This window comes from Chlorocebus sabaeus, chromosome 9, assembly GCF_047675955.1.
Source record: "Chlorocebus sabaeus isolate Y175 chromosome 9, mChlSab1.0.hap1, whole genome shotgun sequence".
Classification (NCBI taxonomy): domain Eukaryota; kingdom Metazoa; phylum Chordata; class Mammalia; order Primates; family Cercopithecidae; genus Chlorocebus; species Chlorocebus sabaeus.
In genome coordinates, this window is record NC_132912.1 from 111,957,189 (window position 1) to 112,101,367 (window position 144,179).

The window sequence follows — 144,179 nt, forward strand, 5'->3', positions numbered from 1 at the left end:
AAAACATCTTCTCAAATCACTTCCATATCCATGTAAATCTTCTCATTGGTACCCACTCATATGTGTCTTGAAGGACAGAGTCAGCAAATGTTTAGAAAATAAATGTTGTTAGAGAATTGCAGTGCACATGGGAATAGACCAATAGAGGAAGAGTAGCATTATGTTGAAAAGCACATTGTAATATATGACTATAGAAACTTATCTGGCACAAAAAAAGGAAGAAAGATTGCAAAGTCATTTTGACTTTTCTGTTACTTCTCTAACATTTCACAATAGGAAAGACTTCTTGAAGTTGGGAAGCAAGAGATCTCATTTTTGAAAAGGAGAGTAGATGGTTTGCACAGGAAGTGTTTTCTATAGCTCTGACAGAATTTAAGAAAACCATATAGTCAGGTGGTGTTTTCATAATTTGGAGTTTCTCATCTCATCAGTGTAACCAAATTGGCATTCCTATTTCTTTTCTGGAAGGAAGGAAGGAAGGAAGGCTCGCCCTAGTCTTCAATGAGTCTCTAGTCTTAAGAATTCAGCAAAACGAAAGAGCAGAAGTTTTATAGTAAATTATATTTACATAAAATATACATAATTAAAAGAAAATGTGCTAGAATAAAAGCAAGAGGGAGATCAGGAAGAAAGGTTAGATAAGCAAGAGACATAGAAGAAATCTATGATATCAGGAGTAAATAAATATTAGAACTGTCAGTTTGAAGATATTGAATGAATTCCCTGAGTTAATTAGTAAACATTAAAGGAAAAAAAAAAAAAAAAGAATGAACCATCTTGAGCATCAAGACTCCCAGAAGAACAGAACCATTTAGGCATTCATTCAGCTCACAGTAAGCAAATATTTAATATTGTTTATGTGACAGACACTGTGCTAGATACTGAAAATTGAAGAATGGAAAGGACAGTCTCTCCTCTGTAGATCTTATAGTCCAGATTTTGAGTCTTTTTGATATTCAGAAAAGCTGTTTGATTCTAGGTGGTTTAGCCAAATATGGAAAAGACATGAAAGAAACAATAAGGAATTAGTTGCAAAATGGGGCCCATTCTGAGCACAGTTGCCCAAAAGACCCTGTGAAGGATAAATCAAATCATGGCGCTTCTTTGCTTCAAAAAGTGGAAGTCACTTCTTTGTTCCAAAATCTTCAACAGAGTCACCACTTTTTTAGAGCGAAATGTCCTTAAAGACCTCTAGAGCAGGTCTGGGGGCTGCGGCTCACACCTGTAATCACAGTACTTTGGGAAGCCGAGGTGGGTGGATCACTTGAGGTCAGGAGTTCAAGACCAGTCTGGCCAACATGGTGAAAGCCCATCTCTACTAAAAATACAAAAATTAGCTGGGTGTGGTAGTGCATACCTGTCGTCCCAGCTACTCAGGAAGCTGAGGTGGGACCATCACTTGAACCCTGGAAGCGGAGGTTTCAGTAAGCCAAGATAGCACGTCTGCACTCCAGCCTGAGTGACAGAGCAAGACTCTATCTTTAAAAAAACAAACAAACAAACAAACAAACAAAAAAAAACCTATAAGGCAATAGCAATACCCTATACTGTCTGATCCTGTTATCCCTGCAGCTGCAACTATTACTAATCTCCCGTTCCCTCATTCAGTCCCTGCCAAGCTGGAGGGACTACACATTGCTGCCTCCTCTTCCCTCCGGCTGGAATGCTTCTCCCTCAGCTAGCCCCAGAACTTACTCCTTCCACTTCCTCAGGTCTTGGTTTAAATGTCACATCTCAATATGGCATTTCCTGACCAGCCCATTATCAACATACTTCACTGACCAGATACCCAATCCCTCTATTCTCTATTTTGCCCATTGCAGATATCTTCTAACCCATTACATGCATCTATTTATCATCTCACCATTCATTTATCTAACTTCTCGCACTGGAATAGGAGCCTCAAGAGAACAAAGGACTTTGGTTTTTTTTTGTTGTTGTTGTTCACTTTTTTATCTGCAGCACTTAGAACAGTTGTTGAAACAGATTATGCCTTTCATAAATACCTGCTGAAACAAGGAATGAATGTTGACAGAACAGACATGTATGAAAACTCCTTTTGGTGTGTTTCATGTTGAGAAAACAATTCTAGATTTTGAAATGAGAGAGTTCCCTGATCCCCCTTGCAGGACGTGTGACAGGGGTGTCACTTGCCTGTTGGGTCACTCCTGCTGCTCAAATCCCTGAGGGGAAGGGGGCACACAGGCAGGTGCAGGAGCCAGGGCGAGTGCTTTGGGCTTCCGCTCCATGGTGGTGTCTAGGGGTGAGTGCCTGCAGCCCCAGTGTTACAGTGCTCTCTTAGCCTTGCCATCCGCAGAAGGCTTATGTGTTAACCAGCTCACTGGAACTTCTGCCTTTTTGCAAGGGCAGAGGGACAGCGTGATACCTTTTTGTTTCCTGAGCTCCTACCCAGTATCCCAGAAAAATCAAATCACACCTGGGTTTGAAGGATGAATGTGGCTCTCAGTCGGATGGATGGGGAACCAGAAGAAGCGATAGAGTGGGAAAATGATCTTCCCCTGGAGTTTAGCCAACCAGTGCCTAAACTGCTCTCTGACCAACTCCAGCCAAACTTTTCTCAGAGCTCAGACGTTCCTCTTCTTTCTCTGCTGTGTCATTCCACCATCCGTCTGGCTTGTCTCATCTCCTCACCTGCTCATCTGCTTCTAGAGCCTCGGGTTCAGCATTTATATGGGTACAGGATAAGGGTGTATGGCAGGCCAAAAGGCAACTTTTGGGGCACGAAAATAGAAATGGCTATTCCCACCTAAGGCCACAGGTCTCTAGGCTTGAGGGTGAGGCTTTTGCCAGGGAACTGCCCTCTTCTACCCACAATTTCCCTGTATCCTGTTCATATCAATTTCAATACTAAACAAGTACTATTTATAAGAATTAAGTGAAATTTTCTTTCTAGAGATCCACAGAGTTAAAAAAAAAAAAAAAAAAAAAGCTGGCTGCTCTGAGTAGCATGGATAAGTACCTATCTACAGCAAAACATGGAACAACCAGACAATTTCACAGAATTGTTTCATTGTTCTGATTTAAGATGAAGAGCAATTGGATAAGAAGTGGATATTGCAGTCTTCAATGATCACATCTTTTGAAGAGTAACTTTCTACACTAGGTACTTGTTTGTAAGGGGATGCCATCAGAGATTGTTCCATTTAAACATATGCAGCCCATACAATGCTCTATTGTTTTATTACATTACCTGAATTCTCCACTTAATTATACTTTAAGTTCTGGGATACAGGTGCAGAACATGCACTTTGTTACATAGGTATACATGTGCCATGGTGGTTTGCTGCACCCATCAACCCGCCATCTACATTAGGTATTTCTCCTAATGCTATCCCTCCCCTACATCACCCCCCAACCAACAGACCCCAATGTGTGATCGTCCCCTCCCTGCATCCATGTGTTCTCATTGTTCAATTCCCACTTATGAGAACATGTGGTGTTTGGTTTTCTGTTCCTGTGTTAGTTTGCTGAGAATGATGGTTTCCAGCTTCATCCATGTCCCTGCAAAGAACATAAATTCATCCTTTTTATAGCTGCATGGTATTCCATGGTATATATGTGCCACATTTTCTTTGTCCAATCTATCATAGATGTGCATTTGGGTTGGTTCCAAGTCTTTGCTATTGTGAATAGTGCCACAATAAACATAGGTGTGCATATGTCTTTATAGTAAAATGATTTACAATCCTTTGGGTATATACCCAGTAATGGAATGGCTGGGTCAAATGGTATTTCTGGTGCTAGATCCTTGAGGAATTGCCACACTGTCTTCCATAATGGTTGAACTAATTTATATTCCCAGCAACAGTGTAAAAGCTTTCCTATTTCTCAACATCCTCTCCAGCATGTTGTTTCCTGACTTTTTAATGATCACCCTTCAAACTGGCGTGAGATGGTATGTCATTGTGGTTTTGATTTGCATTTCTCTAATGACCAGCAATGATTTTTTTTTTTTTCATAAGTTTGTTGGCCACATACATGTCTTCTTTTTAGAAGTGTCTGTTCATATCTTTTGCCCCTTTTTGATGGGATTGTTTTTCCTTGTAAATTTAAGTTCCTTGTAGATTCTAGGTAGTGGCCCTTTGCTGGATGGATAGATTGCAAAAATGTTCTCCCATTCTGTAGGTTGCCTGTTCACTCTGATGGTAGTTTCTTTTGCTGTGCAGAGCTCTTTAGTTTAATTAGATACCATTTGTCAATTGTGGCTTTTGTTTTCTTTGTTTTTGGTGTTTTAGTCATGAAGCCTTTACTCATGCCTGTGTCCTAAATGATATTGCATAGCTTTGTCTTCTAGGGTTTTTATGGTTTTAGGTATTATGTTTAAGTCTTTAATCCATCTTTTTTTTTTGTATAAGGTGTAAAGAAGGGATCTAGTTTGTTTTCTGTATATGGCTAGTCAGTTTTTCCCAACACCATTTATTAAATAGGGAATCCTTTTCCCATTGCGTGTGTGTGTGTGTGTGTGTGTGTGTGTGTGTGTGTCAGGTTTGTCAAAGATCAGCTGGTGGTAGATGTATGGCATTATTTCTGAGGCCTCTGTTCTGTTCCATTGGTCTATATATTTGTTTTTGGTACCAGTACCATGCAGTTTTAGTTACTGTAGCCTTGTAATATAGTTTGCAGTCAGGTAGCATGATGCCTCCAGCTTTGTTCTTTTTGCTGAGGATTTGGCTATATAGCATATTTTTTTCATCCCATATGAAATTTTAAATAGTTTTTTCTAATTCTGTGAAGAAAGTCAATGGTAGCTTGATGGGGATAGCTTTGAATCTCTGAATTACTTTAGGCAGTATGGCCATTTTTACAATATTGATTCTTCCTATCCATGAGCATGGAATGTTTTTCCATTTGTTTGTGCCCTCTCTTGTTTCCTTGAGCAGTGGTTTGTAGTTCTACTTAAAGAGGTCCTTCACATCCCTTGTAAATTGGATTCCTAGGTATTTTATTCTCTTTGTAGCAATTGTGAATTCGAGTTCACTCATGATTTGGCAATTATTGGTATATAGGAATGCTTGTGATTTTTGCACATTGATTTTGTATCCCAAGACTTTGCTGAAGTTGCTTATCAGCTTAAGGAGATTTGGGGCTGAGACAATGGGGTTTTCTAAATATACAATCATGTCATCTGCAAACAGCAACAATTTGACTTCCTCTCTTCCTATTTGAATATCCTTTATTTCTCTTGCCTGATTGCCCTGGCCAGAATTTCCAATACTATGTTGAATAGGAGCGGTGAGAGAGGGCATCCCTGTCTTGTGCCAGTTTTCAAAGGGAATGCTTCCATCTTTTGCACATTCAGTATGATACTGACTGTGGGTTTGTCATAGATAGCTCTTATTTTGAGATATGTTCCATCAACACCTAGTTTATTGAGAGTTTATAGCATGAAGTTGTGTTGAATTTTATTGCAGGCCTTTTCTGCATCTACTGAGATAATCATGCAGTTTTTGATGTTGGTTCTGTTTATGTGATGGATTAAGTTTATTGATTTGCATATGTTGGACCAGCCTTGCATCCCAGGGTTGTAGCCAACTTGATTGTGGTGGAGAAGCTTTTTGATGTGCTGCTGGATTCAGTTTGCCGGTATTTTATTGAGAATTCTCACATCAGCGTTCATCAGGGATATTGGCCTGAATTTTTTTTTGTTGTGCCTTTGCCAGGTTTTGGTATCAGGATGATGCTGGCTTCATAAAATGAGTTTGGAAGGAGTCCCTCTTTTTCCATTGTTTGTAGTAGTTTCAGAAGGAATAGTACCAGCTCCTCTTTGTACCTCTGGTAGAAATCAGTTGTGAATTCATTTGGTCCTGGGCTTTTTTTGGTTGATAGGCTATTAATTACTGCCTTAATTTCAGAACTTGTTATTGGTCTATTCAGGGATTCGACTTCTTCCTGGTTTAATCTTGGGAGGGTGTATATGTCCAGGAATTTATGCATTTATTCTAGATTTTCTAGTTTATTTGCATAGAGGTGTTTGTAATATTCTCTGATGGTAGTTTGTATTTCTCTGGGATCAGTGGTAATATCCCCTTTATCATATTTTATTGTGTCGACTTGATTCTTCTCTTATTTTATTAGTCTAGTTAAGAGTCTACATATTTTGTTAATTTTTTCAAAAAATCAGTTGCTGGATTCACTGATTTTTTGGAAGCATTTTTGGGTTTCTATCTCCTTCAGTTGTGCTCCGATCATAGTTATTTGTCTTTTGCTAGCTTTTGAATTTGTTTGTTCTTGCTTCTCTAGTTCTTTTAATTGTGATATTAGGGTGTCAATTTTAGATCTTTCCCACTTTCTTTTGGGGCAGTTAGTGCTATAAATTTCCCTCTACACACTGCTTTAGTTGTGTCCCAGAGATTCTGGTATGTTGTATCATTGTTCTCATTGGTTTCAAAGAACTTATTTATTCCTGCCTTCATTTCATTATTTGCCCAGTAGTCATTCAGGAGCAAGATATTCAGTTTCTATGTAGTTGTGCAGTTTTAAGGGTTTTTTTTGTTTGTTTGTTTGTTTGTTTGTTTGAGACTGAGTCTCACTCTGTTGCCCAGGCTAGAGTACAGTGGCGTAATCTCCACCACTGCAATCTCCGCCTCCCAGGTTCACGCCATTCTCCTGTCTCAGCCTCCGGAGTAGCTGGGACTTCAGGTGCCCGCCACCATGCCTGGCTATTTTGTTTGTATTTTTAGTAGAGACGGGGTTTCACCATATTAGCCAGGATGGTCTCAATCTCCTGACCTAGTGATCCTCCTGCCTCGGCCACCCAAAATGCTGGGATTACAGGCGTGAGCCACTGCGCCAGCCCTTGTGTGAGTTTCTTAATCCTGAGTTCTAATTTGATTGCACTGTTGTCTGAGAGACTTATGATTTCCCTTCTTTTGCATTTGCTGAGGAGTGTTTTACTTCCAATTATGTGATAAATTTTATAATAAGTGTGATGAGGTGCTGAAAATAATGTATACTCTGTTGATTTGGGGTAGAGAGTTCTGTAGATGTCTATTAGATCTGCTTGTTCCAGAGCTGAATATCCTTGTTAATTTTGTCTCATTGGTCTAATATTAATGGGGTGTTAAAGTCTCCCACTATTATTGTATGGGAGTCTACAGCTAAATGCCCCAATTACAAGACACAGGCTGGCAAATTGGATAGAGTCAAGACCATCAGTGTACTGTAATTCAGGAGACCCATCTCATGTGCAAAGACACAGGCTCAAAATAAAGGGATGGAGGTATATTTCCCAAGCAAATGGAAAGCAAAAAAAAAAAAAAAAAAGGCAAAAAAGCAGGGGTTGCAATCCTAGTCTGATAAAACAGACTTTAAACCAACAAAGATCAAAAGAGACAAAGAAGGATATTACATAATGGTAAAAGGATCAACTCAACAAGAATAGCTAACTATCCTGAATATTTATGCACCCAATACTGGAACACCCAGATTCATAAAGGAAGTTCTTAGAGACCTACAAAGAGACTTAGTCTCCACCTATTTTAATGAAATCTTCTATTCAGAGAATAGGTATAATTAAAGTTATTATCAGTCAAATACCAATTTATTTATCTTGTCTTGAATACAGTATGACATCATTAAAAAAGGACTTGGAGGTTGCAGACAAGAAATGCAATTTAACTCTTCTATATTAAGGATATCTGGCCTTGAACATCTTCAAGTCTTCATTTTCTTTCTGTGAAATAGACAGGATTGGTAGTAATGCTTGTTTTGAGGTGTTGTGGGGAATAAGCTAATATATGTAAAGTGTCACAGTGTTTGGGACAGAAACAAAATAATAGCTACAATTAAGAATTCTCTATGATCCAAGTACTTTCATATCAAATGACTTCCATATATTATCTCCTTTTATCAAAATCTTATGAGGTAGAAGCTATTATGATCCTCATTTCACACATGGAAAATCAAGACACACTGGGATTCAGTGATTTGCCCACACATTACACGGGCAGAAAACAGAAGTGTAGGGATAGAAACTCTAATCTGATCCCAGAAGTAGAAGAAATAAACACAAGTGTTTACTGTGCTCCGTATGCCACTATGCTAGGATCATCCTTGAATTCCAGAAAAACATACTTGTCTTGAATTTTGCTCCAAAATAGATTGTATTATAAGAGGACTCCAATATATCACCTATCCCCTTAACTATTGAACCCAACATGTTCAGCTTTCACCCGATTGTTCTAAATAATTCCTCTCTGCCCTTTAGCATCTTTTTCAGGAAGGAGGGTGCTCAGAGTTCTTTTTGTCACCAATTTTTGTTCACTATCCTTTTCCCAAAACCATACATATTTGGTATCTTTACCCAAATGGGTTGCCCTCTGGCCTGGTTCATTATCTTGCTTCCTCCTTTCTCAGGTACTCCCTAACACCATTTGGTGACAACTTCCAGGTACAGGAATGACAGGAATGCTCTGAAATAAAGCCATGGTTTCAGAAGTTTGTAGGGTCTCTATTTCTACCCAAGCAGAGTAGCTTCTGTTTCTATATTCAGCCTCCCAGTGCTCATGAAGCAGGAAAAATAACACTGAAATTTAGTTTGGTGGCTATAGTGATAATCACAGGAATAGTCTTGCATGAATTTCAAACAAAAGGGGATAAGTAGGAGGCCTGAGGCATTTTTCAGATGAGAAGCCGAAGAACACACAAACCAGAGAGCTGTAGATATCTAAAACTGCAGTTCTGCTTGTCTGCATGAGGCAAATATTTGAATAATGATTGCTGGATGGAAAGTCTATACACACGCTCACACATCACAAAGTCAAAAAAAGTTGAAAATGCTCAATAAGCTCTGCCAAGCAGTTAAAAGGAAACAATTTTAAAAAAAGAAAAAACAGTCCACTCTGGTACACAGTGTAAATGCAGGTGTTCTCAAAGGGCCCCATATTTCTTTGAAGCTTCACACAGCAAAGAAATTTTTCCACAGATAGTTCAAACCCAGCTAAAACCAAAGACAAAAGTGAAGAACAAAGAGGAAGGACGGGGTGACAGAGGTTTACAGTTCCAAACTGAAGAATAGTCCTAAATACACAATTCATTAAGCTCTTACTAGGTACCAGCTACTCTTTGACACTCTGTTCATAATCTTAAAACAACTCTCCAAGAAAGAAATTATTATCAACATCATAGAGCTTAAAAAACTGAAGTACATGTCTATCTTGCTTTGCAAAGAAAAAAGTAAAAAAAAAGTTAATTTAAAAGATGAAAATTGTGGTACAAACCACTACCTACAAATTATTTCTCATCACAGGATTCAAACCCAGATCTACATAATTTCAAGCCCTCATAAGCACTCTTCTGTTCTCGTAAGAAACAGCCTTTACAGCTCCTGCTTCCTGGTTGGAATTACTGCCTCAGCTCCCCTGGCTCTTGTGGGGAGAAATGAGAAATGAGGGTTCCCATTCCAGAAAGAGGCAGCCATACGTAGCAACCTAGAAAACAAGAATGGTCCAGTCTGTTGTTTTCAGACACTTTGCTCTTTGTAGCCACATAATGTTCAGCTACCGTGATCTGTTCAATTCTTTCCGTGCCAGAAATGGGAATTCATTGAAATAGGCAATTGAACTTTTTATTTTATTTCTCCCTGTCCCATCAACACACCCTGAATCCTAGAGTAATAAAGTGAATCTCATGTTTAGTAGGCTTCAGAGTATATGAATATGCCTGCCTTGGCAAAAGAATCTAACTACAACAAGCAGGTAAATAGACACTTAATTATGATGTTAAATTTCTTCCTAGACTATGTTGGAGAACCATACATGATTACTTAGGGATTTGTGGCATTGTTGGTAAATGTGGAAAGAGGGTTTGTTGCTTGGTTATATGTAGAGTGATCACACAATTCATCCAAATTGGAACTCTTAAGAAAAGAGAATGCCACTTGGACTAGCTGTGGGTCAAACAGGCATTAACTTGGAATTTCTTGGATAAGCTGGGAATTTTGGTCTTGCTGGTTTTTTGTAATTTTACCTCCAAGAAAGGATGAAGAGTTTTTAGCCAAATGAAAAATTTTAGATACCACCTTGCAAGTTTATTTACAACCCAGGTTGACCCTTGGTTTGCTCAAAAGATGATAGCTTGCTCAAATTTGGAGCAAAATCAAATAAAAAAAAATTCATTGCCATTGACTCCAATTCGTTCAACTCTGCATAAGTGAAAATTATGTAAAATTCTTTTCTGTACTTATCTGTTCCAAAATAAGGTTTTTTAAAAAATAAAAACAGTATTATCCTCTTTCCCTACAACTATGTATAGGAGCCTTACATGATTTTTTCTAAAAATAAGGGTTTTAAAAACAAATTTTAGAAAAAAGTTTTTTTTTAAATCAAGGAAGCCAAAGGTCATTATCCTTAGTAAATTAACACCGGAATAGAAAACCAAATACCGCATGTTCTCACTTATAAATGGGAGCTAAATGATGAGAACGCATAGAGGAGAACAAAAGACATTGGGGCCTATTTGAGGGTGAAGGATGGGAGGAAGGAGAGGATCAGGAGAAATAACTAATGAGTAGTAGGCTTAATACATGGGTGATGAAATAATCTAAACAAGCCCCTATGATACAAGTTTATCTATGTAACAAACCTACACATGCATCCCTGAACTTAAAATCAAAGTTAAATTAAAATAAAAAAACCAAGGATCTCTGTTTTAATTATATTGTCTGTATTTCCAAACAGCATGATTGACATGATAAAAAAAATCCACACAGGTTATTATAAGGATTAATGATTTAATGATTGAGAGTGGCATTGGCAAATTAAGAGAGACTTGAACTGGCACACTCTTTATGAAAAAAAAGACTGCACGGCGAAATTCACAAATACTCCTCTCATCATCTTAGTTTAATTCATGTTCTTTTTATAAACAGCTGGAAAATTCTGGCATAAAATGCCAAAATTTTATCACATTGCTTAAAGAATCAACCAAACAGATCCATCAAGTCTTCTGGGATTCAGCTAGTAGACCAATTTATTTTATGGCAACAACTGCAGTAATTTTCAATGACCACATATAATTCTCATACGTGATTTTCCTACTCCAGCATATTGGGCCCATCTGTGACAATGGCAGGGAGCCCACAAGCAAGGTGGCAGGCTCTCAGCTGTTTGGCATAGGTGGAGAGAGAAGGGATAGCGGAGGAAAGCTACTAGAACTTTTAGCATTAGCTAAAGGCCACCAAGCCATGCTAAGTCCTTCCACGCCAGCCTGCTCAAGCCCGAATCTCCTTGATTCCATTTGTGACCATTCACACTCAGAAATTGATAAAAACTAGGGAAAAAAAATGATCAAAGCCAAAAAATAAGAGCACATAAGGAAAGTTAGAATTGTTCAACTTGGAGAAAAAACAGAAGAGACATAAAATATGTAGAAGTTCCCTGGGTATACAATGAAGGAGCTTGACAGAGTACAATGTCCTCATTCTGCAGCTGAGGAGACTGAGGTCCAGATGGGGGCAGAGATATATCTATTTCTAACAGAACTGCTCTGTGCTGGCACCCGGATCACTTTGCACATCTTTACATACGCTGTATAAATAAAGCTCAACCACAGGCTGACCAAAAATCCTTGTGGAACATCCAGTGACCCTCCAAGTTCAGGGCAAGAGCGGCAGTCTTGTGAAGAGCTGCCACAGGCATTGCCTCCTCTCTTGAAGGGAGGCTGTTATAAGGCAGTTTCTCATCTGCCTCCCTCATTCTGGTGAAGGAAGGGGTTCTCCTCCTTGCCCCACCTTGGCACAGGCTTTGTAGCTACAGAATGGACCTGGTCCTTTAACAACAGGATGACTCACCACTCATACTGCCTGTCATCTGGCCTCTTTTTATTCCATGTCATCTTATGGGACAAGGGACATGAGGAGCTGACATCATTGCTGATCTTGCTTTTGCTGTCTAAGCTAGTAACAATCTGTCTGCATTTTTCTAGACTTAAATGTCTTCTTTACAACTGAATCTGTCAGCCTGTTTGACATTTTACACTTTGGATTATACACCTAAGGGATTTAGGTTTCCCTAAATTTGTAAGAATATTTATTTCTTTTTCTTTATCTTCTTTAGAGGGCAAGTTTCACAAAGGCAGAGTGAACTTTCTCTACTGTTTGGAATACTTGGCAGATTGAAGATTCCCAGCAAAAATCCTGTCGTTGGAAGTCAGCACAGCGATGTTGGTAAGAGCTTGAGTTTTGAGCCACACATAAACAGGTCTTGTAATAGCCATGATCTACCAGACGTACTGCCCTGGGTGGGTTACTGAACTTCTTTAAGCCTCACATGAGATGTCAAGTGAGATAATGTAGTGAAAGCACCTTGCCCTGCCTTACACAGAGTAGGTACTTACAAATAGTAAATATAAATAATTCTCTTCATCATCATATGCTGTCTCTCTGTTGCAAATATTGTTATGATTTCTAAGTTTTAGACTTTTACATGTTAAAACAGGTCTTATTAATCTCACTTTATAGGTGGCAAAACTACAGTTTAGGAAAAATATGTGATTTGTCAATCACTCGAAAACTCTGTGAGGAAGGGAACAGAGTGTATCAAGTTAGGCAATAAATAAATATGATGTTTTTGAACATTTATTTGTTCTAAGGTTGTTTATGAGGTAAAAGAAATGAAAAACAAATGTCTTAGAGCTGTAATTGGGAATTTTAAATAGTGGAGATAGATAAATGACAGTGCAAGAGTTAAATAGCACTTACACATTGCTTCTGGATTCCTCTAGAAGCACATAGAGGGCCAAGCAAACAAACTATTTTCCAAGTGTCCATCTATAAGGTTGTGACTGTCCTTAGGCCTGAAAGGAAAGAAAGCACATTCTCTACTAGAGGGACAAAATGTTAAAAGTAGGACCCTAGTTTAAGAGGGAAAAAAAAGCCAAGCAAAACCTAAACTATTCTCAGATACAGATTCATTCCTAGACCATAAACCAGTACAATAGAAGTATAGATGTTTTGTGTACCTTTAAAAAAGTGAAAGACAAAGTACAGTGCCAACGTGTGCAAACAAAAAAGGCAAGGGAGTCAGATGAGACCCTCCAAAACAATGTATGGGAAAATTCATCAGAAGAGAATATCTGGATAAGGTTGTGACTGCCCCCTGAGGAAGAGAGCTTGAAGAAGGAGAGATTGCTGGAAATCACCATAAACTTAAGTTGCTTGAAGTTTACAAACCATGCCTCTGAGTCCATGCCCAGGATGAGACCCTGAAACATTCAGCCTTCTGAATGGTTGAAAGACACCCCTGATCTCTACTCTCTTTCCAGTTCCCCCCAGCCTATAGGCAGAAAAATCTGTCTGAGAGTGAAGACAGCCCGTAGGGCAACCAGCTATGTACATCAGAGTGCATTCAACTTTGTCATTCAATGTGTTAATGGATGGATGAATAAGGCAGACAGGAAGACAGAGCTCTGCTTCTCTAGCCCTCTCCCCAAGATCTTATCTACTTCTTCGTAATTACATATTAAAAAGGGAAGTTCATACTCAGTTTCTTAGTGTTAAAAAGAGGTAATACAAATTATGCCCCAATTTATTCATAATAAAAAATTGAAATTACGTAATTTTCCAGAAAGGCTGCTGTACATCTGTACGAGAAAAAAAACATCTTTCTTCCAGTTACAGAGTAAGATCATATTTCCCTGACAATGATTGACAGAGAGAGTCCTACCCTTTTTCCACCTAATTTTCTGAGACAGAGATGGGCAATGTTGTAAGTAATAAGAGTTGCCTTTAGCATATATGGGAATTTATTTTCTAACCTCAGCAGGTAAGTTAGAAAATTATACCCAATTACAATCTTGTAGAGCCAGGACAAGGTCTTATTTTGGTTCAGTCTCTTGTGATCAGCCATTTTCTATGTTCAGATATTTGGATGTATACTCATCTTGAGAGGAAATTTCTTGGAAATTGGCGGAGAATACTCAATTCCTACAGAATCAGAGTCTTGCAGAATTAAATCATATGCTTTGTATGGTCTTGGGATGGGGAAATCACATGTGGTCCTGTGCTTTGTATTATTATTTGTTTGGGTTAATAACCTCCTTTTCAGACTAAACTACCTTGTCTATTTGTGTCGAATTTTAAGATTCTAGTATAACTTCATGTACTTAACAACAAAAAAAAATTAACTCAAATGACATATAAACCATTAACTTTGGCCTTCTCGAAAATACCAGTAAAGATGATACAAAGATGATCTCTCAGGTGTACCACATTATTAAACAAATGAACCTGTCTGTCTTCCTTAATCCCAACAGAAGAGACAGAAAATGTAAAATTGACATCAAGATTCCTAATTTATAAGCTTCCTTACATACCACTTAACTTCAGCCTCCAGAGATTTTGAGATACTTTTGCTTCCCAACTTATCAGTAGGCTAATGACAGAAAAACTAACAGCCCGTTGAGATCTGTTTTGAAGAATATATTGTTATGCAAAAGAATTTCATTTCACAAAAGCCCTGCATACTTGATGAATTCTTGAAAATATCAATTTATTCTTCAGGAGTGGCAGATCCTGCTTTATGGAAAAAGATAACCCCACTGCAAGCCTCTAATCTCCTTGATTGTTATAACAAATAGACCTAATAAAGCTGCCTTTATTAAAATGAAAGGAGATGTTGCCTACACAAAGTAATACACAAAGTAATACTTGGAAAAACTTACTAAGTCAAAGCACCTCACCCATCTTTCTTCCAAGGATATTAAAACTAAGGATTAAGGCTTTCATTCAACTATAAGATAGACAACTTAAAATTAATGTCCTTAAGAAGAGAAAATATTTACTGAATTTCATGATTGAGTATAGGAAGTCCAAAACAATGTCTTTTCTAAAATAAATTTTAATTGTGGCAATGTCATGAAAAAGAGTATACTGTATTGACAAAATATAGACTTAATGGTAAAAGAGAAAACAATGGGATTTCACACTGGCCTCTCACTGTGTAATCCAGGGAAGTCCCTTACAGCTTTCTGGACTGGAAAGGTTGTTTGTAAGTGCTGAAGAGAATGCTTGCAATGTATCCAGCACAGTACAAGGCATATAGTTATAATAGTTTACTGGGAGAAAGAAACAGGACCCTAAGGGCTCAAAGAAAGAGTGAGGCAGAACTGGGGAAAGAGGCACCGCAGAGAAGAGAACTTGGACATGCTGGAAGATAAATTGTTTATTCTCATCTCTGCCAAGGTCAGCCCTTAATGGGGCACTAGACCCCATCGTGAGCCTCAGAGGTGGTTCTACACTGTTTATCCAATTAAAACTACCTTAATTGGTTTCATTGTCAATTATGTATCACTCTATGACAGTGAACTTTATTCCCTCTTCAATTTTTAATATTCATCTTTATTAATTTTGTCCTGAATGCACACCTGAGATGTTCTGGACCTGAGGCAGATTTTGTATTAATTATTTCACTGTAAATAATAAATTGTCATCTGTCTCCCTCACTCTTTGCCCTAGGTGTTACCCTGGCACTATATGACAAGAGGTAACAGACATGAGTGCTAGGTACTCCACACAGGAAGGAGAAGGAAGAAATAAACAGAAAAAAAAAACAGAAATTTTAAATAAAGTATAAAATTTAATAACGATGTAGAAATGTTGGTGCATTCATTGTGACAAATTTACCATACGTATAATAAAATACTAATAGGGAAAACTGGGCATGGAGTAAATGAGAAATTTGTACATAATCACAAATTTTATGTAAATCTCAAACTCTAAAATAAAATGTTAATGAAAAATAAATAAAAAGCTTTTCTAACATTGAAATTTTATACATAAAAATATACACAATGGAAATGTGCCGGAAATTAACATTCACATTAAGACCTCATTTTCCTTATTTAACAGTCTGTCAATTATGGTTATTTCTGGAGAAGCATGATTGCTCCCCAGTCATTCATACATTTAAACAGGCAATCAGTGCCATTAAACCAGAGGGTGTCTCAGTCAAGAATATACATTTAAAATTTATCTGATGGGAGAGGAAACTGCCAAATTTGATTTCCCGTTGTATAGCTGGTGTAGTACTGTGAAATTAAAACAACATCCGCTAACCTTATGTTCATTAACTGTAATAACAGATAAGAAAACTAACATTCTACTGACCAAGAAACCAAACAATGATGTAGAACTAGCAACAAATGAGGGAAAAGGATCCCAGGCAAAGTTTGCCAGAAATTACCTAGGGAGGGAGACAGCAAATGACCAGATGAAATACTTTATAAAAACAGGATAGGACTGTCAAGGAGACAGAGAATAAGAATCTAGACATCTGAGAACATGTTATTTTATTTATATTACAATATTTGGTTATTTTAAAGAATTCAAACTGTCTTTCCTAAAATCTAAAAAAATATATAAAACATTATACTTAGTCTCATAACTCAGGGATAATTAACCCTTTGAATATTAAAAGAGATATTTTTCTGCTCATAGAAGTGCATAGAGTGTATTATACACATGCTACTTTTGTCAATTAACCATGAGCATTTTTTTTTTTTAGATCAGTGAGTAAAATTCTACATTCTTTTTATTGGGTGTTAACATTTCATTACTTTGCATTTGTTATTTATAAAATCTTATGTTAAGAAACTTTGTTTCCAATCTTTGCCATTAAAATCTACACTAAGCACATTAAGATTTTGTGCTTTTATAATTATGTCCTTGGTATAAACAAACAGCTTTTGTCACAAGGAGCAAAACGCTGTCGTAGAAAAACGCAAAATTAAGAATCTGGAGATATAAATTCTAATATTCTGTAGATATATAAGCGGGGAATTTTATTTTTTACAACACTGGAACTTCTAATGCATGAACATGAAATGTCTCCTATTTATGTATTCTTTCTCTATGTGAGGTTTTATAGTGTTCAGTGTGCAAGTATTATACTTTTCTTATGCCTATTCCTGTGTGTTTTATTCTTTTGAATGGAATTATCTTAATTTCATATTTGAACTGTTCTTTGATAGTATATAGAATTATACCATTCTATGTGGATTTTATATCCAGCAAACTTACTGAACTTCTTTGTGATTACAGTGGTATATTTTTATTATTGTTGATTCAGTAAGATTTTCTACATAAAGGATCATGTCATCCGCAAATAAAGACAGATTTACTTTTTTTCTAACAGGATACATCTATCCATCTATCTATCCATTTTCATTGTGCTTTATTGTGCTGACTGGCTTCTCCAGTAAAATGTTGAGCAAATGTGGCAAGAGTGGTATCCCCACCTTATCCCTAATTTTAAAGGAAAATATTGAGTCTAATATTATTAAGTATGATATTAGCCATAAGTTTTTAATATATACCCTTTATCAAGTTGAAGTTCCCTTCTATATCTAGCTTGCTGAGACTTTTTATCATAAATGTATTTTGAATTTCATCAAATGCTTAACTCTATTGAGATAATCATTAGTTCTTCCTCCTTCATTCAAGTAATAGAATTAATGCTTACTACATTAATTGATATCCAAATGTTAAGCCAACCCTTACATTCTTGGTATAAATTCTATATGACCAAGATCCATTTGTCTTTTTTAAAAAATATATTTCTGGGCTTGATTTAATATTTGCTTGAGATTTTTGCATCTATGTTCAAGAGAGATGTCATTTTATGATTTTTGATTCCTATAATGACTTTGTTTGGCTTTGGTATTAGAGTAGTACTAGTTAGGGAATAAATTTGGATGTGTTGTCTCATTCTGTTTTCTGAGAGAGATTAAAGCATTAGTTTTATTTTTCTTTAAGTATTTAATAGGCTTTAATTAGGAACGCTTTCTATGCCTGGACTTTGCTTTGTAGAAAGACTTGTAATTAGTCATTCAATTTTCTTACTTGTCATAGGTAAACTCAAATGTTCTTTTTTTTCTTGTGTCAGTTTTAATAATTTGTGTCAGCTTAGATATTTATCTCTAAGTAGTATAATCTTAGGTGTAGGATTTTTCACAGAGTTTTCCTACATTCCTTTTATTTTTTGTCAGATTGGTGGTGACACCTCCTTCATTACTGATTTTGGTATTTGTACCTTCTCTTTATTTTTGGTCTGTCTAGGTGAAGATTTGTCCATTGTGTTGATTATAAACTCTTCCAACTCTTCCCCATTTTTTCTAGACCTCCTTCCAATGTGGAGCTAGCTAAAATTAATTGTACTAGTACAGCTAATGTTTGTGATGCTGAAACTCTGCTTTGTATATTTGCATGGGGTGAGATGGGGTCACTGAGACTAACAGAAAGTGAGAGGACATACAGCTCACTATGAAATGGTTCTCAGGTTGCTTGATTGGGCTACAAATGAACTAATGAGCTCTTTTTTATACCCCCCCCCCCTTTTTTTTTCTTCAATGAAGGAGATTTGCTCTTGTTGCCCAGGCTGGAGTGCAATAGCGTGATCTTGGCTTACTGCAACTTCTGCCTTCTGCATTCAAGCAATTCTCCTGACTCAACCTCCCAAATAGCTGGGATTACAGGCGCGTGCCACCATACCCGTCTAATTTTTGTATTTTTGGTAGAGACGGGGTTTCACCATGTTGGGCAGGCTGGTCTCAAACTCCTGACCTCAGGTGATCCACCCCACCTCAGCCTCACAAAGTGCTGGGATTACAGGCATGAGCCACCACTCCTAGCCTGTACCACTCTTACGGTACCAAAAAGTATTAATTATGAAGTCTATTTTTTTCAACTTTGTAATATAGTTTTTATATAGTTCATACATTTATTCTCTAAATTTACTAATACAATGTGATTCATTGTTAGTTACCAACTTTGATACTTTTTTCAATACAATGATTCATTGTTACCAACTTTGATACTTTTTTCTCAATTGATACATTTCTCTTTTGATTAATTCAGTCCACTCAATATTTTGTTTGAAGGTAAAGCACAATTTCCAATCATTCTCTTTACAAGTCCTCCACATCTATGTATTAATTTTAGTTTCTCCTTTAATCACAAATACTTTTCAACTAAGAGGTAAAGCCCTCTGCAACCATTTCTCAAACAGCCTCTCTAAACATGTTCTGATACTTTCTCTACCAAAATTTCCAAGCATTTCTCCACCAATAGCAGATATGTTGACAGAACCTACAGATTGCATATCTTGAAAATATTAATGGTACTGAGAAGCAAAATTGCCCAAAATGGGAGAGATCTGTATAAATTTTATAAAATATGATACTATTATATATAAATTTTATAAATACATTTAAGTATATATAATAAATTATGTAATTTTATAATATACTATGTAAATATGATACTATTATATATAAATTACATAAAACATATAAGTATATTATATATAAATGATATAATTTTCTAATAATATACTATATAAGCATATACTGGGGCATCAAGATATATTAAGGATAAAAGACAACATAAACAAGATGATCAATTTCTAATACAAGAAGTGTTTTACTTAGAAATTTAGAGCTAGAATAAGCTTTAAGTCATCTAATCCACTTCCATAAACTTTAAATCAATCCAAGAATATTCTGTCACCCACAAGCATAACTCCTTTGTGAAAATGCAGATGGCTACCTAAGACCAAACTCAAAGTAATAATGGTTCATTTTAATTCATTCTAATAAGATAATTTGTATAACTCGGAATTATCCCCAAATGGAATAAATCAGTTTATCACCAGAAATATTCAGTCAGAGGTTGCAACTTTTCTCAAGAGTCAGTTCAATGGGAAATATGATTTGTGACTACTAAACTTATTTGCAGGGGTCCAGTCTTCCAAGAAGCAACAAGACCATCTTCCCATATTAAATAATAAACCTGTAAACCCTCAAATCCCATAAATTCTGTCCCTATGAAACACAGCGCTCCAGCTAATACACAGATTATATTTGCCCAAGCAGAATCATCAACAGGGAAGGCCACTTTCACTAGCTGATGCAATCTACTGTTGGCTTATTTTCTGAAATTTCTCTAAAACCTCTGTAAAAGTAATAAACCAATGATAGGAGCCATCTGGAACACAGCATAGAAGATTATTTTTTAAATTTTACTCTGAATAACTGGCACTGTCATTGATAACATATAACAAGAACCAAGATATTTAAAAAGTCATTATCACTAAGGGAGGGATAAAAGAGACTTGTGTAAAGAAATTGTGATTGCTCTTTGCCAAGCAAAATGGACTCACATGATGATCCACTGCTGAAACAGGTTAAGCATCCATCTTCACTCCTTCCTAAGTCTTAAGTCAGGACTCTCAGCTCATTCTGTATGGGAAGCAGGTCAGTAATGGATAGCTGATGACTATTCAGACACCTTCAGCAAATTACTCATGCCCTTAGGATACAGGACTCATTAATAAAAATAGTGACTTTTTACTGCAAACCAACCCCACATGAGCACAGAATATTGAAGAAACACAACAAGAGTAAGGCTTCAAGGCTCAAACAACCCATGCCAGTTCCAACACAAACTTCACTTATCCAACGACATAGCTGATCCAGAAAAGACAACTAGGCACAGAGCTGAACCTCGTCATCCCCCGAAGTGAAGAAAAGAAAATGTAAAGTCCACAACCCAGGATCTGTCCCCTTTAATCCCAGAACCTGCTCTACCTGTCTGCTCTGTCTAGCTTCAATCAAGTCACAATGGAATTGGGTGGTTTAGTCCAAGGGTTTTGGAGTCTGGCAGCCCTGTGCTGAATCTCATATGCTATTTTGTAGATTTCAAATCACTGGAAAGCATGTTAATTCTCTAGGCCTCAGTTTTCTCGTCTGTAAAAGGAGGATTCTTAAAGAAAAATAATATTTTAGATATGAGATTATTCATAAGAAGGCAGTTAGTAAAGCAGCGGGCCAATGGTAGTTCATACTAGGAGCTCTGTTCTTCCTCCTCTCCTCCTCCTCATCCCCTTCCTCCCTCCTCTCCCTCATAAATTAACATTAGAATTATTGCTTTGTAGTTTGAGTATATCTTTATATCCTGATGACTGTCTAATTCCACTGAAACAAAATTGCAAATTATTCCTCCCTTGACATTTTCTATCCAAAATAGGTAAATATATAATTATTATAAAAGTCATAAAGTAATCAATACAAAATAAGGAAGAAACAAATAATCTCTATTTTCCCTAGGTCACTGAGAAAAATCCCAGGCCAAGCAAATGGTTCTAGGCCTGTTTCTTACATTTTATCTGGTCTTAAATAGTCATTGAATAGTCTTAAACTCAGTTTTTTTAATCTATAAACTGGTGAAACAACATGTGTTTTTTACCTTCAGGATATTTTTTTTGAGTGTTAAATTAGAAAACTTATGGAAACATTCTTTGTCACAAAAATGTTCTTCCGTGTTCTTAGTCTTTGACATAGAAATCCCTTTCCTGTGAATTATTCTAAAAATATATTTTTAAAAAACATGAAGCCATGAATTCAAAGATATAAACTGTCTTTTAAAATAACAAATGTAGTCCAGCATGGTGGCTCATGTCTGTAATCCCAGCTATTCTGGAGGCTGAGGTGAGAGGATCACTTTAGGCCAGGAGTTGAAGACAAGCCTAGGCAACATAGTGAGACCACACCTCTAAAAGAAATAGAAAAAAAAAAATAACCAGACATTGTAGCATGCCTGCAGCCCCAGCTACTTGGGAGGCTGAGGTTGGAAGATTGCTTGAGTACAGGAATTTGAGGCTGTAATGAGTTATGATCACACCATTGCACCCCAGCTTGGGAGACAGAGTGAGACTATCTCTAGGAAAAGAAAAAAAAAAAGATTTTATAAAAGTAACAAATAATTGTAATAAAAATGTTCAATAATATCTTAATTTATTTTAGATAAGCATAATGAAATATATAACCAATAAAAGCATATTTTTGTGTTCTCTATGAGTAAAGGCTCATGATTAAAATGTTAGGTTAAAAGGGGGGCACAAAAGTATTACTCTTCAAAAATAATAAAATGTTATGTAAATGGGCAAATAAGGTATACTTAAAGTTATATTGGTCATAAGATTTCATGCTATAAAAGTGAAAGACAAAATTAAATGTTAAAAATGTTACTTGTTATTTAAAAATGTTAAATGTTATGTGTGCATAACTGATCGAATCATTAGCCATGTGACTCAATCTCCAGTCATCCCTTCTCTGAAACCAGATCGATATCACATGACTCAAAGCCCCAGCATTCTAACCACACAGTTGGTCTTTATGGCATGATCTGAGTCATATTGTTAGTATAAATTAAGTAATGTGGTCCCAGGGTCCACCATAAATAACAAAGACACTGATATGACTCGGGAACTTTTCAAGAATTTAGAGGTTACCTCCCAAGAACCAGAGACAAAGGCAAACTGAATTATTTTTTATAGTAGACCTCGACTTAAAATCACAAAGTTGACAGAATTCAGTTCCTGGTGTATCTCCCTGTAAATCTGATGCTCTTTCTACTGAAATAGTCAATGACAAACTTTGCTGTCATCAGACTCACTTGAGATACTTTTTAAAAAGTACAAGTTGCTGTACCTTACTCTTAGAAACAGGGATTCAGCTAAGGCCTGAGAATTAGTAGCTTTTAAAGCCCTATGTGATTTTAATACTCAGCCCAGGAGAAAAAGCATTGCACTCAACCGGAAGGACATTATGTAGCCCAAACTCTAAAAATGATGCATATCCCCCAGAAAGATTATTCGGTAGGTTACAATTTATAGCTGGCAACTTGGAATATGAACACTTCCTCCTAACAAAAATGTTTGCCACATAAAAAGAAAAGTAATAAGCAACTTGATTCGACTTCACAAGATGAGATCTACCTTATATCATCGGACTCTCATATCAACAATATTTGCAAATGACAATAACAGCACCTACATGTTATACATTTTAGCTCACAATAGGTTTTTATATCCACACTCTTGTTAAGAAACACAACAAAACATAGGTATTTTATGAGAAAATGAGACAACTGGGTCCCAGAATGCTCCATGTGACTTACCCAAGGTCACACAGCAGATTAGTGTCTCAGTCTAGCACTCATTTGATTATTCTACTCTAATTTGCTCCATTGGCATTCAAATAAAATGCAAGATCTCTTCAAAATAAAATGCAAGATCAAGATTCCCAGAGAACGAATTGAGCAAGATAAAAAACAGATACAATCTCTTTCCTATGAAGCACTCCTAAAGCTCCTATGAGAAATACAACCCAACCAGCATTGTCATAGTTATCCTTCCAAATAAAATATTTGTATTCAAAATGCATGCTTATTAGTTTTTGAAATAGAGATAAAAATATTTCTTCCTGAACTACTTGCTAAGCACATTAACATGTATTTTACCCAAATGTAATGAATGATACACTTAGACCATCAACAGGTGAAATCATCATTAAAATTCATTCACGTGCAAGAAAACAATCAGCCAGTAGTTTTTGACCAACCTGCACTATTTGGTCTAGGCTCCCAGTATGTCGTTTCAGAATAAACAACTTCAGGGAGGCAACTACACAGACTACAGGGCAGACTGAGAAATCAAACGAAGTGCCTGGAAGGGTTAGCAAGGAACAACCGATGTTTGCTTGTGAGCTGGGATCATGGGCTTTAACTCACAGAGGAAAATGATCTTTAGAAATTAGCCAAGCCTAGTGTTATCAGTCACTCTTGTGGAATATTTACACGCTTGAAAACCAGCCAGGTGTGAAAGCCAGCTCCATTCTATGTGAGGTGGCTGGGAGGGACCAGCTCATTCCTCTTTGTGGTCTTTTGTTGGTAACTTGCTCTTTCTAAAACTTCTGAAAAATAAGGATGTAGTACAGGGATACTCAACAAGCGTTTTGCACTGGGAAATGTGGGCATTGGTAATTCAAGAGTGGAGGAGAGAATAAAATGTTCGTAAATTTCTGAGATGGCTTTTTTAACATTAAAAAAAAAATGGAATTGTTACAAGAAGTTTTAAGTCTCCTAAAACATTAATGATAAATAAACTGCATTTTATTCTTCAAAACATTTGTATGTTTTATTCTTCAAACTATTTATGGAGAATACACAGATATGGGTTCAAATCCTTATAGTTACTTATGTGTGTGTGTGTGTGTGTTTGCATACACATTTTAAAATTAGATTCTTTCTTTTCTTTAGTAAAAGCTAAAAGCAAGTAAATAGAAAAGAATATTCTGACATCTCACTAACTGGAGGCTGCAGCATTAAGGTGTCTCAATTCTCCTTGGTGCGCTCAGTGGAGAGTATGTAAAGGAGGCAAGCCTGCATGCTCGTCTCCTTGAGGATAGTCTTGTTGAGTTAACAGGTTGAGGTAAGGCTTGCTAAATTTATCACTAGAGGCTCACACACCCGAAAGTGATAAATAGACCACTCCAGCACTCTGGAACATTGCCAGTTGCATGGATTTGCGTGACAGTCAAGCTGTGATCGATGCATCAACATTGTCTATACCTCTGTTCATGTATTCTTAGAGTGATAAATTATTTACTTAAGCTAATGTGCATAAGCTTGATCATTTGCATTCACTCTGACAACTCAGACAAGCACTTGTCCATAACCACTGCCAATCTGCAATATATGAATGTTTTGACTGTGTTATAAAATTCCCAAAAGAAACAATATAATTGGTCTAGCTGGGGCAAAAATATCTTCTTTATTCCAATCCACAATTACCACATATGACAATGTAGAACACAAATATAGTTGTCCTTCCTTGGCCTTTCCAAGGACCTGGGATCATCAGGACTTGGGCAGGTATCTTAAAAATCCTTGACCACAATTAATAACTTTTTCTCCCTGTGCCAGTTTCTTTATAGAAATGGAGACAATTACACCTATTTTCTACCATATCTACTTTATTATATTTTCACAGTGTCCCAATCTGCTGTACATTTTATTTACTTATTAATATAAACATTCTATGTTTTTCTCCAATGGAATGTAAGCTTTGTGAGAGGACAGGTGTTTGATTTCTTCACTGCTAAATTCCTAGTGTCTTACAAAATGTTTGGCACAAAGTAGATTCTCAATGTGTTGAAAGGTTATGAAGTGATTCAGTGTTGTGAGGATGAAATGAGATAAGCTAAGCAAAGTATCTGCCATTACATAAGGTGAGCAATAAATAGTGGCTATCAATGTTCTTGTATTTAACATTTTCAAAATACTGTATTCCATTAGAAAATAGCAGAAACAGTTAACACTTATTAAAGATCTATTATGTACCATGCACTGTTTTAAACACGTTACATGAATTAACACATTTAGTGCTCACCACAGCCTTATGAGGCAAGTAGGTAGAATGTTATCTTCATTTTCCAAATGTGGAAACTTCAGTTATACAATTTGCCCAAGGTCACTCAACTACCAGGTGGCAGTGCTGGGATTCAAATTAGGCAGTGTATATTTAGATCCATGATGCTTTCCCACAGCCAAGACTGCAGAAAGTATATGGACAAGGGATAGACAAGACTGAGTGGGTAATTTTGTTTTTGTTTATGTTGAGATGGAGTCTCTCTGTCGCCCAGGCTAGAGTGCAGAGACATGATCTTGGCTCACTGCAACCTCTACCTCCCGGGTTCAAGTGATTCTCCTGCCTCAGCCTCCTGAGCACCTGGGGCTACAGGTGCATGCCACCACACCCGACTAATTTGTGTATTTTCAGTACAGATTGAGTTTCACCATACTGGCCAGGTTGGTCTTGAACTCCTGACTTCGTGATCCACCCACCTCGGCCTCCCAAAGTGTTGGGATTACAGACGTGAGCCACCGCACCCACCCTTGGGTGAAATTTTTAGGGTTAGAACAGGTGGGATCCTATACCCAAAATAACAGCAATAAAAAGGCAACAACAAAACATAGTATTGGGAACATCAGAATACACTCTATGGAAGAAAAAGATTGAAAGAACATTATGTATTTCTACTGCTACTGTTGAATGAAAAAAAAAAAATTTAGAAGATTGTATGTATATAATGTGATCCCATTCAAAAAACAGAATTTTGAAAGGTTCACTAACATTATTATAATTTGAAAGACCTACAAGTCCATTAAAGTCCAGGTCAGTTTTATATGTTATTTTTGTTAGTATCAACTTCCTCTAGGAATTCCAATTCAACTATCTAAGCCAATGTATTGAAATCTTATGTCCTCACAGATAATGAATAAGAATGAAACAGGCTGATTATTACACAAGGGGACTGGTAGGAACTGTAGAAAACTGAAAAAAATGTACACCGTAAGGGCTTTTTAGCTACAGGTGATAATTACAGGAATTCAAGGTCACTAGTGCCAGATCTCCCACTTTTCAAAATATGATAATAATCTGCATTTTAAAAGAAACTCTCATTTTAAATAAAAGTAACTAATTAATGTGATACAAATACTACACGAGCTAAAAGAAAAACTATCAGGCGAATTTATTCAACTTTGGTTAGTTTTTTGCTCCAGTGAGTCATAGACTCCTTGAGAATAGAAAACTGTCTTCTGCTTCCTTTACCTTCTCTACAGTCTCTACCACCATGTGGGGCTCACTGCAGGCCCCCAGGAAAACTCACAGTCCTGACAAGGTCACAGATTGGCTGCCCCCAAGTTAAAACAAGGCAGAGCCATGATAGCTACCAAAAGCGAATAAATCATTGTGCTTCATCCTTGCATTCTGCCTTTAGCAGCAGGACCAGTTGGCATTCAGACTCCCCTCCTTGTACTCTGACCACTGAGCAGAAAATTATGCTGTCCCCATACCCTACTCTCTGCCTGACCCTCCATAGCTATAAGACATGATTATCTACTTGACCACACTCAAACTGTTAAGAACGTGAAAAAACATGTAGGTGGTGTTTGTTTCTTAAAATGGTAATAGATGTTAAATTGGGGGGAAAGGAACTATTTTAAAAGTCTATTGGGGAAAAAAAAATGGGAAACAGATTAGCTCATAAATGCTGGTGAGAGCACAGATTAGGAATGGCTTAAGGGAGAACAGTCCAGCACTACATATTAAAATGTAAAACATACACCTTCTAACGCAGTGAAGTAAAAAAATAAAATCAGAATAGAACAGCAGACTCTGTTCTGAAAAATCTGTTCTATCATTCTAAAAGAATGATACGCGTTGTTTACAAGAGTAAGTTTAGATAGGAAAATTAGACAAGAGAAAATGAGCACTGAGAGCTGAGGTACCTTTAATGGGGTCACCAATAGTACAAGAAAGCAAATGCAATCAATTCAGTACTAGATTCTGGGAACTGTAAATTCAGTCCTTGCAATTACACTGAGATGTGCATTGCACAGAAGAGAAAATATTTATCTGGCATAAATGTGACTAAATAACTGCAAAAGCACATGGCAGAAAGGTCAGTGAGTCTCCATGGGAGTAGGGCATCAGACACTGCCTGTAGAATGATCCCATCTGGATTCCAAAATTGTAATTGAGTTTTGGAAAAGATCCCCAGGTATTCTGATTAGCTGACCCCTCTTTCTCCTACGAGAACCCCTAAATTTTAACTAAATTAAAGCCTGATCATTCTGAATCCAATGCTAGTGTTTTGTATCATTAGCAGTAGACACAAGAGTTGGCAAATCATTTGACTGTACTTATGAAAACTCATCATTTCATTTCATAATTCAGATATGTATCCGTTTTTTAGTACATCCACTAACCATGGGCAAGAAAGAATAAACACAAGGGTAACTGATCATCTTGTCAGGTTCAACAAACACCATATTGATGTGCTAACAGTCTCTAATGAAGACAGAAAATATCATAAATTATTTGATTCATGAATACATGTATTCAGCAGCTATTTATTTGGAATGTATTTGCTAGTCAGGCTGTCTGATCTCAGTGCTGTAGATCTGAAGATGAATGAGACATGGCCTCTCTGGCCCTAGCTGAGCTCATCAAGTAGAGATGAGGCAATGGGAAAGGAGAAATAGAGTGTTTTGGGAAATTGCAGCTTTCTCTGCCAGAGGTGGGCCTGAGGGCCACACACACTTTTCGTGGAGAACTTACCCTACTCTGGGATGCTGAAGCACACACTAGCTCTTTTAAACTCCATAATTATGCTGTGAGTTAAGTACTATATTACCTTATTTTCCAGCTCAGAAAGATTAAATTAAACTCAGAGACCTCAAGTTTTCTAAGGCCACACAGCTAAAAGAAGTAAAAATATACTAATTAACAATAAAACACTTATTAAAAGTCACTTTTGATCACATTATCATACAAATATTTTAAGACTACTTAGTCCTAAAGGAGTTTAGGAGATTATAGATTACTATAATATTAAAATGTTACCAGGTGCTATTACAAACTCCCACATTTCAGTGGCTAATCACAATAGTTTATTTCTTACCCTATGTAATCAATTAAATGAGTTTCTTTTCAGCAAGTAACTTCCATGAAGTTACTCAGTCTTCAATATTATTATGAGTCTACCCTCAGATTCTAAGTGTTCTCTGATAACCATTGACATCCTGAGAGATCTGGATAATCAGGTGAGACAAAATAATGGGCCAGTCCTGGGAATAATAATACACTTTACTTCTTCCCCCTTTCCATTGGCCAGAACTTAGCCACATGGTCACATCTAATAACAGTGAGTCTTCAGCATGCAGATGAACTATGTGCCTAAGTGGTAGAAGAAATATATTTATTTGATTTTGATGAACACATAAAAGCTTCTGCCATCATGTTTAAAGTTATATATTATATATACTCATATTTATGTATTTGTATAAATATAAATATATTTATGTATACCTATTTAAGTATTATATATATATTTATATACATGTATATGTGCATATATGTAAGTATACATGCATCAACCTAAATTAAAGTAGCTATATGACCTATATGATTTCCAAGTCATTATTACTTTTTCCTCAGCTTTGTTTCCTCACAAAGATATAGAAAACATGAAATTAACTCCCATACCTACCTAGCACATTCGTCTGGGGTTACGTAGTCCAAACTATGGCCAGCGTCCACAGTGAGGAAATGGTTTTGTCTGTGTCTTTCATTTCTCTATTCAAATGCTGATATAGAGATTTCTTTATTTATATTGGTAGTGATCCTGTTTGACTCATAGTTCTGCCCAAAATTCTGTTAAGCCCAGCTCTTGAACATGCAATGCAAATCAATGTATGGACTAGAAATTAATTACCATCCTTCAGGGTCAGTCGTTAACTCAATATGAACGTTAATAACAAAGGTAAAGATGGTGATGATTAATAATCATTAGAAAAATTATGTATCTCTTCTGTAACCTTATCAGAGCTTTCTTCCAGATTGTTCCAAACCTTTGTAGCTTTCCTTACATGTATCATCCTAACAAGATTGACAGAAATTAATTACGCCACTGCCTTTTGGTTTTATTTTCTAAAAGTCCTCTGATTGGAGGCAATGTGTTTTTCATTGTTTCTCAAAACAGAAAACAGAGGAAGCTTGAGGAGAACATATTCCAGTATTTTAATTCATGCAAATATGTTCTCACTCTGAGCAGCACCATCCAGCTCCCAGACAACAAACTACTTAATCCTTCAAAGGTGAAAATACTGAGAACTAAGTTCTTCCATAATTTGAAGTTGAGGTAAGGTATTAATACGAATTACCAATAAAAAAAAATTGAACATTGTGTTGGTCCATTTTCACACTGCTATAAGACACACTGAGCAATTTATAAAGAAAAGAGTTTTAACTGACTCACAGTTCTGCACAGCTGAGGAAGCCTCAGGAAACTCACAATCATGGCAGAAGGAGAAGAGTCATGTCTTACATGGCAGCAGGTAAGAGATAAGAGTGCAGAGTGAAGGGGGAAGAGCCCCTTATACAACTATCAGATCTCATGAGAACTCACTATCATAAGAACAGCATGAGAAACTGCCCCCGTGATCCCATCACCTCCCACCAGGTCTCTCCCTACACACATGGGGATTATTAGGATTCCGATTCAAGATGAGATTTGTGTGGGGACACAGAGCCAAACCACATCAAACATAGAACCAGAAAATTGATAATGGCTAGAGCTGGCAACAGAAACAGATGCAAAGTTTTTTCCAGTTCTTATTAACTTTCTCACTATCTTCCAAGGAGAGGGAAAAAAACCAAGTGACATTTAGTGAGTGCCTATGACATTCATGGTGCTGTTCTGGATATTTTACAGGAAAAAAATAGAAGGTATCATTATTATCACTGTCATTAAAACTGTCGTTATCACTATCCTCATTATCACGGCTAATATTTATTAAGGTTTTAGTCATGATGCTAAGTGTTTTACATGTAGTAAGCACCTCATTTCCCCCCTTGCTGTAGTCCTATGTGGTACTATATTAACTAGGACTTTTCCAGTTACAAACTAGAGAACCTCAACTAAAGCTGACTTGAACAGCAGAGCAACAAATAATATTACTCTGCTATTGTTACTGATACTGGTGGGCTAAGAGAGGTCCCTAAACACTGGTGAGACCTTAACCCCAGCTGGTGTCCAGGCCCTTAACACTGTCCAGAAAAGGAATTAAAGGGCTAGTTAGAAAATAAAGTAGGCCAAGTGTGGTGGCTCACACCTGTAATCCCAGCACTTTGGGAGGCCAAGGTGGGCAGATCACGAGGTCAGGAGTTTGAGACCAGCCTGGCCAACAGTGAAACCCCATCTCTATTAAAAATACACAAATTAGCCAGGCATGGTGGCACATGGCTGTAATCCCAGCTACTTGGAATGCTGAGGCAGGAGAATTGCTTAAACCCAGGAGGAAAAGGCTGCAGTGGGCTGAGACTGAGTCACTGCCTTCCAACCTGTGCAACAGAACGAGACTCCATCTCAAAAAAAAAAAAGGAGATTTATTGCAAAGTGAAAGTGTACTTAAGAAGGAGTACAGACATACTCGAGAGAGAGTATCTCACCCACAGAGTTTGGGGTTTCTATCTTTATTGGTTTCTTTAACCAAGGGGTGGAATATTCATGAAGATTTCTGGACGAAGGTGAAGGTTTCTCAGAACTGTGGTGCCATCCATTTTTACACCAAATATGGATGTTCCCAGAACTCTCATGGCACTAGTGAGTGTGTGATTCGGTATGTTAATGGGCATATAACAAGGTCCTAGGTGAAATCTAGGTCAAATCCAATGCTATGTTGGGTCCAGTCAGTCTTAGCGAGCTTGGCCCACATCCTGTTTCTCAGGGTCTTATCCACCCCTAGCTTACGCAACTATTTCAACAGTTTCCCTTTGCTAGTGATGTGAAACTGCTGCCTGGGCATTTCTATTCTCCTGTGACCATCCTATAATATTCCTGTCTCATTACTACTGCTAACAATAACAATGCTGAAGTAAATTGGGGATTTAACAGTTCAAGAAAATGAGAAGGGTGGCTCTCGATGCAGTATTATATCGGGCTTGTTTGCTATGTCTCCCCATGCCACTCTACAACTTTTCTTAACTCATTGGCCTCAATCTCACCTTCCACGGTTATGTGTTCTACTTGTGGCAGGAAAAATGGATACCTGCAGTTGAAAGAGCAGTTGGCCCTGCTTTCTCCAGCAAAGAAATCCTAAGGAACATCTCTATTCTCTCTTGGGTTACAGGTTTATCCTTTAACCAATGGCTGCAACCACAGGAATAAAGCTCTTCACTGAACAATCTTGAGTCAATATGCTCAGTCCTCAGATCCAAGGAGTGGGGATTCAATGTTAGTTGTTTTGAATTATGGAGGGTTTAAATAAAAGATATCGAAGTCCACTAGAGGTAGGTATACCATTTTACTATTTAACAGATAGAGGGGAACAAAAAGCTTAGATTGGTTAAGTAATTTATTGAAGATCATCCAAGTACACGTGGCAAAGCAGGATTTTATTCCAGGTCTATCTCCAGCATTAATTGTAAAATCCATGTTCTTAAAAACAACTAAGCCGTACCACTTACTTAGTTTAGGCATTGGAGCTGTTTACAACCTGTAGGAAGGACTATTACCATTACAGTATAAACTCATCACTCATTCCTTGCAGCCTGGAAACAGAACTAGAATTATCAGCACATGGGAAACTTTCTTGGATTGCTTTTGTTGTTATATAAAAGGATCTGCTCCTGGCTTTGAAGGGTACAGAACACATTTATTTACTGGCTCATTTTTTGCATGTTTCTTACTCACTGCAAAATCAAAGGTCCATAATGTAGCACTGGTCATTAGGACCATGGTGATGAAAGAATTGTGCTAAAATACACATAAAACCAAGAAAAATAAACAAGTACTTCAATCATAGCTAGTAACTTAGAACAAGATTATATTATTAGCCATGGGAAAGATTTTATTTTAGACCTGCTTTGTGGACTTGGCGATATACCAGGGGCTATTTGCAGGGATGGCTATTTATTTGACAGTTTCCTAACTGCCCTGGATTTGATGGCTCAAGACCTCTGGCTGGATTTGGAGAGCTTTCATTGTTGCCCTTTTCGAATGTTTACTCAAAATTATTCCCTCCCTACTTGCAAAAAAGGATCTGAAGTGCTTTAAGGTACTGTCTCCTGTACCAAGGCTGTGTTTTTCCACTGATCCCGGCAGAAAACAGAAAGAGCTGGTTTGTTCATCCCACCTACTGCAGCTAGGGGGTTTGGGGGTGGGGGTGGGGCAGGGAGCAGAAATAGAGAGTTATCAGTGCTGTTACAACACTAAAAATTTATTACAGGTAATTGCTGAGTCTGTTGCTTATTATCAGTCCTTTCAAAACTACACTAATACTTAGCATATACTCAACCAGCCCTCACAGGATCACCTGAGAATCTTTTTTGTAAAGCTACTTCCAAGACCCCACCTCCAAGAATAAGTCAATGGGCCTGGGGTGAACAATATTCACCAACTGATTAATATCCTGTATGTAGTGTATTGATCAGTCAGTATCACTTGTTCCTTTTTGCCCCACTGACATCTACTCCCACCTCACTCGCCCACTCCCATTTTAATTCTTTCCTATTCATCCTATTGGTGAGGGAGAGATATCCAGAACTTCTGCTTTATAGAAACAAGGACAGACTATAAGAGATCAGTCTCACGTAATTCAGCTGTGTGAAAGAAGCTGGCCTAAGAATGTGTACAAACGTGTGTGTGCGCGTGCACGCACTTGCACAATAAACCTCCAGGAAAATAAATTATCTATTCCAAGCAAAGTTCAAGATGAGATTATGCTAATCAAAAAATTGGTAAACATGAAGCCTTGATAATTAACTCCCTCTTCCTTCCACCACCCCATATATATATATACACACACACACGCACACACACCCCTCATTTTTACATTATATTTTATATTTTATGTTATATATATTACATATATATAAGTGAGGTGGGAGACAGGGTCAACATGAGTTCAAGTCATATAAATTAATTCAATCAATTCCACCTTATTCTGATGTAGATCCTTCAGTCTGTCTCCAACACATTCTTTCCCTGCCTTCTCCTTGGAAGCAATTTTCAAATTAACCCTATGACGTCTGGCCAGGACTAGGGCACTTACATCTCCAGGTAGATGGAAACACCTGTGGCACTTTGTGCACAGTCTACAGCCATTAAAAATGAGTGGTGTAATCCCAGCACTTTGGGAGGCCGAGGCAGGTGGCTCACAAAGTCAAGAGATCGAGACCATCCTAACCAACATGGTGAAACCCCGTCTCTACTAAAAAGTATAAAAAATAGCTGGGTCTAGTAGCACCTGTAGTCCCAGCTACTCGGGAGGCTGAGGCAGGAGAATTGCTTGAACACGGGAGGCAGAGGCTGCAGTGAGCCAAGTTTGCGCCACTATACTCCAGCCTGGGTGACAGAGTGAGACTCCATCTCAAACAAAAAAATGAGTGGTGTAAAGCTATCAGGATTAAAAAAAAAAGTATTTCATACATTTCCATTTTAATCTATATGTAAATTTAGCCAGTCTACTTTAAAAATGGATTATTTGTGAATGTTTATGTTTATGCCACTTCTCTGAGATTGATGCCTTTAGTTAATGGTTTCAAAGCAACATTTTTACATTTTATAAAACCAGGTGATTGTCTGAAAAAATAAAGAATACAGACCCATCTCCTCCTATTTGAGGACAAACAAAACCATTCAACCACATCTGAATAAAGAATACAGTTAGGTTGACCTGAAAGCTGCTGACTTTTCATTTATATTCAAAGGCCATTTGAGAATCTGAAGAAATATCTTCCAAATGCACAATTTTCTAATAACTAAGTTCTCAATCAATATGAAATATAAAAACTAGTAATTACTGAAAATGTTGCTTTGTTTATACATAGGTTTATATTAACAAAAAATGAAAAAATACATTTATTCTTATTCTCAGGTGTAGTGTACTGATGAAGGCATAATACATTTCCTCACACGACTTCTTAAGTGTATTTCCTTGGAGAAGAATTTATGTAGAGGAGCAGTTAAGGCAACACTAGTTTTGTAACAAAAAAACCCCCATGGTTCTGTGACTTAAGATATTAGTTTACCTCTTGTTCACATAACAAACCACAATTTTTCATGCTTTTCAATAATCCTAAATACCTTCCATCTTGTGGAAACACCAGCCTTGAAGCCTAATTGTGGTCCACACCCAGTGAGCCAAAGGGAGGAGAGCATGGAAAGCGTAGGACCACTTCCTAAAAGCTTTGGCCACACCCACATTCTAACAGCCAAAACCATATGTTCCCCTGACTGGAAATGTGCTTATAGGATGGACAGCCAAGCCCCAGCATAAAGGCTCTACTTTTCAAGGGGAACACACATTGTAGGGGATATCTCTGAAAAGATATCTGTATAGAAAGGATCATAATACATCATGTGATATAGTGTCCCAGACCTGCTTAACGACCAGCATTACCAGATCCTGGGGAGTTTCCTTAATAGGGATGCTCTGATGCTCCTCAGAAAATTAGATATAACTCCCTGACAAGTTCACTGCCATTCCCACTAGATGAGATCCTGTGCATTCTCTGTAACATCAAGTCACTGTTTCTGATTTAATCTGAGATAGGAGCTTCTGATTGTTCATAGGCAGCACCGTGGATTCAGAGGATGTTGTGAAAGCAGAAATGTGACATTTTCAACCACTATAGTGGGAGAAAACCTTGTCTAGGAAGGAATTCTCCCAAGACAAAACAAAGATTAGATGCCCCATGTATACAGAAACAACAAATATCCACCAGACACAAAATTACATTATACTTAGGTTACAACCAGTAAAACTATTGTCGTTGGGGAAGATTGAAAGGAAATCAAAATAGTACTTGGGTTTGGGTCATTTTCTATTTACCAATGTTCTGTATTTTTCTATATATTATTTAAATATGCATAATTTGGGGCATTCTTTCTTCTGTTGAGTCAAAGATCCAGTTTCTGATATTAGGAGTTGTGTATTTCTTTGAAATCCAAATAACTTTCTCTTATAGTACCTTGAAGACTCAATACATATACGGCATCTAGTTGACTTAATAAGTGATACAGAAAGAAATGACAAGAGAAATTGAGGGAAAAAAATGTGCTTGAAATCCAAGAATATATAAGTGAATGATTTTAGGTGGAGTTAATAGTTAATAAATCTGCCACAAGCCCAGAGATAATTTCTTCCTCCTTTTCTTCCTCTTATATCCATTTCTCTATTATCATAACTGTTATTATCATTATCATCATCACAATGATCATACTATCTAGCCCTTAAAGAATATGATAAAATAAGGTCTGCCCATCCATCTCAATTATGGTTTTTTCCTAATATAGCAAAAAGAATCTCTAAATCAGAGCAAATGAAGCAAATGCTTAAACTCAAGGTTAAATATTAGTCAAAAACTTAGTGTATGGAGAAAATACTTTTGTGATCTCAATGATAAATAATTTTCATGTTTTAAAAAGTGGGTAGATACGTAAGTATGGTAAGTAGATAGGTAAGTGGATTAGACAAGAAAATAGGTAGGGCAGTTAAGTAATCAAAACAAGGAGGTAAGCAGGCAACATAAAATTTCCCCAAGTCATCACTTTCAGTTCTCAGCTTCTCAAACTCACAAGTAATAGAAATAATGATCTCAGAGGACAAAGTGTGAGACAGGTTTATCCTGTGACTAGGTGGGGTTTTGGAACCTGAACTCAAGCTAACTCTAATAGGAGGCAGAGGGAATTACATCAGTAACTGTCCACAAATTGAAAACATTTTAAGTAGCATGCCCTTGTCACACAGTGTATCGTGATTGCTCATCCCCTTAATTCATAATTACCCATCACTGTGTGATATCTTTGATTCCAAATAGTCATTCCCTCAGCTCCTAGAGAATCTGCCATTCAACTCCTGGGAACCCTTTTGCCAAATGAGATGCCTAGCTGTTTGGGAACAGAGCTCAGCAGCAGCGAGAAAAAAGGGCAGACATCAATCAGTTCAACTGATGTGCTTCTCACTGGCTCTGGGAAACCTCAGTTTTGCTACTAAAATATTATCTGAAATGATCCCAGAAAGATCAATGCTGAATGCAGTAATAATTACTCTTGGATACATGGATAATGGCCCTAACTTTTTACCTGTGTATGTACATTATATACCATCAGAGTTTTTTGCTTTTGTTGCTATTTATTTAAGAAACATAGGCCCATTTCATATGCTATTACAACTTTTTAGAGAAATGTATGAAAAATATATGGAGGAAATAATTTAGCTATCTTATAAACAATTTTTATATTTTGAAAACTAGGTAGATAGATAAGTATGGTGGGTAGACAGGTAAGTATTGTAAGTAGCTAGGTAAGCAGGTTAGACAAGAAAACAAGTAGAGCAGTTAAGAGAAAGAAAAAAAGTCCAATATAGAACAAAGTTTTTCTATGATCAGTGAAAAGATGTCTTCAGATGCCATTTAAAACATTGGGAGGCTGAAGTGGGCAGATCACGAAGTCAAGAGTTCAAGACCATCCTGGCTAACACAGTGAAACCCCATCTCCACTAAAAATACAAAAATTAGCCAGGCGTGATGGTAGGCGCCTGTAGTCCCAGCTACTCGGGAGACTGAGGCAGAGGTGCAGTGAGCCAAGATCACACCACTGAACTCCAGCCTGGGCCAGAGCGATATGCCATCTCAAAACAAAAAAAAAAAATAGAAAAACACAAACATTTAAAGAGAGGACCTTTCTCCACTGGAGGTATGCAAAATCTGAGGTTATAGGTTTGCAGAAAGACAACAAGGTGAGTGGCAAATATCAAAAACAAAAGAGTTTAAAATTTGTAGCAGTTAGAATGTACAAGTCTGTGGTAGCCAAAATTAGGCTCCCCTAAAGATGTCCACATCCTGATTCCTTGAACATCAGAACAAATATCACATATTGTCTATGTAACACTAATATCCTGCTCACTGCACTTTCAGAAAGTTTGGTAAATGCATTTCTCTTGATTCCCTCAGGAGGCAGACAAGCACCTGATCAGGTGTTTAATATGTATCTAAAGGGATAGCTGAAGATACCACTGATAGCCTAGCTCACCACTAATTGTGTTACATATAAAAATCGTTTGTGTTTATTCTTCCCTCTCAATCAGACCAAACAAGGTACAAATTAGGCTGGAACGAGTAAACAGTCTTACATTTTGTCAGTTAAAGAGCCTCTGACAGAAACTGATGAGATTAACAAAACAGAGGCAAAACTAAAAATTAAGCAGCTGGCATCTTGAATGGTAACAGGGAAAACTGTTTGGTAAAATTTAGAGAGATTATGGAAAGTGGATGCAGCCGATTTGAGCTGTGTTTATTTCAATGGATGCTTTTTATTTAAGTGACTGAGTAACTTTACACAGATCTCTTGCCAGTTCTCAGCTCTGAAAATAGCATTTAAAGAAAGAAAAAGTCACTGAGTTAAAGGAGCTCTGAAATTATGTACTATAATTGGTCTCTTTCAAAACCCTTCCCAGTACTCCCTACTTTTCACAATTCACCTTTCTAGAATATTCAACCCCTAGCTATGCCAGCATCTAGAAACAAGGACACACTGTCACATTTCTCTGGGGCTCAGAACTATACACCCCTATACCTCGTAGCTGATATGCTGATACACAGAAAACGTAATATTTGAATCTTCCAACTGCATTTTTCAAAGATGTTCCTTACTGCTCTTATAAGAGAGATCAAAAGCAAGACAGAACCATCAGATACTGGCGTTTCTTTTTATTATTATTATTATTATTATACTTTAAGTTCTAGGGTACATGTGCATAAGGTGCAGGTTTGTTACATATGTATACTTGTGCCATGTTGCTGTGCTGCACCCATCAACTCGTCAGCACCCATCAACTCGTCATTTACATCAGGTATAACTCCCAATGCAATCCCTCCCCCCTCCCCCCTCCCCCCTCCCCATGATAGGCCCCAGTGTGTGATGTTCCCCTTCCCGAGTCCAAGTGATCTCATTGTTCAGTTCCCACCTATGAGTGAGAACATACGGTGTTTGGTTTTCTGTTCTTGTGATAGTTTGCTAAGAATGATGGTTTCCAGCTGCATCCATGTCCCTACAAAGGACACAAACTCATCCTTTTTTATGGCTGCATAGTATTCCATGGTGTATATGTGCCACATTTTCTTAATCCAGTCTGTCACTGATGGACATTTGGGTTGATTCCACGTCTTTGCTATTGTGAATAGTGCCGCAATAAACATACGTGTGCATGTGTCTTTATAGCAGCATGATTTATAATCCTTTGGGTATATACCCAGTAATGGGATGGCTGGGTCATATGGTACATCTAGTTCTAGATCCTTGAGGAATCACCATACTGTTTTCCATAACGGCAACAAAAGCCAAAATTGACAAATGGGATCTCATTAAACTAAAGAGCTTCTGCACAGCAAAAGAAACTACCATCAGAGTGAACAGGCAACCTACAGAATGGGAGAAAATTTTTGCAATCTACTCATCTGACAAAGGGCTAATATCCAGAACCTACAAAGAACTCAAACAAATTTACAAGAAAAAAACAAACAACCCCATCAAAAAGTGGGCAAGGGATATGAACAGACATTTCTCAAAAGAAGATATTCATACAGCCAACAGACACATGAAAAAATGCTCATCATCACTGGCCATCAGAGAAATGCAAATCAAAACCACAATGAGATACCATCTCACACCAGTTAGAATGGCGATCATTAAAAAGTCAGGAAACAACAGGTGCTGGAGAGGATGTGGAGAAATAGGAACACTTTTACACTGTTGGTGGGATCGTAAACTAGATACTGGACTTTCTTATGAGAATTCCAAGGCCCTGTGTGTTTTCCATAGAAAACCTACATCTTCATAGTCTTTGTGGGAAGGAAATATTTTTAATCCTCTGAACAAAGACAGCTCAGTCCACACGAAAGCAGCATAACTTCTCCAATGCTCATAAGGTTCACTCTACAACCAAACCCCTCTACCATCAAGAAAGTCAGTGTCTCCAGGCCTCATAGCATGGTCTTTTGGATCCCAAGAGCTATCAGGCTAACAGACTGGAGTTTTAGAGCTCAGACTTCACATGTGAAAATTCACATGTCCATTGTGTTCCTCCAGAGACTGAGTTCAAAGGATTTGTCAAAATTACTTTCCCTTTTTCCTTTACCTTGCATGGGGTACCTCCCACCTGGCTATGGGCTCTGTGGCTTATTGGAGACCATCAAACGGCTGCAGCCCCCAAGCACCTCAGGGAGGTTCGGCAGATACACATCAGAAGTGAAAAATACTAGGAATATAAGAATCTAGCTCTTATCACCAAAGTGACCAACTTTCCCACATCATATTTAGCCTCTGAGATCATCAACCAAACTCATCTATTTGTTGACCACTCAGCATAGATAAGCAGTTACAGAGTGGTAGAGGTGGGGTCTGTCTGCCAAAGCCCATTTATGCCCTTCACTGCCTCAAAAAAGAATAAGTCTGTAGTTGGCTCTAGTAAGATGCGACTTGAGATTTCTCATCCAGGAAGCCTGCGCTCAGGGTCTCACTGCTATTGGTCACTGATGAGAAAAATCCCATCCATTAAAATATAATATTCCTTTTTCTGGAACTTAAAGCACAAAGAGCTATGTAAAGTGAGAGAAGGATCACTACAGATGAAAATAAACAGTACAACAGGGACCCCAAGAGCTAACATTTCCAGCAAAAAGGCCAGTCAATGGCTTCATTGACCATTCCAAACTGTATTTCAGACATGTCCCAGAGAAGGAATTACAATCAAATTATTTTCAAAGCCCAATCAAAGCAATGAGATCAAAGTACTACCGTCATTGAACTATTAACATCACATCACTTTTTTACAGGGGTATTTTTGTTTGAAAACACATCAGGGAAAAAGATTATTTTGTTTTACATCTTGGCAATCTGCAGATCCTTAACAGGAGCTCGTTATTTCCTGGAAGGCACCAGATAACACAAATATCCTACAGATCTTTTCCTGTATGGAATGCCAAAGGCACTCAGTGACTGACCTGGGGTAAGTCCACATAGTAAATCACACTGCAGAACCCATTTTCCTCTCTATGCACTTTCTCAAGATGCTAAATTCTGTAGCTATGCATTAAAAATAGCTAGGAGGGGAATCTAAGCATCTGCATAAAAATGTTAAGGATTCGGATCTGCCATAGCTGTATCATGGGACATTGAGCCGCTTGGTGTTCTTTGTAATGTATTTAATTACTCCTCATCTCTCCAGTACCAGCTCGTTTCACCTTCACAAACCTTTTAATAATGATACACCTGTGAGTTAAATTTTGCAATATACCCTGAGTTTATATTTAATGACTATCTTATGGATCAAACCTTTTTTTTTTTTTGAGACAGCGTCGCGCTCTGTCGCCCAGGCTGGAGTGCAGCGGCTCCATCTCCGCTCACTGCAAGCTCCACCTCCCAGGTTCACGCCATTCTCCTGCCTCAGCCTCCGAGTAGCTGAGACTACAGGCGCCTGCCACCACGCCCAGCTAATTTTTTGTATTTCTTTTTTTTAAGTAGAGACGAGGTTTCACCGTGTTAGCCAGGATGGTCTCGATCTCCTGACCCCGTGATCCACCCGCCTCGGCCTCCCAAAGTGCTGGGGTTTCAGGCGTGAGCCACTAATTGGATTTTTCATGGAGGCTCCATTTCACAATTATACTTAGGCACTGTAAAAGCACAATTTATATTTTTTTTAATTTTATTTTATGAGACACAGTCTCAATGTGTCGCCCAGGCTGCAGTACAGTAATGTGATTATAGCTCACTGCAATCTTGAACTCTTGACTTAGCCTCTTGAATAGCTGGGACTATAGGCACACGCCACTTTGCTTGCCTGGAAATTTTATTTTTTAATTTTGAGTAGAGAGAAGGTCTCACCATGTCACCCAGGCTGGTCTCGAACTGGTCTCAAGTGTTCCTCCTGGCTTGGCCTCCCAAAGTGCTGAGATTATATGCATGAGCCATGGCACCTGGCCCTGAAGCACCATCTAAAGGTCCTCATCAGCACCAGAAAGGCTCCTTCCCTCTTCCTGATTCCCATAGTCCTTTGTTTCCCTGTGTTCTATGTCATTTGCAGTCATTTTAGAGTTACTTCTTTGTATCTCAGTTCCAATACCAAACTGTATACCTCTTAAAAACATTTTTGCATTCCTCTTTGTGTTTTGGCTTTCCCTGTGTCTAGACCAGAGTCTTACATATTAAATTATTTCAATCCAGTTTTGCCAAGAATATGATTTTTAAAATGTCAATAATTTGGTAACAAACACAATACAGGTAAGAAAATAGCACCTAAAGCATCCCAAATTGGAAAAAAGGAATATGATACAGATATTATAAATGCAAACTTTCGAATCAGACAGCTTTGCAACTTACTAATTTACGGCAACTTGGTGAATAAATTTAAATAATGTAGGTCTTAGTTTCTTAAAACTTGTAAAATGGAATTATTTCTGGGACATGCTTTATAGAGTTTTTGTGAGAATTTAATGAGATTATGCCCTTTAAACCACTCTGTGTGGCAAATACCCAATAAATGTTACTATTATTTTTCAGTTAAATGATCTGTCTTTGTGTCTCACTCTGCCTGTCTCTCTCAACACATGCATATGCGCGCACGCGCACACACACACACCCCCCCACCCCCAGAGAGATCATATGTGGCCTTATCAGTAAAAGTAATGTAGTATTATAAAAGGATTCTCACTTTATCACTGACTCAAAATTTCTGTCTAAAAGTTACTGTCAAATGAAAAACAAATCCAGACTTAATTAAGAAAAAGACACTTTCAACATGACTACTGCAATAAAGAGAACACATCAACCTCAGAGTCCGTATATGTCTCAACATTAAGCAAAAGTAAAAGGTTTTTCTTGTATAGGGAGGGGTCTGCAGGGCTAGTAGGAACTTTGTTGGGGAAGAAAGTGATTGTGGGGGCCAGTAGACAGCATGATCAGGGTGGTTCCACAGGAGATGCTCTTCCCTGTGGTAAGCTGTTAAGGGAGTGGAAGGGTCAGAGGTATGTTCCACATCTTAGTGCTAGCTTAACCTTAACTGTGGTTAATAAGCCACAGGTCTGTGGGGATAAGCCAAAGGTCCAGGGTAAGTGGGCGAAGAAAAGCCCAGCTGAAGTTTGTTCGACCCAGTGAATTGTCAAGTGATGGGCAACCATAAGCACTTGGTGATTACATATCATTTCACTCACATTTCTTCAGCTAACCATTTACAGTTAATTGAATAATCTGTTTTTCCAATTTTTATTGAAGAATTAGAAAAATAGATTGAATTATTTGTAATTATGTAGTTTTCTTTCCTAAATGTTTAACTTCAATGACGGCTATAATATTAGAAACTAAATAAGAATGTATACGGCTATATTATTAGAAACTAAATAAGAATGTATTTAGGATCAAGGCATTCTATAGAGACCATTAGGCTCTGCAGGCATTTTGCCACATGAATCGATGTGAGTAGCTTTACTGCATCTCCCAAGCCTTACAGAACATCTATCTTCTTCTCTAGCTGGTATATCAAAAGCTCTGGATTGAAAACTAGATAAATCATTCATTCTATTTAAAAGCTACATGGGCAAATAGAGACAAGAATATCTGACTGGCAGAAGCGATTATTGCGAGGATAAAATGATATGATGAGAATGTGCTTTAATATGGAGAAGTAAATGGAAGTTATATTAGTTCATTCTCATGCTGCTATGAAGAAATACCCAAAAGACTGGGTAATTTATAAAGAAGATAGGTTTAATTGACTCACAGTTCCACATGGCTGGGGAGGACTCAAGAAACTTACGATCATGGCCGAAGGCACCTCTTCACAGAATGGAAGGAGAGGAAATGAGTGCCAACAAGGGAAAATGCCAGACGCTTATAAAACCAGATCTCAGATCTCGTGAGAACTCACTCATTATAATGAGAACAGCATGGAGGAAACCACGCCCAAGATTCAATTACCTCCCACCAGCTCCCTCCCACAACACGTGGGGATTATGGAGATTACAATCTGAGAGGAGATTTGGGTGGGAACACAGCCAAACCATATCAGAAGGTAATGTTACTTATATATCAGATTGTGTTCATTAATGAGAGTTTTATTATAGGCCTGGGGAACTTTATATCCTTATTTCATTATGCAAAACTAATGAGGTATTTTCTCCATGCTACAGAAGTGAAAACTGAGGTTCAAAAATGAGAGTCATTTATACTTTTCTAATCGATAAATAGTAGGGCCAAGATTCACCTACCACTCTCTAGTCCCAAAGCCCACAACCGCTGTGTAAGTTGTTTCCTGTCTTCTCATTCACAAATACAAGTTTCTTTAAAAAAAAAAAAAAAAAAAAAAAAAAAAAAAAAAAAAAAGGCTTTTGAAAGAATTACTTAAGAAAAACAGAAAATACCGTACCCTTGCCTGCCTCAATCCTCACCCCAAATTATGAAAAGGTGCTGCACTATGAACTATTTATTGGAACCCTGCCAACAATGCGCCCTGTGCCTTGCTGAGATAGGGGAGCCAGGAACTATGAAAGCAGCAGATATGGTGAGTGAAAAGTTGCCAAATTTACACATCTACTTTTTTTATTGTAGTGACATTCCCCTTAACACTCCCACATCCCTCACTGTTATGAGTGTGGGGTTTAGGAATAAATTAGTTATAATAAGCTACCACTTCTGCCCACTGATAGAATTCTTCTCATAAACTACAGCCTGGGGATACATATCCCCATCGAAAATTGAAATGAGAGGCCATTCCCTCCCAGGAAAGGATGAAAGGACAGGCCTTTCTCTATTGCAAGGTGAGGGAAGAGGGCATTCTTCGTAGAGGAAACAGCATGGGGCTTCAAGGAGTTGAGAGAAAACCTAGAAACATAGATGGGAAGCCCCCAGTGTTAAACTTTCTCACTGGTGACATACCAAAAGCTAGATGGATAGTGATTTGGATTGTGGAAGTAAGTGAAAAGGAAATGCTAGTGCCAGGTGTTTCTATGCTGTTGTTGCTCTGTTTGGAAAAAAATCCCATTGACTGAAGGGCTGTGTGCTGGTTAAGTCGATTTGTAAACTTCAGTCTTAGAAACGTACATATTTTACAAAGCATTTGCAGAGTGGTCATTATGTGCAAGGGACTGAGCTAAAAGTTTTTATATGCATTGTCCTATTGAATTGAATCTATACAGCTACCACATGGCAAGAAACATTTATCTTCACCTTATAGATGTGAAGACTGCAAAATGAAGTGGAGAAGTCATTTTCTCAAGTTATTATATGATTTAAATTCAGTAAATACTCTACTATTTTATAAAGTCTGACTCCTCCCCATTTGAATTTTGGAAGGCGGAGCCTGTCAGCCTATCAGTGCGTTCCTTTTTTCCAAAGTAAGATTTAGTGTGCATATACTCGTGTGTGTGTTCATGTGCAAACATGCATGGGTATCTAAGAATAAAGAAGAGATGATTTCATTCCAAGGAATTAAACTTCTGGTCAGGAAATAAAATTCCTCACAATCATATGAGTATTTCCTCACAGCAAAACTTTCATTCCATAAGTGTATGCAGGAAGCCCTGTAGCTACCAGACATCCACTTCTCCATGTAATCAGATCATAGTGCAGTGGTTCTCAAAATCTGGTGTCTGACCAGCTGCATCAGCAACACCTGAGAATTTTCATGCCCCAGCCCAAATCTACTGAGTCAGAAAGTCTGCGAGTGGGGCCCAGCTTTATAGGAAACTCTGATGCTTGCTAAACTTTCAGAACCACAACTGTAGAGAGAAGCAATCTGAGTAAACTGATTCACCTGGAAGTGTGGATGACTGGGTTCACTCTTGTTGAGTATTGACTTATTAAAGGAGAAACTACAAAACAAGTCTTGTAGTCTTCATTTCCAGCTAGACTGTTGCTGTTTCTATATAGAGAATCAGTGGCCATCCAATAGTATGAAATGAGATAATAATAACAATGCGACTTAGCTGTGTTGGCCTGGAAATAGGTACTTTTCAGCTAGCCTCAGGGAAATGATAAAAGAACTAAGTTGCTAGGCTAATTGCTGCATGATTATATACAAAAATTCAGTCTGGTCACATGATGGAAAATGGTTTGAAGGTAATTATGAATTGGTAATCTTTCATGACTTTGGTCCTGGCTTCATTTGCATAGGCTCTGATTACAGCAAGCAGATTGTTTTCCCTCACTTTTGAAATTGAAGATATGACAGGGAAGGAAAGAGGAGACAAATTGCCAAACAAAATCAGGTTATAGAGAACTTCCAGGGAATTTTAAAGGGCACTAAACTTAAATGCACCTTGCAATACCTGAAGCCTAGACATAACGTGTGCATCTTTGTTTCAATTGGCTTTGATATTTTTTATCTCACTTTTTGCAGTTTGCCAGTGTATGGACATGGTGCATCCAAAATGTGGCTTGAAGTCAAGAATAATAAAGATTACATGCTCTGAGTACACATTTGGAGGGCAACTGATCAGGCAGAAGTCTGTTCAGGAAGCTCAAAGTGGCGAATTAGGAAGAGCCTGATCACTTACAACCAGAAAGGTTGTGTGGAAAGGACTGATGCTGCCCCAAGCTCTGCTGTTGAAGAATTTCATGACCTTAGACAAAGCGTAGTCCCTCTATGAAGTTCAGTGAAGGTGCTATTCTGCACACTAATGTTGTCAGGTCTTGGCACATGCTGTTTCCTTTAAGAAGAATGCCCTCTTCCCTCACCCTCAGGGTCCCTTGGTAAACTGTCTTCCATCAACATTCAGCTCATGCACCACCTCACTAGATGTTCACTGGCTCTTCAGGTAGAGCTGACAGCAAAGTCTTCTAAATAAGTATGGGGAACATTTATTAATATGATACACATAAAAGGCGTAATACAATGGGTTTCATTCATCACAAAATACAGTAATTATTTGTCTACTAATCTGTTATCCTTATCAGATGACTGAACAAAATGACTACAAAAGAAGGGTTTTTAGTTGTAGTTAGTGGAAGGAATAGGAAAAAATGTTTACTCCATCTCAGGAGCAGAAGTCTTTCTAAGAATATTTCATATGAAAGAATCTATAACTTTAGAGATAAGTATTAAGTGTGATTCTTGTCTTCAAAGAGTGTATTTGCTTGATTGGTCAGTTTAGGTTCTACTCCTTAATATCTATAAGGTAGACTAGGAACACCATTCCTGAGACTACAGGGTTGCATTGTCCGATACAGTAGCCACTAGCCATATGCGACTATTTAAACTCGAATTTAAATTAACTAAAATGAAATAAAATTTAAAACAGGCCAAGCACTGTGGCTCATGCCTGTAATCCCAGCACTTTGGGAGGCCATGGCAGGCAAATCAACTGAGGTCAGGGGTTCAAGACCAGCCTGACCAACGTGGAGAAACCCTGTCTCTACTAAAAATACAAAAGTAGCCGGTCATGGTGGTGCATGCCTAATCCCTGTTACTCGGAAAGCTAAGGCAGGAGAGTTGCTTGAACCTGGGAGGCGGAGGTTACAATGAGCCGAGATGGCGCCATTGCACTCCAGGCTGGGCAACAAAGGTGAAACTCTATCTCAAAAAAAATAAAAAATAAAAATAAAAATTTATTTTCTCAGTTATACTAGCCACATTTGAATTGCTCAATAGCCATATGTGATTAGTAGCTACCATATTGGGCAGTACAGATATTCAATATTTTCAGCATCACAGAAAGGTCTATTGCAAAAGCTTATTGAGAACCATTAATTATTGATACGAAGAAGCTCAAACTAAAAGTAATGATGAGGAAAGACCCCTAAGAGATTGTCATGGTCAGTTCTAGTCCCCTGACCCCACGGTGACCACTGATCATTGTTTATATTCAGAACTGGAGGTGAGAGACCGTCTGGCAGGGAAGACTGTATAAAGCACTCATCATGAACCAGGTCAATGTGGTTGACTGTAGGAGGTCCAAGTCTCTATTATCTCAAGATATTCTATGATTTTATAGATACTTAAATTATTTTTAAAATAAAATAACTGAAAATATTCTTGAATATTTATCAAAAGTTTGTGAACCCAGGAGTTTGAAGTTTCAGTGAGCTATGATTACACCACTGTACTCCAGCCTGGATGACAGACCCTGTAGAAAAAAATACATATATGTATCAAAAAATTTGAATTCTATTCTGTTCCTCACCCCCTAAAAAAGGGCCACTTATTGTTTGATGATGATGTGTGGGTGGGAAGCAAGTACACCATTAGTGCTTCTCTCTGTTTTTTCTTCTCTGATTTCTGGGGCAAGGATGCCAAAGAACAATCTCGCATAAACTTGGAGAATAAGGACATTGCTTAGAAATCTGGCAATCATTCACCTTTTGAGTGTAGTTGTTTTCAAAACACAAAGAAAAGGATCAAAAACTGCTAGGTTTTGGTCCATAACTACATGAATTACACATCTTATGTAAGACTCACATCAGTCCTTTTGGATGGGTATCACTTACCCCTTTTGTGGATGCTGAATCTTAGTTATAGAAAGATAATATTGTTGAACAGTGAATTTAGTTGACAACAAGATTTATCCAAAACATGAAAATATGGCATAAGGATGGTTATCTTTTTTTTTCAAGGCTGAAGTATTATCTAACAAGCCCACTCTACTATTATTTAATTCTCTACTAAGTGTACCTTTATTTGATTTGCTATTTACTACTGATTAAGGCTCAGATACTGAGTTGCATACTAATTTGTGGGTGTTTGTTGAGTAGAAATTCAAGAGACTTTTGGCCAGTAGAAAAGATGCCGCAAATGTAATGGTTTTATTGCTTTGTAGGAAACTAGCCAGCTTTGTGTCTGACTTGCAAACTTACTTCAGCATGCCCTTCCTGACAGACTACGTGAATTTCCGTTCCTCAAGTACTCTTTGAACCAGCTTTACCAGTTTGCTGGTTTCCTTGTTAATGATTTAAGTCATTCCTGATAGATACTTTCTATGTATTTTTACAACATTCTTGTTTTTCGCTTCTTGAAAATTATACTGTGTCACCGTTTACATTTAGCAACACCTAGATTTGATCCCCTATTGTTCTGACACAAATAATATCTTGCTATTTAATGAAGCCGAAGATTTGTTGGGTTTATTTTCTTAAGTAAATTCATGATATGTTAAAGCAAGACTAACCAAATAGATTTCATATGGCAGTCATTGTGGCATTGAGCCAGGCCTAACTTATCCTTAAGAGAAGTCTGAGTTTATATGACATCAAAATAAATGACTGAAAACCATGTGATCACAGAAACATGCAATTCTGTAGCAGACAGGGATCTTACAGATCTTGTAATTCATTTCCTTATGTTTAAGGTAAGAAAGTTGTTACCTATGGAGTGAATTGACTTGCAGGAGGCCACGTGTCAAGCTGGAAGACCAGAGTTCAAAGTTATCAAATCCCAAGTTCTACTCTATTGCTGCTATTTCGTATTTCTTCTAACTGGGGAGAAATAGAATCTATAGACATTAAGAACAACTTTTTTAAACCATAAGGGGACCAATCGCACTGAGTGGCATTTCTATCTTCCCCTATCTGTACCTGCAATGAATAGTAGGGATATAATAAATCAGCTACAAGACATGCATCCAGAGCCTGGAACTCTGGGAGGAAGGGAGGAAAACAGAAGACAAGCATCACTGGCATTAGGCCCTGGGTAGACAGTTCATTGATATCTCTGTCACCAGAGTCACGAAGGACATTGTGAGTAATAAAGCAGATCATGAGATCCTGACAAAGCCTCAGTTTTCTCATTTGAAAAGTGGAGAATATTAGTACCTACCTGATGGGCTTTGGGTGCGTTTCAAGTGAGATAATGTGTTACTGTATTTATTACAGTGCTAATCAATAAAAGTGGCTATCACTATTATGATTATAATTATTTTCACTTAATTACTAATATTACCACTCCTAAAACAGGTCCAGCCTTGCTGTGCCAACTCCATCCACTCCATCTCTTAACTCCTTCCAGAGAAACCAATGGGTATTACCTGCTGATTAACATTGCTCTCGTCTCTGAGTTCTCAGACATGTTGTCCTAGCTGTGGAGAAAGCTGATTTCTAGAAAGTTAGTCCTTTCCTGAGGGAAACGTGCCAGTAGGGAAATCACAAGACAAACAATGAAAGAAACATAATTACTTTTTATTTACCTTTTCTGAACTGAAACATTTTTAGCAGAAACCTGCAACTCAGAAACAGAAGACTAACAAGACAGAAACCAGTACGTGGCTAAAGAAATACCTTACATTAATTCATGGACACAGATGCAACAGACAGATACCTTTGGCAGGTGACAAGATTCAGGTTTGTCAGGGAACATGAGGAGTGAACATAGTAGTTCAGCTTTGAAAGGCCTTCAGTGAAAGTCATGTTAAGTTCTTTACTGGGAGAATTTTTTTCCTGTGTTGTATTCACAGCACTTGGATAATTTATTTTAGGTTCATTAGTTTACTTATTTTACTTCTTATCATCCTTATGGTCAGAACGTTGAGTTTTGATGGTCCCTTGGAATTGATCAAGGGATCCAGTCAGTTGCAAAAGATAGCAGGCTCTTTACTATGACAAAATGAGGGCATGAATAAGTTGGTCTTCCCATCAAACCTAGTCCAGAATAAGTTGCTGCCCCAGTGAGTTGCATTCTCAAAGCCCAGGGAATCACTCAGGTGTCCTGGCCTTATGGGGTGGATGAGCTTGTATCAGAAGTTTAGGGGAAGGCGGATCTGCAAAGAGAGGAGGAAGAATGGATCCGATTCCTGGTTGATCAGGAAAAGGGCTGATTTGTTCAACCGAGAGGTATAAAATCCAAAGTAATTTGCATTTGTTTCCCTGAGAATGAAAAATTACATTCAAAGAAGCAGCTTTTGAGACTGACTACAACATTGTATGTGGTCAATTTGGCCAGACATATATAGAGGGTAGGGAGGGTCATCATCTGTACATTGCTAGGCTGAGGCCTGGAAAAGGGTAAGGAAGGGCAGGATGGTGAAATGAGAAGGCTATAGGACTTTGGAGACAGACGGTGTTCTCACTCTACCCCTTGCTAGCTCTGGGTCACTAAGCAAATAAGTTTTCCCCTTGTCAGCTCTAGGATTTTCATCTGTAAAACAATCTTAATAATACCCAAATGAAATATCAAATAAAAGGATACTTGTGAAAAAATTATAAAGTATGCACCCCATGTAGAAAGTTCTGTTGGTTTATAGAACCAAGTGGGTTTCTATCAAAGTTTGAGGAGAATCAAGGGATATGTTTGTCTGGTGACATCATCACTGTAAACAACAACAGCTTTCCATAAGTCCTACAGTGCTAGGGAGCAAGGACATTGATCTGCTCCAAAGTAGCAATATTTATATTCCACATACTTTCTGTCAAAAGATTTCTGTGTTCACTTAGACAACACATATACTAAAGTTGGAACAATACAGAGAAGATTAGCATTTGCCCCTGAGCAAAAATGACAGGAAAATTCATGAAGCATTCCACAAATTAAAAAAATTAAGAAAGATTCCTGAAATATACTGGAAGTATAATATGGATCTCAGTATAAATGTCATAAATGTATATTAGGGAAACAAGGATTTTGCGGGGAGAAAGCTGTAGTGCTTTACTCATTTTGTAAAAAATCATACTCAGACACTTCCAGAAGTAATGTTTAACCAGGACATTTTGTCATGAAGTAGCAGAATAACTTTCCTTTCTTATCCCATAATCAGGAGTAAGCCTAGAAAAAGAACTGAGCTCCTTCAATATCAAGTTCAATGTTTCATCTACAAGAACAGGCTTTTCCTTGAGAAGGGCATCCCTAATATCTCCTATCCTTATTTTGTTCTAATTGCTGATGAATTTTACCACAGTAGAGTAGTGGAACTTGCTGACTATAAATAAAGCTGATTTCACAGGAGTTACAGAATTCAGCCTAGAGACAAACTGAGCTGAGAAGAGAACAATCCAGTTAGGACCATTTTCTTCATTCCTATATGGCTGAGGCTGGTCCCCTTCCTGGCAGCACATCCTTGATGACTTTGTCCAGTTGTGTTTTAAATAATTCAAGTGATTGGCCTCCTATTATATCTCCTGAGAGCTCATTCCATCACAGAAAGGAGCTGACTCTCAGGAAGTCTTTCTCAACATAACGTTATTGTGTATGATTGTCTCCCCCATACCCACCAACAACCAGTTCTTGTGTATAATTTCTTCATATTCTTCAAAGATTTTCTCCCATTAAATTTTACATCACAAAGAAATAAATATGAGTGGAAGGAAGGAAGAAAGGAGGGAGGCAGAGAGGAAGGAAGGAAGGAAGGAAGGAAGGAAGGAAGGAAGGAAGGAAGGAAGGAAGGGAGGGAGGGAGGGAGGGAGGGAGGGAGGGAGGGAGGGAGGGAGGGAGGGGAAGGGGATGGGAGGGAAGGAGGAGAGGAAAAGGGAGGGGGAGGGGGAGGGGTTACGGATGGAGGGAAAGAAATAAGTGATGGAGGTTAGATGTGATGGGAAGGGGGATTAGGTGGGGTTGTTGGTTGATAGAAGAAGAGAGAGGAGGCAGAGAGTAAAGCATAGACTAAAAGAAAGAACTGGTTGTTGGGGGGATAGGGGAGACAAAACACCAAAAGAAAGAACTAGTTGGAGGGTGGTATGGACATCTCTCAGCATGAATTTAAGGAGGCAGCATCAGTCCAAAATCAACAATAAATCCTTTTCCTAATTTCTGCCTCTCTCTGAGCCTAAAGACATTGATCTTAAGAATCTCAATGGGTTTAGTCAACTCGACAGTTGTTAACCTTAAATTCATATTTAATCCATTTACAAACTACTCCATAGTTATCCGTGTTAACATGCACAAAAAAGCTTGTGCACCAGGCCCGAGGAGGAATGTGGAGTGAGACTGAGAGAGGTAGCTTAACTTTTGCCCACTTGGGGACTTTGCTGTTGCTTTGCCACAGATCACCACCAACCTCCATAGACACCAAGTTCACACTCCTTTGTGTCTATCCACTTTTGAACTTTGTGTTCCAAAAGGAATGCATACCTAAGGGAATTAAGAAATGAGTAGAGAAGACTATAGATCACAAGGGGGGATCCATGGTTTCCAGGGCCAGATTCTTCCCCACCCTGTCTGTAAAGTCAAGGGCAGAGTTCCCAGATGAGTGCCATAAAGATCAACTCTAATGGTTCTGTTGAAAACAAAGAAAAAAAGACACCCAAAAATGGGATCAATTTTTGTATCAGTGTTTCTTCACATTAGCCAAGAGTAGGTATGTTTTCACCAGAATCAAGCTCAGCTCCAGTTAATATGCATTTAACTCCACAGTTTCTGGATCATCATGACATCTCAAATCTACCTCCTGTTTAACTGCACACTCCCTGCAAGGACTATCTGTGTTCTTAAAACAAAATTCCAAATCCTCAACACTGTGCACCAGGCCCTGCCTGATCTGGTCTTTATTTGTCTTTCCAACCTTTGCTCTGGCCACCATCCCCACTTCGGGCCCACACTGGCCATCATCAGCTTTCTAAAGGGTAGCATGCACCTCCTCTGTGCCTTGGGGACTTCTACATGCACAGCCCCCTTGCCTTTTACTGCATTCTCTGATGTCCTCCCCTTCCCCTGATTAGTCCCCATTCACCTCTCATACCACCTTAATTATTCCATCTTCAGGGAAAGCTTCTCTGACCACCTCCACTCCCAGGCTAGGTCAGGTCCCTCTCACAGAACTTTGCATCCAAGGCAGGTATAAGTATTTTTTTTAACTTTTACGTTCAGGGATACAAGTTCAGGTTTGTTACATAGGTAAATTTGTGTCACGGGGATTTGTTACACAGATTATCTCATCACCCAGGTATTAACCCTAGTACCCATTAGTTATTTTTCTGATCCTCTCCCTCCTCCCACCCTCTACCCTCCAAAAGGTCCCAGTGTGTGATGTTCCCCTCTATTGGTCCATGTGTTCTCATTATTTATCTCCCACTTATAAGTGAGAACAAGTGATATTTGGCTTTCTGTTCCTGCATTAGTTTGCTAAGAATAATGGCCTCCGGCCCCATTTATGTCCCTGCAAAGCAATGATCTCATTCTTTTTTATGGTTGCATAGTATTCCATGGTATATATGTACCACATTTTACTTCCAGTCCATCACTAATGGGCAATTAGGTTGATTCCATGTCTTTGCTGTGGTGAACAGCAGAGCAGGTATAACTAAACACATAATCATATAGTTCACAGTTAAGGGAATCCACTTCCCTTACTGTAAACTCCAGGACAGACACCTAGTCTGCTTTGCTCACCTGTGTCTACAGGTCCTACTAATGCCTTGTGTACACTGGAAACTTGCCCTTTTTTGCAAAAAAAAAAAATGGCAGTGTAGGTTACAGCCCACACTTAGAAGCAGACCTGTCTATAGCAAGGTGTGATCCCTAAGATGCAGAAGTATGTGGTTGTTGTTCAAAGTGAACAAAACAATTAAAATCTATTGTTATCTATTCTTTAAGTGGAGTAAAAGAAGCCTTTCCCAGCTGGAAACTAGTTTGCTGCCAGTTCAAGTTATCAAAGCAATCCTCCAAGGGCTTCACACGTACCTTCTGGTGGGTTGCAGGGTTTAGTCAACACAGGGTCAGAGACACATATCTCCTCAAAATAATGACCCATCTCCTGGGCGCTTTATCCATTTTCCTATTATACTTTCCTCATCTTCTTAGAATGCATTACTTTTCTGATTTAAATTGTTAATCCACTGAGAAGAGAACACAACTTTGTTTCCTACAACAGCCAGTGCACAGTTAAATAATGATTACAATAATATTTAAGGATAACAACCATAGAACATGCCTGGGGAAAATTAAGAAGATTTTCTTTTTTTTTTTTTTTTTTTTTTTTTTTTTTTGACAGAGTTTCCCTCTTGTTGCCCAGGCTGGAGTGCAATGGTGCAATCTCGGCTCACCACAACCTCCGCGCCCCCCAGGTTCTAGCAATTCTCCTGCCTCAGCGTCCCAATTAGCTGGGATTACAGACATGTACCACCACACCCGGCTAATTTTGTATTTTTAGTAGAGATGAGGTTTCTCCATGTTGGTCAGGCTGGTCTTGAACTCCTGACCTCAGCTGAACCACCTACCTTGGCCTACCAAAGTGCTGGGATTACAAGCCTGAGCCATGACACCTGGCAAGAAGATCTTAAAGTATTGTTTTTCCTTACATAGCAGAGAGTTAATTGTGATATTCAAATCTAAGTTATACATGGACAAGAAGAGTGAAGAGATTCAACAGTGTTACTAGACAAACACAAATCATCAATTATCCAGAAGCTGTATCAACCAAAGACATAAGTGAAGGCAACTGATAAATAGCCCAGTGACTACAGGAACCACTGAAACATGTGAAAAATCGACCACATTCAGGAGAAAGAGATAGTTCTAGAGGCCTCCTCAGGGAATAGAATCTTGAAAACTTGGAGAAGTGGGAATGAACAGTGTTAAGGGCCCTGAGAGGAAGACATGGGCACCTGAAAAGTGTCTAAGCAGGACCACAACACCATCATCATTACATCCTGTTAAGTTTGAGTTGGTAAAGGAGCTTCCCACACAGCCTCAGCTGGTGCTGTGGACACAAGGAGACAGCAGAGAAGCAGTGGCTCATGTTCCCAACTTTTCTGTAAGCCCTGTAATGAACACAAAGAGGTCAATAGCAGATGATGTACTACAAAGGTCCATTAACCTGCTATGCTTCAGACCCACAGGCCCAAGAGGAAGTGGGCAGGCAAAGAGAGATAGTCAGAACCTCACCTTCCTTGTAAAACCCTCTTTCACTGCTGCCTCAGGAATCTCTTCTAACCCTGACTGCTCCTGCTGTCATGCCTGTGTCACCCACCTGGCACTGAGGTTTTGATATTTCTGGTGGTCAGTCCTTACAGTGGAGCTGCCCTGTCTATCTAGGTAGAACCAAGGAACTGTGGTCTGTCTCCTACCACTGTCTTGCTTGGTTGCCTCCACGCATGGAACAGATGTGGCTGCTGAACAAATTTTACACTTGAAAATGGTCTTGCCCTTTATCCAAGTCATACACATAGAAATCATCAGGCTCATCCCACCAGTCTCTCCTGATATTGTTTGGTCCTAATGCTGACTTTCTAACTGAATAGCTGAACATTTTCAGGCCTGGCAGTTTATCGCAGACACCCTCTGGTGAAACATCAAAGAGGCCACAGCAAGCTTCTTGTGGAACCAACTACAATGGTGGAATTTTCTATCCTTTCTCTGGTTTGAACACTGTGTATTTGCGATGCAGGTGGCCCAGCTTCATTCCCTGCTGTATTCTTTAATTAGTCTGGTTTCTGGGTCGTGTTGTTGGTATCCTGGTGCTTGTTCTTAGAAGCTATGCTATATGAATGACCTCTGAGGCCTCTTGTGTTTCCTTATTGGAATCTGGGTAGATTCTTCAAAGAACGTTGTTTTTTAAGGATGTTTGGGCTGCATGGAATTGTTTAGTTCTTACTTTCTCCAAACTTCATCCATAATTTGCCCTGCTCTACAGTGATTGAAAACTTGGGTACCTAATTTTGAACCAAGATAAAATGGGAAAGAAAAATTGGACCTTTCTTCATTTTCTTTAATTAAAAAGTTAGCAAGAAGACAACCCAGGGAAAATCATTACATTTTTAATGTCAGCTATTAGGTAGGATAACAGAATGGAAAAGGACTGGAATGAATTCAAATTTTGCTTTGGTACTACCTGGCCAAATGACCTCAAACAATCATCTCAATTGTTAAAGTAACAATTTCTTCTTCTGCAAAATGAAGGAATTACACTAAATAAACCACCTGAAAAGACTTTCTTGGCTCTAACATTCTATGGAGATACAGCACACCAATCTCAAAAGCTTAGAAATGCAACTGCTTTAGTCCAGTGGGAGATTTGAACATGGCTAATATAAACATCTTCAGAAATTTAAAGTCATTAGGTGAAATCTTTCATTTCCTTATATAAAAAGATTCTCATTTCCTTCTATAAAATAGATTTTCATGCCTGTAGCCCCCATGATTGATGCTATTGTATAAGGCAAGTAAAAGAGAAAATAGCAGGAAAGAAAAAAATACTTAACTCCAGATAGTGAGTATAGAATCGTTCTAAGCACTTTGTACACGTCATCTTATAATCCTCACAACAGCTCAATCATAGGCATTATCATCTCAATTTTATAGGTGAAATGGAGACCTAGAGAAGTAAAGCAAGTTGCTTAAAGTTATACAATGAGTAATCATGTTTCTCCAGATTACATCCAAATTGCTGATTTCATGGCTCTCTTTTTATCCTACCAAAACAATACTACACAGGTAAACAACAACAATAACAAAAACAAAAACAACTTGAATTTACTATAAACAATGCAAACAATTCTTCAAAAGATTTTTTATTGACAGACAAGAGAAGGGAAATGTTGTCTCATATTTGTGGTATGGAAGATTCCTAGAGAAGATGGTCTTTTAAGAGCCTTTTCCAAATCCCCATGGTGTATTTGCCTCAGTTTTACTGAACTATGTATCTTCTGGTGGGATAAATTCATCATCAATAGCAGCAACAGTGTCAACGTCATCACATGTAAAACAGGGCATATGAGTACAACTGACCTCCTTGTGAAAAACTGCCTTCCTTTGATGTTTGGGAAAATGCAGATGGTACTGATCTTCTGATCTTCAGCTCTGGGACAAGGAGGTTTCAATGAATTATAAAGAGACTGTGGCAGGAGGAAGAATTTGGAAAAAGTCAAGTTCTAAACTACAACGCCTGTTACTCTGAGAAAGCACAGATTCTCCCATTAATGCCCAGCAGTTTCATCAGGAAATTCCTTCTAGCTAACACTGACTTCATGGACTTTACCCTGGGTGTGGAATAGTTAAGGAGAACACAGAGTGTCTGTGTAAGCTAAGCTCCAAAAATCTCCACCATCTCCAGGGAAGAGGAGATTTTGAGGGCACTGCATATTTCCCAGAAAGTGGTTGTATATAGTATAGTGGATGCTTACTAGGGAAATCCCTTGCTATATGGAGGTTTCTGGCAAGGAGTACATGAAGTAAATTGAGAGTCGCCTTTTCCCACCTACCACAAAGGCCCACATGAGTAGTAAAAAATGCATGCTCATGGCCAGACAGGTTTATGTTGGTGTGATTGCTTCTTCTAGTCACTTCCTGAGGCACAACACCCAAACCATGTTGGTGAGCCCATCATTACGTCCCTCACCCTCCATCCCTAACTCACATCTTCCCACCTCCTACCTTGTCATCCACAACAGTGCTTAGAATTCTTTTTTTTTTTTAAATTTATTTATTATTATTAAACTTCAAGTTGTAGGGTACATGTGCACAACGTGCAGGTTTGCTACATATGTATACTTGTGCCATGTTGGTGTGCTGCACCCATCAACTCGTCATTTACATCAGGTATAACTCCCAATGCAATCCCTCCCCCCTCCCCCCTCCCCATGATAGGCCCCGGTGTGTGATGTTCCCCTTCCCGAGTCCAGGTGATCTCATTGTTCAGTTCCCACCTACGAGTGAGAACATGCGGTGTTTGGTTTTCTGTTCCTGTGATAGTTTGCTAAGAATGATGGTTTCCAGCTGCATCCATGTCCCTACAAAGGACACAAACTCATCCTTTTTTATGGCTGCATAGTATTCCATGGTGTATATGTGCCACATTTTCTTAATCCAATCTGTCACTGATGGACATTTGGGTTGATTCCAAGTCTTTGCTATTGTGAATAGTGCTGCAATAAACATACGTGTGCATGTGTCCTTATAGCAGCATAATTTATAATCCTTTGGGTATATACCCAGTAATGGGATGGCTGGGTCATATGGTACATCTAGTTCTAGATCCTTGAGGAATCGCCATACTGTTTTCCATAATGGTTGAACTAGTTTACAATCCCACCAACAGTGTAAAAGTGTTCCTATTTCTCCACATCCTCTCCAGCACCTGTTGTTTCCTGACTTTTGAATGATCGCCATTCTAACTGGTGTGAGATGGTATCTCATTGTGGTTTTGATTTGCATTTCTCTGATGGCCAGTGATGATGAGCATTTTTTCATGTGTCTGTTGGCTGTATGAATGTCTTCTTTTGAGAAATGTCTGTTCATATCCTTTGCCCACTTTTGGATGGGGTTGTTTGTTTTTTTCTTGTAAATTTGTTTGAGTTCTTTGTAGGTTCTGGATATTAGCCCTTTGTCAGATGAGTAGATTGCAAAAATTTTCTCCCATTCTGTAGGTTGCCTGCTCACTCTGATGGTAGTTTCTTTTGCTGTGCAGAAGCTGTTTAGTTTGATGAGATCCCATTTGTCAATTTTGGCTTTTGTTGCCGTTGCTTTTGGTGTTTTAGACATGAAGTCTTTGCCCATGCCTATGTCCTGAATGGTACTACCTAGGTTTTCCTCTAGGATTTTTATGGTATTAGGTCTAACATTTAAGTCTCTAATCCATCTTGAATTAATTTTCGTATAAGGAGTAAGGAAAGGATCCAGTTTCAGCTTTCTACTTATGGCTAGCCAGTTTTCCCAGCACCATTTATTAAATAGGGAATCCTTTCCCCATTTCTTGTTTCTCTCAGGTTTGTCAAAGATCAGATGGCTGTAGATGTGTGGTATTATTTCTGAGGACTCTGTTCTGTTCCATTGGTCTATATCTCTGTTTTGGTACCAGTACCATGCTGTTTTGGTTACTGTAGCCTTGTAGTATAGTTTGAAGTCAGGTAGCGTGATGCCTCCAGCTTTGTTCTTTTGACTTAGGATTGTCTTGGAGATGCGGGCTCTTTTTTGGTTCCATATGAACTTTAAAGCAGTTTTTTCCAATTCTGTGAAGAAGCTCATTGGTAGCTTGATGGGGATGGCATTGAATCTATAAATTACCTTGGGCAGTATGGCCATTTTCACGATATTGATTCTTCCTATCCATGAGCATGGTATGTTCTTCCATTTGTTTGTGTCCTCTTTGATTTCACTGAGCAGTGGTTTGTAGTTCTCCTTGAAGAGGTCCTTTACATCCCTTGTAAGTTGGATTCCTAGGTATTTTATTCTCTTTGAAGCAATTGTGAATGGAAGTTCATTCCTGATTTGGCTCTCTGTTTGACTGTCACTGGTGTATAAGAATGCTTGTGATTTTTGCACATTAATTTTGTATCCTGAGACTTTGCTGAAGTTGCTGATCAGCTTAAGGAGATTTTGGGCTGAGACAATGGGGTTTTCTAAATATACAATCATGTCGTCTGCAAACAGGGACAATTTGACTTCTTCTTTTCCTAACTGAATCCCCTTGATTTCTTTCTCTTGCCTGATTGCCCTAGCCAGAACTTCCAACACTATGTTGAATAGGAGTGGTGAGAGAGGGCATCCCTGTCTTGTGCCAGTTTTCAAAGGGAATTTTTCCAGTTTTTGCCCATTCAGTATGATATTGGCTGTGGGTTTGTCATAAATAGCTCTTATGATTTTGAGGTACGTTCCATCAATACCGAATTTATTGAGCGTTTTTAGCATGAAGGGCTGTTGAATTTTGTCAAAAGCCTTTTCTGCATCTATTGAGATAATGATGTGGTTCTTGTCTTTGGTTCTGTTTATATGCTGGATTATGTTTATTGATTTGAGAATGTTGAACCAGCCTTGCATCCCAGGGATGAAGCCCACTTGATCATGGTGGATAAGCTTTTTGATGTGCTGCTGAATCCGGTTTGCCAGTATTTTATTGAGGATTTTTGCATCGATGTTCATCAGGGATATTGGTCTAAAATTCTCTTTTTTTGTTGTGTCTCTGCCAGGCTTTGGTATCAGGATGATGTTGGCCTCATAAAATGAGTTAGGGAGGATTCCCTCTTTTTCTATTGATTGGAATAGTTTCAGAAGGAATGGTACCAGCTCCTCCTTGTACCTCTGGTAGAATTCAGCTGTGAATCCATCTGGTCCTGGACTTTTTTTGGTTGGTAGGCTATTAATTATTGCCTCAATTTCAGAGCCTACTATTGGTCTATTCAGGGATTCAACTTCTTCCTGGTTTAGTCTTGGAAGAGTGTAAGTGTCCAGGAAATTATCCATTTCTTCTAGATTTTCCAGTTTATTTGCGTAGAGGTGTTTATAGTATTCTCTGATGGTAGTTTGTATTTCTGTGGGGTCGGTGGTGATATCCCCTTTATCATTTTTAATTGCGTCAATTTGATTCTTCTCTCTTTTCTTCTTTATTAGTCTTGCTAGTGGTCTGTCAATTTTGTTGATCTTTTCAAGAAACCAACTCCTGGATTCATTGATTTTTTGGAGGGTTTTTTGTGTCTCTATCTCCTTCAGTTCTGCTCTGATCTTAGTTATTTCTTGCCTTCTGCTAGCTTTCGAATGTGTTTGCTCTTGCTTCTCTAGTTCTTTTAATTGCGATGTTAGAGTGTCAATTTTAGATCTTTCCTGCTTTCTCTTGTGGGCATTTAGTGCTATAAATTTCCCTCTACACACTGCTTTAAATGTGTCCCAGAGATTCTGGTATGTTGTATCTTTGTTCTCATTGGTTTCAAAGAACATCTTTATTTCTGCCTTCATTTCATTATGGACCCAGTAGTCATTCAGGAGCAGGTTGTTCAGTTTCCATGTAGTGGAGCGGTTTTGATTGAGTTTCTTAGTCCTGAGTTCTAATTTGATTGCACTGTGGTCTGAGAGACAGTTTGTTATAATTTCTGTTCTTGTACATTTGCTGAGGAGTGCTTTACTTCCAATTACGTGGTCAATTTTGGAGTAAGTACGATGTGGTGCTGAGAAGAATGTATATTCTGTTGATTTGGGGTGGAGAGTTCTATAGATGTCTATTAGGTCTGCTTGCTGCAGAGATGAGTTCAGTTCCTGGATATCCTTGTTAACTTTCTGTCTCGTTGATCTGTCTAATGTTGACAGTGGAGTGTTGAAGTCTCCCATTATTATTGTATGGGAGTCTAAGTCTCTTTGTAAGTCTCTAAGGACTTGCTTTATGAATCTGGGTGCTCCTGTATTGGGTGCATATATATTTAGGATAGTTAGCTCTTCCTGTTGAATTGATCCCTTTACCATTATGTAATGGCCTTCTTTGTCTCTTTTGATCTTTGATGGTTTAAAGTCTGTTTTATCAGAGACTAGTATTGCAACCCCCGCTTTTTTGTGTTCTCCAGTGCTTAGAATTTAATGAGATGTTGATGTGGTAGATTGAATAGTCCTGAAAACAGTGATTCAATCCCTAATGCTAAAAACTGGTAACTTTTCACATTGCTCTTTTGAGGAAATTGACATCCAAGGGTTCAGTCAACCTGTCTTCAGGCTGCTCTGGTAGAATTAATTCAGCATTTGCACACCCACAGTCACTGCTATCTACAAAGATCATTTAAACCTACAAAGAAAACACATTCTTGTCTCTTGCTTAATCAATAGCTAAGTCTTTATCACATATAATTTTTAAAAGTCCTAAAGTCAATGTTCTGGCTCTGGACCCTGAAAGGACACAACGAATGTTAGCTATTTCTTCCTGCTTTACAGGAGGGACAGACATTTTGAGTTGTTTTCCGAATAGTAAAGGATCAGTATGCAGAGTTATTTACCCACTCTTTTTTGACCACCACTCTCATCAGCTATAGTTGATAACGTGTTAAAAAGCATAGATTCCCTATGACCTAGGCATTACATACATAGGGCTTTGTAACTAGGAAACACATGAAGGACCAAATGGCCTGAGTTTCAAACTGTCTGAAGCTGGATGGAGCTCTGGATTGAATAGAGATCTAATTTATGATTTTGACATTAATAATAGCATGTGCTTCTGCATTATTTGAGAGCACTGGAATTCAAGTAACAGATAATCACTGAGCTAGCTTAAGAATCAGCATGGAAATTTATCATGAAGTCATTGGTGAAAAAGGGTCACAGAAGAAAAGATGACAGCTGAATCTTAAGAAGGAGTTGGCATCAGGAAAGGATATAGTGTCGGGTATCCAGGGCACCTCTGCCTGTGCATTTCACATCTTTAGCTGTTATCATCCATGCATTTTCTTTACCTGTCTCTATCTGCAGACTAGCTCTCTTTACATACAGTCACATGGAACAAAGGGCTATGTCACAGCTTCTCATCTGACTCTGTCAATAGGAGGATGGACAAATTTGTGATATATCTATATAATAAAATAATATTCAGCAATAAAAAGAAATGAACTATGAAGCCATACAAATCATGGATGAATCTTAAATACATATTGCTAAATGAAAGAAGGCAGCCCAGGAAAGCGTACTGTATGATTCCATTTATATTAAATTCTGGAAAGGGCAAATCTATATACATTCCAAATAGATCAGTGGTTACCAGAGCTTCAGGAGTGGGGAGAGGAGGGCTGAAGTGCAGGGGATTTTTTTAGGGCAGTGAAACTATTCAATATGATAGTGTAATGGTGAATATATGATACTACATATTTTTTCCAAATTTCACAGAATTCTACAACTCAAGGAGTAAATAATGCATGCAAATTTTTAAAGCCCTTTAAGAAGTCAATGGAACCCAAGGTAGAATACAGACTATAAAAAAAAAGTATTATTACAAATACAAATACTGTATTGCAAAAAAAACTTCACTGAAAGGACTGGAAGAAAAATGTTCTAACATGAGTAGCTTAGGAAATGAATGGAGTTTATACAACTAAATAAAGACAAAATTAATGTGTATAATATGTGCATGTAAGATGCACTCTATTTGGTTTTTCCTGAGTGGTTGTAGATTAACAATTCTGAAACTACTACATTTGTATACTGGAATTCAACTTAGAACCATTAACTTAGAGAAGAAAAAATAAGCAATGAAAAATATTGATACAATAAGAAATAAAACTAAGAGAAGCAGAATAGTATTTTGACAAATAATGAATGCATGCTCACAAGACAGATACAACATCTTCCCAAGTGTTGAGAGACAACAGGAGAGAGGGGTTAACAGCATGAAGACGGAGACAGCTTCCTTTAGGATAACTTTAACAAAGTCATGGATCAGTTCTAGTTTTTTCCCCCTGGAGCACTAAGCAGACCCAAAGGGCATGCCACCTCTGCCAGAGGTTCTGCTTCCAGGAACTGACTGGAACATAATGACCACCTAAGAGAATTCACTGTGACAGCTAGGATCTTGCGTGGATAATGAGCCAAGAATCAGAGCATAGAGTATAGAGAAGTTAAGAAGGGTCAAAATTCAAGAAGGTATGAATCTGGGAAAGTTTTTACTACTAGTTCTGAAACCATCACGGTACCCGTTTAGAGGCCTGGGTATATGCAGGCCATAGGGCGTCAAGGTAATTTGTATTTTATTTTTTATTTTTTAACTTTTAAGTTCGGGGGTACATGTGCAGGTTTGTTACACAGGTAAACGTGTGTCATGGGGGTTTGTTGTACAGATTATTTCATCACCCAGGTATTAAGCTATTAAGCCTAGTACCCATTAGTTATTTTTCCTGATCCTCTCCCTCCTTCCACCCTCTGCACTCCAGTAGGCCCCACTGTGTGTTGTTTTTCTCTGTGTGTCCATGTATTCTCATCATTTACCGCTCACTTATAAATGAGAACATGCTGTATTTGGTTTTCTGTTCCTGTGTTAGATTGCCAAGCATAATGGCCACCAGCTCCATTTATGTCCCTGCAAAGGACATAATCTCTTTCTTTCTTATGGCTATATAGTATTTCATGGTGTTATGTACCACATTTTCTTTTTTCAGTGCATCACTGATGGCCATGTAGGTTGATTCCATGTCTTTGTTATTGTGAATAGTACTGCAATAAACATACATGTGCATGTGTCTTTATAATAGAATCATTTATTTTATTTATTTATTTTTTTTGTGGCTGGGAGGGAGACACAGTATATACCCAGTAATGGGATTGCTGGGGTCGAATGGTATTTCTGTTTTTAGGTCTGTGAGGAATCACCACACTGTCTTCCACAATGGTTAAACTAATTTACACTCCCACCAGCAGTGTAAAAGTGTTCCTTTTTCTCCACAACCTTGTCAGCATCTGTTACTTTTTGACTTTTTAGTAACAGCCATCTGACTTGTGTGAGATGGTATCTCATTGTGGTTTTGATTTGCATTTCTCTAATGATCAGTGATGCTGAGCTTTTTTCATATGATTATTGGCTTCATGTATGTCTTATTTTGAGAAGTGTCTCTTCATGTCCTTTGTCCACTTTTCAATCATTTTTTTCTTGTAAATTTTTTTAGGTTCCTTATAGATAATGGATATTAGACCTTTGTCAGATGAATAGTTTGTAAAAATTTTCTCCCATTTTATAGGTTGTCTGTTTACTTTGTTGATAGTTTATTTTGCTGTGCAGAAGCTCTTTAGTTCAATTAGATCCCATTTGTCAATGTTTGCTTTTGTTGCAATTTTTTTGGCATCTTCATCATAAAATCTTTGCTTGTGCCTATGTCCTGAATGGTATTGCCTAGGCTTTTCTTTTAGGGTTTTTATAGTTCTGGGTTTTACATTTAAGTCTTTAATCCATCCTGAGTTGACTTTTGTATATGGTGTATGGAAGAGGTCCAGTTTCCATTTTGTGCCTATGGCTAGCCAGTTATCCCAGCAACATTTATTAAATAGGGAACCCTTCATCCATAGATTGTTTATGTCAGGTTTGTTGAAGATGAGATAGTTGTAGGTGTGCAGTCTTATTTGTGGGTTCTCTATTCTGTTCCATTGTCTATGTGTCTGTTCTTGTACCGGTACTATGCTGTTTTGGTTACTGTACCCCTGTATCCACAGATGAATTAATACCTAAAGAGAAAGCATCTGGATCTTGGAAACAAACTGACCAGAAAAGGCTTGGGATTTGGAAAGTGTAAATCAGCCTAACTAGATGGGTCTGCAGTGTCTCATATTTCCTATCCTTCCATCTCACTTTCTCTAGAGCTCCAACTTTAGCAACTGCATCACCTCATCATGACTTTCAGTTCTGAGACCTTGTTACTTTTTCCTATTTTCACTGGTCACAGGTATTTCTTTCCCTTCTTACTCAGGTAGATCCCCTGTTCCTTTTTGTTCACTCATTTGCTAATGCATTGGTGTTACTCCTCCCTCCATTGTACTCAAGAACCAGCCCCAACTAGAAAACCTATTCATATGTCAACAATGGTCCAATATCTACTTGGCCATAAGCTTGACTATGATACCATGTGGAAACTGAGAACTGTGGTGAGGGAAACAGGGAGATGCTAAGGTCAATAATAGCTATCCTCTGAAGGCCAGAAGTATTGGTAGGAGATATTCTTACAGAGCTAGTTGACCTTATAGCAACAAAAATAAAATAGTCCTGAACTGTACAGTCCACAAGATGGTATTTTTCTATCAAAACAAAGTGAGAACAATTATAATGAACTGAGCAGAAAGGTCAGAATATCAGCCAAGGAGGATTGACCAAATCATCCCTAGGTAGATCTATCTGCCCCCAAAGAAATAAAAAATAGATAACCTGGAGGCTGAGTGAAATTATCCCAATGAAAAGTCAAAATCCCTTGCTAAGTTTTTGGATCTGAGTGAGTTCTCAGACCTAGAACCAATGAACTGAAAGGAAGGCCTAGTCCTCAATGAAAGGGCCCTATAATATTACAGTAAATGTATATGATAATAATATTCCTAATTCTTCCCCAAAGGCAAATACAACCATTCAACTGGGTACTATATCCTAGGAAATGGGGAATATCCAAACATTTTTAAAACTTACTGGATGTATGATCCTAACTGACATTAATATCTGGGGACCCAAAGAGTCATCCTGCCTCATCCATTAGAGTAAGCATCCTGTTAATAAATGGAGTTGTGGCTCAGGTCCCGCTCACAGAGAATCCACTCAGCCCAAGGATATACCAGGGGTCATATGCCTGGACCCAATTTATAATTGGAATTTACATACTTGCTACTTGGCAGAACCCCTACACTAATGCCTTGGCCTATGGGGTAAGAGCTATCATGGTGGAGAAAGCCTAGTGAAAGCCTCAGAAATTGCCCTATTAGAGAAAATCCCAGAGATCAGTGCCACCCTTACAGATCTAAATTATGAAGAGGTGGTGGTTTCTATCACATCACCGTTGAATTTACCATTCTGGTCACTGGAAAAATCAGCCAGAACCTAGAGGAGGACAGTGGACTTACACAAATGCAATCCAGTAGCAGCCCAATGGCAACTGCCATGTAGAATGTGATTTCCTTGCTAAAGCAAATTAACAATATTTTTAGGTGCATAGTATGTGCCCATTTATCTGGCAAATGCACTCTTTCTCAGTCCCATCAGGAAAAGAAGATAAGAAACACTTTATATTCATAATGGACAAGAGTATACACCCACAGTCTCACTCTTCTTTGTGTAGCAACTACTTAATTAGGAAACCTGCAAGACTCCCTGGATTAGTCAGTTCTCACATTGCTATAAAGAAATACCTGAGACTGGGTGATACATAAGAAAAGAGGTTTAATTGGCTCACAGGTTCCCAGGCTGTGCAGGAAGCATGGCAGCATCTGCTTCTCGGGAGGCCTCAGGGAGCTTTTACTCATGCCAGAAGGCAAAGCCAAAGCAGGCATCTTCACATGGCTAGAGCAGGAGCAAGAAAGAGAGGTGGGAGGTGCTACACACTTTTAAACAACCAGGTCTCATGATAACTCACTCACTCACTATCACAAGAACAGCACTGAGAGGGTGGTGCTAAACCATTCATGAAGGGTCCACCCCCATGATCCAATGACCTCCCACCAGGCCCCACCTGGAAGACTGGAGATTACAATTTGACAAGAGATTTGGGTAGGTATACCCCCTATATTTCTAAGATTCTTTTATTTTAAATATTAATGTAGGATACTGGGGGAATATTTTATATGAAACTGGATTCCATTTTTTTTTTTTTTAGATGGAGTCTCCCTCTGTCACCCAGGCTGGAGTGCTATGGCATGATCTCAGCTCACTGCAACCTCCACTGATGGGTTCAAGCGATTCTCATGCCTCAGCCTCCTGAGTAGCTAGGATTACAGGCATATGCCACCACACCCAGCTAATTTTTGTATTTTTAATAGAGATGGGGTTTTGCCATGTTGGCTGGGCTGGTCTTGAACTCCTGACCTCAGGTGATCCACCCACCTTGGCCTCCCAAAGTGCTGGGATTACAGGCATGAACCACTGCGCCCAGCCAAAACTGGATTCTAGTTTAAACTCAAAGCAGGAGGTAAATTTTTGCTTATCTTCCAGACTGGCAAAATCCTACTGACAGTACTCTTGTGTTTTGAATACATAAAAATAAAAGTGACCTACTACACTAGGAAAACAGAAAAGAACTTTTAAAACATTTAAAGATAGCTGTGGACTAAGAGTCAAAACATCTTTTGTTTAATATGATGGTTGTTTATTTTTCTTTTGTGTTTGTCTGTATACTTGGTATCCCTTTTGGACATTTTTCTAATCTGCCTGCTGTCTGCTTTAGACACAGGAAGCAAAAAGATCTTATCACCTGAAAATGCACTTTCTGTATTTCTTCTGAGAAAAGGTATTAGAGTTTTCAGAAATAAACTGCAGAAATGTTGGGTATAATGATGTGGAAAATACCCATCTATCAAACCTCAACTGCTGATTTCTCAAAGAATTTGGAACAATATACTAGGAATTTTCTCTTTCTGCCAAAGTCTATACCACTAAACATCTCAGAAGAGACTTTATGGGTAGTTTCTCTGTAGATTTATTGTTTGCATGCAAGAACATCAATCTCTTTAAATGTTGGTCAGAGAGAACACAGGTTGTGAATTAAGTGTGCCAGCTTGTCCAGAAACATGGCAAAGATAAATAATCAAATGCCAAATGTGCTCTTCTTTGAAAACCCATTTTGTAATATTATGTTTTATATCAGCATGTGAGCATTGAATTTTCATGTGCAAATAGTTGTTTTAGAGTTTCAGTTCTCTCTTCCCACTTCTAAATTACCTACAGAAAAATATGTTTCAGCAAAATTGAAAGTAAAAAACTAGGAAAAAAAAACTTTAAAGACATGAGAAAAATGTTATATCAGCCTCAAAATATAAATAGTTTCTACATATCAATAAGAAAAATGGAGCACTATAACAGATGTATCAAAGGTACATATAAATCACAATTGAACAAATGCCAAGCCTATAAAGAAAATGTTATACACATTTAAAAACTAAAAATTATTTGTATATTTTGTTATCAAAACTTATTTTTTGAAATTGTTTTAATGATAATATAGCATGTGAGTTCTCTAACACATTTCTGATAGTGCTATAAGTGGGTACAGTCTTTCTTAAAAACAATTTGTTGATATGTGTCACTTGTCTTTGAAACATATGTATTACTTGACCTAGAAATCCCTCTTCTAGGAATTTGAGGACATTGTCAGAGAGATATTTGAAGTTTATTCCATTAAGATGGATATTAAAACAATATTTATATGTTTAAGTAAAAGTCCTAAATGTTGAAAAATTGATTATGTAAACAATGGTACATTCTTTCAATGGACTTTTAAGCAACTACTAAAATTATTTATAAGAATATTTAAAGCACAGAAGAAATTGTCCAATATATCAGGAAGTGAAAATATCTACATAGAATTATGAAATCAGGATAAATTCCTTTTTTTGTTAAAAATCCAGTCAGCTAACTAGAAAATTTATATACTATTTAATGTTATTACCTTTTATTATGTATTTTTATATATTCATATGGAAAGAACCAGAAATAGCTATAAGATAATGTATTTATTCTTGTCTGACAGAAGTTTGGTGATTTTTATTTTTATCTGAGTTCATTTATTTGGTAGTTTACAAATATTATGTGTGTAGTATCTATTACCTGAATGATCATATGCTGGCAATAAACATTTTTTAATAGAAGTAATATTCCTTCCAGGCCATATTTTATACCCAAAGCTTCCTATTCTTTCTGACTTTCTTCAAGGCAAAAGGCCAAGAGAGCAACACCACAGTTTTGTTTGGGATACCTAAAGATGTCTGCCATAACCCATCTCCAAGTTTTTGAGGGTGATCTTGGCTTATCAACAGCAAGCCATCAGACTGTTACAGGGCAGGGGTCCAGATCCAGACCCCAAGAGAGGGTTCTTGGATCTCACACAAGAAAGAATTCAGGGCAAGTCCACAGTGCAAAGTGAAAGCAAGTTTATTAAGAAAGTAAAGAAATAAAAGAATGGCTGTTCCATAGACAGAGCAGCCCTAAGGGCTGCTGGTTGCCCGTTTTTATGGTTAATTCTTGATGATATGCTAAAAAAAAAAAAAAAAAGGGGGGGTGGATTATTCATGCTTCCCCTTTTTAGACTATCTAGGGTAACTTCCTGATGTTGCCATGGCATTTATAAACTGTCATGGTGCTGGTGGGAGCGTAGCAGTGAAGACACCAGAGGTCACTCTCATCGCCATTTTGGTGTTGGCAGGTTTTGGCCAGCTCCTTTACTGCAACCTGTTTTATCAGCAAGGTCTTTATGACTTGCATGTTGTGCTGACCTCCTATCTCATGCTGTGACTTAGAATGCCTTAACCATCTGGGAATGCAGCCCAGTAAGTTTTAGCCTCATTTTACCCAGTTCCTATTTAAGATGGAGTTGCTCTGGTTCACATGCCTCTGACAAAACTGTGGATCAATAGGGAAGTTTAGGAACAAGATCTAACTGTTCTGATGAGGGCTTAATGCCTTGTTCTATCTTTTAAAGCTTGAATAAATATGGCCCCCACTCCTCCCAAAGCTCCCCAGCGATCTTCTCTATCAGAATCCCTTAGTGCTTATTTCACTTAGACAGAGACATGAGGAGAATCTCAAGGTGATACAGATGCTTGAGGTACAGAAAACCACACTCTGCTTTATTAGCTAAAGACAACGCTTCTTAGAGAAGCAGTGGGAAATTCAGATGGATTTGGATTCCAATAAAGGTGCCTACTCAGACTCATCCATGGAGATAGAGAAATATACAATAGCATAGCTGCTGTAACAGTTTGGACCTGAGTTATCAGGTGCCCTAAATATTTACAATGTCTTTGCTACCTTTGACACTGGTCTTGTCACAAAACATATAAAATATTGCTCCCAGTTTTTCAGGCAGGAAGAAGGCATCCCCTCTCCATAGTGCACACTGATGAAATCAATACTTGGAAATATCAGAAATACCAAGAACCAGCACCTCCAGGGACAGCATCACAATTGACACCCTAGTATTTATGTTCTGGAATATGCCTCTAATCAACTGCAATCCTCGAGGCTTCCAGTTAAAATGCTGCTTCAAGATTTTGAGTATAATGGGCTGGCCAAGTGTGTGAAGACAGAGTTAAAGGAGTCAGCAGGTGTCTGATAGATAATACAAGTGTTTATGGCAAAATAGAGATTATACATAGCAGATAAAAAGGGAACTCACTCTAGAGTACCTAGACAACCTAGGGAGGAAGGCACAGGCTAGTCCTGGTAATCTAGGCAGAGACACCAAAGCCTGGGGATTGCTACCTCAGAAAAGGAAGCGCTGCCCAGTCAACACAGAACACTCAGGTCAAAGCAGGCCCATAATCAGAGGCATCTGAACCAGACCTGTGATGACTGTCTGCTGGGAGAATGGCTTGTTTTTAGAATCAGACAGGCAGTCAGATACCTATAAGAAAAACTGTCCAAAGGCAGTAAAACTAGGCCCTCAGGAGGTCCTCGCAGGAAGAACTTAGGTCAGGTGTGCAGATGGCAAACATTTTTGTGGCTGGGTGGGGTTTCTTGGAATCCAGGAGCAATCCAGGCATCATCCCCAGTGCTTAGCCCTAAAGGGAAGCAATGAAAGAATATAGGGTCCACTTTCAATGAGAGTGATAATGTGCTGTGGAAGCATTTGTGACAGGACTAAGCATGCCTAGAGGCAAATGGTCTAGACCTGGGGAAGGGCAATCTCCCGCTTTCAGTCAAAAAGAATAACAAGTTGCATTATAAAGAACTGTTACCCTTCTGTTCTGAGGTAGACAACCTTCATGTTTCTTTCTCTTATTGCTCTTTTTTTGCTTTGCAGCACAAATGGCATTTGTGTATGAGAAAGAAGGGCTATCCTTCCCCTTGAGAGTGAGTGAATATGAAATATCTCAATCAAGGGGATTTATAGCTAATGAATGCTGCACAAAACAAATAATTAGTTCCCATCACTACTCTCAGGAGTAAGGAACAGCCCTCATTTCTAGCTTAAGTGTACAGGAAACCTAGTCATTCAAGAATGATAAGTCATTTTATTTCAGAATCATACTTTAATCTGCCAAAGCAAATGAAAGTTGAAATGAGGATAACATGTAGCATGACATGGCCATCTCTGATCATTTGTGATTGTAACAAGCACTTATACGGGATTGGGAGCACCATTCTTTGAGAATATGGAGACCCAGATTCTTTTTTCAGCTCTTTCATGAACAAATTGTGTGAACTCATTGCTTAATCTATCTGGGCTTCAGTTTCCTCATCTTAAAAATTGAAAGGGTCAAAGTAACACCTTCAGTAAGCTGTTAGACTATAAAATATATATTAGAACATATGTGTATATTACTAAACACTTACATGTGTGTGGAGAATGATGTTGGTAATGTTAAATAGCCTTTTCTTATTGTTTTCCTGCATGTCATAGTAAATGTTCAATGCAGGAGGAATACTGTTGCTATAAATTATTTCAGGTTTTCTGTAATGCATTTAAAGAAAGGGACATCTTTGGCAGAATGACTCACATAATAAATATGGTACATACCTTCCTGTTTAGTAACCAGGCAAGTACATTTCTGTCATTACCATGATAGAATGTAAACATCAGCTGCATGCTATCCACACCTTTTTGGGAAAGTGTTATTCACTGAGCCCTCCCCTTCTTCCTCCCCTGCTCAATTTCAGTGCTGACCCGTTATATCACTTTGGTAAATCTCTCTAACATCTCCATGCCTTTGTTTTTGCTCAAGTGAAATAACAACTTTGGGTTAGACTTGTATCAAATAAGAAAAGGAAGAAGAACAAAAGCATTTTAAATGATTCTGTGAACAACAATGTTCAGAAAATGCTGCACACCTGATCCCTTCTCAGAGCCTTAGCATCACATTAACATTCTGGAGACTCTGAGAAATCCTACACAACAAAATCCTGTCTAACTTTAATTCACCCAGCTTGTCCTGGAAACAATTGTCCATGAATCCTTTGTTTCTGAGTAGAAGCAATTAATAATGGCACCTCAGAAGTAAGAATCACCAGGCTTTGGGAAACCTCAAACATGATGGTCTCCAAGATGTCATTTTAGCTTAAATATTTTATGAAACCATGGCAGACAGATTTTTACATGAATTAAAAATGTGGTAAATAACTACAATGTAAGACTTCCTAATTTGTGACACAGAAGTTATACATTCTGATTCTGGCATTCTCCCCCAATCACTCTGACATCATCTCATCACAGGATAAAATTGAGGTGACATAGCAAATTATCTAATTCTCCCCATAAACACACACACACACACACACACACACACACAAGAATCAGTAGAACCTGCCCTGTTTACGTTATGATGAAGTTATAAAATTGTTTAATGAAACAGTATATGGAAAATACAGAAAAAAATTAATAGCTTCCAAATGTTAATGTGTTATCTCAAAAAAAAATGAAGGTTCAATGAGAAACTAACTTTAAAGACTATAAAAGTATGGAAAGTCTGGATGAAGTGAATTTAGTTTGGCTCACTAATTTATGAAATACCAGAAATTTGAAGTCAACTTCAAATCTCAAGAGATAATTTTAGAACCAATGAATATAAGCCATCACTGAATACCTTTATGGACCATCCAATGCAATAACTAAGGAAATACAAGTTAAAAGGGGGTTGAGAAGCATCCATGGACTAGGGGTTCTCTTACTTTGGAAGCTGAAGCAAGAAATATCAGAGCTGGTGTATTAGTCTGTTCTCATGCTGCTAATGGAGACATACCTGAGACTTGGCAGTTTATAAAGGAAAGAGGTTTAATGGACTCACAGTTCCACATGGCTGGGGAAGCCTCACAATCATGGTGGAAGGCAAAGGAAAAGCAAAAGCATGTCTTACATGGCGGCAGTCAAAAGAGCGTGTGCAGGGGAACCACCCTTAATAAAACTATCAGATCTCATGAGAATTATTCAGTATCATGAGAAGAGAATGAGAAAAACCCACCCCTATGATTCAATTACCTCCCACCAGGTCCCTCCCATGAAATGTGGAGGTTATGGAAGCTACAATTCAAGGTGAGATTTTGGTAGGGAAACAGCAAAATCCTATCATTCTTCCTCGGCCCCTCCCAAATATCATGTCCTCACATTTCAAAACACAATTATGCCTTTCCAGCAGTCCCCCAAAGCCTTAACTCATTCCAGCATTAACCCAAATGTCCACAGTCCGAAGTCTCATCTGAGACAAGGCAAGTCCCGTTCACTGATGAGCCTGTAAAATCAAAAGCAAGTTAGTTACTTCCTACATACAATGGAGGTACAGGCATTGGGTAGACATTGCAAATGGGAGAAATTGGCCAAAACAAAAGGGCTACAGGCACCATTCAAGTCCAAAATCCAATAGGACAATCATTAAAACTTAAAGTTACAAATTTATCTCCTTTGACTCCATGTCTCACATCCAGGTCACACTGATGCAGGAGGTAGGCTCCCATGGCCTTGGGCAACTCTGCCCCTGTGGCTTTGCAGGGTACAGCACCCCTTCGAGCTGGATTCACAGGCTGGCTTTGAGTGCCTGCAGCTTTTCCAGGTGTATGGTGCAAGTTGTCAGTGGATCTGCAATTCTGGGATCTGTAGAATGGTGGCCCTGTTCTCACAGCTCCACTAGGCAGTGCCACAGTGGGTACTCTGTGTGGGGACTCTGACTCCACATTTCCTTCTGCACTGCCCTAACAGAGGTTCTCCATGTGGTCCCTGGCCCTGCACCAAACATCTTCCTGGGCATCCAGACATTTCCAAACATCCTCTGAAATCTAGGCAAAGGTTTCCCAACGTTAATTCTTGACTTCTGCACACCTGCAGGCCCAACACCACGTGGAAGCTGCCAAGGCTTGGGGCTTGTGCTCTCTGAAGCAATGGTCTGTGCTCTATGTTGGCCACTTTTAGCCATGTCTGGGACACAAGGGAACAAGTCCCAAGACTGCATAGAGCAGCAAGGCCCTGGACTCGGCCCATGAAACCATTTTTTCCTCCTAGCCCTCCAGGCCTGTGATTGGAGAGGCTGCTGTGAAAACCTCTGACATGCCCTGGAGACATTTTACCCATTGTCTTGGTGATTAACATTTGGCTCCTTATCACTTATGCAAATTTCTGAAGCTGGTTTTATTTCTCCTGACAAAATGAGTTTTTCTTTTCTATGGCATCATCAGGCTACAAATTTTCTGAATTTTTATGCTCTGCTTCTCTTTTAAACATGAGTTCAAATTCCAAACCATATCTTTGGGCATACGTAAAACTGAATGCTTTTAACAGCACCCAAGTCACCTCTTGAACACTTTGCTGCTTAGAAATTCCTTTCACCAGATACCCTAAATTGTCTCTCTCAAGTTCAAAGTTCCACAGATCTCAAGAGCAGGGGCAAAATGCCTCCAGTCTCTTTGCTAAAACACAGCAAGAGTTACCCTTATTCCAGTTCCCAACAAGATCCTCATCTCTATCTGAGACTACCTCAACCTGCACTTCATTGTCCATATCACTAACAGCATTTTGGTCAAAGTCATCCAACAAGTCTCTAGGAAGTTCCAAACTTTCCTATATCTTCCTGTCCTCTTCTGAGCCCTCCAAACTATTCCAAATTCTGTCTGTTTTCCAGTTCCAAAGTCACTTCCACATTTTTGGTATCTTTACAGCAGCACCCCATTCTACCAGTACCAATTTGCTGTATTAGTCTGTTCCTATGTTGCTAATAAAGACATACCTGAGACTGGGTGATTTATAAGGAAAGAGGTTTAATGGATTCATAGTTCCACATGGCTGGGGAGGCCTCAAAATCATGGCAGAAGGCAAAGAAGAAGCAAAGGCATGTCTTACCTGGTGGAAGGCAAGAGAGCATATGTAGGAGAAGTACCCTTTATAAAACCATCAGATCCATGAGACTTATTCACTATCATGAGAACCCCATGAGAAAAGCCCAATCTCATAATTCAATTACCAAACACTGGGATCTTTCCATGACACACGGGGATTATAGGAACTAGAGTTCAAGATGAGATTTGTGTGGTAACACAGCCAAACCATGTCAGTTGGTAAGGACCTTCCAAGTGATCTAGCCTTTCGCATAATATCCATTACCCAGTCCCACACAAATTGTTGTCAGCAAAACAACTGAGCCCTCCTCCACTGTATCCCTTGATTCTCCTGTGAAGGGACTGAAGCTGTTCTGGTCAAACTCAATATGTTCTTATATATTTTAGGCATAAAATAGAGTTAGAAAGAGCTCTATGGACATTATAATGACAAATGGATATTGCCCTGACATTGTGACACCACCATGCGGAGAGCTGTGACACTTACATTGACAAAGCATACACAACGTAGAAGAAAAATCACCCTTTGTGCAGAACTTTAGCAATTGTAAGAAATGTTTGAAAGGACCCAGGCCTGAGTGGTAGCACTTGTCAAGTTAGTAGATTTTATGGTATCCTAGAAAGAAGATCCAGGACTCCAGTGAGTGAGTGGATTTATGTTCCATTATTGGTTTTTTGTTTTTGTTTTTGTTTTTGTTTTTGTTTTTTTGTCCATCATGTTCTTTATCTTTTACCACATTCTTGGAAGCAGGATTCTTCTGAACCGTTGTTTCAAGCTGTCTTCTTTTCAGATTTCTCTTTTATCATAATATTGACTAAATTTCCCTATGTCTTGTCTTCCCAAATCAACCATTAGTCCTTGGAGGACATGGACTATGCCTTTTACTTCTCTTGTTTCTCTCACAGCTCCTGGAAGATCATGCACATGAAGCAGGAGCTCAGTAAACATTTATTATATGAAAAATAGATTGATATATAGATTAACAGATCTATGTAAAATTAACAATTTTATTTTCAGATTAACTATTTAAAGTTGTTTTATGAATTATTTCAGCCATCCAAACAGGATGATTAACACAAGGAATAACTGAAACTGCTGCAAAAACTCACAAATTGAATACCTGTGAGCTCCTCCCAGTTCACATCCCCATCACTCCTTCTCAGAGATGACTAGTATATCGAACATGGTGTTTATCGTTCACACGAATCTCTTCATACCTTCACTAGTTATATATGGTCCCTAAGTATTTTTAAATGTTATTTTCACATGCTGGTAAACGACAGAGCAGGAGCATCGCCATCTTGGATAAGCACCGTCATTTTAAAGTTCACTTTGATCAAAAACTGCCTAAATCCACAAGGCATCAGCCTAATGGCTAAGGTCACCATGACCATAAACCACAAATAACATCTCTGACCAGAAACATTCTAAACCACTCCGCAACCAGAGACATGCCAGCCCCAAGATAACTTCTCTTCTGGCCAGAGAGATGTCAGCCCCAAGAAAACCTCCCCTCTGACCAGAGACATTCCAACCCTGCCACAAACTTCCCTACACAGAAACATTCCAAGCTTATGATAAGCTCTCTCATCCTCAAAAATCCAATGATACTCTTAGTCTGTAAGAGACAGCACTGCTGACCAAAATCGGCCAGAAGCCCCTCTCAAGCTTATTCTCCAAAATAAACCTGTCTTTGACTGTGGGGCTGCTTTTTGTATTTCTTTCCTCTTTAACTCTTACAGTAAATCTTATAAAATATTATATTACTCTGAAAATTTCATTTATAATCAAGGATATTATGAAGTTAGTTTAGGTTGATATACATCCTTGTAGTTCAACTGTTTTCACTGCTAAATTGTATTTTGGTGTGTGAAAATAGCATAATTATTCTTTACACATAAATGGAAGTGGGTATTCTTCCAAATTTTTACTATTACACACAAAGTTGTTATAGACATTCTTTCCATGTCTCTGTGTACATAGTGAGTGGATTTTTATAGGGTAAATCCCTTGGGGTGAATTTTTATGGTCACAGAGAATAAGCATTCTCAGTTATACCAGGGATCACTGTATAACTCTCCAAAAGGGGTATACCAATCTATTCTCCCATAAATCCTCATTTTGTAAGATTCCAGTTTTGTAACACCAGTTTCTAGCCATCTGGGTACTGACTTCAAGCGAGGATACTCTTTGCTGCCAAGCTTGCCAAAAGACTCTCTCAAAGCTTCTAGGATGTGTTGGTGTCAGTTCAAAGGCAGGAACTCCAGCCACCATGGTACTCTAGTCCTTCACTGCAGCTTCCTGAGCACAAGCCACAGTGTCAGCTCAGTGTTCCAGGTATAAGCTTTACCTTCCAACCCTCAACTATTATATCTCTTTTATTTTAAGTATAGATTCCCATCAAAATTGAAAGTTGCCTTTAATGTCAAAGAAAGAGACGCATTTATCTAAAAGTGATCTGTGTGTTAGCAGGACTGACTGTGATTCTATTTGTATGCTCCAGGTCTTTCTGGGTCCTCAGTGCATTAACATTCTGTAACATTGTGTTGTGAGACTAAAGCATCCCAGCACAACAACATGAGTGCTGAGTTTCAACATCATTTTTAACTTACTGCCTCCTCCATGAAATTGATTAAATATGTAATGCCTCAGAATACAGTTATTACAGTAAATCAGACTGTGTAGTTGCAAGGTCACATTCAGTGGAAACCTGTGATAGATGATCAATTCTATCATAAAGACGTGCTGTCCACAGCAGTCCATCCTGAACTGTTGTGCTATTACTATTTGTATTTCTTTTTCTTCTCACATGACTATTCACTTCTGATCTCCTTTGAAAACTGCAACCCACAAACGAGATGACGTCTGTTAGGGAGGTTTTAAATCATTTTTCATCTTGTTTTTCACTATGTTTCTCCTTAGCCTTTTTTCTAAATAATGATTTGAAGTAACTAAAACTTCAATTGGTTTGATTTCCATGTTTTTATTGTAAAATATTCTGGAAGAATAAAATACATATAGAAAAGTGAACTAATAAAAATGTATAGATGATTAGACAACCCCTGTAACTGGCACACAGATCAAGAAACAGAACAATCCTAGAACCACAGAGGCTGTTCTGTGTCCCCTTCTGATCACCTCAGTCCCCCACCCCAGGGTGTCCATTGTTTATGTGTTTGCTTTAAATTATATGATGTAATACACTATCTACACTAAATTTCTCCTTCTTAAATATGAGTTCAGTACTGCCCAGCAAGCAAATGAATCACTCAAGGTCACACAAGGAGCTACTGCAAGGACAAACTCAGGCTTCTTGATGCCTTGTCCACACCCTATTCCACCTATACCATACTGCACTGATCTCAATTTCTCTCCCACTGAAAAGTGGCAAGAGATTCAGTGACTCGTTGAATGAGGACACATTCCTCTTCATTCAAAAAGTTAAGACTGTCCAGTTTGAATGTTGTCACCCAGGGCGGATTCCCTCATCCTTTGGCACCTCTGTTATCCTAGTTGGAACTTGGTGTCTTACATACACGGAAAGGAAATCTTTCTCTCTTGATCTCCATCTCTCTCTCTCTCTCTCTCTCTCTCTCTCTCACACACACACACACACACACACACACACACACACACAGGTTTTATGATCCCCCAAATAAAGCATAAAAGTTTTAAAACAAAGCATGGGGTCTTGTTTATAACCAGAGCTCATCGGCTCATCTGGTGGAAGCACCCAACTAGATAGTACTTTTGTTGCGTGAGTCTTCAATCTGAAGAAAAATACAGTGATTTAAAAGCCAGGCTCGTAAAAATTACATAATCTCAAGTTTAGAAACTCTAAGAATATGTGCTAAAATTGTTGGTTTATTTCCAATATTCCCACATTGCCTGCCTCCCTTTCTGTGACATCATTCCCTAAATATTCAAGTTAATTGAGGTTTCAGTATGGTATGGCATAATAGAAAGAACTTAAAATTTTAGCATCAGATAAACAGGGTTCTAATCCCAGTTTTCCCTTATTGGAGTGTGTGATCTCATGTACAGCTTATGTGACTTAGCTCTTGAAGTCTTGTGTTCTTCATCTGCTAAACGGAGAAAATAAAACATACCTCCCTACTCCCTGCCTTTCAATTACCACTCCGTAGCTCTGAGGCTGGTTAGAGGTCCAGTAGGGAATCCAGAAAACCCTAAAGTGGACACAGACTCAGCCAAGAAAGTTATTAGTGACTGACAAGATAGCATTTACTCACATTCCACATTGGCTGCCCCTACTGGGATGTCTCTGGGACACAATTTGTCACCCGAAAGTGGGAGATGCTCTGAGAATTCTGAAGGCCCTACAGACTGCTCCCTACCTCAGGCTCCTTACCTGCCTGGGGGCTTCAGAAGAGCATGAGGGCACAGGTGTTTCTCAGTATCGGCTTTGTAGAATCCTTGACTGAGTTTCCCTCTGCTCTATTGCCTCCCACCTCCCAGAAAAAGCAGTGACCTCTTGGAACCCAATGACCCTCCTCCTTAGAGCTGAGCCTCCCCACATCCTATTATCAAAATAACCTCTCTTCAATAGGTAGAGTCATGAAATGAGGAGTGTATTATGTGTGCAGTGAGAAGTGGAGGATGAATTCCAGCCCTACAACTTGTTCACTATATGAATTGGAGAACTCATTCAGCATCTCTAAGCCTCAGTTCTCTCATCTGTAAATCTCAGATAATAGTTTAGTAGGTACAAATGATTTATATAGACATGTCTAGCATGTAAGAGGTGCTCAGGAACCTACTGTGTTTTCTTTTTACTTACAGATACAGGTGCAAGTTCCTATTCCCGGTTATCACAAGCACCACACGTGTGCCTCTGTCCTGGCTGATGGCCATTTGCTGTCCTCTGTGTATGCCTGCTCACCTTTGCCCCACTGCCTAGACAGGTCAAGTTATCTCACTTCCTCCCTATCAATCCAAAGTCCTACCCCTTCTTCAACGCCTTCCTCATACACAAAACCCACCGAGAGGCCCCAGCCCACACCAGCCTCTTTTCTCTGAAAGCTATTTTCAATTCCACCTAGGTTAGCACTTAGCCATCAGCTAATCATTTCAGGCACAATAATTTTATCTTCTTCATTGTCCACTTTATAATGAAAGTGACATCATGAGCTTCTAGCAAACTCCCCAGGGTGTTTTACATTGTACCAAGCACAAGGCAATTACTTTGAGTTAAACTTAAGAGCTGACATAAGTCTAAAAATTTTGACTGTAAGTCTAAAAATGGCACAGACTCCAATTATGTCCACAGGTGGATAGTTCTCTTAATTCCATCATAACTCTCTATTCATTACTTCATAGACATTCTTCCAAGAACTATAAATCACGCACTTCACTGGGAATAGAGTTGAAGGAGACAGACTCATACCCTGCTCCAGTGTGGTCCATATTCTAGTGAGAAATGAGCAGGTGTAAACAGGTGTCTCAATGGCGGTTGGTGCCAAAGATCCAGAGGAAGAACAGTGCTCTGCTCCATTGGGGAAGATAATTGAGAGATCCTTGGCAAGCTGATAAGAAGGTGATGAGAAGAAACAAGAGGGAGAGGAGCATCAGGGAAGGCAGAGGGTGTTGTGACAGGTCCTCTTCCATGACTCACTCTCCTTCACAATCTCTAGTGGTGTAGTGTACTCCTGAGTGCTTGTAAAGAGTGATGATTGTTTCCATTGCTGTCTCATTGAAACAAAGTCCTTTGGTGAGTTTCCAGTTGAGATCCATGTAAAGCAGGATGGTTTTGTCCCCATTTTCTTTTCCGGCTCTAAATTCAGGACTTTCAGAAAATAACATCTTCCCATGCCCTCTCTCCTCACCTCAAATACCCTGTGGGTAATAGCTGATATTAGCTGATTCCCTGTGGAGGGATTGGATGCCCTCAGGCCATTGAATTAAAAGGTTTGATTCAATTTTACCAACATCTCAAAAAAGAAGAAGGCATCTAGGTGACATCTGTGTCACTCAAGTAGGTGACAATGGAAGTGCAGAATAAGATCCATCCATGATGCAGGAAGGACAGGGTGCTATGAGAGCGCAGAGGATGTTGCCCAATGTAACCCGAGGAGTGGGAGGATGGTGGGGGCTTTCCATCAGAAATGACTTTAACATTGAGCCTGAGAACTAAGTAGGAGAAAAGCAAGGCAGGAGGAAAACAGATGAGATTTTAGCATGTTTATCTTATAAAGTAGTTGAGAAAGGAGGGATAAATAATGAATTTAGGGGACAAATGTCTATGTCAATGACATTGAGAGCAATAACCAAAAGCAAAGTATTCAATCCAGTCCTTACAGTGTAACCTAAGTTGACTGAGGGTAGTAGTGGGGTTTCTACTTGACAGTTCAGTGTCCCTATGAGGATTATTAGGACGTGAGGGTTGTTGAAAAATCTTCTAAAGAACACCAAATATGTTCCTAATAGAGAAAATTGTCTCAGGTTTGACTACATTTCTAAGCTATTGGACAACCAATTTCTGGGGTAGTTGAAGAAGCCAAGATAAGCCCAAGAGAAGACTTTTCATATAAGCAAAAATCTTTAGAATGACCTCTTTACATCTGTCAAGTAAGAAAAGTTTTGTCTTTGATTACCATTTCCCCAAACACCAGACTTTCCATTTGTCTATCAAGGTGTCCAGAAGTGTCTTAGGCCCCTAGTCGGTGGTTTTAATATACTTTCCGTCAAAAGTCCCATTGCCCCTATAACTTATTCTCAGCTGTTGGAGAATATAAAAGATCTGATATTATACTCCTATTGAGTTTTAATAGCTGGTAAAACATATTACCTTGCCTCTTTATGTTTGCCTTTAACATACAGGAATTACAGCCACTGCTATGAAGATGTAGAGAGGAATATTTCAGAGATTGGGGTGGGGTACCATTTGTGTCACAGAGAAAAACTTTTTATTGCTTCAACTTCTCACCACTTTGACTCAAAATGAGGCCACTTCATGACCAAGACACCTTTTCTCACTGCCTTAAGCACACACACACACATGCACACTCATGCACACATGTGAACGTGTACACACATACAGATGCACATTTACAGCAAACAAAGACCTAGCCAGAGACGCTAATCAATCCTGTCTCATTTCACAACATTTGATCCATTCTGCCTGATTTTTGTCAGGAATATCAGTTCTAACATTATACACCACAGTTTTTCTGCCCAAATCATTTTTTCCCAAGCCCCTAAAAATTATTTCAGGAGAAATTACATTATACATTAAACAAAATAATTTGCTTCCCAGACAGATTTCAGACTTCAGGTATTCTTAAGCTGATACTATATCATGAAGTAATTGTGTAATTAGGAATACATTTGTCAAGTAGATAATTATTATGCTTAGAACATGAAAAAATGGCTTTTTAAAGAGAGAAATAAAAAAATGATATTAAGAATTTTAATGGATCAAATGAAAGCTTCAAGTTTTATTAGATAGAAATAAATGGCCCTAACCAGAATTGGTTTTATGGGTCTGTAAGTCCATTTTAAATAGGGTCAGATAATGAGTTTGAGGGTAAGTCTGATCTGGATGAATTCCCATTAATACACTTTTGCAGCATTAAGTTGGCCATGACCCAAATCAAAGCCTGTCTGTTAGTGTCTGCCCTTTTCCTCCCCCTCTTCCTCTTCCATCAAGCCCAGCTTGTCATAGATGGTTTACTTCTTCCTGGCTCCATCTCCACCCTAGTCAAAAACACTCTCCTCTCTTGCCTGAACTAATCCAACAACCACCCAGTCAGTTCCCACATCCATTCTTTGTTTCTCTTGCTGCTGTGCTTTTTATTGCAGTAAAATTCATATAAAATTTGCCATTTTAGACTGTAAAATCCAGTGGCTTTTAGTACATTCATGGTACTGTGCAACCACTACCTATATCAAGTTCCAAAACATTTTTATCACCCCAAAGAGGACCCCATCCTTATTAAGAAGTCAGTCCGTATTCTCTCCTCCTCCAGCTCTGGCAACGGCCTATCTTCTTTCTTTCACTATGGATTGACATATTCTGTATATTGCATATAAATGGAATCATAAAATATGCGACTGTTTGTGTCTGGCTTCTTTCATTTAGCATGACTTTTCAAGGTTCATCTACATTATACGTATATAAACACTTCATTACTGTTTTATGGTGATGAATATTCTATGGTGTGCATATACTGCAATTTGTTTATTCATTTATCTCTTGACAAACATTTGGGTTCCAAGAAATCTACTTTTTGGCTACTGTGAATACTGCTTCTATCAACATTCTTGTACATGAATTTGAGTATCTGTTTTCAATTCTTTCGGCTGTATACCTATGAGTGAAATTGCTGAATCATGTGGTAATTCTATGTTGAACTTTTCGAGAAATCACCAACTGTTTCTGACAGCCACTGCACCACTTTACATCCCCACAAGGAGTGGTTAAGAATTCTGATTTCTCCATATCTTGTTAACACTTATTTTCTGGATTTCGAATTGTTTTATATATTATAATAGCCATCCTAGTGTGTGGGAAGTAGTAGCTCATTGTGGTTTTAATTTGCATTTTTCTAATGACTAATGATTTTGAACATCTTTTCATATGTATATTGGACATTTATATATCTTCTTTGGAGAAATGTTTATTGAAGGTCTTTACCTATTTTTTAATTGGATTTGTTTTTTTCATTAACTTGTAAGAGTTCTTTATATATTCTGTATACTAGACCCCATCCACATACGATTTGCAAATATTTTCTCTCATTCTGTAGGTTACCTATTCACGTTCTTTATATATATATATATATATATATATATTTTTTTTTTTTTTTTTTTTTTTTTTTGAGACAGAGTCTCACATTATCACCGGGGCTGGTGTGCAGTGGCGCCATCTCAGCTTGCTGCAACCTCTGACTCTGAGGTTCAAGCAATTCTCTTGCCTCAGCCTCCCAAGTAGCTAGAATTACAGGCACCTGCCACCATGCCCAGCTAGTTTTTTTTGTATTTTTAGTAGAGATGGGGTTTTACTATGTTGGCCAGGCTGGTCTCAAATTCCCAACCTTGTGATCTGCCCATCTCGGCCTCCCAAAGTGTTGGGATTACAGGCATGAGCCACCACACTTGGCCTCTTTATAATATTCTTAAATGCACCTAGGGTTTTTTGTTTTGTTTATTTATTTCTTGAGATGGGGTCTTACTCTGTCAATCAGGCTGGACTATAGTGGTGCAATCACAGCTCACCGAAGTCTTCAACTTCTGAGCTCAAGTAATCCTCTCTCCTAGCCGAGTAGCTAGGTCCGCAGGTGCACACCACCACACTCAGCTAATATTTTTTTTTTAAGTTTTATTTTTGTAGAGATGGAGTGTCACTTCCTTGCCTAGGCTGGTCTCAAACTCCTGACCTTAATCAATTCTCCTGCCTTGGCCTCCCAAAGCACTGGGATTACAAGCATAAGCCAGTGTGCTTTGCTGTTTTGTTTTGTTTTTTTAATACTAATTTTGATGATATCTAATTTATTTATATATTTTTCTTTTGTTGCTTACACTTCATATGTCAAATTTAAGAATCCATTGTCCAAAGATCATACAGATTTGCCTCTATGTTTTTCTCCAGGAGTTTTACAGTTTTCACTCTTACATATAGATCAAGAATTCATTTTAAGTTAATTTTTGTATGTAATGTTAGGTAGGGGCCCAAATTCATTCTTTTGTATTATGTGAACATCAAGTTTTCACAGCACCACATATTGAAGAAATTATTCTTTTCTCAATGAATGGTCTTGGCACCCTTGTGAAAATCAATTAGGCATAGATATATGATTTTTGGATTCTGAATGCTTATCTAATGGTCTATTTGTATATCTTTATGCCAGTACTGCACTCCTTCAATCACTGTAGCTTTGTAGTAGGTTTCAAAATTGGGAAATATATAAGAACCCTCCAACTTTGTTCTTTTGAATATTGTTCTGCCTATTTGGAATCTCTTGTAATTTTGTATAAGTTTGTGGATCAACTTTTCCAAAATGGGATTCCACCAGAATCACGAAGGGTGCCACAGATCCCAGGGAGGAGAATGTGGACTCAACCCCAAATCATTCCATGTGGTTGGAGAAAGTATTTTGATGTTTTCAATCTTTTCCATGTATTAACATTTATCTGTGACCCAACATATCCCAGAGAACGTTCTATATACACTTGAGAATAATGTGAATTATATTATTTTGGTGTGGAGTGTCCTGCATATGTCTGCTAGGTGTATTGGTTTATAGTGTTGTTCAACTCCACTACTCCTTTTTTTTGTATTTTGTCTACTTGTTCTATTATTTAATGTGGAGTAATGAAATCTCCAACTATTATTGTAGAAATGTCTATTTCTTTCTTCAATGCTATTAATTTTGGACTTGTATCTTTTCCTTTGTCATTTATATAATTATAATTATTACATCTTCTTGGTGGATTGATACTTTTATTGGTGCATAATGTCTTTCCTTGTCTCTGGTTATAATTTTTATCTTAAAGCATATTTTGTCTAGTGTTAGTATAACCATTCTAGCTCTCTTTGGTTATTCTTTGCATAGGATAAGTTTTTCAGCCTTTTAGTTTCAACTTATTTGTGTCTGTGGGTCTAAAATGAATCTCTTATAGAGAGCATGTAGTTGGATTGTAGTTGTTTTTGCTTTTTATCCATTCTGCCAATTTCTGACTTTTAATTGGAAAGTCTAATCCATTTGCATTTTTTTCACAATTCTTTTTTTAAACATTTTCCATAAGTTATTGGAGCACAGGTGGGATTTGGTTACATGAGTAAGTTCATTAATGGTGATTTGTGAGATTTTGGTGCACCCATACCCGTGTATATACAGCACTATGTTTGTAGTCTTTTATCCCTTGCCCCCTTCCACTTTTTCCCCCAAGTCTCCAAAGTCCATTGTATCATTCTTATGCCTTTGTGTCCTCATAGCTTAGCTTCCACATATCAGTGAGAAGACACGACGTTTGGTTTCCCATTCCTGAGTTACATCTATGTGATAGTCACTTTCCTCTTGCTGCTTTCAAGATTTTCCCTTCAGTTTGACATACTTTATTTAAAATATGTCATGTGTCTTGCAGTAGATCTCTTTGAGTTTATTCTTCTTGGAGCTCACTGAGGTTTTTGAAAGTGTAGATTTATCTTTTTAAAATTACATTTGCAAAGTTTCAGTCATAATTACGTCACACATTTTTTCTTCTTCTTTCTCTCTCTCCTCTCCTGAGACTCACATCCCCAAATTCATTCTTGTACCCTCCAATTTATTCTTCACACTGTGGTTATGTCAGAGAAATAGCAATTTATGTGTATGTGTGTGTATATATGTGTGTGTGTGTGTGTGTATTTAGAGGGAGACAGAGTCAGAATTTATTTATTTAATTATTATTAACTTTTGATTTCGGTTCAGGGTAGTACATGTGTAGGTTATATAGGTAAACTGCATGTCACGGGGTTTGTTGTACAGATTATTTCATCAGCCAGGTAATAAGCATAATACCCGAGAAGTCTTTTTATATCCTTTCCTTCCTCCTACCCTCCACCCTCAAGTGGACCCCAGTGTTTGTTATTCCCTTCTTTGTGCCCATGTGTTCTCATGTTTAGCTCCCACTTATAAGTGAAAACATGCAGTATGTGGTTTTCTGTGCCTGCATTAGTTCAATTAGGATAACGGCCTCCAGCTCCATCCATGTTGCTGCAAAGGACATGATTTTGTTCTTTTTTAAGGTTGCTTGGTATTCCATGATGTATATATACTACATTTTTTTTAAATTCAGTCTACCATTAATACGCATATAGGTTGATTCCATGTCTTCGCTTTCATGAATAGTACTGCAATGAACATTATGATAGAACAATTTATATTCCTTGGGTATATACCCAGTAATGGGATTGTTGGATTGAATGGTAATTTTGTTTTACGTTCTTTCAGAAATCACCACACTGCTTCCCACAATGGCTGAATTAATTTACATTCCCACCAACAGGATATACGCATTCTTTTTTTTCTGCAACCTCACCAGCATCTGCCGTGTGTTGACTTTTTAATAATAGCCATCCTGACTGGTATGTAATGGTATCTCAGTGTGGTTTTGATTTGCGTTTCTCTAATAATTAGTGATGTTGAGAATTTTTTCATGTGCTTGTTGTCCACACATATATCTTCTCTTGAGAATTATCTGTTCATGCCCTTTTTAATGGTGTTATTTGGTTTTGATTATTAATTTGTTTAAGTTTCTTATAGATTCTGGATATTAGATCTTTGTTGGATGCACAATTTGTGAACATTTTCTCCCATTCTGTAGGTTGTCTGTTTACTCTGTTGATAGTTTCTTTTGCTGTGCAGAAGTTCTTTAGTTTAATTATGTCCCATTTGTCAGTTTTTTTTTTCTCAATTGCTTTCAGCATCTTCATCACGAAGTCTTTGCCGGGGCCTATGGGCAAAATGGTATTGCCTAGATTTTCTTCTAGGGCTTTTATAGTTTTGGGTTTTACATTTAATTACTTAATTCATCTTGAATTGATTTTTGTATATGGTGTAAAGAAGGGGTCCAGTTTCAAAAAGTGCCTTTAGAAGTACTCTTCTTGTCACCCCTTCCCTAGTGCATTTGCATATGCTTTTTCTTTGCCTTGTAGGCTTTTCGTTTTCCTAATTCCACCACTTCTTTTACATGACTATTTCCATTCATTCTTCAGATCTCAGCTTAGCCATTACTTTCTCAGGAAAACCTTCTCTGAAACCCTGTCCAGATCTCATGTCTCTTTATTTACACTGGTAGCACCATGTACCTTCCTTTGTAGCACTTAAGTAACTTGCAATTTTATATTAAATTCTCTTTTCTAAATGTTTTTCTCCCTTTATAGATGAGAAACTCCATCAGAGCAGGCCTCACTTCTGCTTGTGCTAATCATTCTTTTTCCTCTACCTATCATGTTGCCTGGCACAAAGGAATATTCACAAATAGCCAATGAATAAATGGATATCACAAAGAACCAATAAATAAATGACCATTGTTGGTCATTGCTTTCTCATGAGGCATGAGTACACTGTCTTCCTAGCGTACCCATCTCAAAGAATGCATATGCTGCCTTTCTACTGTACATCTATTTCTGTAAGAGCTTAGGCATAGAGTGTGGGAAGAGAATTATCATTTCTTGTGTCACTATTAAGTCTTAGGCTGCTCTTAGTAACTCTTATCCTATTTTTTGTTTATTAGGTATTTTTTTCATGGAACTTTGTCATACACTGGGCAGCATTCTAGCTCCTACAGAGACATATGTGGGGAAAAAAAAACTCAGTCTTTTTATACTAGACATTTGTCACTCATTTTTGCTGCCCAGTGCTGAATTTCTTTCTTAAGTTGGGTAATTCTTCATTTCTTGTGTCAATCACATAAGGTGAAAATGCTGAGTACTCACCTCCCTACCCTGCATTAAAGGTAGGATGTGAGAATTTCACCTAGACTCTGCTAATCAGAGGCACCCACACTGAACTTGGACTTCGAAGCTGGTGAAACAATGAAATAGGACTATTGAAGATCCTATTCCGTCAAGACTGATGGGAAGAGTGACAGACATAGCCACACTCAGTATCCAGAGGCAGTGTTGTTCACAATTCTAGTAGCCCCTTTAAGTGCCTTGGAGCAGAGGTGTCTTCATGTGATTGGTTTTGTGCATGATTTGGTCATTTTTCCTGGCTTTATTACATTCATTGCTTGTTCTCTAGTCTGCTATAGATTCTGCAAACTGCCAACATTCTTTAATAAATTCATTTTCTGCTCAAATTATGAAAAGGCAGTTACTTTGCTTGCAACGGAGAAACTTCATAGTTACACTGTCCTCATTGCAAAGGACTGACATATGATAGCATGTGTGCCAAATCTGGCCATTGCCTTAAAGTATTATTGGAATATAGCCATGCTTATTCATTTGCATGTTGTTCATGGCTGCCTAGAGCTATCATAGCATAGTTGAGTCAATAGAGACCAAATGTCCCACAAAGCCTAAAATATTTACTGTCTTACTCTTTCCAAGAAGAGATTGCAATCCCTACCCTAGAAAGAAGAGTATACAATTAACATGCTATTATAACACATTTTAAGCTTTTATTAAGATACGTATTTCAGTGACATATTATTTTTCATTTCTACTATCTTAAGGTGGTGTTTTATAAGTAAGTTACCCCAACAACTTTCAAAAATATTTATGTTAAGACATAGTTCCTTGGGTAATGCGCTTGTTACACAAAATGAGATTTTGTTTCAAATGTGTCTTAACAAGGGAGGCCTTTGGCATAAGGATAGGAAAATCAGTGAAGAAGTTTCTTTTCTCTTAGGCTTGACTTTGGTATTATCATAGATCCTGAGGATCGTAAGAAGCCTTAAAATTTACCTACATTAATGCTGATCTAATGCTTGAATCTTCTTCACACTAAGTGACCACCATTTCTTTACACTTCTTCACTGATAGATAATGCATATATTCTCAAGGAAAACTAACCTCTTATGGTAAGCCCTGATTGAAACGAGGCTTGGCATTAAGTCAAAATCTGTTTCAATTCACCAAGTCCTCCCAAAAAATAGATTTAATTCCTTTCCCATATTAGTGCACTTAAGTATTTGAGAACGACCCTGTCTTCCTGGCTTTTTAAAAACTGGAACAACAGAACATTGTAAGAGATTTATCAAAGCTGTCTGAGGATTTTATCCACATTTTCGCATTAACGTCGCACAGTGAAACTAGACAGAGGATAGTATTATCATTCCTCTTAGACAACTTGTCCAGTCCGAGTTCATAGCTGGTAAGTGGTGTGCTTGAGCTTCTGATGGCTTTCCATTACGGCAAACAATATTTTGACTTAAATCACATAGATTTTCCATATGGCAATCAATATTTTGTATCTTCACAAGCTTTCCTTCACCATGCCAATGATCTCTCTTGGCATTTGTCTTCCCAAGCCAGAGAGATTCCCACATGCACAATTACCTTGTTTTTATTTTATCATGCCCTCATATGACAACTAGAAATCCCTTAACCTTCCCTCCACTGCTTCCGCTTCAAGCATGTCCTTTGAGCTGCCCCTCCCACATCATTTTAATGTTGCTGATGTCATTGCTATGTCCAGAATGCAGTGTCTATAGTGTCAAATAATTCTGTCACTTACCAGTTGTGAGATTTTTGGCAATTATATTTTTGACCTATGACTTCACAATTGCTTCTCACTTTCTGTGCCTTAATAAAATTTATATAATATCTATGCCTGATTACAGTGAGGGTTAATTAAAATCTTACATAAAGTACTAAAGAATAAGAGCCAAACACATCATTATTACTGTAAGTACCCTTGAAAATATAACCATATATTTCCTACAGACATCTCTGCCGGAAGAAAAACTTCCAATTCTACAGTAATGAAAATAAGGCATTGACATAAGCAATCTAGCATCAAAATTTATTTTTATCTTCTTATTGGAAGAGCAATTTAAACTTTTGAAGAACAACTTGAAGACGAAGTATATATAAAATTCACTCCACACATCAAGTCCATGCAATTAGATTCAGTACAGAACATTTTTTTCATTGTGGAAATAAACCAATATAAAGAAAAGTTCTCTTATGTATCAAATATATATATTTATCTAAGCCTAAAGATGAGAAGATTCTCTACCAGGGCCCAACAAGTCTTTCTGACTGCACGAGGCATCGTGCAAGATGAGATGATTTGTAAATGCAATTTCATTTAAGAAAACAAGAAAATCTTCACATCCAGAGAAATGGCCAAAACTAAATACTCTTTAATATACTGAGATTTAGGTTTTATTAGTAGGTTGAAAATTAGGTAACACTAGCAAGGTGACTGTGGGCAATTTGTTTCATTGCTACAAACCTCATTTCCTTTAAGTATAAGAATATAAAATGTTGAGATCTACCTCATTTGTTGTGAAAGTAAAATGAAAAAAACAAAAAAACAAAAAAACAACTTGCATGAGACCCAAAGGCAAGTACTCAGTAATTGATAGCTATAAATAGGAAGTAGTAAAATATAGTAGTTACTATGGTGTCTTGTTAATGGTGTAAACTTAATCAAATTATTTAACTCAATTAATCTCTACCTGTTTTCACATCTGTAAAAGAGGAATATAATTATATTACTTATTACCAAAGGTAGTAAAGGGAATTAAACTAGGTAATATGTATAAAGCACCTAGGACAATGTCTGGTGCCTGGTGAGCCTTTGGTGAATATTGATCACTGTCATCATCATTATCACTATTGCATCAAAAATACATTTTTCTCTTACCAGTGAATGTTAGCCAAATACTAAATCATTTTCAACAGTGATATTTTTTCTTTAAATTTTAAGAAGACATCAAGTAAAAGTTAAAACTAATACTGAGAAAACATTATCTTCTTAAGATTAAAAGTCAGCCTGGCGCAGTGGCTCATTCCTATAATCCTAGCACTTTGGGAGGCCAAGGTGGGAGGATTGCCTGAGCTCAGGAGTTCAAAGCCAGCCTGGGCAAAACAGTGAAACCCTGTCCCTACAAAAGTACAAAAACTAGCTAGGCATGGTGGCACATGCCTGTATTCCCAGCTACTCGGGAGGCTAAAGCAGAATTGCTTGAACCTGGAAGGCGGAGGTTGAAGTGAGCCAAGATCATGCCACTGTACTCCAGCCTTGGCGACAGAAGGAGACTCTGTCTCAAAAAAAAAAAAAAAAAAAAAAAAAGTCACTGTGACCTTGGAACACCATTTCCAACACTGCTGTTAATTCCTGGCTTCCAAATCCCAGACACTGGCTTATTAGGTGGATCCCTTTGTTCCCTCTGATGTTCAACATCAACACTGAAGCAATCATACAAAACTCTGGGAAAAAAGGTTATGGTATTTCATGAATTGGTTAAAATAGGCATTTCAGGCATTTTTAATATAAAAGTTTCTAAATTGTTAGTGTTTTCCTAAGTGGTATTTGATAGCAAAAATCAATATCTGCATGTATAATAATTATTTTTCATGGTAAATAAACTGTGTACGTTGACTGAGTATGATAATTACACAGTCAAATCCCATTTTCTCAGATCCATCTATATGCCCTGGTTTCAGCTGCATAGGGTGCCATCCAAGATGGTGGGATTTATTTCACCTCTAATTGTGCCATGGCAGCCAGCTTTATAGAAACTACAGCTGTAATATCCACTTTTCAAAAAGGTACAAAATCATGGCATCACTTATCTAGGAGATTATATGCACAATGAAGAGAATGACTTACATGTTGACAAAAGCAGCCTTCCTTCCCTATTAAAGGTTTTATAGAGACCTGGGATGCAATTCAGATGTCTAAAACCCGAACGGTGTGTTCAAGACCTTAATCCCTAAGGAACTGGCCATCAGACAACACGAGTTGCATCTCCTTTGTGCAATTTGTGGTGGTTTGCTTTTTCATGCCCTAACATACGCAGCATGCATTAAAAACTCTTTGTGGCTGTTTCAAGATCTGAGTCTCTGATTTCACGTAATTCACCAGAGGCAAATAATGATTTTTGAGCTCAGGACAAGGCATTAAGGCATTCTATTTAGTACTACCCTTTCTTTTTTTTTTTTTTTTTTTTTTTTTTTGATCTGCCATTAGTGTCACTGTGGTACTGGCTGACTGGTTTCTATTTACTCAATTTACTCACATGAAATTTATGCTAAAAATCATTTGCTCTAGGAGGTGTCTTATTTTATGTAACTTTCTAAAGCATATCATATGTCCCAGTCCTCAGAATGTGTATATTTGAGACCTAAGGCTTGCGTTTATGAAAAATTAATTTTTTATTATCATGCATGAATTGAATATCATTAGATGAGCCAGGGAATGGCCAGCAGAGCTAAGTTACTGGAAAGTAGCCTTTAGCATTAGCTTTTCTAGGTCTAAATGCAAAATATACTACTAAAAAGCTGCATAACCTCAGTGACTTTGTGAGAACTTCTTAGTCTGGATGGCAAACCAGGGCATCTATGGAAATTTCAAGATGGACTAGGAATGTGGTAGGTGAAAAGTAGGGAGCACTGTGTTACAGGCAGAGAGACTAGCTTGTGCAAATATTCTGAAGAGGGAAAGAGAATGTGGCAAATTCAAGAATCACATAAATGAGACCACTGTGACTCAAAATAAGAAGTAGGAATGTAGCTGGAATTAAGGCTGCACGGATTCAAAGGAAAGTGAAGTCTATGGATGTCTTTATAAGCCATCATGAGGGATTTGATTTTTCTTTAAAAACAAATTATGAATTGAAAGTGACTGTTTGATAGATACAGGGTGTTCTTAGAGGGTGACAAAAATATTTTAGAACGAGATAGAGAAAATGATTGCACAACACTCTGAATATACAATATACTACGTGTCACTGAATTGTGCACTTTAAAATAATTAATTTTTGTTATGTGAATTTCATCTCACTAAAAGGACATTTTAAAACTTATTATTTTAAAAATTAGGCCAGGCGTGGTGGCTCACGCCTGTAATCCTAGCACTTTGAAAGGTCAAGGCAGGTAGACCTCAAGGTTGGGAGTTCAGGACCAGCCTGACCAACATAGTGAAATCCTGTCTCTACTAAAAATACAAAAAATTAGCTGGGTATGGTAGTGGGCATCTATAATTCCAGCTACTTGGGAGGCTGAGGCAGAAGAATCTCTTGAACCCGGGAGACAGAGGTTGCAGTGAGCCGAGATGGTGCCACTGCACTCCAGCCTGGGCGACAAGAGCGAAACTCCGTCTCAAAAATAATAATAATTAATATATGTACAAATGGTACAGAATTTAAAATGTATGAAAAGGTGTTCAGTAAATAATTTTCATCTTATTCCTGACCTCTGCTTACAGTGTCCTTCATAAACATCTAAGTTATAAACACATTTTTGTTGGTTATCTTTCCAGGTATATTTTATATGATATATACAGCCATGCATCGTTTAATGACAGAAATACATTCTGAGAAATGCATCTTTATGTGATATTGTTATTGTGCAATCATGGAGCGTACTTACACAAACCTAGATCGTATAACCTACTACACACCTAGGATATATGGTATAGCCTATTGCTCACAGGCTACAAACCAGTAAAGCATGTTCGTGTACTGAATACTATAGACAATTTAAATACACAAATTGTGTATTTAAATACATCTAAACATAGAAGTGTTACAGTAACAATATAGTATAAAAGACCGAAAAAGGGTACACCTGTATAGGGCAGTTCCATTATAATCTTATGGAACCAACATCACATATGTGGTCCATCATGGACAACATGTATATGTATATGCTGTATGACAGCATATTGTCCATGATGTCCATATGTATACATATGTATCTGTATATGCTGCATGACAACATTTTGGTCCACGATTAAATGCATATGTGTTTTTCTTATCCAATTGGTAACATTCCATACACACTATTCTTTGCCTCGCTCCTGTTATTTAATAGCCACATGGCCGGGCGCGGTGGCTCAAGCCTGTAATCCCAGCACTTTGGGAGGTTGAGACGGGCGGATCACGAGGTCAAGAGATCGAGACCATCCTGGCTAACACAGTGAAACCCCATCTCTACTAAAAATACGAAAAAAAACTAGCCGGGCGAGGTGGCGGGCGCCTGTAGTCCCAGCTACTTGGGAGGCTGAGGCAGGAGAATGGCATAAACCCGGGAGGCGGAGCTTGCAGTGAGCCCCTGAGATCCGGTCACTGCACTCCAGCCTGGGCGACAGAGCGAGTAACTCCATCTCAAAAAAAAAAATTAGCCACATTAGAGATTATTCCATGCAACTACACAGAGAGCTTTCTCAGTCTTTCCAATGACTTCATTATACAGTTGTGCAGTTCCAATTGCCGAATATTTCAACTACTTCTAATCTTTTGCCTTTACAAAAAATTATTGCATACTTCTAAGTTTTCACATTTGCAAGTATATTTCTGGACTAATTATATCTTTCCATTTACTCTTCTGGTTTTTAGCGGATACCGGGCTAAAACTACTCTTAGCAATAATGAAAATGTTGTTGTTTTCCATTTCCTCTCCACTGCTCAGCCTCATCTACCACCTGATGTTAGTGGATTATAAGGTTTTTGTACCAATTACCTTTAAGTATTTAAGCATGTTTACAGTTCTATTACTTGATTTGCCAGCTTTAAAAGCTTTTAATTTTAAGCTACACAGCTTTCTATACTACCTCCTATCTATCTTCTTCTCATCCCAACTTTACTCTGTTCTTTCCATTTTTTCAGGGATTATAGATTATTTATATTCTATTCTGTTAATATAAACCCTACCTTTATTTCAGTCACTCCTCTCCTAACAAAACGAAGTTTTGCCATACTTTCCTTAATCATCTCTTCATCAGTTGAAGTTTGCCCTTTAGAATCTTCTATAACAGAAAGTTGCATTCTAGATTCACTGGAATTATATTCCTGGAGTTCTTGTGTACTTAGAGACGTCTGCTTTGTTTGTAAATTGGATGACAGAGTGTAGGAATAAGATACTTGACTCACTCTTTTTTTTTTCCTTGAAGACTTTCAAGCATTGCTATTTCTTTATCATTAACTCTGGGTGTGGAGTCTGAAGCAGACTAATTTTCTTTTTCCTCATAAGAGATTTGATCCTTTGCCTAACTGCAAATAGATTTTTAATCTTTGAATGTCAGTAATATTTTTAGAATGTGATTTCAGTGTTAATTATTCCCCATCAGTTTTTCTTGGGACATAGTATGACTTTAAGATCCAAGTGTTTCATTTCTGGAAAAAAATATTGAACTATATATTTGGATATTATTTCTATACCATTGACTATTTAGTCTTCTTAACAATTTTTTTAATATACTTGTCCCTTTTGTTTCTTAAGAGACAGGGTGTCACTTTATTGCCCAGGCTGGAGTGCAGTTGTGTGATCATAGCTCATTGCAGCCCCTAACTTCTGGGCTCAAGCCATTCTCTCGCCTCAGCCTCCCAAGTAGCTAAGACTACAGGGGCACAAATCCATTTTCTGTTATGTTCTTTTTAAAGAAATTGTGTCTATTGTCCAGGCTGGTCTCAAACTCCTGGCCTCAAGCAATCCTCCAGCCTTGGCATTCCAAAGTGCTGGGATTACAGGTGTGAACTGCCTTGCCCAGATGCCCTTTTTAATTTTTTTGTAGTTTCATTTAATTTTGCTTGCTTTCCTTAATTCAGTCCTACATGTTTATAGAGTATTTTAGCCATGTCTGTTCCCCTTTGAGAAGCTTCCGGCGTGGCAATAATATCTATCATCTTTCCTATTTCTGTTTTACTTCAATTTTAAGTTCATTTTCAACACCATTTATTGTCTCATCATATCTTCCTTGAGTCCTTGAAGCCTGCTGCTGTGTTGTTTTATTGAGCATCCTTTATAACATTTTTTAAAAATTCATGGAAACATCCTTGGTGAAAATGTTTATCAAATTCATGGTAACATTTTTCTGGTGAATGAATTTTTGTCTTTCACTTGTTGTTCCTATTTCTGTCCTCCTTTTTTCTCCCCTTTTGGTACATTTATAGAGATACTTGTGCTCACATAAATTTATATGACTCATCTTGGAATGAACCGAGTTCTCCCTGGATTTGCAATTGGTAGAAATTGTATGTGATTGAGGACCCAGAGCAGTGTCTGGGTTAACAGAACTTGTCCCCGGCTCACAGTGAGGTTCTTTGTGGCCCCAACTTGTAAGTATGTCTCAGTACTGCTTTACTTCTCCCAAAACAACAGAGATGAACTTCTGGAGGATGACGCCAATGCAGATTGTCTTCTTCATCCTGTGTCACCACGAGAATCCTTCCTACAAAAATGACAATTGGTGTGTTTCTTCATTCAGCCCCTAACCTGCTTCTTCCTGCTACTTCGATGGGTCCAACGATGCTCTCATTGCCACCTAAGCGTAACATTCTCAGGATTCCCAGTCAGGAATTACTGGATTCTCTCAGGCTGTGACATATACTCTGAAGAACTTTGTTTCACCAGCTTTGCCATGAACATATTAACATGGATAATGCTTAGCTGTAAGCATTATCTCTCTGATCTCTCTGTATTCTTTCATATTCCTTTTTTCCTATTAGACCATAAGTGTTTTGGGAAGTCGTTCCTAAAATGTTGTGATTCTGGTTACATACATCACCTTGTTTGTTTCTTTCTTGTTTCCTAATACCCTTATTGAGGTTTACTTGATATACAAAAAACTGCACATATTTAAAGTATAAAATTTGATGAGTTGATATATGTAAACACCCATGAAATAATCAACAACATCACCCATGAAATAATCAACCACAATCAAAATACTTTTCTTGTGACTGTTAACCCAGTCCTCTCCTATTCTCAACAACCCCCCTCTTCATAACCCTTTTCCCTTACCTTTCCAGGAGATCCTTACTAATCTGCTGTCACAGAGATTAGTTTGCATTCTTTTGAGGTTTTATAAATCAGATCACACAGGATATATTCTTTTTTTTTGTCTGGCTTCTTCATTTCTCATAGTTATTTTGAGACTTGTTCCTGTGGTTGCGTGTATCCATAGCCAAGTCACTTTTACTGCTGAGCAATATTCCGTTGTATAGGTATACCACAGACCATTTATACATTCAACTATTGATGGACATTCAAACTGTGTACTGGTTTTGGTTACTACAGAGCTGCCATAAATTGTCTTCAAGTCTTGCATAGACATACGCTTTCTTTGTTCCGGGTATTATACCTAGGAGTGGAATGGATAGATCATACGTAAGAGTGTGATTAACCTGTTAAGAAGCTCCCAAACTGTCTGCCACAGTAGCTGTAACCATTTCACACCCCCAGCGGCAGTGTATTGAGAGTCCCAGTTCTGCCATATCCTTGCCAATAATTGGTATGGTTCGTCTTTTTTGACAATTATAATATTGCCAAATATTATATATTGCCAAATATTATAATTGTCAAAATTTAAATATTTGGCAATATTATGTGGGGGATACCTCATTAAGCGATAATGATAATCATTTTATGTGCTTATTTGCCTATATATCTTTTTTGAGGAAGTGTCTATCAAATGATTTTACCCAATTTTTATGGAATTGTTTTCTTATTATCGCACTTTAAGGTTTCTTTATATGTTCTGAGTTTTAATCAGAAGTATGATTTGAAAATATGTTTTTCCAGTCAATTGTTTTTTATTCTCTTACCAGTGTCTTTTAAAAAGCAAATATTTTTAAAAATTTTTTGACAAAGTACAATTTAGCAATTTTTTTCTGGATAATTTTTTGTTGTTGTTGTTGTACCTAAAAAGTATTTCACTACACTAAGGACACAAATCTTTCTTCTATGTTCTTTATATGTTTCATAGCTTTAGGTTTTCGATTTAGGTTTATGACCAATTGTTAGTTATTTTTCCTATGTAAGGAAAAGAATGGGTTGACTCTTATTTTGTGCATATAGACATGCAATTTTTCCAGCATTATTTATTGAAAAGAATATACTTACTCCACTGACACATCTTTTTAAAATTGGTTCAGTTGGCCACCCTACCAGTTATGTTTGCTTCACATACATTGCCTTGTATTTTTGGTCATTTCAGGTTGGAGAGCAAGCAGATCCCAGTTATTTTATCTTAACTGGAAATGGAATTCAGGACCTAGTTTTCAAATTGGTTTTTTGCACTTGATACTGGCTTTATAAACTCGTGTATTACCATTATTTCTATGTTGCAAATTTATAAGCTGAAATTCATGGGAGTTAAGAAATTTGCCCAATACACAGAGTTGTGGCAGAAGATTGAATGAGAGAAGCACAGCATATGACACTGCAATTGCATAGCAGATTGTAAATAAGAGATTTGAATCCATTTGTAATTACTTATTAATTTAACTTTACTACCATAACGACGGTCCCTTTCTAATATATTCGACATCTATCACTTCCCCGGGATAACTCCCTATTTTTATTTCCTTACCTAACACATTCTGGCGAGTGTTCTCTCACCGTGATCAGAGGCGCCTGTCTGCACTCCCAGCATCAGATACAGATCTTCTGCACTTCTCAGAAACCTAGGAGCTTCATTCTTCAGATGCTAAATTACTGCTCCGGGAAAGTGACAAGCGACTGCAACATTTCACCAACATAAACCTCACTCAGTAAAAATAAAAGAAACCTTAGAGAAGGAGGTTTGGAGAAATCATAAATAAATATGTATTTCAAGTAGACTGTGTTTGGCCTGTTGTCAGGATAAGTGAGTAAATGCTAAAGAAATAAATAGCTCCAGTTGATGAAACAGAGTATTAGGAAAATAGAACTGTTCTCATCATTTGTCATATAAAGGAATGAACCTGTTACTTTTGAACAGTTTCATTTCCCAAAACCATTGCTTTGTTTATAAAAATAAAGCTCTTAGATGGGTTGCGAAATGTTATCTTTTCATCTTTGAAACTCTTCCAACAGCAGCCTGATTGTATTACATAAGGATATTGGGGACTTTTTCATGAGATGGTTCATGTAAGATTTCGCCGGCAGTTTAGAACAATGCTCTGAGCTGAACCCCAAGATGTCTCTGTAACAAATTGAAGTCTAATTCTGTGTGTTTTAGTGAAGCAGGGAATACAGCAGTAGAGACCCAGAATTTCAAGGTTTGAAAACAAGGATATTGAGGGGGTTGGGGTTGTTTGTTTGTTTTTGAGACAGAGTCTCACTCTACCTCCCAGGCTGGACTTCAGTCGCGCAATCTCGGCTCACTGCAACCTCCACCTCCTGGGTTCAGGCAATTCTCGTGCCTCCGCCTCCTGAGTAGCTGGGATTACAGGCATGCATGACCACGCCCAGCTAATGGAAACAAGAATATTTGTTATAGTAGAAAATTTGTCCAGCTATCTCCCTCTCTCACCCCATCTCTTCACAGACAAACTTTTAAAGAGTTTTCTCCCTTTCCAACTCTTCATCACTTCTCTGACCACTCACTACCACCCCTTGCTCACTTACTCTGTAAGATTGACAGGGTTCTCCCTGTCACTAAAGAAATGTATGTGTTTTAGTCGTCATCTAACCTGACTCATCAAAAGAAATTCCACTGTGACCAGTTCTACTTAGAACATCCGGTGCCTTGGTTTCTATGACCAACACTGCACTCGCTTTCCTTTCTTTTTTTTCTTCCCCCGCACCCCGTCATTCTTTATCAGATTTCTTTTTAGATTCATCTTCCTGTAACCTCAATCATTAAATGCTGCTGAGGGTCAGCCTTGGCTCTATTTTCTTGTCACAATTTGCACTCTTCCTGAAGGATCCCTGACACCCAGGACTTCCCCAGTCTTCTGTGTTCAGGTGACTCACCCTCCTTTCCCCTGAGCTGTGGCCTCCCTTAACCAGCTGTCCCCATTGGCATCTCTACATAACGTCTCAAGGGAATCTCATACCCACCACGTCCAGGTACACACTGAAACAAAAGAGTTCCTAAAAGAATAAAGCAAATCTGACACGTTATTCCCATTCCTGCAGCCTAAAACCAACACTTAATGGTTTCTCACTGCTCCTAAGAGAAAAATTAACATTATTCCCAGAAGCCTGTGTAATCTAGCTACTGCCTGTCTCTCCAGCCTCATCTCACACCACATTCCCCTGTCTCTCTTTGCTTCAGACACACCAATCACACCTCACATTTGCCCCCACTACTACCAGCCATGGGACCTTCTGCCTGACCCACTTTCTTCCTCCCTCCCCGGTCACCTCCTAGTTAGCTGGTGTTCTTCCTCCAAATCATGACTCATGTGCCACCCCTCGGGAGCATGTACCATAACCTTAACCTTCAAGAAAAGGTTAATATATTCTGTTTTGTGATCCCATGATGCGCTATATTCTGAATGTTATCATCTAATTTGTATGTGCAATTATTTGATTAACACGAGTCTCCTCTCAGGGTGAAAGCTCCGTGATGGCAGGGGCAAATCCTGCCATACTCTCCGGTGTATCCTCAGAGTTAACACAGTTGATGATCTGTCAAATTTGTTGGGTGTATTAACAAATTGTAGACCAGGAGGCCCGGGTGCCGGCCTAGTTCTGCATTTGTTGAACTTCATGACTTTGAGTGGAAAGAACTGCCACTTAAATGTAAGAGATATCTGCCTTTGTTAATGAAATAAATGAATGCACTGTACAAATCCTACCCACTGGAAAAAACCCAATCCATTTGCTGATAAATCCTTTAAGCATGCTTTCACTTTCAAGAAACCTGGATAGAAAAAGTGATAGCACTTTCATATTTCTTCTAACTCCCAAATCTCTTCAACTAGTGTCTGCAAATGCCCCAATATTCAGTGTCCTGTAACTGAGGTGTATAGCTGTTTTGATGGGGCAGATGCCTGAATCTTTCTGAGGATCCAAAAAGCATAGAAAGTGCACAGTTGATTCTTACTTGGGGATACTCAGTGCTTACTCCAGTTGCTCCATGGTTTGGAAAAGTTAAAGGAAAGGCTTTAATGTGAACAAGTGTGGGAAAACAGTTGACATTCAACTGTAAGAGAGAGAAAAAAATGCATCCCTGGTTAATACCTATTTGAATTTCAAGGCTTCACTGGCAATTATCCTGCCTTCCTCTACTGAATATATTGCTTTTACATCACTTGTTTTTAGAACCATATAATTTTTCTATTTTTTAGAACCATATAATTTTTCTATTTTTTGTTATAATTGAGAGTTGCTAAGAATTACATAGTCCCAAGTACATGCTCCGTTGTCCCATCAGACTTTACTTATAAAACATATAGTCAAAAATAAAATAATTAAGAATTCTGTGACAGTAAATACAGAGCATTCAACTTTAAGGGTGGGAACCCCTTCTAAGTGTGGAAATCAGTGCAACTGTGCACACCCAGCAAACCAGCCTTGCCCTGGGCCCAGAGGTATCAGTGCAGCTAGGACAAGGTCACAGTTCCTGGACCACCAAGAGTTCTTATATTCTGCATCTTATATAAAATCAGCACTTGGCAACCCCAAATAAAAATGGCATTGAATTGAATTGGAGAGATTGCCAATAAAACAGGCAACATTAAGATCTGCTTTTTAAATCCCAGTATTAATTGAAGCCAGACTTCCCTTTGAAATCCAAAACAAAACATTTTTGGTTCTTCTTTCACATTAATACAAACAGGAAGATGAGGTATCAGATGTACAGATTTTAACATCAAATTTAATCCTTTTAAGCAGTAGCAGGCCAGACTGTGAGAGCACCTCCCGCACCCATGAACTCCTCCTGCTTCACTTTGGCTCCCACAGCAGGAGACTCCATCTTTGCAGAGGGACAGTTGCCCCATCTGAAGGCTGCACAACTTTTGATGATCAACATCCTTCATCATTTTCAGAGAATGACAGCAACACAAAGAAAATGAAGTCCTAAAAGCCTCAAACAACACATTCTTATTGATGTGGGACCTTCCTAGACCCCAGAACCACACTTGATTTTCTTCGTTGTGATTACTAACGCCACCACTTTCCAGAGCTATTACAGGTCAACAGCAGCCCTATAAGGTGGACATCACAGAAATGACTGGAAGAAACCTTTCTAGGGCTACACCTTAGCCTTAGATCAGAAAGGCCTGTGGATAAAATTCTGCTTACAAATAGGACTTCTCTTTGGGAAGAGACAGTATTCAGCCACACAGGAACTATAATCCACCCAATTCTCACCGTGTGGGGACTCACTTTACACAAGAGTTACTAGTCATATTCCTGCAAAGTCAAGGGAGGTTTAGTTTTCATAAGCTGAATTTCACTTTTAATGCAAAACAACTCAGAATTTGAGGGAAGCCTGGGATAAATTCTCTGCAAACCCAGACTTCCCCGATCTGGGAAGAGACGCAGCTCTCTGAAAGATGCTGAGTAACAAGCATAAATTTGAATTTTTATATTGAATTGGGGATGCCTACGGCTTTTCCTCAGAGTAGTTCTGCCCATTCTTATGCATGTGGTTCTTCATTTTATATGGTGAGCGTTCGTTTTGTTTTGTGGTCAACATGTTTCTTTCCTGAAATGCAGTCTTTCAGGTTGGCATCTCTAATAATATCATGCTCAATATTCAATGTGGCAAACATTGTATTCTACATTATGGCCAGAGCAAATGGAGGGATAAATAAATACAATTACCACAAGGTGTGTCGCACAGTAAAAGCAAAACAAAAAGGGTCCTGCCATCAGAAAGCTCCTGTCCACTGTGTGCAGAAAGGAGGTTGTTTGCACCCTGGAAACACATCAGAGATGTTAGTGCAAAATTACAAATGAGGACAAGTGGGCTCTTAAATGCATTTTCCTTCTCGATTGGAGTTAGTCTTAAATTTTATTTGTTTCTTATGGGATGTATTCATTTTCTATGGCTGCCATAACAAAGTACCACAGACTGAGGAATTTAAACAACAGAAATTATTTTTCTCACAGTTCTGGGACTAGAAGTTTGAGGTCAAAATGTCAGTAGGGTTGGTTTCTTCTGAGGCCTCTCTACTTGACTTGTAGATGGCTTCTCCCTGTGTCTTCATATAGTCTTCCCTTTGTAACTGTGTGTCTCCAAAAATCCACTTCTTATAAACACCAGCCACACTGAATTAAGGCCCAGGAAATGACCTCATTTTACCTTCACTACCTCTTTAAAGACCTTGTCTCCATACACATTGTGAGGTGCTTGGAATTAGGACTTCCACATATGAATTTTTGAAGGGATACAATTCAGTTTGTAGCATGGAAGAATAGTAACATAAGAAAAAATCACTTTCAGGGAAACTGTTCTGATTTATTGTACATATGCCAAAATCCAACCATATCTGTAGGGAAAATTTTAAAACAGAGAAAAAACTTATTTTCTGTCTGTAATTTCTATTTTAGAGCATTGCTGCCACACAGTTAGGATATGAACTAAAATGGGCCTCATTTTCTGCAGCTCACTCTGAGAGAAATGAAGAGCTTATTATGAAACACGCCAGATAACCTTAATAGCAAGAGAGCTTCTTTATTCAACTCGTGCAACATGAATTTTTCTTAGGTTTTTGCTTTGAGAAAATGTTCTGAAAAATTAAGATTCCCATTAGTCAGTGTAGTCTGAGCAAAGCACAAAATACTCCCTTTTTCCAAAAACTAATATATGAACTGATATATTTTCTGCCTTAAAGATATAATAAATTCCTACCAATGCTGTACACAAAAGAGAAGACTAAGCAGTTGACAGCATCGGAACTGGCAGCAAATGAGCCCCTCATAACTGTCCTCTCCTCATGCATGGCTTACATCATCAGCTGCAAGAGAAGCTTGAAAAAGTCTTTGAGGCACCGTGGTTAATGAGCTGGCTCTGTTGAAGGTGCTCCTGCTTCTCGGAGTGATTGTGAACCTTTCTGACCCCCTCTCCTGGGTGAAATCCCCACTTTACAAACTCTTGTAATACCCTGACCTTCCCCTTTGTTATACACCTAACAGTTAAGAATATACATTCAATGCCGTGGGTAATTGATTAATTCTAGCCCCATTACTAAATTGTAAGCTCCAGGACTTCAGGGACCATGTATGTTTCACTTACCTTTGTGACTCTTGTCAACCAGGCTTGGAGATAATAAACTCTGGAAACAAGCAGTGGCAACCAGGCTCTGAACGGTTATTACTCTTGCTAAGTGAGAATGGAGTTTCAGATTTCAGCAAAAGGTTTCTTAATAAGCCCTAGTCAGAGAATCTTAAAACGGCATTCCCTCTCTACAAGGACCACACCAAACCTAGGCCAATAAATATGTACTATAAAAATATTTATGTATGTAATAATGCACAAAACCTACATGTGCTTACAAATGCACACATATTTTTAAATCCTGAAAATGTCTCCCATCTAATTTTCTGGTGTTTTCCCCCGCCACCTTTGAACTATATGTTAAACTCCCAATACAGCTTTAATATTGAAGAAAGAAGCATGGCTCCATTTCTTATGCATCATCATTATTGTAATGTAGAATAATAATAAGATCCATTAACCAGACATAGTATCAAGCCCTTAGAACATGCACAAGAAATATTTATAGCATCTTTTTTTTTTTTTTTTTTTCCTGAGATGGAGCTTCGCTGTTGTTGCCCAGGCTGAAGTGCAATGGCACGATCTCTGCTCGCTGCAACCTCAGCCTCCCAGGTTCAAGCAATTCTCCTGCTTCAGCCTACCGAATAGCTGGGATTACAGGCACCCACCACTGGGTCCAGCTAATTTTTTTTAATATTTTCAGTACAGATGGGGTTTCACCATGTTGGCCAGGCTGGTCTCAAACTCCTAACCTCAGGAGACCCACCTACCTCAGCCTTCCAAAGTGCTGGGATTATAGGCATGAGCCACCGTGCCTGGCCTATTTACAACATCTTATCTTACTATCCAACTGGTGATATAAATCCCTTCTCCAACATCGCAACAAGCACATATGGCTAAAGTTAGAGACCTCATTATCTTCTAGAAACTCCCTTTCATCTCACTTGAATCTCAGATCCACATTTCTGCTAGGTCTCTCTATTTGTGGGCCAGCCAAATTTGGTCCACTGCCTATTTTTGTAAGCAAAGCTTTATTTGAGGGCAGCCATGCTCAGTTATTTACTTATTGTCCTGTGGCTGCTTTCAAGCTACAATAGCAGAAATGAGGAATTGCCATATTACCCCAAAAGCCAAAAATATTTGTCATCTGGCCCTTTACAGAAAAATTTTGCCAATATTTGGCCTAGAGGCTCTTCCAATATTACCACCCCCCCATATCTGCTCTTTTTCTTCTTATATTCCAAAACTCAATGAGCGATACATTTATCCAGTTGTACAATATTGAAATGTTAGAATCATCCCAGATTCCTTATCTCTATTTGTCTATTTTTTATTGTGGTAAAAATATATAACAGAAAATCCACCAGGCATGTCAGAGTTCTTCACAGCAGCCCCTCTCATCACAGGCCTGGAGGCCTAGGAGGAAAAAGTGGTTTCATGGGCCAGGCGCAGGGTCCCTGTGTTGTATGCAGCCTAGCAACATGGTGCCCTGCGTCCCAGTCATTCCAGTGATGGCTAAAAGGGGCCAACATAGAGCCTGGACTGTGGCTTCAGAGGAGGCAAGCCTCAAGCCTTGGCAGCTTCCATCTGGTCTTGAGCCTGCCAGTGCACAGAAGTCAAGTATTGGGGTTTGGGAACCTCTACCTAGATTTCAGAGGATGTATGGAAATATCTGGACATCCAGGCAGAAGTTTGCTGCAGGGGCAGGGTTCTCATGGAGAACCTCTGCTAGGGCAGTCCAGAAGGAAAATTTGGGGTTGGAGCCCCCACACAGAGTCCCTACTGGGACACCACCTAGTGGAGCTGTGAGAAGAAGACCACGGCCCTCCAGACCCCAGAATGTTAAATCCACTGACAGCTTATACCATGTGCCTGGAAAAGCCACAGACACTCAACACCAGTCCTTGAAAGCAGCCTGGAGGGAGGCTATACCCTGCAGAGCTTCCCAAGACCATGGAAACCCACGTCTTGTATCAGTGTGACCTGGATGTGAGACCTGGAGTCAAAGGAGGTCATTTTGGAGCTTTAAGATTTGACTGCCCTGCTGGATTTTGGACTTGCAGAGGGCCTGTAGCCCCTTTGTTTTGGCTAATTTCTCCCATTTGGAACAGCTGTATTTACCCAACGCCTGTACCCCCATTGCATCTAGGAAGTAACTAACTTGCTTTTGATTTTACAGCCTTGTAAATGGAAGGGACTTGCCTTGTCTCGGATGAGACTTTGGATTGTGGACTTTTGAGTTAATGCTGAAATGAGTTAAGACTTTTGGGGGACAATTGGGAAGGCACAACTGGTTTTGAAATGTTAGCACATGAGATTTGGGAGGGTCCAGGAGTGGAATTTTATGGTTTGGCTATGTCCCCACCAAAATCTCATCTTGAATTCCCACATGTTATGGGAGGGACCAGGTGGGAAGTAATTGAATCATAGCAGCAAGTCTTTCCCCATGCTATTCTCATGATAGTGAATAAGTCTCACAAGATCTGATGGTTTTACAAACAGAAATTCCCCTGCACAAGCTCTCTTTTCTCTTGTCTACTGCCATGTGATATGTGCCTTTCACCTTCCACCATGATTGTGAGGCCTCCCCAGCCATGTGAAACTGTAAGTTCAATACACAGCTTGCTTTTGTAAATTGCTCAGTCTGAGGTGTGTCTTTATCAGTAGCATGAAAACAGACGAATACACTGTGCCATTCTGTCATCTGCCCTCTCCCTCACATCTCCCTACTGCTGCATGGGTTACTTCCTTTGCCTAGGATGCCCCCTTCTCTCAGTTTCCATGTTGAGGACACGGCCCAAGGAGGCTAAGAACAGATGCCTTGGACCCAGAGAGCACAGGCTTGAACATCATGTCCACCACCACTTAGCCCATTTCCTTATCCATAAACTGGAAATCATCATCATAATAATGTGTATCTCATTATTGATACTGAGGGTATTAAATGTGGTACTACTCACAGACCACCTAGCAGGTGCCTGGGTCATGGCAGTGCACTAGTGCCTCACTGAGAAGCACTCACACGGATCAGATTTTGGTATTAATAGCTTTATTTGTTCACACCTTTAATTCCAGCACTTTGGGAGGTGGAGGTGGGTGGATCTCTTGAGTCCAGGAGTTCAAGATCAGCCCGGGCAACATGGTGAAACTCCATCTCTACAAAAAATACAAAAATTAACCAAGCATGGTGGTGTGTGCCTTAGTCCTAGCTACTAGGGAAGCTGAGGTGGAAGAATCACTTGAGCCTGAAAGATGATCATTCCACCATACCCCAGCCTGGTCGACAGAGTGAGGTCCTGTCTCAAAAAAAAAAAAAAAAAAAAAAATGTATATATATTTTTTTTTTGGTCTATCTCACAAGCCTCTACTTATATTTCAAGATCACACATCTTCAAGAATCCTCTCTGACTTGCCTTCCCATATCTCAACCATTCTTACTCTCCTGTTAAGCTCCCAATATAAAGGGGATACCTTTATTTTAGCTTTCATTCACTACACAATCTCCTGTCTCCACTCAGAAGACTGTGAATATCGTCAGGGAAAGAACTGTGCCTCGTTTCTCTCTGAATCCACAGGACCAGTGTCGTGTTCATTGCTGACACTGAATGCACATGAGCTCTTCATAGGAAGTTACAGAATATAAGTACCCAGCCTAAGCAGGGATGAGCGCATGTAGCCATAGACATGGAGGTTGTCAGAGCATTGGCATATTTTGACTTGATGGTGGTTACTCACTCAATTTGTTTTCATATCCGTAGTTGGAGTTACACTTTGGCAGCTGAGCCCTGATCAACATGAGAGCTCATAAAGTCAACTCCCACTGAAGACTAGATCCAAATAACTGTATTGCAGCCAAGCTCCAAATTATACCAACAGCAGCTGACTTTGATTCTTGCCTTTCATGTGGTTCTACATTCATCCTTTCTTAAGGTATCCTGCATGAACAGAAAAGTACCAAATGCTGATTCATTTGTCAAAAAAAAAAATTCTGCCCTTGAAAAACTAGAACTTAGGACAAACCTGAGAAGTACTCTTATCAAAATCAAGGTGAAATTAGAAAGGACTCTCTCTTTTCTTTTTTAAGTCTACCAGTTTCTCTACCTTTCCAAAAATGACAGACACAAAAGTGGGGCCCATTTCCCATCTTTCCATCTAGAATTTCAGAGCGGCCTCTCACTGTTTTGGCCACATTTCTCTTTCTAGAAAAATCCGTACCTCTAAGATTCAGAATATATGCTGTTTCCCTGCAGTTTTAAAGCTCAGTTTCTCATAGAAAAAGTTATTTTTTTCTCTCTTATTTCTTATTAGGATTTCCTGAACTTGGTCATCATCAGAGGATTCTCTTGAGGAACTACATTTTGAAAAATACGCATAGCCTTCAAATCTTTCAGCAAAATGTTTCAGTCTAAAATCATTTGCAAAATATTTTACTTTACATGCAGACGACTTTGATGGCCCTCTCTCCTGATTGTTCAGAATTACTTGGCAATAAGCAGTGCAATTATTTATCAATACAACAGCTTGAGCAAAATTCAGAATTCATCCTGTCAGTTTGCAGTTGGTTCTGAACGCCTAGATTTTTCTCAATTTTGCTGTAATTTATCTTCCTCAAATCATGTTCAGAATGACCCTTTTCTCACATTTCCTTGGTCCCAAAGACATTTGTGATATACTTAATACAATACTTACCACAAACAAGACACCCCTGTTTCCTTTTACTCTCTGTACAGGCAGAATGGAACCACTGTTTATGCAAAAAGGTTTTACCATTACCAGGATATTTTTATGATCCTGTACTCTAAAAGCAAAAACAAACCAAGTTAGAAATTTCAAATGGTGCTCTTTTATTCTTTCAAAGACAAATCAAATGGCTTATTACATTTGAGATCTAATACACAGTTTTATTATAAATGATGAATCTACCTAGAAAAAAGAATAGCTATCATTAAGGTTTCTCAATCTCTCATTACCACATAATTCATGTTTTATGTTTATGTTGGATTTGATATCCTCTGTTGTGATGCTCTGCTGCAATATAGTACCTTATACTTAATAAAAACTATTTTCAAAAATGTAAGTATATAAGTAATTTAAGGTAAATATAAGTTCAACTCTCTATTTAAACTCAAGTCCTAATTATTGGGAAAGGTAAGAAGTTAGACATACACAGAAACACATACACAGAAACACATACACAGACACAGAGAGAGAAAGAATTTTCTTAATTAGTTTCATAGAATATTAAAAATTTCTTATATATAACTTTTGCCTTCATCTTATATATACATACAGGATATTAATATTTTATAATTTTTTTCTCCACATCCCAGTTTCATTCATTCCTTATACATTTTTCTTAGCTTGAGTTGATTGATTCCCCTTCAATTTTATATACAAATATTATTTTAAAGCTACATTACTTTTTTAAGGCATCATCACTCATCTCTAAATCAACCCATCCATACCTTGCTTTATGATAAATAAAAATTACATTTTTCATCATTTCGAGTGACTTTCTGTCAAGTCCCACCAATCTGGGATGCTAGACTGAAACTACAGGCAAGAAAACAGAAGAGAAGACTTATTACTTCTTGTTTCTCTGCTCTCCCTGTCAGCATCACTCCAGTCTCACTCTAGCAATGGCCGTTTACCAAGCAGTGGAAGTTAGTCTCACTCTGTAATAATTTTGGTCCTCCAGGAACCAACATCACTTTGTTCCTTCACAGGTACTAGCACTTATTGGGAGATGACCCATCTCAGAGGTCTGGACCCAAATTCTCTGGTGTCCCACCTCTAATCTCCTGAGATACCAAAAGTAGCCAAGCAGTGCCTCCTCTTCAAAGACAGGAGCTTAGATCTGCAAAGCCTCTCCTCTAAGCTCCTATGGCATGGGCTGCAGATGCATGGCATCACACTCCTAGAGGGAATCTCTATTCTACAGAGCATCTTCTCTAAATTTCCCTAAAACTCCAACTCCTTCCCTTGTGCCTCAAGCCTTAATGGACTAACTTCGTTCTACCTTAGTGTTCTATTGTTCCTTCAGTTCTCTAATACCTCTTTATCCAATTTAATTACACTACATTCTTTCTGTTGCCATATTTATTATGATTTCTCTGTTCCTAACCAGACTCTGAGTCTGATACTATGTTTGTACCCAACATAGTCCCAAGAAACCAACCTCGAAAATGAGATTCATAGATGAGTCTACTTGTATCCTTGGCCTTGAACAATCTTCAGAGTTTTTCACCAATGGGAAATAAAAAACCCATTAATGCTTAGCATGCTGTATATCATGATTAATTAAATTGTCACCCGTGGGTAATTATGATAAAGTGTCTAAAGACATTTGTAAAACCAAGTGTCTGCTCTTGATGCAAATGGAGTAGAATGTTTTTCCCTTACTATACTAGAAAGCATATAAAAAGGTATAAGCTTAGGACTTTAAACCCTTAGAACAATTGAAAGACAAAGAACAAGAGATCTTCTATAAGTTCCTAAAAGAATCTCTTATTTTACTGAAAGTCACACTCAAAATGTAGTTGTGTATGTCCAGGGTAGACACTTGACCCAAGCTGGGCAATGAACCTCATGCAGGCTGACACACATGCTTCATTCATTGCAAAAATGAGGTTCTTTTTAGTTACTTATGTTCCATATTGTTTGGATTGAAGCCTAGACTTTCTGATGACCATTTTGCCACTGGATTAAATGAATCTGTTTGAAAATTAAGTCAACACAGAGGAAAAGAGAGCTAAGAGACAGAGGGAGAACCATCAATAGAGCATGGCTTCTAGCTGTGTCTGAACCCCAAAACCAAATAACTTTTCAGGGATGTGAGGCAATGATTATTTTAGTTTGGGGTTTGGATATTTTTGGTCTGTTTTTTGGTTTTTGTTGTTGTTGCCATTGTCTTCATCCCACCTCATTAGATTTTCTACCACATAGAACCAGAAACTTCTGACTAATCCTCTCTTAAACATACAATATGCAGTTTCCTCTGCAGAGCTATCCTCATTCTGCCTCACACAGATGGAACGCAGCTTCCTCTCTACCTTTCTTTCCTCTCAAAAAGCTACCTTCTCCAAGAAGTCTCCTCCCACAGCTCAGCCTTTTGGTGATGTCCTTTTACTCTGACTCCCCAGAGCACTAATGACCTGGGACTTGGCCCTTTAGCCTGTGTCACATGGTGCTATTGTTAACGGTAGAGGGTCGTGACTGCAAGTTGGCCGGGTTCTCGGCATTTTGAACAAAGAATTAGACAAAACACCCAGCAAAGCAAAGAAAGAATAACACAATTAAAGAATGAAAGCAGGGATTTATTGAAAACGAAAGTACACTCCACAGTGTGGGAGCAGACCCGAGCAGCAGCTCAAGGGTCCATATACAGAATATCCTTGGGTTCACATACCCCCTACAAGTTTCCCACTGGCCACTTCATGCTTACCTCATGTAACTGAAGTGGTAGCCGAGGTTGCAGACAGCAACGATTCAGAGGCTGGAGTGAAGTTACAAAGTTGCAAATGAAGACTCAATCCACACTCAGTATGATTTGCTGCAGACAGCCCATTTCACATCTGCCAGGCAGAAAAGTTCAAAAGGAGTAGCCTCTGGTCCTTTAGTTATTTAGGCATGGAAAGTTAGGGTTTTCCTTTCCATTTAGTTCTAGGAAGTTGGCGTGAAACAGCCTTAGGTCTCCTGCCTCCAGACCCTATTTTCTTGCTTCATCTCCCCACTAAGAGGTGTGATCCCCGTAAATCTTTATGGGAGGCAGAGGGACTGAAAGTCTTTCTTCTGTAACTGCTTCATGCTGACTTGGGGTGTAGCCCCTACATGTTGGAGATCACAGAACTCTCATTCTGTTCTGTCTAGTGGAGGCAGGGTACTTTTTTTATGGTCAGGGGTAATGTCTTCAACTGGAACTGACTGGAACCTTTGTTGCATCATCATCTGAAGCTTGATGGTCTCAAGGCTAGAGGAAATGAATTTGGTTAAAAGACTTAATGGGAAATTCAGGGGGTTGATACCTATGCTGGTAGAAATGTTTGTTATAGAGATTTGTAGGAGAAAAAACAAAACCTGGTCTGTACAAGAATCTATGTGTTTCCTTAAAGTTTTAGCACAAGCGACTCCATTTTGGTTTAGTTTGGTTTGGTTTGTTGGGGCCTAGTGCATGAGCTCAGTCCACAAGAACCGCCTCCCAGAATTTTGTTTAAAAAAATTCTCCCTTTTTGGTCAGGTTCTTACTTAGTTGAGAGTGTGACCAAAACTGAGGGCCTTAGCGCCACTCTCAGTTACCGTCATTTTGGGTTTCCCATCTCAGCACATCATTTATAGGTTACAGTGTCCTCATGGTTGCACATTTCTTTCAGCTCCTGTTATTCCCTTTGAAGACAGACCATATGACATTCTAGAGATGGCTGCATGCAAGCATTTAAAACCTTTGAGAGAATATAGCACACAGGGAGGCTACTATTATGACTATTGGGAGGACAGTACCAAGAGTTTGGAGTAAACCCCTTACCCAAGGTCCCCATAAACCAAAATGAAAAAGACCCAGGTTCCTTAAGGTGGTGGCAGTCAGGCTTCTCCACATGGAAATCCCTCAGTTTCACTGGCCATGGCCAGAAACCTGTAGTTGCTTCCATGTTTAGGCTCTGCCCACCAAGGGTCCAGGGTTGGAAAGGAAAACACAGCCCCTGTATGGAGCAGAAAGGAAAAGGAGAAAGGAGAAGAATAAATCCCAAACTTTAGGCTTACCTTTTCCTCCTGGCTGACTCGCCGAGATTATAAGCTGTTCTTCTGGAACTCAGATGCCCCTCAGAGCTGCGTAAACAGTGTTGGAACTCCCAGTGACACAGCCAGTGAAATTCTCTATGTAGCTTCATCCCATGATTTGCAAAAGTCAAGGGCTTATGTCCTCTCAGCCTCTGTCTCAATGCTCCTACACAATGTTCACAGTCATCTCCCTTTTAACTCAGAGTTGATATTATAAGGGTAAATACCAATTGAAAGGAAAAAATTAATTCTCCCTGTTGAAATCAAGGGAAAAGACTTCTTCCTCCCTTTTTTAGAGTGTTTACTTTAGAAGATTTGCACTTACAAGGTCTTTTTCTGCCTCTTTGACATGTATACAAATCCTTTTGAAAACTAGATAAGTTGCTTGCCAGCTTTATGACCCAAGAATGTCTTTTTCAAAGATGTGGAATGCATATCTTTGAGAAGTAATCATCAAGAAAGGTAGTCCCCTTATCTCCCCATTTCTATGGGAAGGTAGGAATCTTAAGGGCAGGAGCTTAGTTCCAAAACTATCTTTTATCACAAAGATATGAGAAGTTCATTTTTCCTTTGAATAGTCAATAAATTAACACAGATAGTCACCCCAATTACCAAGTGAATTTATGAAGAACTATGACTGACAAATGGCACTGTCAAGTCCTCTTTCTTGAGGAAAAATTATTATTTATTTTGGCAGCATGTATCTAATTGGTTGTATCTGTCTGGCTATTTAAAGGGGTGAGATATATTTCTCTCTTTGCAATATCTTAGTGGATTGCCTGGGATATGCATCATATTCTGGTTTAATGCTTATTTGATAACCTATTAAAAATCAAAATAACATTCAAAAATGTAACTGCATTTTATGAAAAAAATTTACCAGGCCAAGCATTTGATCATTCAGAAACTCAAGATTGTCATACGGAGTGTGCATATCACATGGTATAGTTCATCATTTTATTGGCTTTCCAACTTCTTTTCTCTCCCCTTTCTTCCCTATCCATATTTTTCTCTTATACTTCCATAACCATTTCCACTTTATAGAAGGAACATACTTCAACATTCATGACCATTCATGACAAGCCCACAATTAATATCATACTGATGGGAGAAAGATGAAATTGTTCCTCTAAGACCTGGAACAAAAAAGAATGCCCACTTTCCCCTCTTCTATTCAACATAGTACTAGAAGTTTTAGCCAGAACAATCAGGCAAAAGAAAGAAATACAAAGTATCCAAAGTGAAAAAGAGAAAGTCAAATGGTCCCTCCTTACAGATGACATGACCTTATATCTAGAAAAATCAAAAACTTCATCAAAAAATTCCTAGATTTGATAAATAAATTCAATAAAATTGCAGGATACAAAATCAACATACAAATATCAATAGCATTTCTACATACTGATGATAAACTATTAGAGAAAGAAATTAAGAAGGCAATCTTATTTACAATAGTTACAAAATAAAATAACAAAGAATACGTTTAACCTAGGCGGTGAAAGACCTCAATAAAAAAAAAAACTATAAAACACTGATGAAAGAAATTGAAGAAAACACAAACAAATGGAAAGACATCCCATGCTCATGAATTAGAAGAATTAATATTGTTAAATGACCATACTACCCAAAGAAATCCATAAATTCAATGCAATCCCTATGAAAATACTAATGCCATTTTTCACAGAAATAGAAAAAACAATGCTAAAGTTTGTATGAAATCAAAAAAGAGCTTGAATAACCAAAGCAATCCTGGAAAAATAAATCCAGAAGCATCGTGTTACCAGATGTCAAAATGTATTTCAACCATAGAGTAACCATAACAGCATGATATTGTTATAAAAACAGACACATAGACTAATGGAACAGAATAGAGAACAGAGAAATAAATCCATGTATTTACAGACAGCTAATTTTCAACAAAAGTGCCAAAAATGTACATTGAAGAAAGGGCATCCTATTCAATAAATGGTGCTGGGAAAATGGGATATCCATATGCAGATGAATGAAACTGAACCCCTCTCTCTCACCATAATCAGAAATCAACTCAAAATAAATTAAAGATTTACATGTAAGATCAAAAACTATAAAACTGCTAGAAGAAAATGTAGGGGAACATTTCAAAGTGAAACCACCATTGCAAAGATTATGACAGTGAGAGAAATCTAACACGACTGACTTCATCTTGCCTCTAGTCTCACAGGCTGGCTGTCTTCGCTCATTCCTGGGCATAGGCCAGGCTAGCCATGGGAGGACTTTAGTTTATAGTTTAACTTTGAAGCAAGGATGATAATAGTTCTTCCTCAAAGCTGATCCCCTCCTTGTTCAGAGGCTGAAATCACCTTTGTAAGATTAATGAAAGGCCACAAGATTGGGATTATGGGAGGAGCCTGAATTCTACTAAAATGTAAGCATATTTTCTACAATCTCTTACTGCTCTGGAGGCATGCGACCAGACATCACAAGATTTGTGACTTCCCCAATTGTTCCTAAAAATAACATCACTATTGTAAAACCCAAGATGGTCTTTCGAGATGTTTTTCAGACTGACCTCACCTAGACTCATGACTAGTTAGCCAGTTCTATGGCCTCCATACAACCAAAAGCAGATTCAGCACACAAGGGCTCTTTTCCATACCCCTATGATTGCATCCCAAACTAATTAGCAGCATCCACTCCCTAGTACGCTGTCCACCAAACTATCCTTGAAGAGCTCTAATCACCATGCCTTCAGGGAAATTGATTTGGGTAAAATTCTGTCTCTTACATGGCTAGCTCAGCATCAGTTAAACTCTTTATTTACTGCAATACCACGGTCTCGGTGAATTGGGTTTGTTTGTGCAGCAGGCAGGAGGAAGCCATTGACGATTACAAGGACATTGGACTGGGCAAAGATATTTTGGATAAGACCTCAAAAACACAGACAACTAAAACAAAAACAGACCAGTAGGACTATGTTAAACTTAAAAGTTTCTGCACAGCAAAGGAAACAATCAACAGAGTAAAAAGAAAACCTGTTGAAAGATAGGAAATATTCTCAAACTATTCATCCAACAAGGAACAAGTAGCCAAAACATACAAGGAACACAAACAACTCAACAGCAAAAAATAAAAAAATAAAAAAAATCCCATTTTAAAGTGGGCAAAGAACATGAATAAACATTTGTCAAAAGGAGACATACAAATGGCCAGAACAACAGGTATGTGGGAAAAAAAAAAAAGCTCAACATCACTGATCATCAGGGAAACGCAAATCAAAACCACAATGAGATATCATCTTACACCAGTTAGAATGGTTATTAATAAAAAGTCAAGAATAACTGATGTAGACAAGTATGAAGAGAAAATGGAACTCATACATTTTTATTAAGAATGTAAATCAATACAGCCACTCTAATTAGCAGCACTTACAAGTAGATTTTTAAAGGAAAAGAAGATGAAATTCCTGAGTTGTTTACCAAGAATTTACATTAAAATAACATAAGCTATTGATTGGCTATACATTGTTTATTGTATCACAAATTCCAGGAACATGAAGGGAATGAGTGAGACAGCTAATGAGGAACAAAATGTCTTTAACAATTATCCGCAGGCATGGATATGCGGGAGCAGGTTTGGGGGAACATGACCTATGTCGGCACACTGCACATAGCTCAGACTGGTCTGAGCTATTTTTCTTTTCTAAATCCAAAGGAAAGGAAATCAAATATCACAGGGATACCTGCATCCCTATGTTTACCGCAGCACTATTCACACTAACAAAGATACGGAATCAACCTAATTGTCCATCATGGATGAATGGATAAAGAAAATATGGCATATACACACAATGGGATACTATTTGGCCATAAAAAAGAATGAAATCTGTCATTTGCAGTAACCTGGTTGGAACTGAGAGTCATTAAGTGAAATAAGCCAGGCACAGAAAGACAAATATTGCATTGTTCTCACTTATAATTGGGAGCTAAAAAAATGCTGATCTCATGGAGTTACGGAGTAGAATAACAGGTATGTTTACAAAAAGAGTCAAATTCAGTAAAACATTTGAAGAGATTTATTCTGAACCAAATATGAGTGACCATGGCCCGTGACACAGCCCTCAGGAGGTCCTGAGAACATGTGCCCACGGTGGTCGGGGTACAGCTTGGTTTTATATATTTTAGAGGTATGCTATATCAATTAAATGCATTTAAGAAATACATTGGTTTGGTTCAGAAAGGCAGAACAACTCAAAGTTGGGGCTTCCAGGTGATAGGTAAATTTAAACTTTTCTGGTTGACAATTTGTTGAGTTTATCTGAAGACCCAGGATAAATGGAAAGGAATGTTTAAGTCAAGGCAAAGGATTGTGGAGACCAAGTTTCATTGTGCAGAGGAATCTCTCAGATAGCAGCTTTCAGAGACAGAGAGCAGGTTGTAAAATGTTTCATATCAGACCTGAAAGGTTACCTGACTCTTATTCAATTATCTACTGGATCTGCAAAGAAAGGAAAGAAAACAAAGGGGAAAGGGCATTTTCTGTACAACGCGGATTTTCCCACAAGAGACTTTGCAGGGCAATTTCCAGGTATGGCAAGGAAATACATTTTGGGTTTAAATATTTTTTCCTTGTCTCATAATGTTATGCCAGAGTCAGACTGAAAAGTAAGTCATGATATACAGGGTCAAATAAAACTCATCTGATGAGAATTTATGGTTTGTAGTGCATGACTCTCTAGACCCCTTAGATAGGAATTTGGGCAAGACAAAAATTCAGAACTTAGTCCTCAGATATCAGAGGCTGTAAAGAGTGGTGAGGGAAGGAGGATAAGGAAAGTTGGTTAATCAGTACAAATATACAGTTTGATAGAAGGAATAAGTTCTAATGTTTGATACAGAGTACAGTGACTATAGTTAACAAAAATGTATTATGTATTTCAAAACAGGGAGAAGACAGGACTTGAAATGTTACCAACACATGGAAATAATAAATACCCAAGGTAACAGATACCTTAAATACTCTTACTTGATTATTACACATTCTATGCATGTAACAAAATATCACATATACCCTACAAATATGTAGAAATACTATGTATCAATCATTTTAGTTTAAACTTTTTAAATGGGGTAAAATATGTCTCTCATTTTTTCATGCTTCTCGATTTAATGAACATTTTTGTTACTTGGCCACATACCAACGAACTTACCAAAATGTTTCTTCTAAATCAATACAGTGCTCTGTGTAAGAGAAACTCTCATGGACGCAATTATCTACAGCATTGCAGTATTATGCATATGTAATATTTTCTTAGTTATCATAGATCAGGAGAACTTTGAAATCCACAGGGTTAAGTGCAGAGGAAACCCATTTGGTGAATAAAAGGGTCTGGGTTTGCATACTGGCTCTAATGTGTACAAAGTGCCCAGCACCTAATGCTGTAGGAGCTCTGTGCATGCTAATCTGCTAAATCCTTCTCTCTTTGTGTTTAGCACTACTGAACTGCTTGCCCTTGCAGAGGTGTAATAACTCTTGATGGAAAAATGGTGATGCTCCAGGAGTCACAGCAAATTTCTCCACTCTAATTAAAAACAAAACCAGTCTCTTCTTTATGCTATGACTCCAACTGGCCCCTGCACAATGTCCTATTCTTTTAGCCCCTGTTATATCCTTCTTCCTGGCTTGGATAGTATTGATATGCTTTTTTTCAATATAAGACATATTTGGCCTTTGCTAACAGCTATGATTCATAGATCTCAGTGAGGGCATAAAATGAAAAAAGTATGATAATTTTGAAGGAAAAAAATAGAAACAGTAACTGAGAGAACAACTTGGTGGAAAAAGTAGCTTTTTAAATTAAAAAAAAAAAAAAAAACCATAAGGATACCCTCAAGTATTACTAACCTAGCCCAGCTTCTATAAGAGGATTGTGATGCCAGTCTCTACAGGGGTAGCCAGTCTCTGATTTTGTTCCAAGGCATGGAATATGCCAGATTTAGTGTTGCTCCAAAATCTAAATCATCAGTATATAGTCATCATCTCTATTTATCTAACAAAAATGGTAAAAGCAACTCTCAGAAGCAATGCCAAAGGCTAAGGGAGTGAAATAAAACTATAAATGTGGAACTGCTAAGACCACCTGTGTTGGTTCAGCACACTACAACCAAATGCTAATTTTCTTTCACTTCCATGAAAAGGGAAATGTCAATAATGTATAATTACATACGCTAGCTAGGCTTGGTGTTCCAAAAGAAAGTGTGAACCCCCAAAATTGGAGAGAGGTGTCAGTTAATCTAGAAAGTTTATTACGCCAAGGTTGAGAACGCACCCATGACACAGCTTCAGGAAGTCCTGACGACAGGTGCCCAAGGTGGTCGGGGCACAGCTTGGTTTTACACATTTTAGGGAGACATAAGACATCAATCAATATGTAAGAAGTACATTAGTTCCATCCAGAAAGGCGGAGACAGCTCAAAGCAAGCACCCCCGACTGGGGGCTTCCAGGTTACAGGTAGGTGAGAGACAGATGCTTGCATTTTTTTGAGCTTCTGATAAGTCTTTCCAAAGGAGGCAATTAGAATATGCATCTATCTCTGTGAGCAGAAGGGATGACTTGAATAGGAGGCAGGCTTGCCCTGAGCAGCTCCCAGCTTGAAGAGGTCCCAGATATTTTTCTTTCACAAAAGAAAGAAGAGAATAAAGGAAACTTTGAAAGCATACAACTACTTTTGGGTAAACATATTTGAATCAATACAAAGAATTTGAACATTCTTTGAAATATTAAAAACCCAAATTAAATTTTTTATGAGTGAGCAATGTGTACATAGTTATTAAATGGCCCTACTAAACTAAATTTTTATACAGCAATATTGGGATAATAGTATTGAAAAAAGTGCAAAATCTTCATTTACCATAGGAAATTAACAGATAATGTCTAAACTTGATATACCAAGATAGTCAAGCAATGGAATTGTAAACATGTAATTTAGAAATAGGTACATAAATAACAAAATAGCCTAGGAAATTAAAAAATTCATTTTCTCTGGAAAGCACAACTTGAAAGTACGAAGTAGTAGATACAAGTTTCTGTACTTTCAAAAATTCTAATGGGAAAATGAGAGGTACAAAGTTTATGATCATGGAAATCTCTCCCAAAATAAATGAGCCCTAGTTTACTACTGGATCAAATTATCTCTTCCAGCTGATTGCTCTACTCAAGGGTTTGAAAGGTATATAACATATTTAAAAATATTGTAAGATAGAAAACAGCCAGTTTTGATGATACTTGTCACCAGACAGCTTATTTTTGGGGGTTGCCCAGGAAAAGGCATTACAGGGAGGAAATCCTGCTGGAATCCTTACTGGTGCCAATTCAGACTAAAAGTGGAGACAGTTCAGACAAACATGGTAAAGAATGTTCCTTTAGTTAAATAATACTAACAAGGTTTATCTATGGCCCTTTCTATTACATTTTGAATGTTTGCCTTTTACCCCCAGGTCCCCCACTCCGGGAAGCAGATGTTGTCTGCTAGATGCTCCAGAGACAACCTTACAGCTGTATGTCCTCTTTTCCTGCCCACCAAAAAAATTATTCTCTTTGACGACTTTTGTGATCCTTGATTGAATATTCCTAGAGACAAGGAACTCACTACTATTCAAATCTTCCTATCCCATTTGTGGCCATATCTAATGATTAGAAAGTAATTCTTTACACTAAATCAAGAGCTATCTCCATCAGCTTTAATATGGACTTCCAATATATCACAAAAGAAGCACAAAAATAGGCCAAAGGAACATAATGGAGTGCAGAAACTGACTCATACGTATATTGTCCCCTGATTTATGATGGAGGTGACAGTGCAGTGCCATAAGGAAAAGAGAGTCTTGCCAATAAATGGTCAACTGGGTATCCATTTGGAAAATAATGAATTTTACTCCTTCTCACAGCTTATACAGAAATTAATTACAACCAGATTGCAATTTTAAATATGACATATAAAACAGTAAAGTTTTTAAAACATATGATAATAACCTGATGACTTTTAATTAAGCAAAGATAACTCAAATAGGATATGAGAAGCACTAAGGCTGGGTGCGTTGGCTCACACCTATAATCCCAGTACTTTGGGAGGCTGAGGCGGGCAGATCACCTGAGGTCAGGAGTTCCACACCATCCTGACCAACATGGTGAAACCCCATGTCTACTAAAAATACAAAATTAGCCAGGCATGGCGGCATGCGCTTGTAATCCCAGCTATTTGGGAGGCTGAGGCAGGAGAATCACCTGAACCCGGAGGTGGAGGTTGCGGTAAGCTGAGATCACACCATTGCACTCCAGCCTGGGCAACAAGAGTGAAACTCCATCTCAAAAAACAAAAACAAAAATAAATTAAAAAAAAAAAAAAAAGAAGCAATAACAAAAAAGAAAAACTGTATGCTTTTAAAGCCTCAAAATTAAAAAGTATTATTTATGAAAATAAACCATATAGTGAAAAGGCAAACCACAAAGTAGTAGAGTATATTATTTGCAATACTTATATCTAACAAAGTAATCATATGTAGCATATGTGAAAGGTAAAAAACCCTACAAATCAATAAGATAAGCCTATAACCAAATAATTTTTTAAAAAATAAAAGACTTGGATAGAAACTCATAAGATGTCCAAATGGTGAATAAACATCATTAGTCATCTGGGAATTGCAAATTAAAATTTCAACCTCAGTAAAATATTACTATGTACCTATTAGAATACCTAAAATTTGTAAAAACAACTCAGAAAATAAGAGTTGGCAAGTAATTGGAACAATGAAAACTTTAAACAAGAACATAAATTTTTACAACTATATTAGAAAAGCTACTTGCAAGTACAAAGCTGAACATATGTGTACACTAACATCCATAAATTCCATGCTAACCTTTATACCCAATAGAAATGTATACATATGTTCACAAAAGACATGAATGGAAATATTCAGAGCATACTCAGAGAATGTTCAGATTATTCATAGTTGCCCAAACTAGAAGCAATTGAAAAGTATGCATTAGAATGTTGTACATCAATGACAATAAAAGAACCACAACTGCATGGAACTACATGGAATAATCTCATAAACTCAAAGTCAAGTGAAAGAAACCAGCCATAAAATAGCAGATGCTGTATGATTTCAATCATGTGAAATTCAAGAACAGGCCAAATCGATCTATGTTGCCAGAAGTTACAATAGCACTTACCCTCTCCATATGCAAATTACTAAAAAGAGGCTGTATTAGGGACAGAACTAATATGGTATATATTTATATATATATATATAAAGGGAAGTTTATTAAGTATTAACTTTATATATATGTATATAATATTTATTTATATATACAGTATTAACTTACATGATCACAAGGTCCCACAATGGGTTGTCTGCAAGCTTGAGGAGCAAGGAGAGTCAGTCCGAGTCTCAAAACTGAAGAACTTGGAGTCCAATGTTTGAGGGCAGGAAGCATCCAGCACGGGGAGAAAGATGTATGCTGGGAGGCTAGGCCAGTCTTGCCTTTTCACATTTTTCTGCCTGCTTTATATTTGTTGGCAGCTGATTAGATGGTGCCCACCAGATTAAGGGTAGTTCTGCCTCCCCCAGTCCACTGACTCAAATGTTAATCTCCTTTGGCAACACCCTCACAGACACACCCAGAATCAATACTTTGCATCCTTCAATCCAATCAAGTTGACACTCAGTATTAACCATCACAAGTCTACCCCTTGTCAACTTGAACCCATACACATCTCCTGAGATCATACATAATCTTCAAATAAAGACAATAATAAGGTCATAATTATGCCTAATGCAAGTATCCTTCCTATAACCAGAAATGTACCAATCCTCAACCCAAACACTATTACATAAAGTTAACAATACTTAATTGCTGATATGAAGTCAATAAATCTAATGTCACATGATAAAGCAAAAGGAAATAAAATGAAGACATTTTCTTAGTACAAGTGTATACATATACAAACATGTTTTTAACAAAAGAAGAAGGAAATACTCATGACAGTTACAGTCCTCATTTCTGCAGCTGGTCACGTGGTCGTAGCTGGTATTGATGACTACTTCTTCTACTACCCATTCTGTATTCCCTTTGCCTTCAGCAAGCACCTCAGCAGGTTGTGGGTGTTTTTTTTCCTGGTGGAGTGACCCAAACCTTTATTCCTGAGGGGTCTGGACCATTTGTAGTCCAGCCTGAATTGGGCTGCTGTAGTTTCCCATTGACCTTAATCACAGGGCTTGGTAATACTAAGAGACACCCTAATGCATCTCCTGTACTCCATGCATACTCTTCCTTACCACCCTTATGGGGTAGTAGACTGATTTCATCTTGATAGTCCAGGTCAATCACCCCAGCCAACACTGTAACTCCCTTCTTAGTCTTTTGACTTAAAGGTAAGAGGAGCCCAAAGTGTCCAGGAGGCAATCTTAACTTCCAGTTTAATGGAATCATTGTTGTGTCTCCTGGTGGCAGCATTCCTCCCTCTGGAACAAAGATCTCTAGGCCAGCAGAACAGAATGTCACGGGAACAGGAAGCAAAAATTTTGCTAGTGGATCATTAGGGGTGATGATGAGTGGTGCCAATTCCACTTCCACTCCTTGATTCCTAGACCCATGAATCATGGCTATGGGAGAAACAGAAGCATATATTGGACACTGGTTCAGAGCATACATGGCCTTCTGGAGAACTTTGCCCCAGCCCTGCAAAGTACTGTCACCTAGTTGGCATTGTAATTGTGACTTTAAAAGGCCATTCCACTGCTCTATCAATCCAGCTGCTTCAGCATGATGGTGAACATGGTAAGACCAGTGAATTCCATGAACATGAGCCCACTGCTGCACTTCTTTAGCTGTAAAGTGAGTGCCTTGGTCAGAGGCAATGCTGCATAGAATACCATGATGGTGGATAAGGCATTCCGTGAGTCCATGGATGGTAGTCCTGGCAGAAGCATTGTATACAGGATAGGCAAGCCCATATCTGGAGTAAGTGTCTATTCCAGTAAGGACAAACCTCTGCCCTTTCCTTGATGGAAGAGGTCCAAGGTAATCAACCTGCCACCAGGTAGCTGGCTGATCACCCTGAGGAATGGTGCCATATGGCCATAGCCAGGTCAGCCTTGGTGAGTGGAAGTCCATGTTGCTGAGCCCATGCAAAACCTCCATCCCTGTCACCATGGCCACTTTGTTCATGGGGCCATTGGGCAATGACAGAGGTGGCTGGTGGAATGAGGCTAAGTGGTGTCCACAGAAGCAGTCATCCTGTCCACTTGATTATCAAAATCCTCCTCTGTTGGTCACCTGTTGGTGAGCACTCACATGAGATACAAATATCTTCACAGTTTTTGACCACTCAGAGAGGTCTTCCCCAAATTTCTCTGTCACCTATTTTCCAATCATGCTTCTTCCAAGTCCCTGACCATCCAGCCAAACCATTGGCTACAGCCCACGAATCAGTGTATAATCACACATCTGGTCATTTCTCCTTCCATGAAAAGTGCACAACCAGCTGCACTGCTAGAAGTTACGCCCACTGGGAAGACTTCCCTTCACTGCTGTCCTTCAGGGATGTCCTGGAAAGGGGCTGTAGTGCTGCAGCTGTCCACTTTCGGGTGGTACCTGCAAATCATGCAGAATCATCTGTGAACCAGGCCCTAGTCTTTTCTTCCTCTGTCAACTAATCATAGGAGACTTCCCATGAGGCCATCAGTGCAGGCTGGAGAAGAGAAGGAAGGGTGGAAGGAGTGGAGACCGTGGGCATTTGAGCCACTTCCTCATGTAACTTACTTGTGCCTTCAGGACCTGCTCAAGCCCAATCACTTATATACCACTTCCATTTGATGATGGAATATTGCTGAGCATGGCCCACTTTATGGCTAGATGGGTCAGAAAGCCCCCAGTTCATGACGGGCAGTTCAGGTCGCATAGTGACTTGATGACCCACAGTCAAACGTTCAGTTTCCACCAAAGCCCAGTAACAGGCCAAGAGCTGTCTCTCAAAAGGAGAGTAGTTATCTGTAGAAGATGGTAGGGCCTTGCTCCAAAACCCCAGAGGTCTCTGCCTCTGGAATTTTGAACACAAAATATGTGCAAGAATAAAAATTTGCATATCAAGTGAGAGCACCATGTGTAACCTATTTGTATGCCTTTCACATTTCTGAGAATGGTACCTTCTTTGTGGTAGGTGCTCAGTCAATGTCTATTGCAAATAAGAACTTACACTGCTAAGTCATTTCAATGGGAGGTGAAGAGAGGTACATGCTGCATTCCATCTAGCTAATGAATTTTCAGGTAGATTTGTGTTTTTCTTCACAGAACCTGTGTAATTCTAATTGAAATTTTTTTTAACCCAAAGCTTGAGGCAAAGCATGAATAAAGCATGTGGGCCTTGGGATTAAAACTTCAGCCTGTTACTTACTGGATGTGGGGCCACTGGCAAGTTTTGCACCTGCTGAGCCTCAATATCCTCACCTGTAAAGCAAAGAGTCTCTGTATGCAGGCATTCATTCAATCAACTTTTACTGAATCCTATTCTATGTCAGATTTTAGCTCACATGATCCTCACATCACTCCTATCAGTTTGGCATCTATTTACTCCCAGGTAGCACCATCAATAAATGACACATCTACTCTTTAACTAACAAAGCATACGAAGTCATCTGCACAACATTCATCATCTAACTGCTATCTCACACAATCCTCTTCTCTAACAAGCCATCCCTGACCCCTCTAGGAGAGGTAACAGCCCTTCTCTCATGCTCTCCTGCTGTGTCCTCTGTTTCTCTCTTATAGCATCTATGTCATTGCTAGAGATGTTCATTTTCTGTTTCTTTCCACTGAGAATGAGTGACTTGCAGACAAGATATGACTTATCCTTGAATTGCCAGTACCAATACTGTAAGTTCCTAATCAAGTCATATTAAGTGAATAAATCAGTAAATGCAAACCTAGGTAAGTGCAAATAAGTAGGTAAATGCGTATGAATGAATGCACACTTTTTGTTTCATAGATTTGATTTTCTTTAAAGCAGGGTATCATCAGCATGAAGCCACAGCAGATGCGGCAGACATGGCCTGTTGTCAACCTAATATCTATTTTTCCTTTCTTCCCGACTAAGAGGACTCTACTTTGTTTACAGGTAGAATAAATAAAAGGTTCCTATCCTATAGGAAAACACTGGTTATTCTCTGGCCACAGTAATCCCCAGACCCGGTTTCAAATCCATACTGATTGATTAGTGACAGTTCACTCCAGTGAACAACACACTGCTGAAAGTCAGACAACAAGCATGGTGTCAAGTGATCAGCCATCCAAGAAAAAGGTTATCCATTCTCTGAACACTCTTGCTTCTAAAATTCTGCCAGCCCCCGAATTCTCACTTCCCAAAACCTTGTATATAATCACCTCATTCCTGCGTTCAGAGAAACTGTGTATAATAGATACCCAAATGAAAACTACATTTCCCAGTATCTTTTGCTGCAAAAACACCATGTGACACAGTGTCGACTAATGAAATAAGGGAGGTCTACTGGGGATTTCTGTGAAAATCTCACTTTCCTAATCTTGTCATACTCCCACGTCCTTGTTGCCTTCTTTCTCTTGGAAGTCTCCCCTGAGGCTAAAGAAACAATGACCCTGTAAATTGAAATTTGCAGATACATGCTAGGATGAATAGTATGGGAAGGTAGAAGGAACTTATTTCCCTCTGGAATAATCCTGGATCACCTACTCCTATCCTTTTTTCACTTACTGGGCATATTCAAAGGAACCCTTGCAACCCGTTACAGTCCTGAAAGCCACCTCTCACCAGTCCTGCTTTGGCATCTGTTCTGGGGGAGTAGTGTGCCTATTCTGAGCAAGAATCAAGGCAGGGATGGACTAACCAACTCATCTCCATGGTAAGCTCAGAGCCCAGAGCATGTGCAGGCCATGCTTTTAAGAATCTGGGAGTGAGTGACAGTTCTCCCTGCACATCACTTGGCAAAAGACAACATCTGTGCATGACATAATGTATCAGGCCATTCTTGCATTGCTATAAAGAAATACCTGAGGCTGGGTTAATTTTAAAAAAGAGGTTTAGTTCACTCACTGTTCTGCAGGCTGTACTGGAAACATGGTACTAGCATCTGCTTGGCTTCTGGGGGGGGCTTCAGGAAGCTTCCAATCATGGCAGAAGATGAAGGCAGAGCAGGTGTCTCACATGGCAGGAGCAGGAGCGAGAGAGAGAGAGAGTTGGGGGGAGGTGCCATACACTTACAAACAACCAGCTCTTACGTGAACTCACTAGGATAGCACTAAGCCATGAGAGATCCACCCACATGACCCAGTCACCTCCCACCAGGCCCTGCCTCCAACATTAGAGATTACATTTCAAAATGAAATTTGAGGGCACAAATAACCAAACCACAGCACACAGCCAGAAGTGGGTATTGGTGGGATTAAGTTTCCTAGGTGGTCCTTGTAAGCAAACTAACATTCCTTCTCTTTCCCATAACGTGTCATCTCTTTCCGGAAAGCCCACACTTTTAATCCTATGACTTATTAGGCTTCAACCACTCAATTGTGGGGATATGAGGAAAAAAAGTGCAAACAAGATGTGAGCTGGAACCTCAGCTTTCAAGATCTTAGCAAAATGGTTTGTGACATAGCATGCTTTCCTCAACACACCACACACACACACACACACACACACACACACATATGTAACTCCATGGCTTGTGGGAGACCACAGCCCTCCTCAATATTTCTAAGAATAACCAGGCAGTCGCTGTTCTTGTGGCCTCCCCTGCCTTTTGGGCTCCAGATTCCTCATTCAGGGTCTCTATTATTCTCCACATTGACCTAGACTTGAAATCCAGTCCCTTCATTGATTTCTCATCAACCTCCTACCTGCCCTCCCAACTCATATGAAACATGTGTGACTTCACACAGAGGGTGTCACTTCACACACCACAGAGCCAACAAAATGGCCAATTTCTCCTTTCCAAAGAACTTTTTTGCAATCTCGTGATTCAGGACCCAGCCCCACATCCACTCTCCAGCTCATCTCCCCCACTTCTTCTCCTGTTAGCCTTCTCCCGCCTAGAGCCGCTGAATTCTCTCCATGTCCCTGCAGAGGCACTGGTGCCTTTTTTCCGAAGTCCTTGGGTCCCACCCACTGCATCAAACACTTGATTTTCCACATAAGTATATCTCTCCCTAAATGGAATCCTAGTGCCCACTATTAGAATAATAACATGTTTCCAAGTTTTTACACCAGCACTGCTGAGAGAAGGTCAGCAGCTGTCTCACAATCCCTGCGATAATTCCAAACTGGATTTTCCACATTTCCTTCTCCCTGGTTGAAGGAAGGACTTGCCACGGTGGAGGCACAGCACGTCCCCAGTTGTGCTATTGCCTAGTCACACAGCAGCAGGGACCTGGTCTTCTCTGTGTCATTAGCCACAGATGAATCACAACTTCAGAGTCACATAAATCAATGTCAGCAACTCTCGTCTATTCAAAGAGCCACCAGCACCATTTGTAGTAAATGGCCACACACTGCTATAATTGGCTGCTTTTTTCAAACACTGAGAGACAGTAGGGAAGTGTGAAAATAGGCCACGCACAGTAGGAGTAGCACAAAGCAGAGATTTCCCAGAGCAGACACGAATAGGGGGAAAGTGATACTCAAACCATGGAAATCCAATGATTGGGCCGCTCAAATAGCTAAACCTGACACAAATTTTGAAGTCAGAGAGATCTGAGTTCAATTTCCAATTATTCACTTATTAGCTAAGCATCCTTACATAAATGGCTTAATTCTCCCTTCTTATTCATATACTCAAGCTAATGTTTCTCTTCCCATAGGTCTGAAAGGGGAAAATGCATTAAGTGTTCAATAAATGGCAGTTTTCACAAAGACAAGTCACATGGAAAATGAGCCAGTGCATAAGTTGAACTTTTTGAACAGCATTCCCCTCACACATACTCACTTGCAAGCAAAGCAATTTTAGTAGTAGTAGTAGTAGTAGTAGTAGTAGTAGTAGTAGTAGTAGTATTTCATGAAACAGAGTCTCACTCTGTCACCCAGGCTGGAGGGCAGTGGCTCGATCTCGGCTCACTGAAACCCCCACCTCCCAGGTTCAAGCGATTCTCTTGCCTCAGCTTCCCAAGTAGCTGGGATTACAGGCACCCACCACAATACCCAGCTAATTTTTGTATTTTTAGTAGAAGCAGGGTTTCACCATTTTGGCCAGGCTGGTCTCAAACTCGTGATCTCAGGTGATCTGCCCACCTCGGCCTCCCAAAATGCTGGGATTTCAGGCATGAGCCACCATGCCCGGCTGCAAAGCAATTTTAAATCCAGCCCCCAAAAACTGATCATTTGATTAAACCGAATCTTTTTCTTGATTTCTTCTTTGAAACACTTTCAAAACAAAATACAAGAGCAAATGTTAAATTCATATCCTATTAGATGTGGCCAATGACATTTCTTTCTTTTCTATTCTGTTTGGAAAGAGCATCCTCTGCTTTCTGGACTCTCCGCCAATGTCATACAGCTGATTCCAGAGTCCAAGTTCTTAACGTGACTAAAATTCAGGCTTCAGTGGCTTCAGTGGTGCAATCAGTTCGCACGTGGTACTTATAAACTTCAGACTTCTCTGGCCTTTTTCTTTTTTTTTTTTTTTTTTTTTTTTTTTGAGACAGAATCTCACTCTGTTGCCAAGACTGGAGTGCAACGGCATGATCTCAGCTCACTGCAACCTCCACCTCCCAGGTTCAAGTGATTCTCCTGCCTCAACCTCCTGAGTAGCTGGCATTACAGGTGCCCACCACCACACCCAGTTAATTTTTGTATTTTTAGTAGAGACAGGGTTCACCATGTTGGTCAGGCTGGTCTTGAACTCCTGACCTCGTGATCTGCTTGCCTCGGCCTCCTAAAGTGCTGGGATTACAGGCGTGAGCCACCGCGCCCAGCCTTCTCTGGCCTTTTCAAGCAACAATTATTGAATAAAAGAGATACCCAGTAAAGAGAGTGAAAGATATCATAGTCTAGGCAATTAATAATGGGCAGAGCAGCCCTTTGTGATTCAAGATTGAATTTAACGTTCAAATAAAGTCTAGTGTGTTTGCCACATAGTACTGATATCTCCATGAATTTCCATCATTGTGAGAAACAGAAGTAGAGTTTCTAACTTAGAGCTAGGGAAAATTGTAGGTATCTAATAAACACATGCTGATTGATTCCTTGATTGATCGGATCTGTATCCATCGCTGTCTTCACTAATGAGGATGCTGACATGTAACAGCGTAGCTGTCCACTGGAGAATAAAGACCATTCTTCTCTACTATAAAGACAGAAGCTTTTAAATCTGTAATTACAACACCAGAGGTTCGCTAGAATCTCCCCCTCAGCCTCTATAGCACTGTGAGTTGTAGAGAGTGTCTAAAGTTGGGGACAATACACCTTACTACCCATCTGCAACCTAGATGGTAGTTTGCCATACACACGTGTTGCTGGGAAACAACCACACATTTCTGAAGAGCTTTATTATTAGAAGGATTCAGGGAAGAAACAAACAAACAAGAACCTTTGCCACCATTGTTAACCCATGAACAAAAGGCAATATGTTGTTCTCTGTTGTGACCAACACATTCCCCACCCGACAAGGCCTGATCTGCAGCTTATTTGGATTAATACATCTTCTTATCGGGTTCATTTGGGGCATACAGGTTGCAGGTGAGTGTGATTACCATTTTGCTATTGTTATAAGACTGCTGCCCTAATGAGATAATATATGTATTAGAACAAACCATAAAAAGTAGATTGCATGCAGATTTCTCTACTCAAAGTGTCAGCTTTAATTGAGAAATAAATTAAATGACCCATCTGCCTCCTATCATCCATTTCTTTATTTTCTTCTAGAACCATGCTATTCAAGGACAGTCAGCACTACTTCTACTAATGACTCACTAACAGAACTCCATATAGAAATTGATTGGCCTTGTAATACAATTTTGCCAACACTTAACATACTGTGGCTCTCCCAGCATATTCAAATCAAGTGACTATAATGAACTATTTCTACTTGTTAACATTTTTCTTCCATCATGTCAATATTAATAAGACTTTTTCTTTATTAGGGTCCTACAAGCAATGATAGAAGATATTCTATAACAAGGAAAAAAATGATCTAATCTATGGTCCAAGTGGAAATCCCTAGATGTGTGTGTGTAAGAGAGGAGGAATTATTTCATGTAGCTTGTACCACAAGATTAGTTCTCCCTGCTAATATTACGTAGAGGTGAAGGCTGAGTAACCCACAGACATGGGTTTCACCATGTAAACATAATTATACCAATTTATTTTTCACCAACACATGTTAAAATAATCCTAAAGTGACACAGCATATGTCACTACAGGGAAAAGCCACAATAATTTATGTTTTTCAAATATTTAATTGTATGTCTTCCTTGCTCTGGGGGTTTCAGTTTTCTTTCTTTTGTTTTTTTTTTTTTCTTTCTTTATTTTGTTTTTTTAACTTCCTAGCTTATGAGGCAAAAATATGTATAAAAATATTTGAGGGCAGGCAGGGACTATGATTTTTTATTTAAATATCTTTACTGACAAAATTTAACTTTTTAGATGTATACAAGTAATTTATAGTCACTGTAAAAACATAGAAAATAGAATATAAAATAGGCAAAAAGAAAATATCTGCACTCTCTCCACCCAAAAATAATCCCTGCTAATACTCTCTTCTGTATAATGCCAGATTTCTTTTCCAAACAAAATGATATCATCCTATTTTTTGTTTATTAGTTTTGTTTTTAAGGTATTATATAGCCATTTTACTTTAAGTTTTTTATTGTGACATCATTGTAGATTTTCATGCAGTGGTACAAAGTAATACAGAGTGACACAGTACCATTGGTCCTTTATTCATGTGCCTCCAGTAGTAACATCTGGCAAAACTATAGTCCAGTACCACAACCAGGATATTCACATTGATACAATGAAGATACACAACATTTCCATCACCACAACGATTCCTTTCATAGCAACATGAACTTCCTCCTGCTTCCTTCCCACTCCCCTTTACCTCTGGAAACCCTTAATCTATTCTCCATTTCTATAATAATATTCTATAAGTGGAATCTTTCAGCTTTGAGATCAGCATTTTTCACTCAGCATAATTTGGCAATAATTCATCCAAGTTGTTGCATGTATTGACATTTTATTTAATGTTTATTTCTTTTCATTGCAGAGTAATAATCCCCTGTATGGATGCACCACAGCAGTTTATCCAGTCACCTATTGAAGGATAGCTCAGTAATTTCCAGTTTGGGGGCTATAATGAATAAAACCATTATGAACATTTAGGTACAGGTTTTTGTGTGAACATAAGTTTTCATTTCTCCAGTATAAATGCCCAGAAGTAAAAATCCAGGATCATATGGTAAGTGCAAATCTAGTTGTGTAAGAAATTGTCTTCCAGAGTGGTTGTACCGTTTTTAAGTTCCTACCAGCAATGTGTGAATGATCCAATTTCTTTATATCCTCTCCATTATTTGCTGTCACTATTTTTTTAAACCATTCTGAAGGGTGTGCAGTAGTATCTCATTTACAGTTTGAATGTGTGTTTTCTTAATGACTAATTATGTTGAACATCTTTTATCATCTTATATCCATTTGGTGAAATATTTTTATCTGATAATGTAACCATTCCTGCTCTCTTTTGATTACTGTTTGCATAATATCTCTTTTTTATCATTTCCTTTCATACCAGCTATAATATTACCTTTAAAGTGAATTTTTTATAGGCAACATATAGTTGGGTTAAATTTTTAACCCATTCTGCCAATTTCTGTTTTTTAATTGGTATATTTAAACAATTCATATTTAATGCAATAATTGACATGTTAAGGTTTAAGTTAGTCATTTTATATTTGTTAGTGTTCTGTTTATTCTGTTTTTCTGGGGGTTTTTTCTGCCTTCTTGTAGGGTACTTGAACGTTTTTTAGAACTCCATTTTGACTTATCTATAATGTTTTTTAGTGTACCTCTTTGTATAGCTTTTATAGTGTGTGCTTCAGATATTACATTATATATTCAGATATCACATCACATATATATGATTTGATAAGATGTCAAAGATGTTGCTAAGGATTATAGAGGGATCAGTATTTTTCCCCAACAAGTACTCCCTTCTCTCTCTTTCCACTTTCTATGTTTGCTAAAATTTCACACACAGTCTTCATTGCTAGGGTTTGTCCTTAAGCATTCTGTTCACACAGATGACCCAGGCAAAGGTGGTGCAATAATTAATAAGGCTTTATCATTTACATCTTCTTTTTTTCTAGATGACAGCACAGGCAGTTCAATAGTATTTCTTTTGTGTTTTACTTTATTTTATCATTTGGAAAAATAAAAATAAAAACGTACATACAAAGAGCTTATTTTCCCTGCCAAGATTCTGAGGAGAGAAAGTCATACTATTAAAGATGTAGACATCTTGTTCAGCTCATCATTTTTTTCTCTTTTTTAAAGCACCCTTACCAATAAATAAAAATCCATACGGATACATATATATGTATCACATCACATATATACGATGTGATATCTCAATATATATGTTATATATGTATAATGACATAGTCTACAGATGTTGACACCTTAACACTTCTTTTAAAGTATAAAACTGCACCTCCTTGTATAATCCTTTCCCCTTCTTCCATTTGTAATAGAATTCTCTTAAATATTACCTCTATATACATTTTAATGACATCAGATAGTATTATAAGTTTTGCTTCAACCATTGAACATAATTCAGAAAACTCAAAAGGAAAAAGAAAATATATTTTCTGTATTTTTATTCTTTTCTTTCTGGTTAGATAACTTTCTTAGCCATCTTTCATTGTAGGTTTTCTAGTGATAAATTATTTTCCTTGCCCTTTGGCTTATGTGTCTTGATTTCCCCTTTATCCTGAAAAATATTTTCACCGGGCAGTTTTACTTCAGCACTTACAAAATTTTGCGCTACTCCCTTTCTGGTAAAACACCTCCTGTAATTCAAGTTTTTCCCCACTATATGTAAAGTGTTCCTTCTCTTTCATTGCTTTAAGTCTTTTTTTCTTTATCTTTGGTTTTCAGAAAATTTACAATAATGTGTCTTGGTGCAATTTATTTGGATTTATTGTGTTTGGGGTTTGCTTAACTTCTTGAATCTGAATGTTTGTGTCTCTTGCCAAATTTAGGAAGTTTCCAGCTATTATTTTTTCAAGTACTTTTTAAAACCTGCTATTTTCTATTCACTTTCTAGGACTCCAGTGACATGTTAGATCCTTTGTTGTGATCCTACAGGGCCCAAGACTCTGCACATTTATGCTCCAGCCTATTTTATCTCTTCAATGTTGTTCACATTTAATCATTTCTATTGTTTTGTCTTCCAGTTCACTGATTTTTTCCTCTATCTTCTCCATTCTACTGCTTAGGTTTTTTTATTATTATTTTCTATTGCTTTGCCTAGACTTTCTATTGCTTCGCTGAGACTTTCTACATTTTTATTTGTGTCAAGCATGCTCACAATTGCTCAATAAAACATTTTTTTTATGGAAGCTTTAAAATCTTTACCACATCATTCTAACATTTCTGTTATCTCGGAGTCATATTGACTTTTTTTTCATTCAGGTTGATAGCTTTTTCGTTCTTCATATTACAAGTGATTTTCCACTGAAACCTGGACAATTTGGATACCAAATTATGAGACCCTAGATCTAATTTCAACCTTCGCTTTTAATTAGGTTTCTCTGGCACTACTTTGGCAGTTACAGGGGATTGGTGCTGCCTCACGACAGCCAGTTGGGTACAGAAATCCAAGATGCTTATTTGGCTTCTGTTTATATCCAAGGGGATTCCTCATTACCTGGATAGTGGTGCGAGTTTTGGCTCACACTAAGTTTCTGCTGATACCACTCTGACTGGAATGGGTAGGAGTGCCGTGTTACTACTCCTAAGTAGCCTCCACCAGCACTACAGTTGGAGGGGGTGGGGCAGGACAGGTCATTAGCCTCACTACCACAGGACACTGGTGAAACTCCTGCCTCTCCAGTAGGTCTCCAACCCTGGGTGGAGAGGGAAGGTACTTTCTTACTCTCAGGTAAAGGTGTAAGTCCAGACTTCTCATGTGGTTTCCATGTGGGGCAAGGGGTTCATTTTCTTACAGCTGGATGAAAATCGAGGATCTCTATTCAGCCTCTCTGAAGCCACCCTGGTGGGGATTTGAAATACCTCTTTACAGCCTGCTGAGAGTAGGCTCCTCATTTGGTCTTTGCTAGTATAGATGTAGATGAGGCCACACTTTACTCTACAATGCTTGGTCGAAGTAGAACAGTCATTGTCTAAAAGTTTTCTGTCTTGCTAAGCTGTCCCTTTCATAGTCCTTAAATTGGAAAGAACAGAATTTTATTAGGGAATTTTTTTTTTTTGTCCATACCGACTGGTGTCTCTGGGTTGCTAGCTTCTTTAGCTCTAAGTCTGGGATATATGAGGCAAAAAGACAATTCAGGAAACCCACACTGTCCTGTTCTTTGGGTCCCAAGATCCCTAGCGAGTCAGCCTTTTTCTTTCCACTGTTAAGAATCTTATGTTTGTTGGCCGGGCGCGGTGGCTCAAGCCTGTAATCCCAGCACTTTGGGAGGCGGAGACGGGCGGATCACGAGGTCAGGAGATCGAGACCATCCTGGCTAACACGGTGAAACCCCGTCTCTACTAAAAAAACACAAAAAACTAGCCGGGGGAGGTGGCGGGCGCCTGTAGTCCCCGCTACTCCGGAGGCTGAGGCAGGAGAATGGCGTGAACCCGGGAGGTGGAGCTCGCAGTGAGCTGAGATCCGGCCACTGCACTCCAGCCCGGGTGACAGAGCGAGACTCCGTCTCAAAAAAAAAAAAAAAAAAGAATCTTATGTTTGTTGTACATGTAACAATCAGGGTTTTATTTGTACTTAATAGGAAGAATAAGGGAAGGTACATCTATTCCAACTTTCTCGAAATGGAAGTTTCGGTAATACTCTTCTGTAATGTATTTTTTTCAGTTACCAATAGAGGTTACATATCTATCCATGACAACAAATACAGATCAACATCATCATTTGCCATGCTTGTCTAGCCATTAGTTATTCCCCCAGGCCCCTACCTTTGGGCACATAAACCATTTGATTTTTGCCAACACTTTTGATTTCCATTAGTTTTAATCTAATGTATTTCCCATAGCAAGGAAAACCATTTTAATAAATGGTTTACTTCCACCTCTTTTGAAGATGGCCTTGCTGTTCAATTTGGAGCAGCTCTGAATGACATATAAAAAGCACTGTGTTACCAAAAAAAAGACAGAGAGAGAAGGAGGAAAAAGTCAAACATGTTGCTAAGGATTATAGAGGGATCAATATTTTTCCCCGACAAGTACTCCCTCCTCTCTCTTTCCACTTTCTATGTTTGCCAATATTTGCACACACAGTCTTCATTGCTAGGATTTGTCCTTGAGCATTCTGTTCACACAGATGACCCAGGCAAAGGTGGTGCAATAATTAATAAGGCTTTATCATTTACATCTTCTTTTTTTCTAGATGACAGCACAGGCAGTTCAATCGTATTTCTTTCGTGTTTTACTTTATTTTACTGTTTGGAAAAATAAAAATAAAAACTTACACACAAAGAGCTTATTTTCCCTCCGAAGATTCTGAGGAAAGTCATACTATTAAAGATGTAGATATCTTATTCAGCTCATCATTTTTTTCTCTTTTTTAAAGCACTCTTACCAATAAATAAAAATCCATAACATCTAGTTTGATTAGACTCTTCCCACAGTGAGTGATCATATTGCATGCAGGAAATCAAGTAATGTTTACATGCTCCGAACGCTCCCTATAATGTGACCCACTGAGAACCTCCCCTCCACTTATCTGTAAGAACCTGTTGGGTCCCAGTAAGTCCTCCAGCCCTCAGCTACAGCTATATGACTGGACTTTTACTGCAGATTCAGCCAGGCTCCTGGACCAATTCTGACTCCCACAGAGGGAATTTAAAAGGCTGAAGCTCCACAGCTCAAATGGCAGACAACATGATTTTGGCGCCTGCCCTTCAGGCCTGATTTAACATAAACCTCAGATCCAGTGCTGAGAACTCTGCCTTCTTGTCTGGGTATTTACCACACAGCTCAGTTCCAAGCATGCGCTCCTTGGTAACCTGGCAGTTTCGGCAGGTCTCTCAGCACTGAAGTTCCTTCTCATTCTTGAAACTGTATGTTGGTGTCAGCATTCTGTCTTTGGAAGCCCAAGCAGTGACAGGCCTGACAGCTCCCAGACTCCCAGTGCCCTTTCCCTCCCACTTATACGTCCCCATCCCATCTGCCCTCCCAACCTTACTCATGTCACCTGAAATGCCATCCAAACCCTCTGGATACCAGGTTTGGCCTGACCACCTTGCTAGACCCCATTCTCCTCTGGTTTCACTCACCAGTAATGGAGGTCAAGTAAAACTGGCTCTAGATCTGAAACTCAAAAAGTTAAGAATCTCTGCTTTATTTGGATCTATGCAGGAATACAGCATTCTCACTATCCCCATCATTATATTCTACTAAATATTATCACCATTGGTTTCTTCTTTTTCCCTATTTTACTCCCCACTCCTACCCCCAACCCTAATGATGCTTTTGTGGTAGCCTAAAACACAGACTATTTGTACTTAAATCTTTATGTCAGCAGTTTTTGTGACAGCCCAACCTAAATCCTGGCTCAATGACTTCTAAGGTTTCCAATGCCTGCCAAGTACAGCCCAACTTCTTAGCTCTTGCAGCTCATTATGAGGACCCCTAATCTCAAATTGCTAATATCTTTTCCTTCATGTACATCAGTTGACTTTAAGTCAAAGTCAAATTGAACATTTTCTTGTTCTCCTACTCACATCATCCTGGTTTTGCTCTTATATTTCAACGATTACCCTGGACTGCCCTATAGCAAAGTGGTTAGGAGCAGTAGATCCATAGCTAGAATCCTGGGCATCATATCCTGTTTCTGCCATTTGCTAATTGTGTGTCCTCGGATAAGCTGCTTAGGTTTTCTGTGCTTCTGTTTCCATATCTGTTCTATAAAGATACTAAGAGTATAAGCTAGAATCTGCCTCTAGCCAATGACAACTTTCAGGGTATTTTGGCTATTGCTTCACTTCCACCTCCTGAATTTCACAAAATTTGTCTTGGGGGTCAAACTTAACCCTGAAGGGCTCAAGGATGGAAATTCCGGAAAATGTGGTGACAACCTGACTACTTTGAGATGGTCCCAAACCACCACAGCTTCTCAATATCTGGTCAGAGACTCCTGATTTTCTTCTGAGGAAACACCTACCCACTCTCAGTGCAGTTTAGCTAATAAAAATTCCAAAAACTTCTGCTATGAACCACACCTACTTAAATTTAGGAGAATATGGCTTCAACAAACTTATTGAAAGCTGAAACTAGTTTTAATAACATTCATTAATGTGTAAATCATTTCTATAGCATAGAAAATAATTGGGAAAATCAGATATGTACGAATAATACAAATTTAAAGCTTCAAGTCAAATAACATCTGTGTACTTGTAAAACAATTTGATTTAAATTGGAGAAGCCACATGCTGAAGGAAAGGAGAAAGTTACTTGGTTTTTCTATCCCATTCCCTGAGAGAATCAACTTCCCTTCTCCCTCTCCACTGGAAGTGAGCTCTATCACCTATAAAATGGATGTTAAATTGAATGCTGAAAAAAAGAGAATCTCTCCTTACAACTGTCTATATATGCTTCTCCTTCTCCTGTGGTAATTAAACATGAGTGTTGATTTTCAAATTCCTACTTTCTGTCTCTACTGACTTTAAGATCCTGTTTCTAAAAGCTAGCAGGAAGGGGCTAATAAGGGTTTTTGCAAATTGCAATAAATGTTTTGAAAATTAAGTCATTTTGTGTAGGAAAAAAAATGTTTATCAAATACATCCCTTCAGTGTATACCCTCTGTCAGTATATTGTACCCATATTAAGTAAATGAAATAGAAATTTGCTATTTCCTTTTCTATACACACACACACACACACACACACACACACACACACTCCTCTCCCTAAATACAAATAGTAGAGCTAGAAACTCATTAGCTGTGTGATGTGGTTAAAAGCTTTTAATGATTCAGAAGCTCAGATTTTGTTGGTTTGGAGTTAAGACCTGGAAAATATACTTTGTCATTATTCTGGGTTGAGTAGTTTGTGTGAACATTGGCTTTCACTCTTTAAAGTCAGATTGAATCAGGTGTGAGTAGGCAATGGCACAAACTTCATGAGTGTAAACAACTCAGAGATGCAAGAGCCATGAGATACACACAAGCTTGCCTACTATGCTCCTCAATTCTGATGACACAACACCTGGTTCTCATCACACTTGTTTGGCTCATAGTGTTTGAATATTGACTGTTGTCTCAGTGAATGTGTTAAGACATAGGTGTATTTTCTTTCATGATCAAAATAGAAATATAACCTCCACCTACCCAGAATGCTTCTCATTAAAAGTCAGGTTAGTCCTTGAAGTGAGCATGGCATTATTCTTTTTCATAAATACAGTTATTTTAAGCCATACCTAATATCCATCTCTCATATCACCATTATGTATTCATCCAAGGTCAAACTCTTCTCTCCACTTGAATAAAAGCAAACATCTTTTAACGTTATAGTTGGAAGGTACCTGACATTAAAAATCAACTAAAATCATTTACCTGTGCCTGGTAAATTATTAGTTTAGGTCATCCTGGAAGCTAAATTTCTGCAGAGAAGAGTCAGAAGGGGGTGAAACTGGCTGGCACCATTCTTTGCACTGTGTTGTACCTAAGATGAGCAGAAGATTCTAACAGTACCCACACAGTGTTGGCTTTTCACTGGCCTGTGCAGAGACTGTTTCCTTATCTAGTTCCTGGAGGAAGCTTAGTGCCAACAGAGGACAAAGAGCCTGAAAGAACAAATTTATGCTAAAAGCATTTGGTAATTAATTTTGCTCATTATTCACACATAAAATGTGGATGCTTACTCTGTCCTATGAACTGCACCAAATGCTAGGGATGAAGTTGAGAGCCAAACAGAGTAGATCACTGTTCTTATAAAATTGCCATTCCAGTGAGAGAGACAGAAAATTGACACTGCCTGAACTAAATCTAAAGTCCAATGCAACCACAATTGCCTGTTCCTGTCCCTCCATCTGTCTGTAGCCAAAAAAGGTATCTCTCTGGATTTTTTTTTTTTTTTTTTTTTATGACCAGATAACGTTTTACCTTCTCCTCTTGGTTTTTCTCTCATTCTCATCCCCCCACCCTTTTATTATTTTCACACACATCACTCTTACATAGATTTAAGACCTCGTGATCCACCCTTCTCTGCCTCCCAAAGTGCTGGGATTACAGGCATGAGCCACTGCGACTGGCCAGTTTCGTTTTGCTTTTTTTAAATGACCAGATAACGTTTTACGTTCTTCTCTTGGTTTTTCTCTCATTCTCATCCCCCGACCCTTTTATTATTTTCACACACATCACTCTTACATAGATTTAAAGACCGCAAAATTTAAAATAAAATTAATAATAATTCGGGATATCTACCTAGGATTTCCAAACAATTTTGCTATGGAAAAAAAAAATATATATATGTTCTTTTAAATCTATATAAATATATAATTAAACACTGTAATTTATTAGCTAGTCTTCACAGAGGACTTAATATAGTCCAGATACTTTTCTAAGTGTTTTAGATACATTAACTTATTTTATCAGAACATTAGTCTTAAAGAAGGTAGAGTTGTCATTCCCATTTTACAGATATCTAAAGTTAGATGAAGCTATAATAATACTTTGTTCAATACAACCATTTAATAAGTGATAGAGCCACACTATGACTCCGGCATTTTTTACCCTGCCTTGCCTTTTAGCATGACCATGCTATTAAAAGGAAATATTTATTCATTACTCAAAGAAAAAGAAAAACAGTAGAAGGATATAATTTCAGAGTACAGGTAGACCCTAAAGTTATCTATATAAAGAATTCACTTGTCCTTACTTTTCTCAGTTCACTGTAGCCTGGTAAATGCTCTGTCAAAAGCTGTTGCTGGCTCACTACCCTGCATTCAGGAGCCACAGCACCCAGACATTAGCAACATGGAGGTTTTCAATTCCTATCTCAGGCGACGGCTCCAGACGTTGTAGATCAAGAGCATAACCGTGTTAGTCTTTGTTAGAATAACATTCATAATGCGTTTCACACTTTTAAACACCTATAAAAGTACCTGAATTTAATCCCCATTTACATTTTAATTTTAATAGCACATTGCAGGAGACGAGGGGCTGAAACTCCCACTCGCTGAAGCTTCACAGGAAGTCAGGAGTTTGGAAAATGACCCCGGTATGAGGACAGGTTCTTCACACAGTCCAAGGGCTTTAGGGGGCTGAGAGTCCTCCGAAATGAATCACAAAACGTTTCCAGTTTCTGCAATGGCCCCACCACCATCCAGGAAGAAGATTTATAGCTTTGAAATGATTTTAATACTATATTTATTCTATAAGCGCTTAAAAACCACGGCTCCTAGCTCCGTCGCTAAGTTACTAATTGGGACCAGTCATTTTTTTCACACTGTACACTCGGTTTTCCCAGATATCAAATTGGAATAACATGGTTCCGGCCTGACTTTCTTTCGAAAGGATAAAAATTAAATGAAGGTATATAACTGTAAGCTGCTATTATTTCTCTGTTCCCCACGTCCCCTCTGAGAGAACTTGTGAAATTTAGCCTTTAGCTTCATGAGGGGACTTCTGGGTATCCTTCATTTGCTCAATTTCTTTTAGAGATTTTATTTCAATGTTTTACATATACCTCCTCTGTAGATATTTTAGCATTCTGTACTTACTGTTTTCTGAAAATTGTTATTTCTGTTTGTTCCCAAAAGTCAATAAAAATTTTAAATTGAGAATCAGGATAAACAGGACATATTTCACTTCTGCCCATCAATGTGTGGATGGGATTTGCTGTGAAAAGACAAATACTCAAACGACAAATAGTAACTTCCAAGAAGATTAAAATACCCTAATAAGCATTATCATAAGTCAGAGCAGCATTTGTGTAGAAATGTGCAGCACTGAGTGGCTGCCAAGGAGATATCTTCTAATATTATTTTTAATCTAGGAAAAGAAATTTGAAATGATGTGCTTTTATTCTTTTTTACCCCACTTAAAAAAAAACTACAAAAAAAATGTCTTCTGGAACCCAGCAAACTCTGAGTATACTGTGTCATTGCATTCACTTCCAGCTTCAACTATGTGTATGAGAAACTGCACCTACAAGAAGCACAATTTTTAAATAATACTCCAAGGGTTTTTGAAAAGCACCATTAAAATTGCATCATTTTCATTGTGATGAAAAATTTAAAAACCTATTTTCTAATTATTGTGATATATACAATACATTATTGTTAACTCTAGTTATTCTACTATGCAATAGACCACCAGAACTTATTCCTCCTGTCCAACTGTAGCTTTGTACCAGTTGACCAGTCTCTCACTGTCCCCTCATCTCCATCCTCTAGTAACCACTTTTCTACTCTCTACTTCTTTGAGAACAAGGAGATAAATGTTTAAGGTAATGGATATGCTAATTTCCCTGATTTGAGCATTACACAATTTATACAAGTATCCAAACATCACATTGGTGCCTCATAAATATGTATAATTATTATGTCAATCATAAATAAGTTTTTAAATTGCATTATTTCCAGGCCAGTGGAAGTTCAAGTAATGGTGTGTTTCAATTTTAAAGCTTACCCTTATAGAGCCTGATTTCATCCTCTCTCTCTCTCCCCACAAGAATGACCAACAATTTAAGACAGCCAGCTTTAGCAAATGAAAAGATATGATGCCCATTTAAATTTCAATTTCAAATAAACAGCAAATGTTTTGGTATAAGTATGTACTACCTATTGCATGAGACATGGTTATACTAAAACTTTGCATGTCGTTTATATGAAATTCACATTTACCTGCAAGACTTTCGTTTTTTATCTGGCAACTTTACCAATAATGTGTTAAACCTCAAGAATCTGTGTTGTGATATCTCATCAAAATTAGATAAAACTAAACCATTAAGGGCAGAAACAGAACTATACTCAAATTCATACATAATTAGGAGAATATATATAACCTGAAAGGAAGATGTTTTCCTATTGACCTTTGGAACATTAAACAAAACTATGTTCTTATAGCAAAGTGGGAGAAGTCACATTTTGCATAAGCATCTCATCTTCCAAA

At 38.4% G+C, this 144,179-nt stretch overlaps 3 long non-coding RNA genes and 1 other non-coding gene across 4 annotated transcripts; 1 reads left to right on the forward strand and 3 right to left on the reverse strand.

Annotated features, from left to right (window-relative positions):
- Positions 1-49,563: 49,563 nt before the first annotated feature.
- LOC140712522 (uncharacterized) lies at positions 49,564-55,087 on the reverse strand. The gene is made up of 2 exons (XR_012094125.1): positions 54,937-55,087; positions 49,564-50,162 (listed from the first exon to the last, which is right to left on the reverse strand). It is a non-coding gene; the product is annotated as an uncharacterized lncRNA (long non-coding RNA).
- LOC119628152 (U6 spliceosomal RNA) lies at positions 50,824-50,931 on the forward strand. The gene has a single exon (XR_005244465.1). It is a non-coding gene; the product is annotated as a U6 spliceosomal RNA (small nuclear RNA).
- Positions 55,088-56,453: 1,366 nt separating the features above from the next.
- Positions 56,454-101,203, reverse strand: LOC140712523 (uncharacterized). The gene is made up of 4 exons (XR_012094126.1): positions 100,230-101,203; positions 99,492-99,640; positions 97,922-98,261; positions 56,454-56,645 (listed from the first exon to the last, which is right to left on the reverse strand). It is a non-coding gene; the product is annotated as an uncharacterized lncRNA (long non-coding RNA).
- A 7,529-nt stretch (positions 101,204-108,732) lies between these two features.
- LOC140712524 (uncharacterized) lies at positions 108,733-113,602 on the reverse strand. The gene is made up of 3 exons (XR_012094127.1): positions 112,504-113,602; positions 109,749-109,857; positions 108,733-108,994 (listed from the first exon to the last, which is right to left on the reverse strand). It is a non-coding gene; the product is annotated as an uncharacterized lncRNA (long non-coding RNA).
- Positions 113,603-144,179: the final 30,577 nt, after the last annotated feature.